The 144,179-nt window shown below is 33.5% G+C and overlaps 4 protein-coding genes across 5 annotated transcripts; 2 read left to right on the top strand and 2 right to left on the bottom strand.

Moving 5' to 3' along the window:
- The first annotated feature begins 10,004 nt into the window (after nucleotides 1–10,004).
- On the top strand, nucleotides 10,005–25,002 carry LOC133197210 (TNF receptor-associated factor 2-like). The gene is made up of 10 exons (XM_061333125.1): nucleotides 10,005–10,082; nucleotides 12,493–12,677; nucleotides 15,464–15,545; nucleotides 15,662–15,760; nucleotides 16,099–16,257; nucleotides 17,220–17,294; nucleotides 17,406–17,471; nucleotides 18,018–18,458; nucleotides 21,515–21,767; nucleotides 22,035–25,002. The coding sequence occupies exons 2-10, from the start codon at nucleotides 12,514–12,516 to the stop codon at nucleotides 22,301–22,303; spliced, it is 1,608 nt and encodes a 535-aa protein (XP_061189109.1). The 5' UTR covers nucleotides 10,005–10,082; nucleotides 12,493–12,513; the 3' UTR covers nucleotides 22,304–25,002.
- An 11,243-nt stretch (nucleotides 25,003–36,245) lies between these two features.
- LOC133197211 (GTPase-activating protein and VPS9 domain-containing protein 1-like) lies at nucleotides 36,246–67,375 on the top strand. 2 transcript variants are annotated; one of them, XM_061333126.1, is made up of 22 exons: nucleotides 36,246–36,319; nucleotides 37,862–39,029; nucleotides 40,219–40,353; nucleotides 47,747–47,912; nucleotides 53,135–53,398; nucleotides 53,693–53,998; nucleotides 54,146–54,282; nucleotides 54,568–54,666; nucleotides 54,833–54,905; nucleotides 55,028–55,867; nucleotides 56,702–57,201; nucleotides 58,929–59,010; nucleotides 60,477–60,539; nucleotides 61,511–61,558; nucleotides 64,138–64,221; nucleotides 64,714–65,137; nucleotides 65,243–65,377; nucleotides 65,555–65,678; nucleotides 65,765–65,831; nucleotides 65,948–66,062; nucleotides 66,258–66,396; nucleotides 66,834–67,375. In XM_061333126.1, exons 2-22 carry the CDS (start codon nucleotides 37,926–37,928, stop codon nucleotides 67,107–67,109), a joined length of 5,181 nt encoding a protein of 1,726 aa, XP_061189110.1. In that variant the 5' UTR covers nucleotides 36,246–36,319; nucleotides 37,862–37,925; the 3' UTR covers nucleotides 67,110–67,375. The 2 variants fall into 2 exon arrangements, with proteins under 2 accessions (XP_061189110.1, XP_061189111.1); XM_061333127.1 differs by lacking the exon at nucleotides 60,477–60,539.
- Nucleotides 67,376–69,132: 1,757 nt separating this feature from the next.
- On the bottom strand, nucleotides 69,133–92,135 carry LOC133196166 (mucin-2-like). The gene is made up of 19 exons (XM_061332096.1): nucleotides 92,129–92,135; nucleotides 91,989–92,018; nucleotides 91,853–91,879; nucleotides 91,022–91,152; nucleotides 90,505–90,579; nucleotides 90,271–90,310; nucleotides 90,108–90,179; nucleotides 88,588–88,731; nucleotides 88,436–88,474; nucleotides 85,662–85,682; nucleotides 80,125–80,154; nucleotides 79,541–79,656; nucleotides 79,062–79,136; nucleotides 78,800–78,839; nucleotides 78,181–78,693; nucleotides 76,326–76,469; nucleotides 76,186–76,224; nucleotides 69,810–69,969; nucleotides 69,133–69,313 (listed from the first exon to the last, which is right to left on the bottom strand). The coding sequence occupies exons 1-19, from the start codon at nucleotides 92,133–92,135 to the stop codon at nucleotides 69,133–69,135; spliced, it is 1,884 nt and encodes a 627-aa protein (XP_061188080.1).
- Nucleotides 92,136–99,777: 7,642 nt separating this feature from the next.
- LOC133197213 (nuclear receptor subfamily 2 group E member 1-like) lies at nucleotides 99,778–107,066 on the bottom strand. Its single transcript, XM_061333129.1, has 7 exons — nucleotides 106,923–107,066; nucleotides 103,964–104,206; nucleotides 102,421–102,547; nucleotides 101,906–102,261; nucleotides 101,413–101,784; nucleotides 101,132–101,302; nucleotides 99,778–100,151 (listed from the first exon to the last, which is right to left on the bottom strand). Exons 1-7 carry the CDS (start codon nucleotides 106,954–106,956, stop codon nucleotides 99,913–99,915), a joined length of 1,542 nt encoding a protein of 513 aa, XP_061189113.1. The 5' UTR covers nucleotides 106,957–107,066; the 3' UTR covers nucleotides 99,778–99,912.
- Nucleotides 107,067–144,179: the final 37,113 nt, after the last annotated feature.

Here is a 144,179-nt window from a genome sequence, read left to right on the forward strand (position 1 = left end):
ATGATCACCTGTTGTCCAGTGTCTGCCCACCTGACTATCCACTTGTCTGTAAACTTTTCACATTCGACTTCTCAGGAACCGCTAGGCCATTTTTAACCAAAGTAGCTACAAAGCATCCCTGGGTAAAGGGAATTTTAAATTTTTAAAACGAAGAGCCAAGCCTTATACCTCCAAAGAGGAATAATCAAGAAAAGGCAGAAACAGGGTAAATAATCTCAAGAACCACAGGACCAGAAAAGCTGAAACTTACGTGAAAGCTTGCTAAGGTAGTGTAGATTTCAAGTTGTTTAAATCATTTCCCTGGGGTAGGATAAGGCTACAATAGGGGGTCAAAGTTTTACATTGATATATACATTTATATATATATATATATAAAATCTTCTCCAGAATCACTGCATCAGGAAAGATAAAATTTAGCAAACTTTACTTAATTAAGAATACATCTATATGGGGGAAACAGCAGGGCCAAAGTGACTCAAGGTGAGCGTTGTGGCCCAAGGGCCTCACATTTGTAAAATTCATGATGACCGTTACAGACATTGGACAGAGGATGTTGGGTCTGTCTGTTGAACTTTTTTTTTTTTACCTTGTATGATATGTGGATTATTCTTTCCTCAAAACATCATATTCCATATTACTTCAAAGGTAGAAAAAAAAATTATAGAAGTTACTTGAATTAATCATTGCACATTCATATTATACAGGAAATGATGTTTGGCTATGTTTTATTAGAGATGTTTCTGAATATGAAACGAATCTCAGTCGGAGGGATATCGATCCCGATTAGACAATGAACACGTGTGATAACAGATTTTTTTTCCTTTATATATCAATCTGTAACTTGTATAAAAGGTTTAATGTGTTTGTGACAACCCCCCCCCCCCAAAAAAAAAAAAAAACCAACGAAACCAAAAAAAAAAAACAAAAAAAAACAGCACCATAAAATCCTGAGAGTAATAAGTCCATGATTTAAATCGTATATGGATGTTATATTTGTACATTACCTGTAGCAATGTGGAAAATAAGAGTTAATGAAGTAAGCTAGATTTATTTCTTCTTGGGGGCTAGGGAATGTGTTTGAAATGTCAAGGGTGAACCAGGAATTTTATTTAGGGCGGGGAGGGGGACATACCAAGAGATAAATAATCGCCCTTTTTCTCCGACTCGGAAAATTTTTTGACAAAAAAAAAAATCCAAACTCTCTACGGACGTGAAAAATCTGTGTGTGGGGGCTTGTCATGCTTGTGTAACTCTCCTCGACCAGCTTACGAGGGGTCCGTCTGTGTTCCCAAAGGAGGGGGTGGGTGGGTTGGGGAGGGGGCTGGCAAGTTCATCTTTGCTAACTATATTACATACTTGTAATTTAATAACTGAAAAATAGGGGGAGGGCTGAACTACTTTGACACCTCCCACCGCTTGATCGCTACCGAACGTTCTCTCAGTTCAAGTCGTCGAAAAATAATTGCATAATATCAGGCCCGTAAGAACTGGGTGGAGACATGGAGACCAGCCCCCCCCCCCCTTCCTTGTTATTTTACCGTTATATACTACACAATATAATTAGATCAAATATATCAAAATTACGGTTATGCCCCTCGTAAATAAAGTTTGTAGACTTGATTTTTGTTCAGTTGCGCCCCATTTCCGTACTGTAACTGCATCATACATGTATAGATCAGCCATGTTACATACATGTACTACATGTAGTAATAAGTGTCTTTTTAATCCATGTGAAAGCTATCAGTTTTGTATTATTTTTTTTTGTTCAACTCACTAAATATTCGTTCCTTGGGAGAACTGTGTTCTTTGAGATTTTAACAAGCTACATTATTTGCCAATCAAGGATATTCAGTGATTTAAACTAAAAACTTGTAGACATCATGGAAAATCGCCTGCGAGAAAGTGGCCAAGGGGTTGCTGAAAAAGTTATTTATCCGACATAATTTTCAAATACATATAAATATATAAAATGACTCGTATGTACACATTTACACAAATTATTTTTTTTTTAAATAGAGTCCAGAATACGATTCTTGCAAGAAACAAATAATGTAAGTAGGTGAATAATATAACAACCATACCTTTACGAGCAAGATTTTCCTTGAGTTGAAAGGGTACATGTTCTGTTTTTCAGTCTATAGAATTTGACTTCTCCGTTACATAACACCGCCATCCCAATGACAAAAATATAAAAGCAACAATGTATCCACTATTTTTTAATGACATATTAACATTGACAATGAATTGCGGCATTAGAGACCGAATGTTAAATAAAATGTACACAAAAAATTAAACTTATTAATTACTTGTATGGCAATTTGTTTGTAAAATGAATATAATCAAAATTATTAATTTATGTGAAAAACACACACTCAAAAAATGAAAGTGAACTCGTGTCATTTAAAAAAAACAACATGCCAAAGAGCTGACGTGATTCCACTACAAAACAGGGACACGCCCTTTCCATGATAATGAACACTTGGAGTTCTATCTGATGATAATTCACATTTGTTTGATTTTGAAGAGTTGAGAAGTAGAAGGCAACCGGAAACAGAAACGTCTTCTTATTACATGAATTTTACTCACGTCCAATTTTATCAGCCACATGATTTTCCACAAAAAGAAAAAGCTTTCACTTAGTTCAAATTAAATAAACCCCCTTCACATGCGTATATTTACGGACAGGGAGCAAATTTTACATACATGCAAAATTTGCACCTTGATGTATTTTAGCGAATGCAAACGGGGGGGGGGGGGTTAAGCAAGTTTTGTACGCGAGTATTTTTACTCCTAGTGCAACATTTACATCTAGTCAGACTAGGTTCAAATAAACTTTTACATACGAGTAAATTTACTCCTGGTGTAGAAATATTGCATATTATCTAAAAAATACAGCATCAATTGATTTCATTGAAAAAAACTAGAAAGTCCTAACAAGTATATTTACTAAGTACTTCGAAAAAGCAAACTTCATGATCATACTGATGTATTTACAAATGTCTCTGTCCGTGATAAAACTACAAAAATTGAAAAACAGTTTGAGAGTGCACGTGCACCCATCGCAAAAATAAGAGTAAATTCTCCATCCATACATGAAAAGTTTACGCCCATAAGTAAACTAGCGCATGTGAAACTACTATTTGCAACTGTTAAATAATTGTGTACCTCTAAAAATACCCATTATTATATATTATACATTTCAAAATTATAAAGACCAATAGCGCTTTTGAATAAGATTCAGCAGGAAAATGAAAAAAAAAATCATTGATGCGAACACGTACTGTTGAATTGGGTTCTTTGGATATAGGAAAGGGAAATTTTTTTCCAGATATTGTGTGTTGTTTTACTAAAATTTACCTTGAATTTGTTACAAAATTTTATTTACACACGTTTTTCTATACATTTGCTATCTCCAGGTCATCGCTCCACGATTTTAAAAAGTTATTTGTGTGTATCAAACTAATGACATTAAAATTTTAGATCCCTAAAAGCCTTTTCTCGACATATTCAGCCATATTTTGATTTTAAAAACTAGAAATAAAATTGCAGTTTTGCTAAAAATTTTATTTGAAACATTTTTGCGTATCGGACAATTCCCTGGTGTTTGGAAACATACTCATGTGATTTCTGTCTTTAAAACAAATTCATCAAGTTAATTACATCCCGGTATCCTTATTATGCTGCATAGGAAAAATCTTTGAAAGAATATAATGTTCAAATACTTTGTAAATTGTTATACAAACTACATTATGGCAGGTGCGTAGCCAAATAAAAATGAAGTATACGAAGAGGACGACGGGGGTGGGGTGGGGGTTAATTTCCAGTTTTCACAAAAAACTGTATTAAAAATGTTATCAAATTAGCATGGTTTAACTATGCCAAAACAAAAAGTGGATGGGGGCAACCACCCTTTCAGTGAACATTTTCAATAGTCAAAAGTTAGGTTTGGAAAAGAATAGGCAGGGAACCCTCCCCCCCCCCCCCCAGATACTACATGCCTGCTGGTGAGGGCCCAGAAGTTTCTGAGTTTTACCAAATACATGTATATCATTCATTTTCTTGCAAAATAAAAATTATGTCATTTATCTTTTGTTTAGAAATAGAAGACATAATATTTATTGTTTTAACGCAAAGTTAATACTTCTACGGAAACTTAGTGTACATGTAGTTTAGGCTAAATATCTAATCGATATTTGGTATCATACTCTTTTCTATCGTTCAACAACTTGTATACTTAATGTTAATTATTAACAAAAAATATCGTATTTTAAATCATATACTACATGTAGTAGATCATGACATTCAAGGATGTGTCTGAAATTTTATTTCTCAAAGATCTTTAAAAAATATCAAAAATTATCAATGTATCAAAGAACGAATACAAGTTCATGAATGCTTTATTTAAATCTGGCAATGATTTAATAAAGGACTTCAAATTTTATTATATAGTCATGATTATATAAAATTCAAAGCGCTCTTCAGCAGTATGAGACAAAATAATTCGAAATCCGAATATTTGTTGGATGGTACTGAGATTTTTTCTTCGAATAACTCTCTCTCTCTCTCTCCCATAGATTTTATTTATTTATTCATCTATTATATTTATTTGTTTATTTTTTTACAATTATGTGTATGCACTTGCATATTTGCGTATAGGCAGCTACGCGCCTATGTGGGTTTTTAAGAATCATTAAACAGTCACCCAGTTAAAAGAAATTTATCATAATAAATGGTTTGTGTTAAACAATAAAGAATTCGAATTAACTTGCTTTGCATTTTGTGATAACAGCAAGACATTCGATACGGTTTGTTTAAAAGAACAAGAGACAGCATAGATTTGCGGGTGAAGTTCTTACTCTGGTACCTTGTTGACTAATTATCTTTTCAATCAATCGCAACAGATCGAAAATAAATTTTCAGTATATTTAGTGAGAAGGACGGAAGCTGGAGTTCCCCAGGGCTCTATTCTTGGATTTAAACTTTTCTTACTTGATATACAAGACCTACCAGGTGGTCTATTGGGTACCTCTAGGATATTGTCATATGATGCATGTTCGTGTCAAACACCTTTCAAAACGTGTAAAACTTAGAAAGGCCGAGTAATCACGACTTATAAATGAAGAATGGCTAAAAACGACTTGTGAAATTTAATCCCAATTACCAAGCTAAAATTATTAATATTTTTCAGCAATGAAGATAAAATATATAATTGCACTTAGTGTTGAATATCCTTCTCTTGGTCACTATCATCTTAGACTTACATTCTCAAACCCTGGGGAGTGGACAAACCACACTGACAGTATTATACAAAAGGCTTCCAAAGAAATTGCAGTTTTTCGTAAATTAAAAGGGTTACGTATGGTGACTTCTTAGCTTAAATGTATTCTAGTATTACGTTTATACATGTAAGACCGATACCACTTTTGGAATATGCATTAGAAGCATGGAACAGCATCTCCGCAGCTGCTCTGAAAGGCCTGATAAACTTCAGCAAGAAGCTGTACATATTGTAACTGGCGTTCCTGTTTATCGTGCCTTGCAAGATTTCAAGTATTTTGTGCTGCCACGGTATATTATTCTTAAATTGAATCATTTAACTATTCTCTGTTAAATTTTAGTTCACTATAACCTTACAACTGTAAGAAAAAAAAATGTCCACCTAAGCCAGATTTAGTACTTACGAAAATATACACTGGTCACCTTAACTCACGTGAAAGGGTTACAAAATATTAGGGAGACCAATTTTTTTGTATATTTTTACCTACAAGTTTTCTGTAAAATTTAGCGTTAAAATGGTAATTAATAAGCCCAAGTACCAACAAAAATGCATTTGGTTTTCATTTCAAAGCATAGGGGAAAAAGATAAATTTTGTCTACTTAAGCCAGATTTCATGGCATTGGTCCCCTAACCCAGAAATCAGGATTATATATATATATATATATATATATATATATATATATATATATATATTTTTATGATTATGACAAACAGTGTTGCCATGGGAAGAAACGGAAGTTTACATGGTTGTGTGACGTTTTTCGGGATTTATTCGGACGATAATTCCAGAAATCAGTGCTTTAAGAAGTGACTACTCACAACGTCCCTGTGTCACAAAATATTGTGGATCCTGTGTTTAATTTAGGAACTACATGTATCTTTATAGATCTGATAAAAAAACAACAACAGCAGAGTTTTGATTCAACGAGTATAATAATATCCAATCACAGTTTACATATCAAGTACAAGCTATCTGTTTCTCTCTCTCTCTCCTTATATACCCTGTCTGACACCTAACGTCATTAGGGCATCCGTTAGGGCATTAGGCTCCATGGTTAGGGCACCTTTTAGGGCATTTGGCTCCATGCTTAGGGCACCTGTTAGGGCAATAGGCTCCATATAAATTTAGAGCACCTGTTAGGGCATTAGGCTCCATTGTTAGGGCCTTTCATTCAAACAAAACTTTATTCCTTCTTTATAGCAATAACATATTAACATGTTAAAACAAAAACATTACATTTGCATGGTAACGACGCAAGGGCGATAATCGTGGTATAACATATATCTGCCCTTGCGATTTTGTAAACTTCCGTTCTTCCCAGGTCGATTTAGAGAGATGAGCTCCAAATCGAAGAAGTTGTTTCCGTTTTCTGTTGATTTTAAACACGTGTTGACGACTGACAAACGCATCAACATTTACTGAGGAAAATCATCACTTTAGGGGACAGAACCATGACAACAAAATAAATTAATGCTTTAGAGTCCAAATAGGCGCTGAAACGGGTGTAGACTGGTATTGCCTGTCTCTATCGTTCGAAAGAGACAGGTGACTACCGCCATCTAAGCCAGGAATTCCTGGCTTGATTGATGCGCCATCTATCGCCGCTGCTCTACGCTCTGGCATGGGAAATAATCACAACACACTGATAAGCCGCGGCTATCTGCTGAGTCAGTGAGTCACCCTGTGTCACAAAATATTGTGGATCCTGTGTTTAATTTAGGAACTACATGTATCTTTATAGATCTGATAAAAAAACAACAACAGCAGAGTTTTGATTCAACGAGTATAATAATATCCAATCACAGTTTACATATCAAGTACAAGCTATCTGTTTCTCTCTCTCTCTCTCTCTCCTTATATACCCTGTCTGACACCTAACGTCATTAGGGCATCCGTTAGGGCATTAGGCTCCATGGTTAGGGCACCTTTTAGGGCATTTGGCTCCATGCTTAGGGCACCTGTTAGGGCAATAGGCTCCATATAAATTTAGAGCACCTGTTAGGGCATTAGGCTCCATTGTTAGGGCCTTTCATTCAAACAAAACTTTATTCCTTCTTTATAGCAATAACATATTAACATGTTAAAACAAAAACATTACATTTGCATGGTAACGACGCAAGGGCGATAATCGTGGTATAACATATATCTGCCCTTGCGATTTTGTAAACTTCCGTTCTTCCCAGGTCGATTTAGAGAGATGAGCTCCAAATCGAAGAAGTTGTTTCCGTTTTCTGTTGATTTTAAACACGTGTTGACGACTGACAAACGCATCAACATTTACTGAGGAAAATCATCACTTTAGGGGACAGAACCATGACAACAAAATAAATTAATGCTTTAGAGTCCAAATAGGCGCTGAAACGGGTGTAGACTGGTATTGCCTGTCTCTATCGTTCGAAAGAGACAGGTGACTACCGCCATCTAAGCCAGGAATTCCTGGCTTGATTGATGCGCCATCTATCGCCGCTGCTCTACGCTCTGGCATGGGAAATAATCACAACACACTGATAAGCCGCGGCTATCTGCTGAGTCAGTGAGTCACCCTAAACCGATGAATGTTTAAAATGTGTCAGTTTCAATTAACAAATGTTGCAGTTTTCTTTTATCCAAATAATGTATGTAATGTGATAGGAGCTTCGCAAGCTAATTAAAATACGTCCAGGCGAAGCAAATCAGGAACCTATAGGCCTATACAGGTCCCTGGTGAAATGTTAACAATTGTGTTAAACAAAATCTGAAAAAGGGAATACAGGTAAACTTCGGTATCTCGACATCGGATATGTCGACAACCTGGGATATGTCGACGTCCTTCCGCGGTCCCGGCAGAATTTATTATATAAATGATTTGCAAAAACTCTGATATGTCGACCTCGGTAATGTCGACAACCCGGGTTATCTCGACGTATATTCCCAGTCCCAAGAGCAAAATTTACCTGGTATATGTCGACATCGGCAATAATGAATTTTCTGCTCTACTGAACCTAACTGTTTGTCAGATAGGGTCGCTCGTCACGCATGGACGACTCCGGGTATCTCGACGTCGTCAATTTAAAATTTCACACCTTTCACACCCTTGTTTTGACTGCACGCTGCTTAATTAATTCTATAGACTGTATTTGTATGTGAATCCCAAGCCCCCTCGGCGTCTTCGAGAAGTTAATTGCTTAATGTTCAGCTTGTGTAATATCATCGCTAAATCTACACGACTCTGCGTAAATGTACAGACGGTTATTTATATCGAAACATAACATAACTTTTAAATTTGAAAAATGTAACTAAATTACAATGAATAACAAACACACTGAATAATTCAAAGTAAGGAATTAAAAGATGTTTTAATGATCTTTTGAAGTTAAAATGTATGCAACAGGAAACAATCCAATTAAAGACACGATTGACAGAATCAGGCGTAATTTATGCATCTGTAACATCACTACGTTAGTTTAAATACACAAATCTCTTTAAAAAATTGATTTTAATGTACATTCTTCCGGAATTAAATGAGAAAAAAAAAATACGCATTTAATTTTTTCCGTTTATCGGATGTCAACTTTATGCGGTTCGAAGTTAATAGAGCGCATTTCGTATCCTGTTCTGACTAAAAGGCAAGTTACATGCGAATGCTGTGACTTTGTGAATTTAGAAAGATTTCGATAAAAAACACGTTTTATAAACAAGATTTTTAAGATAACTTCTTAGATTTTTAATAAAAATAGTGGGAATTCTGAAATACGTTGAGCTAAGTGTATATTGAAGTCATGTACATATACATTGTAATAAGCTTGTCTGATTTGTATGCAATGAAATCTTGGACGTCAAGTCTCAACTCTGATATCTCGACACCTCGGATATCTCGACATTTTCCGATGGTCCCGTCGATGTCGAGATAACGAAGTTTACCTGTATTTGTATTGTATGTGGAAAGTATTGTGACCGTGTTAGATTGATTGCGTCAAAAGCAAATGCTGAGAACTTTCAAAAAGTATATAAGTATATGTAGACATTTTCAAAAAATTATAACTAGTGTCAGTACTTTATGAATTGTTTCAAAACATCCCTCGCGGATTATTTATTTTTTTCCAATGCAGCTTTTGTACGCATGGAGAATTTAAGGTAACGATATAACGACCGATATCTCTGCACTCTGTGATCTGTTTTGGTTTCCCCGATACATTTAAATTTCTACGTAGGCGAGAGTTTTTATCAGCCAATGAGCGCGGCCAGCAGAGGGCTCTTTACATTACTGGTCACCTGTCTGTATATTGCGCATATCAGACAGGCAAGCCAGTCTAAAACGGATGGGGGTATTTTTTTCCCAAGATGACAGCTTTCGTCCCTTGTAGAGTTTATGTATATAAGTGTGGTATACGTCTTTTTAAAACGTGGTTTTTCTTGACTGAAAGTCTCTGATTCTTTATTTTAAGAACTTTTAAGTGTATTCAAAGTAGATTCAAAATTGTATTAATTTCTTTTACAATCAACATGCAACAATCTGGAAGACAATTAAGCCCCTATGATTTTTGTGTCAAGGGGGGTGTTTTTAAAAATTTCGATGAAAAACAAAACACAAGTTTTGCCAAAATTATAGAGTTATCTGTCTTTTGTTTTCCAAAATATGAAAAAGCATTCAAATGTTATAACTTTTGAAAATTGACTTGGAACAATACTATGCCTCGCCGGATGATGTTACAATCGAAATATTTTTGTACGACTTAACACACTGCATGTCATTCCGGAAGTTACATTTTACATGAGCGACTTTTGTCTTTTGAGTTCTATTTTTGGTGCCAGATAATTATATAGGTATTTGTGTCATTGTATCGTTTAGAAAAGCTTTAAATATATTGCAGCTAACAAAAACTCATATTCCAATAAATAAAACAAAATTGGTTAATAATCAAATGTCCCTCTTTTCCGTGTTTGGAATTGAAAGTGAAAGTATATATTTTAATTTTTCTAACATAACCACCCATATAAGAATGTGATTTTAAAAAGTATACAGTTATTTCATTGTATTTACTTTAGCTGTGAGTCTAGTATAGTCATGTTTATGTTGCTCGTTCATTATTGTAATTTAACGTCGTGGTGTTGACCTTCCTAGTTGATTATCGTATGCAGTTATGGGACACTTCCTTCTAGAAACAGTTCTGTTTAGTTCTTCGTGATTTGTTCGACCTTGTTACCGATAGTGGAAGTGCAGTCATATTAACTGAAGTTCGCTGTTGGTATGGTAAAATAAAAAAGATTGATACTTTATAGAGATGCCTTTAACTTGAGCCAGCCTCTCACTTCAATCGAGTGATTATAGTAAGTTAAAAAAAAAGTCAAAGATTGGAACATTAATTTTAAATCTACAAACATTTCCCTGATTTTTGACTGATTTGTATAGTAATATTTTGATTACAAAGACATTGCTAACTGACTTCTGACCCAAAACATGCATATCAGCCGTATGTCGAAAGATGCTAATGCTTTACACTGTACAATGAGATATCTAATTTAAGAAAATCCCCTTGCTTGAATTAATGTAGGGCCACAATTAAGCTGTGATATTTATATCATAAGATTCGAGTTAGAGTAAATTGTTTATTTACTGGAACTATATTCATGTCACATTTTCATACATCTGGGCTAATTCATGCAATTTTTGCTTAAACAAAGGGCACTGCCAAAAGCCTTTTGTGACCATATGTAAACTTGCATGAATCAGCTGAAGGTGTACCCTGTGTACAAGTAGATTATTGGTAAGTCATCATTTCATTTTCTGAAAATTTCCAAATATTATTCCTTTCAAATCCATGATGATGCAAAGTGCAGCCATCCAACTACCTGTAGTTAGTTTACACTTGTTAAATTCCTGCATTTCTCAGTAACCTCTTAGAAATTTTTGATGCATTTTACTTTGAGTCCAATCAGCTGTTTACTCAATACAAAAAAGACACAAGTGACATAACTCATGATTCAGAATATTAATGAAAATAAATCAAAAATCGATCATCTGACCATATTTTTAAACAATGGAAGATGGATTGGTCATATGTAGAAATCAAGTTCATTATTTAACAACAATTTTAAATTAAGATTTAAAAAAATGTAGAAACCAGTTTTTAAGCTGGTATTTTCACAGTGAATACAAATTTTTGCTTATATTTGCCCTTTTTTGGGGGGTCTTTTGAAGGATTTTATCGATTGCTCACCCAATCTTATATGTATAAAGAAACTACATTCAGCAACACTTTAATATGCTTATTTTGATGACATTTTTATAGGGCACATTATAAGTATTCCAGAGTGTTCCAGATTTTCCATAGATAAGTAGATAACACAATTATTTTTTCAAGAACTAGATCTTGGTCGCATATGTTATATTTGTTGGTCATTACAATGTCTGTATGTTTCATTGGAATTGTGGTAGCCAGGGAATTCTTTGAACTGGAACACAAAAATTTGTGCACTAATGTGCAGATTTCAAATTTCCTCTATTTTGTTGTATACATGTTAATACATAGAGATTGCTGCAATCAATATACAATGCATGTACTTAGGAATTAAGTCAATTTTGTTTTCAACCATTAGTTAAAATTTTTTTATTTCTGCTTATCCACAAAGTAAAGAGATGCAAATTTGAATCAATATCTTAAAGTCATGTATGGTGTATTTTATATAAGTTCAGACTTACTAAAATTAAAAAGATCTTTCTATTTGTTTTATCACTTTATATGAAGATAAGACTTTCCTGTAAATTACACAATTTAAATCAATCACATTTCAAAGATATTAGAAATTTAAAACAATAACCAATTTATTTACCGACTCTGCAATATTTAACAGACACAGTTTAAAATCAATTTAACTATGGAAAGATGAGGTTATTCAAGTTCAAAATCCGTGAAAATTATTTTGATTTGAACGTAAATAACATATATGACATTTATCTAAACTCAATCTCATTTTTTTTCTTTAATATGGTATTCCATATATAGCTTTAATCAAATTCAGGATCATTTAATTCAATTACTCAATTTTATGTTTCTCCTGGTGAATGTGTGTGTTATGTTATGGTAAATTCTCTTGTAAAACTATGCCATGCAGATGCTTATATGAGATGAATTCCAACTTTAAACTGGATCTTGTGGAAAATATGATAATAAAAGAATATCTTTCATCTCCTAAAGTATACTTTCAAATCTCTCATTGTCTGCTTAATTTTCAGCAGATTACCAAGGGAACTAAGATGGCATCACCACAAGTAATAGGCGGCTACCCCGTAGAAATATTTACCAATGAAAGCTTTGACAGGAAATTTTTGTGCAACCATTGTTCATTAATTTTGAGAGACCCTGTACAGAGCTACTGTGGTCACAGATTTTGTCGCTCCTGTATGGAAAGCATTATTAGGTAAATTCCTACAATTTGATTAAATCAATATTAAAATTTGAATTAATATGATATATTTTTTTCAAAATATTTTGTATTTTTATGCAATTGTCTGTCTCTTAATAATGCAAAAAATTGTGTTTCTGTTAAAAGCATGGAAATGAAAAGATTTTTTTTCATCATCTTAATGTATAGCACACAGGTTTCTTAAGTTTAACTTCTTTAAAATAGAATTGCAATTGTCATTTGGGAAAAAAAAGAATACCATTACATAACCATTACGTGACCAATACTTTGATTTGTATGAATTAACCATTTATAGTATATAAGAAGGTTTTCTGAAATTCAACTTCATATTACCTATGGAATTGTTATAAGATTTAACCATGTTATTGGAGATGTGATTTTAAAATGATTTTGGGTGGGTTATGAACTGTAATAAAAGTTGGTATCACAAGGATATCAGCAACCTCGTTTAAAGTCAGTATTTTGTAATTCTGTGGTTGTTATAATGACTTTGTTAGGAAATATAACCTATCATTGGGTCATATTTTGGCTGACATTTTTTATACCAATTGCTAGGCCTTTTGTTTTTATACTAAATCTGACTACGGAATTTTCCATCTACCTGATCATTACTTAGGGCTCATCGTAGGTGTGACAGTTGACAGGGGATGCTTACTCCTAGTCAACTGATCCCACCTAGAATTTCAGAGGGTCCATGTTTTATGCCCTGTTCACAGATTTGTATTGTTTGTAAATTTTTGAAATGGATCACAGTCTGTTTTCTTCACTTTTTTTCATTGATACAATATAAAATAGAATTTAATGATTTTATCTTCTTACAATTTTCCTTTCTTATTGATTAGTATCCTGTGACATTCTTACCAAAATATTTTATAAGGAATTTTAGCTCACATTAGTCAAAGGCTTAAATATTTTTTCTGATCAAAGAGTGTTTGGCATCTGTCTGTCTGTCATGCTTTCAACTCCTCCAGAACCACTGGGCCAATTTCAGCCAAACTTGCAACAAAGCATCCTTGGGTGAGGAATTAAAGATTATTCAAATGAAGGACCACCATGCCCTCTTCAAGGGGGAGATTAATTAAGAATTACTGAAAATTTTAAAATCTTTCAAAAATCTTCATCTCAGGAACCACAAGACCAGAAAAGATGAAATATATATGTAAGCTCCATTACATAGTGTAAATTCAAGTTTGTTCAAATCATGACCCCCTACCCCATAGTAAAGTGAGGCCACAATGGGCAATCAAAGTTTTACATGTGAATATATAAGAAAAGGTCTTTGAAAATCTCCTTCTCAAGAACAGCAAAGCTATTAATTGCATATTAATATGGAAGCATCCCCAGGTAGACTTAGTGTAGATTCAAATTTGTTCAAATCATGGCTCTTGGCAGTAGGATTTTGCCACAATAGGAAATCAAAGTTTTATATATTAATATTTAAGAAAAAAAATCTTTCAAAATCTTCTGAAGAAGAACGGCAAGGCCATGACTAGTCATATTAATATGGTAGCATCCACAGATAGTATAGATTCAAGTTTGTTCAAATCATGACCCCCATGGGTAGTAACATTAGGTGATCAAAGTTTACGAAAGAATATGTATAATAAAAAATATTCATAAATCTTCTTCTCAAGAATAGCAAAGCCATGATCAGTTAAATTTATATGGAAGCATCCTTAGGTAGTTAAGATTCAAGTTTTTTTTCCAATAATGGCCCCTGCAGGTAGGGTGGGGCCACAATAGGAGAAGTTTTTACTTAGAAATATAAAGGAACATTCTTAAAAATCCTTCCTCTAATGAACAGTAGGGATGAAACAATATGCTTTTTTCACAATATGATACATACAGTATAATTCTGTCATGGTACAGTTATTTCCGATACAATACATTTGATTGAAGGAAACAAATTCAAAGTTGTTTTTTTTTTGTCTTGGTTCACTACTAAAAGCAGTAACTTAATTTGCATGCAGATTGACTAGAAGAGATTGACTAGTTAATGATTATTGTACAAACTCTAAGTCTTCAAGAATCACAATTTTTAAAATACTTAGTGTTTAATCATGCTGTGTAGCCTGTTTTACAAATGCCAAACCAGAATGAAAAACGATCCTGATCAAAAAGAGAACCGAACGCAAATGGAGATTTTGTTCTAAATCCATGTATCAAATCAACAAAAAATACCACGCTGAAATAAACTGGCGGTGAACAGTTTCACTCCTAATGAACAGCAAAGCCATTATTAGTCATATCAATATGCAAGCATCCTCGGGTAGTTCAGATTCAAGTTTGTTCAGATTAGCCCTCAGAATAGTTGGAGGCTACTACTGAGGATCAGAGTTTTGCAAGAGAGAACATGCATATAGGAAGAAATCTTTTCAAGACTGGAAAAACCACTCTAAATCATATCAATAAGCAAAATATACCTTAGTTGCTGTGAATCATTTTTTAAAAAAAAAATTATGATCCCTGGGGTTAGGGTTGAGCTGAAATCAAAAAATCCAAATTTTACCCAATTCTTGTACAAGAAAAAAAAATCTTCTCCAGAATAGCAGGATCATGTTGATTGTATTGATATTGAAGCATCCCATTGTTGTCTGGATTCAACTTTGATTCAATCATAGCTCCCTTACGACCCTTAAAGCTAGATTTTGGTCCACAATATGGAGTCAATTATGAAATTAAAGAGGGAAATTTAAAAAGAAAACCTGCTGATAAAGAACAGCAGGGCCAAAGTGACTCAGGTGAGCATGTAGCCCATGGGCCTCTTTTTTTCAAATCAGATCTAATGAGCAAGTAAGATGCCAATCCTGTATTGAAGAAGGAACAATGGATGAAGAATATAGTATACTGAAAATGGATCAGGTCAGTTGTTACTTGTCAGGTTATATTAAAAATACACGAAAGAATTGGTTTTTGACTTCATTGTTAAATATACATGTAGCAAGACTCAAATGAAGTTTTAATATACATGTACATAGATGTTTCCTGACAATGCTGTTCGAAGAGAAATGGGAGCCATGCCAGCCAAATGCATCAACCCAAAATGTACTTGGAAAGGAACTTTCAAGCAGTATGAGGTCAGAAATTAATGTCATACTGTAAAATCACTTATATTTGTGAGGTCAAATTTTCATGGATTAAGGAAAAAAATATTGGTTTATGGGCATTTGATTTCATGGTTGAAGAAAAAACATACGACTATAGGTTGAAATTTTAACATTTCAAGGAGAACATGAATTTGTGGATCTCTTCATACCACAAAAACTGCAAAAATTAGTGAATTCATGGTTATCTAGAAGTTTAGAAGTTTAATCTGAATCGATAAACTTGCACTTGGACAAGTAGCCACGCAGCCACTAGTCCTCTGAATGACGGATGCAAAGTAAACTTTTTCTTTTAATTGATTTGCTTTCAGGGTCATATGGCAGAATGTAAATTTAAGCCAGTTCCTTGTCAGCAGTGTGGAATGCCTATTGAACCTCAGGCTCTGCAGGATCACATGACTAAGGAGTGTCCAAAACGGAAGGTGGCTTGTAAATATTGCCAGTCAGAGATCACTATGGAGGACGTGGAGGTTTGTGAAACTAGAGGGTGGCTTTGTACTACATTAAAGGAAAAAAAAATATTGATATAAGAACAGACATAATGTAATTCTTCTTTTGATAATTATTGTTTCCCTCTAAAAGGGGGGATATGAATTTGGGTCTATCTATTATTTTGTCTGTAATACTTTACTTTCTGGATGAAATCCGTAAAATTCCTTTTGCTTTTGGAATAAAATTTTATATCTCCCTATGACATAAAGAAGACCTCTATTGGTGTTGAGATCATAGGGTCAAAGACCATGGTCAGTAACTCATCTACTGCTTAAAATGGTTTCCAGATGATAACTTAAGTTCTCTGAGAGCTTCTGCAATGAAACTTAGGTAATTAATGCTAACATAAAAAAAGACCCCTATTGCCTTGAGACTGAAAGATGAAAGATCAGTCACAAATTCATACATGTATATTGTATGAAATGGTACACTTTAGTCTCTAAAAGTCCTTTACCTTTTGAAATTAAATTTTATATCATAACTCCATATAAATTAAAGAAGAACTCCTTTTATTCTGAGGTCAAAAGGTCAGAGGCCAAGATTAAAAATTCACATACTGAGTAATTATTATTGCATAAATGGTTTTCAAATGATAGCTTTCCAATTCAGTTTGAGCTTTTGTAATAAAACTTAAGTTGTTGATGACTCTAACTTATAGAAGATTCCTATTTTTAGGACAAAAGGTAAAGATCACAAATTCATATGTGGTATGAAATGGTTTCCAGATTCACTTCAATACCTTTATAACTAAAACATGACCCCTGTTGATTATTAGGTGATAGGGTTAAAGGTCAAGGTAAAAAATTGTATAAAGCTACATTTAATATCTTAAAACTTCTTTCCTAAAGTGGGAAACATAAATTCCCTCATTAGTTTGCTGTAATTTGTTTGAGTTGCTTGACATATTAAAAAATGGGTTTTCCTTGTCATTTTCTTACAGAAACATAACTTGGAATGTCCAAAATTCCCAATCAAATGTGATTCTTGTGGCAAGAAAAAAATACAGAGGGACAAGGTAATTCAGGAGCTTATGACTAAATATGTATGCTAGTGAAAAGAATTAATGTAAATTTTGTATGGACAAAAATCTGCATAATTTACATGTACTTATACATTACTTGTACAGATGCAGCATCACATAGATAAAGAGTGCTCAAACCAGAAAGTTCCCTGTCTTCCAGACTGTGGGGATGTAAGTGTACTGTGAAAATAGAGGATATTCACATGAGTGAAAATATAAAAATGAGTGAATAAATTCCACATCCAAATACAAAATATTGAATTTTCTGTTTATTACATTTTACTTTGATTTTCCCTCTGCCTTAACACAGTGTCATAGGCTGTGACGCATAGTTTAGCGGTTGAGATGTCATAAATAGCTTAGCAGTTGTGAGATTGAAAACATTGTAACATGGATTTTAGCAACTCATTTTTTGGAATTTGACAGTTTTATTGGTTTAGCTACTTTCTCTATCTTATGACAGTCTAGAAATTATTTTTTACTTACTTTGATATCCTTTTACACTGTGACAGAATATCACTTTGGTACCCTTTCACATTGTGAGAGAATATCACTTATTCATAAATAAATCACAGAATTTCACTGTTGAAATTGTAATAAAACAAGATTCTAGGTGAAGCAGTTGGTCAGTTACAGCAAACATAGAGTACAGGACAATCCATGAATTCTTTTGTGATGAGCAAGAAAGGTTTTCTATGTAAAATTTTTTCTCTTTAGATAAGCAGAGACAAGTACGTGGAACATCTGGATAGGAAGCCTGGAATACATATACAAGCCCTGGTGGAAAGACTACAGGAATTTAACTCAAGACTTCAGTCTGCTGTTGTCCAGACTGACCTTGGTCAGTTTATTTCACACATAACTGAACTCAAACAGAAAGTACAACAACAGGATCAGCAAATTCAGGCCTTACAGACCTCAGGTCCAGCTGGTGGGGGGACCTCAGGGGATGGGGATTCCAATGTGGTAAGGGCAAAAGTTCAGGCTCTTGAGTTAAAAACGGGGACATTTGAAGGCATTGTTACAACTCTACATAGAGAAATTGAGCGTTGTATAACGGCAATAGAGAATGTGGAAAGGAACAGACAAGGAGACAAACAAGTTATAGAAAATCAAGAAAAGAAAATCAGAGCCTTGGAAAGAAATATTTCACTCAAGGTGGGTTCAAATTTAGTACATTGGTAATTTAGCAGCATAGATTAATCAGTATTTTACCACAGTAAAAATTCATTAAGTTTATACTTATGTTTATGTACTGTACGTGTACATAAATTGACGTATTCAAAATTTAGTGCAATCATTGGGTATTGAGTGGTTGGCGTAATCATGAATTAGCGCTACACACGTCCACCTCATATTTTTATGCCCCGCCATGAATATGGCCAGGGCATATAGTGTTTGTCATGTCCGTTTTCCGTCCTTCCATCCTTCAGTTCTTCCATATGTCTTTAGCTCTGTTCAAAGCTCAGTTTCAAAGAAACTATACAAGATATTTTTATCAAACTTCATATGCTGATAGATATTGATGAGAACTATGCAACTGCATCAACGTTTTTTTGACCTTGACCTTTCCTTTGACCTTGACCTCACTTTTCTTAAATTGGTGTTTAGCTCAGTTTTAAAGATGCCATTCATGATAGTGAAATCAAACTTCATATGTTGATGCATACTGATGTAAGCTATTCAACTGCATTAACATTTTTTGACCTTGACCTTTCCTTTGACCTTGACCTCACTTTTCTTAAATTAGTGTTTAGCTCAGTTTTAAAGATACCATTCAAGACAGTGTAATCAATCTTCATATGTTGATACATACTGATATAAGCTATTCAACTGTATCAACGTTTTTGTCCTTGACCTTTCCATTGACCTTGACCTCACTTTTCTTAAATTAGTGTTTAGCTCAGTTTTAAAGATACCAGTCAAGATAGTATAATCAAACTTCATATGTTGATACATACTGATGTAAGCTATTTAACTGCATCAACATTTTTGTCCTTGACCTTTCCTTTGACCTTGACCTCACTTTTCTTCAATTAGTGTCAAACTTCATATGCTGATACATAATGATGTCAGCTATTCAACTGCATCAATATTTTTTTACCATGACCTTTCCTTTGACCTTGACCTCACTTTTCTCAGTTTGTGTTTAGGGTGAGTTAACCATGCATCGGACACATACCTTGCTTCGGACAACTTTAAGCAGTAAACTTTCATTGAACCTGAGTCTCCCCGTGTTTTAACTTGTTTCTGTCTTAAAGGTGAAGAATTAAACTTTTTAATGATGCTGATTTTTATTTTCATGTTGTGATAAAAATACCACAAGAATGGCCTTGAAATTATGTCATATTTGGCATCATCAAAGAGGAGTAACCAGAATTTTTTCGATTTTGCAATTTTTAGAGTTGTCGTTCTTTTAAATAGACGTCAACCGAATGGGTCAGACCTGCGTAAAATTTGTCAATGATTGATAATTTTACAGAAATTTTTCAAAAATTTTACCTCAGTGTTTGTATAATATTTTTTAGAGTTGTTTTTATCTAGTATGTTTATTTCACCGTACATCAGACACAAATTAACCATGCATCGGACACTTTCCAATGCATGGGTAATCACTTCCATTTTCATGTAAAACCCAAATGACAGCTGTTTTTTACGGAAATAGAAAATAGACACTCTAAGTTTTCAGTGAAAATACAAATTATCGATATATGACGACTAGAAGTTGTCTCAATTTATTTCTTTAAACTAGATGATAATAACCCACGAGACAAAGGCACGAGTTGCCATATTACTAGCATTGTAAAGCCTGTCTAAGGCGATGTGATGCAACTAAAATCTCTTCACATTTGTGAATCGAAATAGTCATTTAAATTTAATTAGAAGGTTAATTTTTAAATAAAAGATAAAAATGTTTCGATTTCAATAATCTTAAAGCACCGAGATTAAAGTATAATATTTTTCTGGTTTAAATATCGTGTGTCCGATGCATGATGAACATTGGTTTATTTCGAAAAAATCGGGTTTTAATGATATTTTCTTAATAAATAGGACACGATTGTGTCAAAAATTTATATTTTAACCACATACTACATGTTAAGTTCCATTTTGATAATATTTGGTCGGTAGCGATATCACTAGAACTTGCTGAAGTGCGAGGGTGTCCGATGCATGGTGAATTCACCCTAATTCGGTTTTAAAGAAACCAGTCATAATATTTTTATCAAACTTCATATGCTTAAACATACTAATGTAACCTTTTCAACTGCATCAACATTTTTTGACCTTGACCTTTCTTTTGACCTTAACTTCATTTATTTTAAATTAGTGTTTAGCTCAGTTTTAAATAAGCCATTCAAAATATTTTTATCAAACTTAATATGCTGATAATTTCCTGTGACCCTGACCTTTTCTTAAATTTGCATTTTGATTAATTTTAAAGAAACCATTTAAGATATATTTATGTAAGCTTATGCACTTATGCATAATTTGGTGAGAATTTATCATCTACATCCAACTTTTTAGATTTCAATTTCAATTTTAAAGAAACTATTCAAGATATTCTCATCAAATTTCATACACTAATGCAAATTTTCATGTTGCATTATTAATATACCCTCGGCGGGGCATTCATGTCCTATGGATATATTTCTAGTTTACATTTGTGTATTTATAAATGATTTTTTTAGGGTATTCATGAATTAGCGCATTGTTATCCACGCCAAAGCCGCTAAAATATGAAGCCCACTTTTTAAAGTACACATACAGTATGTAATTTCTGAAGAGAGTAAAGTAAAGCTTATTAGTGAAGAACACCAACCTTCCCATCTATATGCCTGTCATACTCAATTGTATAAAATGTCTTTTCTGGGGTGTGTTCTCATTCCTGGTGGTGCAGTACTATTTGTATCTCAACTAGAGCATCTTTAGATAATTTTGCTTTAATATTGAACAAAGTTTCTAATTTAAAGGCCAATGTTATTCTAGAAGATTTTGCAAATGCTTTGTTGGCAGTATATTTTCTCTTCCCTAGGTTTGGTTATCATTCCTGAATACATTATTCATAGAGTATCTTTGGGTATTGAGAACAGGATTTGATCAGTTCAATAAATTGAATAATTATGCTTTGTCATTTTAGTAACTTGATTTTCGTACAGCTTTTGAAGTAAGCAATTTTGTGAAAATTAATTGTAAACTTTGATTTCTCTCTAAAGGATGTTGCTTTAGCGGAACAGGAACTAAGAATCAAGACACTAGAATTGACAACTTATGACGGGACGTTAATCTGGAAGATCTCTGAGTGGGGAAAGCGTCGATCTGAGGCCCAGAGTAACCAGGTCACAAGTTTATACTCCCCCATCTTCTACACCAACAAGAATGGCTACAAGATGTGTGCCAGACTGTATCCCAATGGAGACGGTATGGGGAAGAACACACACATGTCCATCTTCTTTGTTGTCATGAGAGGTAAGTTGTCTCATATACATGTACATTGCAATTGTATATTTCTCACCAGGAAGTAAGCACTCTGTAATTGAAATATTGAAAATTGTACTGAAATGGTATCGAAAACTAATGAACAATTCTTAATTGACTGAGTACTATAGTAAATGGGTCCCTTACATAAAGATATGTTACATGTACATAATACCTCTGGTCAGTGTATTCTTACGAACATATCTGTATTAAGAATGAGTTTTATGGATACATAAAGACAATATTTAATATTTTCAGGTAATTTTGATGCCCTGCTGATGTGGCCTTTCTCTTACCGTGTGACTTTTATGCTTTTGGATCAAAACAACAAGGAGCATCAGGTGGATTCCTTTCGTCCTGATCCCAACAGCAGCTCCTTTAAGCGACCCACGACAGAAATGAACATCGCTAGTGGCTGTCCCCTCTTTATCCCCCTCTCAAAACTGGACGATCCTAGTCTAGCTTATGTCAAGGATGACACAATGTTTATCAAACTGGTAGTAGATGTCCAAGAACCACGCAGATAATCCGATAATAGTAATAAAATTAAAATCTGCTTCAAGATCATAGCATCACTTTCCAGCTCAGAGCTTACCCCAAAGCTCAGAGAAAAACTGGCATTAGGGCTGGCCATGCACAGAGAGAAAGATAATATGCTACCCACCATAAATGATATTTTTTTTTACAATTCTTAAAAGAAAACAAGATCTGTAGATAAGCCTGTCAGAAAAATTTATCTGCACGTATACAGTGATGTTTAATGATAATTTTCATGAGAAGTTCTACACCTTGATCAAGATATTGTGATGATGGAAAAAAACTGAAACTACAGAGTCCCCTCATACAATCTGGAAAAATACAAGTACATGTATTATTGAAATCTGGTACATGTAGTCTATTTATAGTGGGTAGTATATTGGCTTTTTAATGCTGTGGGGTGGAAAAGTGCAGTGAGCCATCTCTTGTTGGAGTGTGCTCTTGATCACAAGTTTTTGAGCTTTTTAATAGTGAAGAAATAAAATTCTTTTTTGAATGACTTTTTAGGTAAATTTATTCAAATAAATAGACTGGAATGTTGCTTGCAATGGAAAATCATGAGATGTTTCATCATTTAGGAGGATGTCCCTTGTACAATTTCTGTGATTTCGCAATGTTTAGTTCACAAGGCCATTGCAAGTTTTTCTATGTTTAGCGTCCACCCATCTTTCAAATACCTACCTACCTATTCGCAGAAAACACACAACCCAAAAAGTGAAACACAAGCTCTATAGTCATAAAAATAACGTCATTCAAAGAATTTGATTTCATTAATCTTTTTTTCTCGTGGAAATATCTATTCTTCAGCAAAATCAAGGTATTAAATGCTTACAGTATTCCAAGTATGACATATTGTAGACAAATATTTAGAGAAATTGACAGAATTCAGTGATTTCGACCAGAATAAACAATTTCAGGACTTCTGATTTTGTTTGTTTGTTTTTTTTTCTGATATGGGGTGTCAAAAACCAAAGCGCACATAAACACTAACCATAGAAAAAACTTGAAATGGCCCAACTGTGAAAACACAAGGGATTGTAGTTATAATGACTGAATTCAATGGCACTGAAATTACCTTCCAAATTTTTTTTTAGAAAATACGGAGTGAACAGAATACAAAATGTGTATACAGTTTTTTATTTGAGACTATGAGGAACTGCCATATTGAAGTCATCTAAGATAGACTCTTATTATCTCCTACATGTGTACTCTGACTGAAAACATATTTCTTATTTCTTTGAATTGTTCAAGGAGCTAGACTACATGCCAGATATTTATCTAGACACTGTAAATTCTCATTATGAATTATTTCATTTGAATATAGTTCTTACTCATCTCATTGTGAATGTATCATTTAGAGGGTGGACTTTATATAAAGGATTTTATTTAGAAGTAGTATTCATTTAGTCATTGTAAAAATTTCATTTCGAGGTTCTCATCATATGCATATTTCTTGTAGTGGCAGTTCTTACCTCCATAAGAATTTTTCATTGCAGACTTATGCTTCTTTGCATTTGCTTTGATCTATCTGAACATGGATAAAGCGTACACTGAAGAGTGATACTCTAAGTGATACTCTAAAAGATAATTTGATACGTAAATATTGACTGATTTCAGGCAACAGTGATTATGTTAGCACCCAAGGGATGAAATATTGCCTGATGCGGAGCAGAGGGCAATATTTTTTATCCCGAGGGGCTGACGTAATCAATGTTGCCCGAAAACACAGTTGAAAATTGTTATATGAAACGAAAACAAATCAATAAAATAGTATTTTGTTTTAAATAAATAATTTGTATCGGTGCATTATCTGCAATTTGATTGTAGACTAGTGCTAACAAATGATTGTGTTCCTTAGGTTTTTAAGTGTGATTTCTTGTTTTTATTTTTGGAAGTCGAGACAGTATCATTGCGTCAAAATAAATTAATATACTGATCAGAATCCAAATCAATAAAAATGTTGGAAAACTCTTTGCCGGCCAATAGTAAAAATTAACTGACCGTCAATATTTTTCGGAGGAGATGATATCGATTAAGCTGACCGTTTCTCTATATAGAGAATATAGAGACTCTTCTTTACTGAAAATCACAATAGATATTTATTATTATACCTCTGTAAATTTTTTTTCTTCATAAAAATATGATTAAAAGACCTGCAATATTTTTGTTTTCTAAACAGCCCCTATTGTAAAATAGTTTCTGTGCTATTTGCCCCTGGTGAAATAGTCCGCGAACTATTCACCGGCAGCATTTGATTTTCCTCGCTTTTTATCTTGGAACTTTTCTGGTTTATCCGGATCAAGATGGGACACAAAAAAGTCTGCCTCGATATAATAAAGCACATTTATAGTGACTATTTGGACAGTAGCAAGTTTATTGTCCCCCAAGACCGCAACTATTTCCTGAGGCTCATAGCCAGTAAACAGGTGTATAATAAATCATGGCATATTCTCGATCCCCTTTGCTATGGCTAACTTTTTCAGAACATGCTACACTTATGTCATTTTCTTCTATTTATAATTAAAAGGTTTATTCTTAATTTGTTGCTTCTTGTAGGCTTAAGAAAGTTATCAATATCTTTTTTAACTTAAGGTTATTGTGTTGCAATAGTTTGTTTGTGTGTATTTTTTTTCTTACTTGTGGGCACTTAAGTTAAATATTACAAATTTTTAACCTTTAAATTTTTTCCCTAAAAAAGTCTAACATTTCCAACGCTTTACTGAATTGTCAAAAAAAAAAAAAAAAAAAAAAAAAAAAAAAAAAAAAAATGGATGTTTGACCACAAAGTGATATATTGGACCTACCTTTGAGATATTGGACCGCTTGCGTCACACTGTGGGCAAGATCAATTATATCATTTGCATTCGTTTGGTGTTCTACAGTTAACGGTATTGACCGAGTTTAAACCGCACTGTTACACCATGGAAGCCGACGGAAAATATGTCAAATAAGTGAAAGGTATAATAAAACATTAATTGACTAGGCTCTGACCCGACCCCTCGAACCAAACTGTTTGCCTGAGGCCATTAGGCCTCAGGCAAACAGTGTGGTTCTTGGGTCTGACAAAACGTATGTTGCCCTCAAACCCAGTCAATAACTGTATTTCATAATTTGTATAACCATTAAATTTAGTACTGTGGTTTGGAAAATATGTGTTTCTAATTATTTAGCCTTTCATTAGCAAGTTCTTGGTGATCATAGTGATTGTTATATTATATTCTTTTGATGTAAGGTTTTAGTAAACAATCTATGAACACATCTATCATTGTTTTCTTTATATGTACAAGGTACATGGGCAATTCAGACATTTTAATAGTTTGTAATAGTGTAATAAATTCTGATGTGAAATAGATATTAAATGTCGTGTGTATGTTGTTACAATGAACTGCCTTTAGTTAAATATCTTCGAGATATACAAGCTGGACAGCTTCTGAATGATTCGCTCACAAAACTAATACATGTATTCCTGAATATGACAGGTGGAATGGCCCTTTTGACTATAAGATATGATAATGCACCGAATATAATAAAATATAAATATGAAATAGTAAAAAATAAAATAAATTTAATTTTATACGTGAAAAGAAGAAAACACTTGCTGTGGCCTGTAACTCGACATTTAGATATATCCGAATATCGACGACGTATTGTCAATCAATTAACAATGGTTATTTCCATTCAAGATTATGTCGATACGATATATCCCAATGAGCTTAAAATAAAAGATACCACAGAGTCTGAAATATCTGTTTCATATTTCGATAGTTTATTAGAAAAAGACGTTAATGGTAATCTATGATAAACGTGATGACTTTAATTTAACAACCATCAACTTCTCTTACTTATGCAGCAATATGAATATACCTTCATCACCTGCATACGGAGTTGATTCGATACGCAAGAGCATGCTCTTCTAAAACGAGGTAAGTTATTGACAAACAAGTTGATGAAACAAGAATATCAGCAATCTCGTTTAAAGTAGGATGCCAATTTTGTCAATAATTCATATTCGAATATTCAATGAAAGTATTCGAATATATTCGAATATTCGATAAAATAAATAAAATCTGTTTTATTTTAAATATGCATCATCCTACTCTCATGAAAGGTTTAGCGTAGATATACATGTACTTATATTGGAAGTTAAATTGTATGAAGACTTTTGTAGGTTTAAAATAAGAAATTCCATTTGATATTTGTCAATGTTTGAAATAAATAATGATTTAAATGTAGAAAAGTATAATTTTAACAAATGAAACGTGTATTTATAGTAGCTCCAACTGAGGAACCAGTCGTCTGACAAAAGGCAAGATACTAGTAGTCGTAACGGTATACTGTTCAGATTTCAATACGTGTAATAAATTACAATTATCTGTCTGGATAAGAGATATGATTATTATCTTTGATACAGTGTAAACAAATATTTCAATAGACAATTTTCCTAGGTAATTAACTAATTTCCCGATAATGAATATAAAATTCAGGATTATTTACAACCCGAGATAATCAAGTAATTTACACATTTATTCTGAAATTGAGCCCTTTACAGTATTAATTACAGACGAATTCTATCAGACACTCATTCAATGATCAAGTAAATTTATTTTGATAAGTATACTCTTCACGTCTTTTAGACATTCCAAGAAAGTTTATATTTAATCAATATTTATTAATCACGGTACTTCTTTTAATGAAAATGTGTATAAAACCGAATGTTCGAATCTTAAATTTATATTCGAATATCAACTCATCGAATGAATATTCGAATGTTCGAATATTCGTTGACATCCCTAGTTTAAAGTCGTCATTTCGTAATTCCTATGGTCGATACAATGGCCTTGTCATCAAATACAATTTATCATAAAGTAAAATGCTGACTGACGTTTTCATACTAATTGTTAGGCTATTATTTACACACTGAATTGTCGACGGGTTTTTTTTCGTTATTTCCCGATCATGACAAGGAGCACACGGGGTGTGTGACCGGTCGGCAGGGGATGCTCACTCCTCCATGGCACCTGATCCCACCTCTGGTGTTTTAGAGGTCTGTTTGCTTTGCTCCAAAATTTGTATTGTTTAATGTACTTTTGAGCTTGAATACTGTTCGTTACTTCCATACATTTCATTCTTATCGTTTAAGGTTGAATAGGTATGCCGTATGGTTGTGTTGACTTGTTATTTTAGTGTAGATTGTCAAGTACATGAAGTGACCATGGTTCAAGTGTCTTAGTCTGATCAATTAAGTTATAATTAGTTAAATGATATTGTCCTTATTATATGAGTGGTTTATGATAGTCAAAGTTCACTTACCAAGTGGTCATATATTTAACAAGAGGCTCAAGGCCTTTAACGATCACCTGAGTGTAATACAACACTGTAAAGGATTCATAGAAGAATAAAATAAAACAAACTGATAAAATGCAAAAGAAATGGGATGACCAGGGAACAAAATAATTAGTCTAGTAGTCCATAATAAATCTTAATTAGATCTATTTACTTGCCTGTTCTTGGCGCGATTTGTCACCGTCCCCACAATGACAAGGGGTCCTGAGTCAACACATTGCTGTAGAGCCGCTGACAAATTCATTCGCTTTTTTAAGGGCAAAATTTCACAAATGGGGTTAGATATCCTTGTTTATTACATCTTTTTACTCTGTTTAGTACCAAGATATCCAGGAGCAGAGCAATTTTTTTAATTAATGCATTTTTACTATACATTCAACACATCCCCCACCCTAATACCAGAATCCCTGATCCAGGGGCCATGAAATGCACAATTTTGAAAGTGGCACTCTCGCTTATCATAACTTTGCACTTTGTTTGTTAAATACCCATGAGCAGAGCAAAAGATTTTCAAAGAAATAATGTATTTTCACTATATACTCAATAGACCCCCCCCCCCCCACACCACCACCAACACATAAGCAAATAAATGCATTTTCACTATATAATTAATAGAGCTCTCCATCCGACCCCACCCCCACCAGAACCTCTGACCCTGGGGCAACAAATTCACATATGCACCCTTGCTCTTCATAATTGTAAATATACAGGGGAAGAGGAGAATATTTATATATAGATTTATGCATTTTCACTATATGATCTAAGAGCCCCGCCATAACTCCAGAACCTTTGATTCTAGGGCCATGAATTTCACAATTTTGGTAGAGGACTCAATTTTTATAACAATCATGACAACAGTTCAACTGCTTGATGTCCAGGAGTAAAGAGGAAGATTGATTTTGATAGATTGCATTAATGTTGATGGTTTTAGCCCCATCCGTCAGGCCCCAGAGAGGCAAGGACCATGAAATTTATTGTATATAATCACAAATATTTATACCAACTCTTACGGGCGTCTGTGTATCCTTGGAAGGGGTAAAGTCATTTTTGGTAATTTTTACTAAATTAAGTGTCATATCTAAAAATCAGGGTGGTCCGGAACCCCCTCACCCTTCCCACGGCTGAGTCCGTTATGTACAGCGTGAACCGTCTTCGCTCGAGTTTTAGAGCAATAACATAGAATTCCTTCAACATTCACCTTTCTAGTCGAACTTTGGACTTAAAAAAATACCAGATACTGGAAGAAACCATTCTGAAGATTGTGAAATTATGACTGTGATAACAAAATAATGTCCTTTTTGAAGTAGTACGAAAAAGACACAACACTGGGGAAGGTGCATAAAGAACAATTTAATGATTACAAAGCAAGGAGCGGAATGTCTTGCAGGAACCAAGAACGCTTGTCTAGCACAAAGACTAACTGTATCCACACTTCATACAAATTTATACTTCTATCTACATGAAATAAGCATCATTACTTTTTAGTACTTTCACTCTAAGGTTTTTTTTTCTGACAAGTAAAAAATAAAGCAAAGAATTGTATTTGCAATTGCTTGCGCCTCGGTTGACAATGGTTTTCTTGGGGTGAAAATTTTCAAGGTTACCCTCAACTACATGATATATGCAACACTATATACTTATAAAAGTAGATACTGTGTAATCCTTAAAATTTATGTAGAAATCGTACTAAAACCCGCGTTAAAATCAATTAATCTTGGTGTACATGTCTGAATCAAATGAAACAAGACGTGTTTGTGAAACACTAATGCCCCCGTATGGCAGCTTATGGCGAAGGTTAAAGTTTCTCAAATGCAAGTCAAAATCCAGGCCAATGATAAAAAATGTTGATACCCAAAGAAAGGTCTTGTCTCGAGGAATACACCTGTGAAATTTCAAAGACCTAGATACAACTGTTCAAAAGTTATGGCGAAGGTTAAAGTTTTTTAAATAAAAGTCAAACGTCAAGGTCAAGGTCAAAGTGGCTGGTATCCAAAGAAAGATCTTGTCACAAGGATTACATATGTGAAGTATGAAAGCCTAGAACCAACCATTCAAAAGTTATGGCCAATGTTAAAGTTTTTCAAAAGTAGGTCAAACTCCTAGGTCAAGGTCAAAAGGGTCAAAGTGGTTGGTATCCAAAGGAAGGTCTTGTCACAAGGATTACATATGTGAAGTATGAAAGCCCTAGCATCAACCATTCAAAAGTTATGGCCAAGGTTAAAGTTTTTCAAAAGTAGGTCAAACTCCTAGGTCAAGGTCAAAGGGTCAAAGTGGTTGGTATCCAAAGGAAGGTCTTGTCACAAGGATTACATATGTGAAGTATGAAAGCCCTAGCATCAACCATTCAAAAGTTATGGCCAAGGTTAAAGTTTTTCAAAAGTAGGTCAAACTCCTAGGTCAAGGTCAAAAGGTCAAAGTGGTTGGTATCCAAAGGAAGGTCTTGTCACAAGGATTACATATGTGAAATATGAAAGCCCTAGCTCCAACCATTCAAAAGTTATGGCCAAGGTTAAAGTTTTTCAAAAGTAGGTCAAACTCATAGGTCAAGGTCAAAAGGTCAAAGTGGTTGGTATCCAAAGGAAGGTCTTGTCACAAGGATTACATATGTGAAGTATGAAAGCCCTAGCATCAACCATTCAAAAGTTATGGCCAAGGTTAAAGTTTTTCAAAAGTAGGTCAAACTCCTAGGTCAAGGTCAAAAGGTCAAAGTGGTTGGTATCCAAAGGAAGGTCTTGTCACAAGGATTACATATGTGAAATATGAAAGCCCTAGCTCCAACCATTCAAAAGTTATGGCCAAGGTTAAAGTTTTTCAAAAGTAGGTCAAACTCATAGGTCAAGGTCAAAAGGTCAAAGTGGTTGATATCCAGAGGAAGGTCTTGTCACAAGGAATACACATGTGAATTTTGAAACCCTAAGCACCAACTGTTCCAAAGTTATGGCCAAGGTTTAAGTTTTTCAAAAGTAGGTCAAACTCCAAGGTCAAGGTCAAAAGGTCAAATATGATGGTACCCAAAGAAAGGTCTTGTCACAAGGAATACACTTGTGAAATATGAAAGTCATAGCTCCAACCAATCAAAAGTTATGGGCAAGGTTAAAGTTGACAACAGACAAACAGACAAACAGACAAACAGACAGACAGGACAAAAACAATATACCCCCGGGATCTTTCGATCCGGGGGCATAAAAAGCCCAGTCTTTGTCTAGTGCAGATACTGTAGCGTTATGGTTTTAGTATTTGACCATAATGCTACGGATCTCGTAATGCAAATATATTGCAAATTACGGCGTAAGATTTTCTGCACACTGTTGGGGAGAATTTCTCCACTTTCCAGCATTGCTCAATCAACTAACTTTTACTCCCTAATTCTAGACATATTCTTTAACCAACCTGCGTATTTTATCCACCTCCTAACCCTTTATAGTCGCCTCTACAGACCAATAAACTCGCTTGCTTTGAATTTTTTATTGGATGGCAGAAAATGCAAAACAAGCGAGTTTATTGGTCTGTAGATAGTCTGTAGTTAAGTCATGCTGACTTACTTTTACATACTAATTGTTAGGCCATTATTTATAGACTTAATTGTGTACGGAATTTTCCTTTGCCTGATCATGACAAGGAGCACACGGCAGGTGTGACTGGTCGACAGGGGATGCTTACTTCTCCATGGCTCCTGATTCCACCTCTGATGCTTTTCGAGGTCCGTGATTGCTCTGCTCCCGATTTGTATTGTTTGAATGGACTTTTGAGATTGATTAATGTTATCTCATCTCCATATTTCCTTGTAATCTTTCACAATTGAAACTTTGATTGAATTTAAGCCAAAAAATAAAAGGTACCATATTAACCTTCCCTCGAGCGCCAAATTTTAAATGGCATAATACTGCCTTTTTAGCTAATCTGAGATGAAAGCTCAAGTGAGCTGTTCTGCTTTCCCGTTGTCCGACGTCCGTCCGTCTGTAAACTTTTAACACGTTTAACTTCTTGATTCTCAAGAACCACTGGGCCAATTTAAATTAAAGTTAGTACAAAGCATCCCTGGCTAAATTGTTAAAATGGAGGGCAAAGCCCCCTTCCAAGGGGAAATAATCAAGAAAAGGCAAAAATTGGATGGGTTCATTTAAAATTCTTCCTCTCAAGAACCACTGGGCCAGAATAGTTAAATCTTATACAGAAGCTTCCTGAGGTAGTGTATATTCTAAATTGTTCAAATCATGCCCCCCCCCCCCCCCGGGGGGGGTGGGGGTAAGATGGAACCATGATAGGGAATCAAAGTTTTAATTGAAATATATTGGAATAATCTTTAAAAATCTTCTTAAGAACCAATGCACCAAAAGAAAAAAAAATGAAATTTAGGTGCAAGATTCCTGAGTTGTTGTAAATTGTTCAGATCATGGTCCCCGGGAGTAGGGTGGGCCACAATAGGGAATCAAAGTTTTACATTGAAATATATAGGAAAAATCTTCTTCTCAAGAACAACCGGAGCAGAATAGATAAAACTTAGGTGAAAGCTTTCTGAGGTAGTGTAGATTTTAAATTGTTCAGATCATGGTCTCCAGGGATAGGGTGAAGCCACAATAGGGATTATATAGGGAAAATCTTTAAATTACCGGTAATCTCCTCTTCTCAAGAACAGCAAAGCCATGGCGAATCTTATTAATGTAAGAACATTTTCCCGTAATGTAAATTCATCCTTATTCAATTATTTATCTTGGCCCCTGTGTGGGTGGGGTTACAAAAGGGGTTACAAAAGGCGATCAAAATTTTACAAAGGAATATATGTATTTTGGGAAAAAATCTGATGCAGAACAGGAGTGCCAAAGTGACTCGGGTGAGCGTTGTGACCCATGGGCCTCTTGCTTTTTTTTTTTAATGCTTCGAGCGTCTGTCAATGAAATGATTATATTCATTCAGGACTTAAAGTTAAATACATTGAACCTCCCTCTTCCTTCCTAGGTCTATGTACAGCATACCGACGATTGCCGCGGGTTCGAATCCCACTGTGGGACGTGGAGACCGGTCCTTCGGATGAGACCGTATAAACCGAGGTCCCGTGTCGCAGTAGGTGTTGGCACGAAAAAGACCCCTCACTGCTCAATGGCCGTAAGTGCCGAGCTTAGGACAAAATTTGCAGCTCTCCACCGGCAAGTGGAGGCGTCTCCATATGAATGAAAAATTCTCTAGAGGGACGTTAAACAGCAAACAAACAAACGAACAAAAAACCGACGATTGTATTCATTGCAGTAAAGGATTCCTTCATTTTGGTCCGAAATTTCAAAACATACCTTGACCCCCCCCCCCCCCCAAATCCTTTCTCCAGGGCCGTCATCAGCTTGCTGGAAAATTAATAACGCATGGTGCATGGAAGTCTTTTTTTAAAATATAAAATTAAATAAAATAGTAAAAGCATTACTTCATATGGAATTCCATATACGACAGCCAACTGCTTACTGCCAACTGTGTGCTCACTGCTTACTGCCAACTGCCAGATGCTTACTGCCAACTGCTACTGGTTATAGATGATATTGCTATCATATATATTTGTTATCTTTAATACGCATGCTTGAATAAATCCTATGCAAGAAAAGAACGGCGAACGATAGTATTGTTCTGCCAACAACCTCCAAGTTCAATTTTCAGAAGTTAATACATTTGAATGATTTTTTCATAATTATTTATATAGATATTTATATGAATTTTCATAAAACATGATTTGGGTAAACAAAGAGAGATAAGTCTTTAATTTTGGTAAAACTTGTGTTTTTCACTATAGAAAACAACAGAAAACGGATTTTTTTTTTCAAAACATCCCCCTCTTCCGAGAAAAAACAATTCCTCTTTACAGGTTTTATGAATTGTTATTTCACAAACTCATACGTTTCACCGAGGGGGGAGGGTGTACCGACTAAACATAGGAAAATAGTCATTTTATAACCAATTTCAAATGAGATAGTAAATAAAAAATAAGTGTACTTTATCAAACAGATATGTTGAATTTTACTTAAGTTAAACACGGATAGGTTTAATTCATTTATCCATTTCCATGAGTCTTTGAAAATCTGGTGATGTTTTAAATCCTGATTTGAATTGATAAAATTTTCCACCCCTTATGAAAGGAGTTAAAAATAAGAGCAATTAACTTTTTGACACTGGTTTTCAAAATTATTAATCCATTATTAATGAACTTTTCTTTCCATTCAAACAAGTTTTAATGGCCAAATTGCCATCATAATTAAATGGATGTAAAATGTAGTCTGGAATCGAGAGTTAGCGTGCGTAGTTCTTGTAATAATAACAAAAACTGGTGGATTTAGAAATTTTTGAACTGTGAAGGCGAGGAAGGAGTAAATCCAAAGAAGGAATATTTCCTTTTAAAAACAAAACATTTAATTCCCATATTTTCTTGCAAGCAAATAATTCAATAGTTTTTTGACGCGCAAGGGGGGGGGGGGGGTGTTGCTATCCAGGACTATCTTTTAGTGGTTCTTTTTACCTATGAAAAGTACCTGTATTTGTGAATTTTGATATGTGTCTTATTTAAATCGTTTTTATGGTTAATGTCAGATCTGTAAAAACATTGGTGGTGGTGGTTGGGGTGGGGGTAGTCCCCAGTAAATTGCCAACATATACTATATAGTAGTGCACCCTCAATAATGACACCTGTCACCTTTTTAGCTCACCTGAGCCGAAGGCTCAAGTGAGCTTTTCTGATCAAAATTTGTCCGTTGTTCGTCGTCGTCGTCGTCGGCGTTGTCGTTGTTGTCGTTGTAAACTTTTCACAATTTCATCTTCTTCTCCAGAATAACTGGGCCAATTTCAACCAAACTTGGCACAGGGTATCCTTGGGTGAAGGGGACTCAAGTTTGTTCAAATGAAGGGCCACGCCTTCTTCCAAGGGGAGATAATCATGAATTCATGAAAAATTAATGGCATCATTTAAAAATCTTCTTCTCAAGAACCACTGTGCTTGAAAATATAAACTTATATGGAAGCATCCTCAGGTAGTGTAGATTCAAGTTTGTTCAAATCATGACCCCCGGGGGTAGGGTGGGGCCACAATGGAAGATCAAAGTTTTACATAGGAATATATAGGAAAACTCTTTAAAAATCTTCTTCTCAAGAACAGCAAAGCCATGATTGGTCATATTTATATGGAAGCATCCTCAGATAGTGTAGATTCAAGTTTGCTCAAATCATGACCCCCGGGGGTAGGGTGGGGCCACAATGATTTTATATAGAAATATAGAAATATATAGGAAAACTCTTTAAAAATCTTCTTCTCAAGAACAGCAAAGCCATGATTGGTTAAATTTATGTAGTGGCATCCTCAGGTAGTGTAGATTCAAGTTTGTTCAAATCATGACCCCCCAGGAGAATAGGGGGCCATAACAGGGGATCATAGTTATACAAAGGAATATAAATGATATATCAATAAAAACTGTCTTCCTAAGAACAGCATAGCCATTATTCATCATATTAATTCAAAAGCATCCCTTTGAAGTAAAGATTCAAGTTCAAATTACCCCCCCCCCCTTCGAACCACTTTTATATCGAAACTTTTAAAGACTGAACTGATTTCTGCTTTTTCCTAGCCAGAGTGCTCAGGTGAGCGACGTGGCCCCTGGGCCTCTTGTTTTATTACTTGTCAAGGGATTTCTGTTGGGTTGTGCCCCCCCCCCTCCCGGGTCCCTGAAAGATAAGATAAACTGTTTTTGCGTAGAGTAAAATGCCTTTTATTATAATTTTTCATTAGTATTTCTAGTATAAATGCATCTATCAACAATGTTACCCAAGATCCTACTAAAAGTTTGCCCCCCCCCTCCCAAAATGTTTTCTGACGTTATATGAACCTATAATCTCTCCCCCGTCAAAAAAGCTATTGAATTATTTGCCTGCAAGGAAATGTGGGAATGAGATGTTCTGTATTTAATTAAGGGGAAATACTCTTTCTTCCTATTTATTCCTTCCTCGCCTTAAAATTTAAAAATTAAAAATTCCTGAATCTGCCAATTTTTTGTAATTATTGTAATATCCTTTGCTATCATAGGGTTTATTCAAGCATGCGAATCAAAGATATTAAAGATAACAAAACACGGTGGCTGTCGTATATATATGGAATTCCATAACTTCAAATGCCATCATGTTGAAAAAAAAAGAAAGAAAGAAAAAAATCATTCTTTATGGAAGGGCACCAAGTTGTCGTGAGGATGGGAACACAGTCGGAAAAATTTGGAAGAGGCGCTATGACAAAATATTTTTACAAGTTAGAAAAAAACGAATAAAATTTGTTTTCAATATACTATTGGTATATTAATGTAACTGTCTGATAACTTGATTCAAAATATTACTTCCTTTATGATAGGAACAATATTTTTTAAAGTATTGTATTTTTTTTCAAATTCTTATTTGCTTAACCTTACTTATTTTTTCCAGCTTATTTGCCTGTGGTATAAGATAACATTTATTTTTTTTCTCCTTTCTACGAAGTACAGCTGATTTCTTTGAATGATCTATCTCCCGGAAATAATTTAGCCGTGTGGAGGAAAACACATGGCTCCAATTATAGTCTCTTGTTGCGCAAGCGCAATGTATCGTAAACATGGCAGAAGTGACTTCTGAGTGGGAGGTAAACCAGTTACTAGGTTTACGGATATTTCCCTCAGGTAAACACGTGTATTTTCCCCAAAAGCTTTATTTATTTATATTAAGCGTTGAATTTCAGATGATTTCTCGTCTTAAATAAAGTTGGTATTCGTTTGTAAATATGCTGTCCTGGACGTGAATGTATCGAGTCATCATCATTGCCAAGTACTCGATCACTTGTCCTCGAGTGACTCGCATCTTGGGTCACAGGTTATACATTATAACTAGATCATTAAGTCCCTGATTCTGCATTTAAAAATTGAGAAAACGAACTGCTTTTGGAAATTATATAATACGATTACATTTAACTATCCTGAAGTAATAGGCGATGGACCCTCCCCCTTTCCACAGAGCATGATGGATCAATTGCATGTGAGACATGAGTCAAACCACTCCTTCAGTCTATCACACTACTTGATTTGGTCAGAAACCATCACTTAACTAATTGTACTGCACAGAAAGAATATGTATGATTTTTGATGGTGAATTTAAGATAGGAAATATTAAGCACATGTTATTAAAGCAGAATGCTGCATCAATTTATAATTAATACATCCCACTGAAATTTTCATTTATGAAGGACTTTTGATCATTTAATTTAGAAAACAACATGGTTAATAGTAGTGGTGTTCAAATCATCGATTATAATCGAAAATCAGTCAATTGTTTGCATAATCCAAGCGCTCGTTTACAAAATTTTTATTCCTATTAACTATTAATCGGTTTATTTATTTTATTTTACAAGCATAATAGTTTTTAAGCCGATATTCCAGCTGCGACTTGTTTATTAACTTATTTGTGCATCGTAATGGCGCAGGCGAACAGACATTGTATTCATACCCTGGTTACAACACTCATTCCCGGGTATGGACATACTTTGGATTCTACAAAATGAATGATGAACCAGCTGGACTAGATAGAACGTTCTATAGTTAAATGATATTTCCTACGGACTAAGACTTGTCCCGAGACATAGTTAGATTATTCTAACTACAGGTGGACCACCACAGAAATTAGTTATTCACCCATTCTTACCATTTAATAAACTAAATTGATAGACTTAGTAAATGTCCTATTATAATTGATAATCAGTTAGTTACAGTAGCCCGATCATCGATTATGAAATTCTTACCGATTCCCATCACTTGTTAATAGCAGATATCAAATAGCCTTGACATCATATTGTTAAAAAGGAAAAACTTGACTAATTTATTCAGAACATTACCAAATATATACCCTTTCAAAAGATTGTTTGAAGATGTGTCTGTGTGTATTTTGAGAATCACATTTCTTTGGGTTAAAAATTACATATATCGGTAGTTGAAATGATTCATATACATGTATACATTGACATTGTACATAAGCTGATTTAAGAGACTGTTGAGCAGAATGCACAGTTTTTGTATAAAGAATACCACTAAATTATACATATATTTCACATTTAATCATAAGAGTTATTGAACGACAAGGTACTAGGCTAAGCTTATGCTTCTTGTCTGACATGGAATATGTTAACAATGATTAGATATAAATCTTATTTTTTGATAATTCTTTTTTTCCAGAAGAGCTGCATGATATGGATCCTAACAGAAAATAAAACAATTTGCTTGTTAAAGTAGATATAAAATGGAACTGCTAGAGCTTGCAAGGCAGTTGAAGCAGGAGCAGCTGTTTGTTAATGCAGAGAAGACACAAATCCATAATCTGTATGAAGAAGCTAAGAGAGTGGCCGAGGATCTTTATCATGAGTCCTGGATTGTCCGACAACAGCGAGTATGTCTGGAGCAGCTACAAGCCTCTGCCACCAACATGACACCGAAAGAATGCTACTCTCAAACAAACAATCTAGAATTTACAAATTTTGTGGATAGTTACAAACATCTAAGCTACCATGAATCAAAATATGGAGAGTTTTTGAAATTCTTGAAAGATAATCATTTTCTCATAGCATCTCTCATTGACAATGCTGAAAAGGTTTCACAGGAAAGCTTGAGAAGGTTTATTTCTTTGTCAGTGACCTCAATTTTTGGGAATGTAGTTTTTCCAGAGGATGAGGTCTCTCTGATTCAGACAGTAAAATGTCTTGCAGAACTCCAGTTAGCTACAAGTGACAATCCTAGACTCTTGTTGAGGAAAAAAAATTGTGGATTTAGTGTGGCAGTTAAGCTGCTATTTGACTCCCTCTATTCAGCCAAACTCTTTCTAACGGCAGCTCTACACGACCCAGTTATGAGATTATTGATGGAAGATGAATGGTTTTATGATATAGATCCACAGAAGGCATTGCACCGCTTTCCTCCACAGGAGCGAATAAAACGCTTTGGGGAACCTTCCTCAGCAGATTATGACAAGAAATGCGATGAATATAGGAAATTTATAGTAGACAAATTAGTAGTTTTATCTAATAGATTTATTATTTCAATTAAAAACAACATGCATTGCTTTCCTTCAAACCTAGCATGGTTGGTTTCACAAGTATATCTAGCCCTGATGAAAACAGGGAGGCATGATGAGGAAAGAGTCAGAGCTGTCTGTGCTGATTTAGTATTTTCTCTATTCATATGTCCTGCCATTGTGGACCCGGAGCCATATGGAATCACGTCAGACATTCAAATCAGTCACATTGCCCGTCACAATCTGATGCAGATTGCACAAATAGTTCAGGTCCTTGCTGTATCCCAGTGGGAAGCCGAGTCAAAGGAAAAAGATCTCTACGAGAGGTTCGAAAAGGTAAATCGTATCACTGGGTGTCGGTGACTTTCAATTAAAATTATTTCATTCAGTAGATTTGTTACTTAAGTGGATAATTTCCTTCTTCAGCAAATCTAAAAAGTTTTGTACAAAAAATTGTGTAACATAGCTTATTATTTCCTCATTCTCAACATTAGTGTTGGAAAGTAGAAAAAAAAAATGTTTTTAAGCTTAATGTTATCACTATTTATACCTATTCAGCAATGATATTAGGGATGTAAAATGAAAAAATAAATCATCTTATGACAAATTTTTGTATTTTAAATTGGGGATCCACATTAACGGTTGTCCGATTGCCCGGGACAAATAAATTCTCAGTTTGGGCAAGTGAAATTGTCGATGTACTTGTCCAATGGGGCAAGTGAATTTTTCTCATACAAATGTACATATTTATTTAGTTAACATTAATTTATACATAACACATTAAATTTAACACTTGATTTCCACATGCACCTGGATGACAATGTTTTTGCATTCGGAATTCCTTGGAACCTAGCGTTTCTGGGTTATACCGTTCATTTGAAATCGGGTTAGTTATTTTCTTTCATAGTAAATAAGCTCTATGTCTAACAAAATTTTGTTAACTTCTTATTAGGAAATAACATTATTTATTCACGCACAGAATATAAGAACAGTGTAACACGATGTATCCTAATCAAGATTAAAGATGTATGTTTCGTAGCAACTATCTTCCTTTAGTGTTGCTTCACAGTTATCTCCGAAAGTCACGATTCACAAAAGGATCCTACCAAAAATAATTTTTAAAAAATATGAATTTTATTAAAAGGAAACGGAGGGTTATTGCTGGAAGAAAGTGTGTGTTAAAAGGTTAAATTCACAAGTACAGTGGTATACATTAATGTATAGATGCAGCATCAAAATTTTTTCAGATAGCTCAACTTGCCAAATTGACAGTAGTGTATTTGGTCACATTTTTTCTTATCATAACATTTACAGTAATTAATAATTTTCTTCTTTTCAAAAGTTCTTTCTTAATTTTTGGCAACAAAGTTTTGCATTCGGACAAGTCAAAGTGTGAGATCACTTGCCCAAAAGTGAATCTGAAAGTTGTCTATCCCTGCAAATATAAAAAAAGAAAACTGTATTAGTGAAAGTAATGAGAATTGTGGAGCCCTAAACACTTTAAGATTTTTTTTCTCTGTTTTAGGGTTGTATAACCTCTCTGCTTGATGTTTTACTTGATGGTGTAAGGACAGACATTGTATCTCCTTCTACCATCAACCAAATGATCAGTGTAGCAAGGTCATCTGTACTCATCACTCTCCAAGATCTTAATTTTTTGGTAAGTCTTAATAGATTGACAACCATTATCTACATTAAAAAACTGTTTAAAAACAAAAAAAAGAAGGGAAAAAAATCTACATGTTGCTTATGTGTACACAGTGTTCTGACTATTAAAATTATGGCTTCTGAAATAATTATATTATGGCAAAAACCTTGATATTTTTTTAAAGCTCCACTCAACTGTGTTGCTAGATTCATGAGTAAATGCTAAAATGGAATGGAAATTATTTAGTGCACTACTGTGTGTAAAGGATAAAGTGAGAGCTGTCTTAGCAATGACCCCCCCCCCTCTAACCCCCCCCCCCCCCTCTAACCCCCCCCCCCCCCCCCCCCCACACACACACACATCATGTGAAATCTGGCAGATGTGTTGAACAAAACCTAAAGAACTGTATGAGTTCAGAAAAAATACATTCTTATTATATAGTAATAGCACCTATCTACATACAATTTCAAACTTTTCAGATACTGTACGTGTACATAAATTGGCGTATTCAAAATTTAGTGCAATCACTGGGTATGGAGTTGTTGGTGAAATCATGAATTAGCGCTATACATGTCCGTGCTGTATATTGTATTTATAAATGATTTCTTAGCGATATTCATGAATTAACGCATAGTTGTCTGTGCCAAAGCAGCTAAAATATGAAGCCCGTTTTTTTAGTACACATACAGTATTGTAAAACAACTCATTTGCCTTCATTGTTAGCTTAAAAAAAAATACATTTATCACTTCTTCTTTTGAGCATAGACAATTTATATGAATATTTTAATAGTTGCTTATTGTTGTTATCAGACTGAAGAAAATACTTTGTTTTTACAAACAATGATTTTGTGTTTAAATAGGATTTGAATTCTGAGCTGAATTAGCTATAACGTTTAGTAGAGTAGTTCTTCCTTCCTGAATCGTGAATGAAGTTGTCATATCAAATTCACTTTTTATGTGGGAAAGGAAATAAGTTTAGTTCAATTTGAATCTCAAATAATCCTAATCTCAACCAAATAAGCTTGATAACAATTAAGAAAGGTCTAGTAGTTGAGCTGTAAATTGGTAACTTTTGGTTATAATACTCATTTTTAGCTCTACTGGTCAGAGACCACCTTACAAAAGTAAAGTGTCCATTGTCTGTCTGTTTGTTTGTCTGTAAACAATTTTTCAAAATGCTACTCCTCCTACAGTTTTGGTTTGATTTCAAAATAACTTGGTACACAAGTAGAGTACACTAACTAAAATACATAATTCTGTATATGTCAATTTTTATTTGTTGATCATGTTGATGAACGATGTTGCTGAATTAAAATTTTTTGTGAATATCATTTAAATTGCTACTCTTCCTGCAGTTTTGGTCTAATTTCATGAAAAGTAAACCACACTAAGATACATAATTTATTGGATTTTGATGAGCGGTGTTGCAATTGTTTCCTAAAAAAAAAAAAATTGTGAGTTTCTTTTAAATTGCTATTCCTCCTACAGTTTTGGTCTGATTTCAAGAAAACTTTATACACAAGTAGGCTACACTAAGGTACATAATTCTGTGTATCAATTTTGATTTCAATGATTGATATTGGCATGAGTACTAAAAATAGAAATTCTCATGAAATTCTTTCAAATTGCTACTCCTTCTACATTATTGGTCCGATTCCAAAAAAAAAAAAAATCTACATCAGTAAACTACTCTAAAATACGTAATTCTGTTTGTGGGCTATTGATTTCAAGGAATGGTGTTGCCATGGTTACTAAATAATAAAATTTCTTTGAAATTCTTTCAAAATGCTTCTTTTTTTTTTTTTTTTTTTTTTTTTTTTTTACAATTTTGGTCTGATTAAGAAAACCAAACTTTTACACAAGTTGACTACATAGTGTGATACTTAATCTCTTCATTGATTTTTGATTTTATAGAGTGGTTTTGCCATGGTTATTAGAATTTTTTTGAAAAATTCTTTCAAAGGACTACTCCTCTTACAGTTTTAGTCAGATTGCTATATAACTTGCCACCCAAAGAAAATAAACTAAGGATCCTTATTCTTTACATTACTGTTGTCATAGTTTTAAGTCCAGATCTTTGTTTTAAGTACAAATCAGTAGAGCTACAGTCTTGTCAGAGACTTCTGGTTAATCTAATAGGCTAGAACACATTTCTTTAAAAGTAGTTTTCAAGGAAGGGAAACATGACTTATACTTCAATTGAAAACTTCGATAAGTATCAGCGCATGTTCTCCATTTTTAGGTCACTTGAGTCACTCAGGTGACCTATTGCTATCTGTTTTTGTCTGTCATCATGCGGGTGTGCGTCGTGCGTAAACTTTTCACATTTTCGACTTCTTCTCAAGAACCACTGGGCCAGTTTCCACCAAACTTGCCACAAAGTATCCTTAGATAAAGCTGATTCAAATTTGTTCAAATGAAGGGCCACACCTTCTTCCAAGGGTAGATAATTAAGAATTAGTGAAAAATTAATGGTATCTTTTAAAAATCTTCTTCTCAAGAACCATTGGACCAGGTAAGATGAAACTTATATGGAAACATCCTCAGGTAGTGTAGACTCAAGTTTGTTAAAATCATAACCCCCAGGGGTAGTGTGGGGCCACAATGGACGATCAAAGTTTTACATAGAAAAAATCTTTAAAAGTCTTCTTCTCCAGAACCACTGGCCCAAGAAAGATGAAACTCATGTGGAAACATCTTCTGGTAGTGTAGATTCAAATTTGTTCAAATCATGACCCCCAGGGGTAGGGCGGGGCCACAATGGAAGATCAAAGTTTTACTTGGGAATACATTGGAAAAATCTTCTTCTCCTGAACCACTGGGCCAAGAAAGATGAAACTTATGTGGAAACATCTTCAGGTAGTGTAGATTCAAGTTTGTTAACATCATGATCCCCTGGGGTAGGGTGGGGCCACAATGGACAGTGAAAGTTTTATTTGGAATACGCACTAGGGAAAATCTTTAAAAAATTCTTTTCTCAAGAACAGCAAAGCCATGTTTGGTTAAATTTACATGGAAACATCCTTAGGTAGTATAGATTCAAGTTTGTTCAAATTATGACTTTGGGGGTAGGGTGGGGCCACAATGGACGATCAGAGATTTACAAAAGCTTCTTCTATCAGTTTATTTTATACTCTATGGATCCTCTATGGATTGTTGTTTTATACTCAGGTGACCGTTAAGGCCTTTGGGACTCTTGTTGTAACTTGTATATATACATGTACTTGGATTGATTGATATACTTTTCTGATATTTACATTATATGTAGATGTATTTCACAAGTTGTAATGATATGTTTTATTTAAGTGAAATTTGATCAATCATTATGTTACTTCCACTACTGATGTTTAAAATGACAAAAGGATGTCATATGGTAACCCAGTGCTCGAGCTGTGATTCGCCATTTGCGCCAATTGCGAATTTTTTCCAAAAGTGGCGAAAAGAAATTCAAAAGTGGCGAAAATGAATTTTTTTTTAGATATACCAAACAAAAGTGTGTGTACTCCTGGCTATCTCCTTTGTTTATTCAATGTATACAGATTAGCCCCTTTGTTTATTTAATGCAAGCAGACGTGTGAATTCAGGGTGTGAAAACTCCATGAAACGTACAAAACAATGTACATGTAGGAAATCACGTCTCGCTTGAACGCACACAGCTGACTAGGTAACTTCAGCCTGGAGCAGTAAGGGGATACAAAATTACTTGAAATAATATAAGATGGATTAAACAAGGAAAGACAAAGTGTTTTTGGGAGATGAAGTTAGTCAATAATTGATTTTAATCAATAAAATCTGGATCTATATAGACCGTTTTTTAAAACCGAAAGTAGGAAAACATGACGAAAATTGCAGAGCATGGCTGCTAATTTTACCTGATTAAAGTCAAAATAGTGTGTTCATTTATACCATAAACTGACAAAGAGTGAAAGAGATACTGGCTTGGAAACAAAACAATACAATTATGCTGAATTATTTTCAATTATATGAATTTACATGATTGCATACATCCAGTGTCCAACAGTCCAAGTTGTTAAATTAAGCCAAATTTTAAACCTGATTTTGATTACTTCTTTTCACGATAAATTGTTGATATGATTAAATTTTTCACTTATTATATTATTTTTTCATTTTTAAAAAAAATGTCATATATTTTTACTAAGTCTGTAACCCCCCTCCCCAGGCTAAAAAAAAATGTTATGAACAAGAGGACATCTACTGTCAAGAGTTGGCTAATATCAATATCAAATTAATTATATAAATGTAGAAATAATTCTTATATTAGTTTTGTAAGTGGATACAACTTTAAATTTTACAATTTTAAAACAATGCCTGTGATATAAACAAATTGAAATAGTGCTATTAGTGGAGTGATTAGCATTATATACACTTGTCGAGACGAGATGTAAGAATGCAATTCTTTTCATCGTGAAAAATGGCGAAAAATATTTTCGGTCCAGTGGGAGCTCTGTGGTAACCATTTATTTATTACGTTATACAATAATGGGAGACATCAAGAATGAAGAAACATTAGGTTGTGTAACAGAAGAGAAAATATATGGCTGGACCGAAAATCGAAGTTGGAACTCCTGTATCACCAGTCAGGTGCTCTACCAACTGAGCTATCCAGATCAGTACCTATGGCCCAAACCATTATATTTCTCCCTCCTTAAATTTTTTTCATCCTCAAAACACAACCCAAGTTCTTTTTACCCCTAGCTGGCAGGACTTTCACTTGCAAGTCCAGGGGTGGTCAACTGCACCAAGTTAGGAAAAAAATGTATGGCTGAACTGGGAATCAAACTCTGGACCCCTGTATCACTGGTCAAGGTGTCTACCAACTATTAAGCTATCAAGGCTGATATCCATGCCAAAACCATAAAAGTTGAATATCAAAATAAATCCCAATACTACTATTCAGATCTTTTGATTCTTTTCCATTTCTATTTTTAGCTCTTCTGAGCCAAAGGCTCAAAGAGCTAATGCTATGGCCATTTGTGCGGTGTGCGTAAACTTTTTAGAATATGGGCCATAACGCAAGAACCCCTTGGCCAATTATTGTCAAATTTGTCACAGGGTATCCTTGGCCCAAGGGCTCCCTTTTATACTAAAACTGGGATTGTGACCCTTTAACAAGGGGAGATAATTAGGAAAATAGAAACAAAAGTACTGGTTGCTAAAAAATCTTCTTCTCAAGAACCACTGGGCAGATTATCACCAAACTTACACAAAAGGATGAGGATATGTTGTAGATTAAAATTTGCACGGGGATTTACCCTGGGGCAAAGGGCGTGGTCTCAAGGTCACTTCAAAGTTGACCAAAAATTACATTTTATTAAAATGTTGATATTTTGCTTACTATAAGGACTAGGATCATCAAATCTTGTCAGTTGGTGCATCTAAGGACCTCATATCATGTTGACTCAAAAGTAGGTCACGGTGACCTACTTTTTAAATTTTGCAGCCATTCTTTTTCAAAATGATTTAGAGGCATATTTTGAACAATTTAAGGCCTATGATCATCAAACTTTGTCAGTTGATGCATCTTGGGTCCTCAAAGTACGTCAACTAAAAAGTAGGTCACCTTGACCTACTTTTTGAATTTTATGGCTAATCTTTTTTAAAACAATTAAGGTCATTAATTTGAATACGGGGAGGCTTAGAATCATTAAATCTTGTAAGATGATGCATCTTGGGGCCATAAAACATATTTATTAAAAAGTAGGTCACAGTGACCTACTTTTTGAACTTTGCAGGCATTCGATTTCAAAGCGTTTTAGAGGCATAATTTGGACATTTTTAGTCCTATGATCATAAAACTTTGTAAGTTGATGCATCTTGGGTCCTCAAAAAAAGTCAACTGAAAAGTAGGTCACCATGACCTACTTTTCAATTTATATGACTATAATTAAATATTTCAGGTACTAATTGGCTTAGAATCATCAAACTTTGTCAGTTGATGCATCTTGGGTTTTCAGAGTAGACCAACTAAAAAGTAGGTCACTGTGACCTACTTTCGGAAAATTTATGGCTTTAATAAAATATTTCGGGTACTAATTGGCTTAGAATCATAAAACTTTGTCAGTTTATGCGTCATGTGTCCTCGGAGTACAACAACTGAAAAGTAGGTCACGGTGACCTACTTTTGAAATTTCATGGCTGTATTTAATATTTTCAGGAATTATTTGGCTTAGAATCGTCAAAATTTGTCAGTTGATGCATCTTTGGTCCTCGGAGTAGGTTGACTGAAAAGTAGGGCACGGTGACCTACTTTTGAAAATTTATGGCTTTAATTAAATATTACAGGTACTAATTGGCTTAGAATCATCAAACTTTGTCAGTTGATGCATCTTGGGTCCTTGGAGTAAAACAATTGAAAAGTAGGTCACTTTGACCTACTTATAAAATTTTATGATTATAATTTTAAAAAATATTTTAGGTATTAATTGGCTTAGAATCATCAAACTTTGTTGATGGGTCCTCAGAGAATGACAAATGATAAGTAGGTCACCATGACCAACTCTCAGGTACTAATTGGCTTAGAATCATCTTGGGTTCTCAGAGTGTGAATTGGAATTTCAAGGGTTTATGTAAATATACAGGATACTTCGAGGCTTCAAATAGAAGTGATAGGTTGTACAGTTTATCAGAAGAGCGATTCAAGGCCCATGGGCCTCTTGTTTAAATGTGAGAGCCAGTTTCATATACATAATAAAAGTACTTAATGGGAATTCATTAGAGCAATAATCACATCAAATTACTGTAGTCATTGATATTGGTTTACATCAGAATTGCAGGAAAATCTTTAACTTTTCAAGTATATGTACACTTGATGAAGTATTTTTGATTTGGTTATTTTAGTATTTACATGTATACTTGAAGATATACATGTATATGTAATTGAGAGTCAGGAAGATGAATTTTGAACAAACGTGTTGAAGGTCAAATTTTATTTTGGATATATATTTAGTACTGCATTTACAATGATTAAATTACAACATTTGTATTGTAAAGATGTTTGCTCTTTTGTCTAAGGAAAGTACCCTGTACTAGCATACTTTAGATAATAGTACATGTACAAATTTTCGTCACAGTTTTCTCAGCGAGTACTCTTTGCAGATGCTTAAAATTTTAGCACACTCTTTGTTTTGACATGCCATATGGTGGGATTCATTTTTGTACGAATCCATTGTCAACATCCTGTTTATCCATGTATCTGTCCGTACCAAATTTCCGTTGCAACTGAACTTCTGTAAATTCACATGAGAGCATAAATTCACTTCAGAGCGGTGGTATTACTAGTGACTTACAAAGTACCTGTTTTCTATCAAGTGTAAATCACATCATATAGCATGCATGCAAAACAGAATATTATTTCTCAAAATTAAAAATGTCTGTAAAATTTCAGATAACCCTGATACGGTCATTGTCATCTAACCTTGGTGACAGTGCAGAGAAAAAACAGCTGGAGGAACTGCTTTCTCGTATCCCAACCCTGCTGAATTGCCCCACAGCTTCATCCTCACAGATCAACAGGACACCCCCTGGGACACCCAAAGAAAGAAAGACACGAGGTAACAGAAATTTACACACTTTCAAAGTGTACGTGTTGTGAGCAAGCGCAATGGTTGCAGAGAGTGTGTATCTTTCTGTTGGTTTAAGATCACAGTTAGTTCCCTTATGAGGAACACGCCTTTCATTTGAAAATGACATACAGTTGAACATCAGTATCTCGAACACAGATATCTTGGATACAATGGATTGGAAAGTCCCAAACCCTTTTTCTATCAGTATTTTACCCTCAATATCTTGAATCCACGGATATCTCGAAGTTTATCTCAGTCCCATCATGTTGGAGATAACGAGGTTTGACTGTATTTTCTAATAGGAAAATGCTACACTTTACCAAAAGTTGGACTGTCAAAAAGCAAATTGATGTAAACTTAACCTGCTGTTGTAGAAAATGCTGTATGCACTGGTTAAATTAAGTGACATTTAATCTACCTTTTCTCTGCTAACACTTTCTTTGATGAGAAATATACATCAGACATGAGTATTGGAAGATTTGATGTGAAGTGACTGAAGTCACTGTCCACCGAAAATCCAAACTGATGATGAATTTGTACTAACAAGAACAGATTGTGTGTAACAGAGTTCATGCATCACTAAAATAATATGTGCATTGAAAGTTTGATTTGTGTTTGATGAACATGAGAATTCAATTTATTTCTAGGGATCTTTACGCTTTGCCTAGTGCTTTGTGCCAACATGAACATGGCATAGCCAAGCCAGAAACAATCAAATGAAGTTAAAAACTTTTCAAATGCATTCTGGCAATTCATTCTATCTGTGTATTGGTATCTATCTTCAATGTTGAAAATTTATTAAGCTAAAACAAAGTACATGAACTGTTTGTAGAAACCTGAGTCCAGCTAGCCTGCATGCTTAACAATCAGATAATGTACACAATGTAAGGTATGAGGAACTTGGAATTTGTGATTTATTTGTGTTCCATTTCTTATTATGTTCCTTAACAGCTGATCAAGCTTGAATTAGAATTCCATAGCCATGGACAAGGAAATTCTGTGACAGACTTTCTGTTTAAAGTGCACAATTTTCACCACTTCCTGAATTACAGAGATCAAAAGAGGTTATAATTAGGGAATAAACCTTAATTCTTTACATTATTATTATTATTTTGTAAAGATTTATTTGGTTGGCCGTGACAGGAAGTCAGATAAAAGCAAGCACTAGCTGATATTGTATTAAGATATAGGTGCATACTTGAAATATAACAAGGAAGACTGAGAAAAAATGAGGAAGTGAGGTTTTTTGCTTCTAAAGAACTGAAATTTGGCATTGAAAATGAATGGAGGAAATGATGGATATTAAACTGTAAGTGAACACAGGAAGTCTTTGTAGAAAATTGATAATTTATCGCTTAGAGGTTTATATAATGTGAATTCACTTCCTATTATTTTCACTTATTATATCCTTTGCTTGAGAGGGGGGGATATAGTGATGGGGTGTCCATCGGTCTGAAAATCCTGATGCTCTGAAGATAGCCGTACATTAACCACAACTCCTCCTATACCACTGAATCTTTCACAGAATCTTTATTACATAGTGCCATTATGCACTTATTTTGCATTTTGATTGACACATATTTAGAGGTTAATTCCCATAGCAAAACATGGACACTGCCATTCTTTCTATAATATCAGAGTTACCCATTTCCCATCCACAACTCCTCCTAATTATACCACTGAGTAAAATTTAAGGATTTAAGGATAAATACAAAGTTTTTCTTTCAAAATTCATCTATCTTTGCTTAAAAAGGTGCCTCTCACTGGAGACATGATCTGTTTAGGCCAACATTTTTTTATTTTCTGTTTTACAGGAATTTTTTTCAAAAATTTGAGTTGGGGGGTCGAAATAAAAATAAAAATAAAAGCTTGAAATTTAAGCAGTCGGTCAGAAAAATAAAAATAAAAGGAAAAAATGCAATCAAAATTTTTATTTTTAATTAAGGTTGGAATTTTTTTGTATGACCTTAATTTGTTAGAAAAACAGTGTTATTTGAAAAACTTATGTACACAAAACACAGAATTGGTACTGTTAATGGATCAATGAACTATTTTAAATTTAACTTTCTCTTAGATATTTGGGGCAGGGGTGCATTTCTATTATAAAGCCTGCAGTTTCTAACATTAATGAAAATCAAACATACAAATCTATAGTCTTCTCTCAATTGTCAAATATCATAGTGTCACACAGTAAACCTATAGGACTTCTGTCACACCCCTCATAAACTTTTCAGAATCTTTTATTTTTCGGTATTCAGCAAATTACAAGATCTGGGGATTTTGGACTAGTTCTGGCAAAGTTATGGAGAAAATACAGTGAGACATTCAATGGATCAGCTAAAATAAATTAATTCACAGAAGTGCACATGAGACATGATAAAAAGAAAAGTTGTATAATATTTTTTTTCAATGCACTTCCAATTAATATATACGTAGGTGGAAAAAATGTACCACAATATCTCTATTGAAAACATATTCAAACTTCCTCAATCTGTAGTATATATATCTTCTTATCCTTATATTTTTCTTTCTGAGCATGCTAACTTTCAACATAATTGTAGAAAATACACATCTTTCCCATAGTATACACATGTAAAATACACATGACAATATTCTGTTTACTGCAGAATTTAAAAATTTAATTGTCGAAAATGGTTCTAATCCACAACTTTTGAATGAAAAAAGAAACCAGGTCTTGAATTGAAATAATATTTGTAAGGGCGTATCATTTACAACAATACTTTTCTCTAGTGGTAAAAAAAACTTTTACTAAACATACATATACACTACATCAGCTGATATGAATACGCTGATCAATCAATGTACATTAATTTGTTACATAGCACGCAAAATTCCATAAAGCGATAAAAAAGGAAATAATGTCTTGTATCAATCAAGCATATATACTGATATATTTTCATAGGTAATTCTGAATTCCAATATTTGTCATAAAACGAGTTAAAGTTGTGACTCGAATTTCCTCAGTCACGCCACTTTCTACCAGTTCTACATTGTTCTAGTGTTCTGTCGTTACTTGTAAAAGAAAACATTTCTGTCTTAAAATTAAGTTTAAAAAAATCTTCAAGACGTATTTCAATGTATTGAAGCAATTGTCAAAGATAATGCGTACTCAAAACCTTTCAAAACAAGCGGTTGACAGAAACTCGATTTCCACATGGCCCTCTGCATAACATTTGATCAAGATCACTGATTCGTCTATTTCATTCACTCTTTCATTAAAATTGATACTTTTTCTAATATTAAACACTGACACGTCACTTTTTAAATTGACTATTTAAAAACATGTGAAACCCTCCGATTCTGACATTTTGGCGCTATGCTGTGCAGTGACTCTTCACGCTTCGAATACTGTGATTGGATGAATCTATTTACCTCAGCCAATGACAAATCACATTTTGAAAGGCTTGTAAAAAGGTTATTTATATTTCTTTTATTTTTTCAGTGACTATAAATAAACTATCGGCGGGAGAAATAAAAATAAAACTTGAAGTGGGGACTTTTATTTTTATTTCATTTTAGCCCAAATTAGGGTCGGCGCTCCCGTAAAACAGAATATAAAAAAATGTTGGCCTTAGTTTAACAACTTTACGCTTGTCCAAACCACAAAATTTGGTTACAAGTAGGAAAATGCAACTACCGGTATAGAGTTAAATAAAATTCTTGAAAAGTTTTAGAAATATTATAAAGTTTTGTTACTGAAGAGTTTCTGGGAACATTTTCAAAAGTCTATTTGTACATTTTACACTAATTAAATTTCCATTTAGATTAAGAAATATCTAAAAAAAAAAAAAAAAAAATAGCAATGAAACTCTTCTGTGTTGGAGATAAGAAAATTTGTTTGTGGTATGTCTCTTTATATTGAAACTTTCACAGAATCTTTATTACATACACATGATCATGTCTGTTAGTTAACTGTCAGTTGAAATCTAAAATGGAAGGCATACGCTAAGCACCTCAATTGAATCTACATTAAAGAAAAGAGCTAGTGCAAAAATCGCTTCGGTCAAAATTAAGACACACACTAATCCAAAAGAAAGTTATTTGAAGATTTTTCTACACAAAGATGGTGGTGAAGGGTTTTTAAAATTTTTATCTTTTGAAAATCATTTACATATATTATGAACAAACTACTCAGATGTGTAATATTAGACTGCAAAGAGTCACCTCATTACCACAAGTTTACTTCCAGAAATGTCTATTGAACTTGGATCTCGTTAAATTCAGTCAATGCTATAAGGTTCCCCAACTATTAATAAATCTTTAATTTTCTGGGTTTTTTTTAAAGTAAGTATCAATTAAAACCCTATAAAATTTTACAACTGCAGTCATGAAGTTTATAAAATCAAGAACTTTTTTCAATTTGATCTTGTCTTTCAGTATAGTGTACAGTTCCAGTATTTGATAAATTTTTATCAGACCAATATTTAGGGTTTCCCATAGCCAAAAAAAAAAAATAATATGGACATTGACATTCTTTAAAAGTATGAACATTGACATTCTTTATAAATAATGGGGGTATACCCATCTCTTATCCACAACTCTTCCTATACTACTGAATAAAATTTATTAGACTTTCACAGAATTTTTATTACATAGTGCCATTGTGCATCTCTTATTTTTTATCATTTCGATCGGACAGATATTTGGGGTTTCCCATAGTAAAACATGGACTTTGCCATTATACCCATATTGAAATGGGAGTATCATTTTTTGTAAACTCAATACTCACAGTACCTCTACTTTTACATTGCTTCATCTTCTCCAGTATCTTATGAAAAAACAGAGTTTGGATACATAGAATTGTTGAAATACTTTCAATCACTGTGTGTTTTCAGTATGTTGTACATGTATTCAGTATATTGTATTATGCATTCAAATGCAGGGAACAAAAAAAAAAAATCCTTTAACATTTCAACAATGCATGTTTCTCAGCTGTGATGAAAGTGTTTTTGAAATCTTTTTAAATAAACATCACTGAATGGAAAGTGATCAGTCTTGAATCTCAGATGGAAGTACTATTGTATGTTTATCTTAAATCATTAGCATTCTGAAGAATAGGGTCACACCAAATTGTATATGAAAAATTGTTTATGGAAAAGAAACAAGAAACAGCAGTATGTATGCTTAATACATATTAATTTTATATGTTTTTTGTCTTTTAATTAAATCAGTGATTCTTATATTATCAGAGAAGAAGCGAGGCCTACCAGAGGTCCTAAATGTGCCATCATCACAGGACGAGGCAGTAAAGGAGATCCTCGTGGTGCCATTAAATATGGACTCTGAGTGTCCAGGAATGATGTCTGAACAAAAAGTGTTATCTCTGGACCAGGAAAACAAACCCAGGCGTGTCAAGTACCATGATGTTCCACATTACGAGGTAGCTGAGGGAGGGGGAATGTTTACTTCCAAAAGAACCAGGTTTTCTCTCTCTCAGGACCAAGAATCTATTGGTAAATTATTTCTCTCTCTCTCCTTCTTAAAGGGAAAGAATCATGCAGAGATAAACACAAATTTTGAGAAAAAAAATAAAGACAGTAAAGATCTATGTGGGACACAAAATTATTTAATGTAATTCATGTTTAAGCAGTATTAAGATATGTTTCCAAATTCTTTTCTGATACTAGCTGTTCTATTCTAGTAAACTCTCTCCCTTTTCAGTGTCATTATTAATCTATGGAGCATGTGTAGTGTGCTCTCCTAACACATGTATTGGGGATGGTTATTTTCAGACCTGTCACTTACAGGAAACACAAGTGAGATCCAGGAGGCATTTTCTGAGGCTGCTTCCAGTCATTCTGTTGGCTCTGTGGAAGAAGATGATGACAACGACAACATGTCTGACATGATCTCCGCAAATGTTAGTGGACGTGGCACACCAAACATCAGTGGCAGAGATACACCCCTCTCACAGGCAGGGAGTGTTGAGGAGGCTCCTCCCCCTCAGATGCCCCTTCCTGAAATTCCACCTCTTCCACAGACAATTCCAAAACCCAACAGAGAAGATGTCACAGACCGATTTGGAAAGTTTGAAATTAGAGCTGACATAGAAAGTAAGAAATAGATAATAAATCCAAACCAATTATAAAGAATTCATAGAATTTTTTTCAAAATTCAAAGCTTTGCTGCAATAGATATCCCCAAAAAATATCAGAAGAATATACTTTTTGATTACGTGAACTTTATTGAACCATTTATAGGAGTGGAAACCAAATCAACAGTAAGTGATACATGGAGCACAGATGTACTGGCCAGTGACTCAGAACCTCCACCGGAAGCCAACCAATATGACAGGCTGGAAGAACTCATCCGCAGCAGCTTCCTCCCACGGCAAGATGTAAGGATCATAATAAACATCAAAGCAGAGCATCCTCCTCAACTTGATCAGTGATCTTTACCAAAAGAATTCTCTACAGAAAAGTTTTGTCTGTTATAATTTCATACCTTTCAATAATAAGAACTTTCGTCTATATACTACATTCACAAATTGAACATGACTTTTATGTATTTGAAGCTATAGGCATTTTGCATGCCTTATTCGCCCATCTCCTTTAATTTCTGGACAATACTACCATCTCATAATATCAATAGAAAGTATTGATGTTATTGTTTCTAATTTCAGCATGTGTCTGAGGTATCTGAGACAGCCAGTGATGCCTGGAGTACAGATGTCCTAGCGAGTGACACTGAGGACAAACAAGCTCTCTCAGAGTTTGACCAGGTTTGTGGAATCAGATAATATCTCATTTAATTCATCAGTGTATTACTTAATGTTCATGTATTATATAATTCCAATCATCAAAAAGTTACAAAATTGTTAAATTGGTGAATGTCTAGTAATGAGTGGTTAAAAGATTTACATTTATATTAGGCATGTTATAATTTAGGATGATGTGGGCAGTGTCACAGATTTGGCATCAATAATGTCTGGGGATGCAGGGAACTTAGAAAATGCTGAAGGTTTGATCTGTTTGATATTAAGGCAGTTGTACTTTCCAAGTGTTTTATAGTACTTTGTCCAAGAAATACATGTAAATGAAGTTTGTTTTCCATGACTGATTTTGTTTTTCATTGTTACTTAGGCCGCCGAAGTCCAAGTGAGGATCTACCTATTGGACAAGGCCTAGAGGCTGCAGGTGGGGCAGAGGCCACTCCACCCCCATTACCAAACAAGGTTAAGGTCAACAGAAAATCAGGGAAACCATCCCCCCACAATGATGTGTTTTTGGAGGATGACCCTTTTCACCTTAGTGAAACAAACAGACTATCTTTACCTCCCCCTAAGCCAGCGCCAAGGATACACTCAGCCAGGGCTAAGTCCAGTAATCTTCTGGCTGTGCCAGAACACAGCTCTAGTCAAAAACAAGGTACACATCCCTCCACACAAACATTTAAACCTCTGCTACAACCAGAAAAATTCCCTCCCTCATCTCAACAGCAGGACAGGCTACCACTCACTCTGCCAACTGAGCAAACCCAGTCAGACAAAGCACCAAAACCCATGTCCTCAGCACCACCTCTTGATCTGGATAAACTCCCTCACCCCGTGCCCTATCCAGCTCAGAGGGACCGCCTTTCTCACCCTCTACCTAGTGTGCCACCATCTCAACCAGATCGCTTATCCCTTCCTTCTCAGCTTGATGATAATGGCCGTCAGCAAGAATCCTTACTCAATTTTGAACAATCAGGCTTTCTTCCTCCTGAGAAAACATCCGAACAATTTAAAGCACCAGTGCCAACCAATCATTCCTCTCCAAAAGTCAATCACCTGCATCAGGCAGCATTTATCCCTGTATCTGAACCAAACAATACTGGTTTTCTGGCATTTGAAAATCCAGTATTTAATGGTCCAAAACCAACAGAGAGAGTAAGCTGTCCAACTATAAGTCATACAAAAAAGGAATATGATGAAAGAAATCAAGGTAAATAATGTCATTTCTTTTGATTAGGTATTCAATATACCTTTAACTCAGTAAAACATTGAAGCTAGTGTGAAGATTGGAGACATGAACTGTTCATAAAAGAAAACTTTTCTTGTGTGTTTTTGTCTTGATTTAAGAGTTTGTATGATTCAATCTACATCAGAATTACATACCTGTTTTGGAGTTTCAGGATTTCATTCTATGCATCCCCCCCCCCCCCCCCTTCTTGATTTCGCTATGGAAAAGATTATGCATGGTTAATGTTTCTTTGTTCAGATATCTTTGTGTATTTCTCTACATAATACATATACTTTTTAAAATGCTACTACTACCCTTTTGGTCCAATTTCAGTAAATTTGGTACATAAGTTGACTATCTAAATAAACATAATTCTGTGTATCAATCTTTGATTTCTTGGAGCAATGTTTTCATGGTTCCTAAAATACAATAAACTTTTAAATTCTATCATAATGCTACGCTTCTGTTTTGGTTCAATTTTGATAAAACTTGATTTACAGGTAAACCACTATTCTGTCAAACATTATTTGATTTCATTTTATGGTATCATAGTTTATGAAATATAGTCAGCTTTTGAATTCTTTCAAACTGTTACTCATCCTATACTTTAAAGTTTGATTTCACTAAAATTTAGTACAAGTTTATAAAACATCAGGGAAAATTACATGTAGATGCAAGTAAAAATTCAAAAAGAAAGTTGAAATACAGATTTTTCTTAGGCTTTTGTAAGTAAAAAACTAAAGCTACTTTGTTAACAGAGACCTACTGTTTGTGTGTGCATTAATTCTGTTGAATAATGTACCTGATACATTGTAGGAAACAAGAAGTCACGGTCAGCTGTTGTATATGGTGCTACATACAGTTCCTCAGACTCGGGCTTTGGAGGGACTCCTCAGTCCATGGAGTCACAGTCCTTGGACTCATTAATTGACACCTCTAGTAATGTCAAATTTTCTGAGCAGCAAAACACCACATTTAACACAAAGCGTCTATCAGCTGCTCTGGCCATGTTTGACCCAGTTGCCACAGAGCCATCGGGCAGTACAAGCAACACCCTGATTGACCTTGAGGACAACAAAGTAGACACTGAGCAATCAGCGGTCAAAACTTGGGCAGATTCAGCTGCTAGTTTACAAAAGACATTCCAAGTGGAAACTCTGATTGACTTGAAAGAGGAGGAGTCTAAAGACACACCTCCTAATCGCTCCAGACAAAACAGTCTGACAAGTGACTCAAGTGGCTCAGATGGGGTCCCCTTTGCAAAGTCTTCCAGATCAGCCAGCTTTGACAATGTGTCAGAAAAGTCTGAAGAAAAGGTACTGTATACATATATTCATCTTTGAAATAATGTAGATTTATTGTATGAAGGTAAAACACATGGTAAAAGGAACATTTAAATGTTAAAACATGTTGTGATAATGAACCAAGGTCATATCTGAAAGGCAAGGGTCATAGGGCAAGGAGATATGGAAATTATGTGAGCAACTCATTATTGGATTTGGATTTCAACTTATTTTGTTGCCTGTGATCTCAAAGAGTATCATGAATTTATGATCTTAAACTCAGGTCATATCTCAAAGATCAAGGACAATGGGCAAAGAGTTTTACTTTCTGAAATTGTGTTGGGGTCATAATTCCAGAAGTCTTGATTGAAATGGATTAAAACTTAATATGTTGTATATAACTAGAGTAGTATGTTGTTGTATATAATCCCAAGCCTAAGGTTGAGTTTTAATCTGGAATCGAGGTCTAAGTCACTTGGCAACTAGATACTGAAATTATTTTCAGGCCATAACTCTGGAGCTTTTGATCTCTTAGTATCTACCTAATAGAAGTAAGCGAATTTTGCGGAGTTCAGGTGAATGCTGTTTTTGCAGGCCATTTCATTAAAATCAGCTAAACTATGATGCCATAATGATAAGCTGTTTGCTAAGAGATTAAAAAAAAATTAATCACGTATAATTACAGAGGATGATAAATATAAGGGTTAGAATATTCACTTTTAAAGCACACGTGTTATTAATCAGGGCACGTGCATCATAAGTACAAAAAAAAGTCATTCAGTGCTTAAAAAGAGCATAATAGTTAAGCAAATTATTGTGCAACAAATTACTCTACTTATTAACAAGTACTAGTATTACTGCATGTGTAATTAATAAAATATGTATATATATATAAAATATGAAAAAAACTCTTCCATTATTATTTTGGCATTGTCAACATAAGTTTATTGTCAGTATTGATGAATCTTTTTGTACACACAATGTAAAATCAGGAAGCCAAAGCTTGAACAGTGGTTATCAAAAGACATGAAACAGTATAAATCTGGACTTTTAGGTCATGCAATGACATGTTCTATTGTTGTACTGTTCAGCACTACATTTGAAGTTATCAGGCAAACAAATGGATGACCAGAGATTGAATTGAAGTAACAAACGGATATTTTTAATTTTAGACTTTGATACGTTATGATGAAGAGTTTTTTTTAGATACCTGTCAAAATTTGTTTTGCATCTGACTTTGTAAGTCCATTGCCAAATTGTCAAATTTTAACCGGGATAAAATTTCAACACTTTAATTTAATTGAGCCATTGGAAAAGTATTTGTTGAAGTTTAAAATTCATTTTGAACTGATGTTACAAAGATGTTAATTATTCCTAAAGCTATATTTCTTTGTTTTCAACTTTTCAAAAATTATTCACCACTTAAAGACATGCTAGAAGTATGTTATACATTGGATTTATCATTATTGATTAAATTTGTCCAACAAATGAAATTAATTGTTAAAAAAATACTTATAGATTATCCACAGCATACTTATAGGCTCTCTCATTTTTAAAAGCTTTGTCTAGAATAATAATAGTATACATAGACATTCATAATGAGGCATAGCACATGTAGCTTGATGGAGAATCAACTCTCTAGAAACAGCAGTAAAAGAAGAACAGCACCTTTAACCGTGAGAATCTTCAAGATTTTGTTAAGGATATTGGCATTGAATTTTGTTGTGGTAGCATCATAATGTTTTTGTCTTCAATTACAGGAAGTAGCCATCTCAAAGGATAAGGGTCAGAAAGATGGAAACAAGAGTTTCTTCCGAAACCTGAAGGTCAAACTTAATAAAGGTAACTCTGCTTTCCACTTCTCATCTTGTAACCTTGACAAATGGTCAGTGTTGGTGGTAGACTGGTTGTCTAGGTTTTTGGGTGTTTGTCTTCTGTTTATAAAGGCCCTTGAAGCATCATAATATGCCCTGTATATTTTGACATATTATCAGGAAAATTTGTATATGGGGAAGCAATATCATTATCATTAATGTAAATGGCTAGTTTGAGGACTTCTATAAGGACAAAATATGGAAAGTTTTTTTTCCTGATAGAAAAGCTCTTTTAGCATTTAACTCAGATGAGCTTAATGCACAGGAGAATTGATTAAAGTTTGCTGGCATCAATCTATCATGCTGTAAGCATTTTTATAACCCCCAAACTATGCATATTCGCATTTCATCAATCTAGGCTCAGACATGATTAACTAGGATCCATGGGCCCCTTTCACAAAAAGAATTTACCACTAGAATCAAAACTTTATTTGATTGTAAAATCTTGCAAAATGAATGTCTTTGTTAATAATTGCTTAAATAAAATTATTTTTCCTAGTTCTTTTTAAAAAAAAGATTTAAAACATTTTCAAATTAATGTAAAAAAGAAAGTTATAATCAAAATTACATTATGGTCTAAGTCATAAGTTCTTTTGTAAAATGGGCCAAAAGTTTGTTCAAGTTTAATGTCAAACTGTTTTATATGTAAAATGTATAAACTTTGTTGCTTTGAGTAACAATGCCTAGTATTTAAGCATTTTTATTATGCCCCACCATGAAATGGCCGGGGCATATAGTGTTACCCTGTTCCGTCATTCTGTCATCATTCACTTTCCGTTCATTATCTCTGCAACAGTTGCATACATTCAACTCAAATTTGACATATGGATATGTGATAGGAATAAGCTCATCAAGTTCGAATTTGGTTATGATCCGATGATTTTTGACAGAGTTATCTCTCTTGAACTTAGAAAAAAATAAGAAATTTTCAGTTTCCGCTCTATAACTTTTGTAGGGATTTATGTATAAGGTTGAAATTGCATATTCAGGTATTTTACCAGAAAATACTGGCGAATTTTGAATACAAATTTAAAACGGTAAGTATTGCATTTGAAACTTTGGCTGCTTGCAGGGGCATTCATGGCGTTAACGACACATCTAGTTGTATACAGTTTTAAAGAACAGCAGTGTCATAGTTGTATCTAGTTGTATACAGTTTTAAAGAACAGCAGTGTCATAAGAGTCAAATCAGTAGTAAACCATCTTCAGATAAAGTAGATACACATTTGTTCAAACCCCACTGGTTTTGATGTCATATTGTCATGATAAAGTGCAAGCATCTTCAAATTTGTCAGCTAAATTTGAATGGTCAGATTGAATAATATTTGTTTAAAAAGTCATGTAGCATATTTGATGGGATAAAAAAATAAATTCATTTAAAAAAAGATGTGCTGCATTATAAGAATTAGAACTGATAACTTATATATTCCTTAGGTTCACATCATTACATGTCCTCCATTATACGAACAAGCACCAGGTTAACTCATCACCATATGGGTAAACTTTTATCCAGACTAGTGTTTGTTGATGTACGTGCTGCTTGACTGCATTTCTTATTCACCTGTGTGCAAGTGGCATACTTCAAAAGGAGGCTTCTCTGTACACAGTTTGACGTACTTGCAGAAATAAACGAATGCTGTATTAGAAATGTATTTCACAAAAGAGCATTTCTCTGTCTCTCCCTATGTTTAATCTTGGTGCATGACCATGTTGATTTGTGGGATTTTTGACATTCTCATGAATATTTCAGATTATTATAGATGCATGTTATTGCTGATTGGTGGAAATCTGCACTGGTTTTCTGTACATGTAAATTTACTTTAGCATATTTCTCCTGTACACGTGTAGTGAATGTTGTACTCTGAATCAAATTTCCCCTTTTCATCATTTCAGTGTCATACTATTCTTTATATATATGAAGGAAATATAATGTGTTACAGAATATTCAATCTTTTACAATGTATACAGTAAAACATGCTTTTAACAAAGTGCCTGGGACAGACAATTTTGCTTTGTTATTAGCATAATTTTTGATATGTGTTAAGTTTTCAATATTTTTTAGTCACAGGGAATGAAAATCACTTCACTGTAAGCCTAATTCATTATATTGGAAAGCGTATTTGCTCTGAGTGTGTTTTACTGTATATACAAAGTATGAGTAAGAGTAAATCTGGATGAAGGACTACTGTTTACTAGATAATTTCTGTAGTTACAAATGCTTTATAGATATTGGAATGCAGCATTTTTTAGTTTCATCTTACACTCAATAGTAGGATATTCATGTACCAAAGGGGGTAAGAAAAAGCAATTTATGCGATTTTTTTTTCTGTCCTAAAAATACAAATGTACAACAAAATTGGATACTGCAGAAATAAATAGTAGTAGGGGTTTCTATATAAATGTTTGTATGAGAACAATTATGTCAATATTAGCTAGTTTTAACAAATTAAAACTGTATGATATTTCAGGAATGAAGAAAAAATCTTTGAAGTCCAGTGGAGAAGATAGTGCACCTGGTCAGTAGAAAATAAAATATTGTCTGTATCTGAATACTGTAGATCACCAAATTTTCAACACACTTTATTTTCACAAGATAGTTATTTGTTATTTATAAAAAAGATAAAACTTTTACAAATTTCTTGTGAATAAAAGTGATTTACAGTATTCAGATCTCAACTGCACTGTTTTTGTTATACCCCCTGCAATCATTTGGGAGAATTGGTATACAGGAATCACCATGTCTGTCCAGCTGTCTTTAGATATTTCTTGTCAAAAGATTATCTGAAACTATTGAATACTGTAGGTCTGGTATTTTCAGATTGTCAAAATTTAGATAATAAATTTTTTGCAGAGTGTCCTTGGCCCAAGGGCTTTCATTTATACTAAAAATAGGAAAATGACCCTTAAACAAGAGAGATCATTAGGGAAATAAAAAAAAATAAATGGTTGCTAAAAAATCTTCTTCACAAGAACTTATGGGGGATTATCACCAAATTATGCATAAGGGTGAGGATATATTGTAGATTGAAAATTGCTCAATGCATCACCCTGGAGCAAAGGGCATGGTCTCAAGGTCACTTCAAAGTTGACTTTAAGTGCTTTGTTAAAACTTTGATATTTTGCCCAGTATAAAAACTAAGATAATCAAATAATGTCAGTTGATGCATTTTAGGATCTCATCTCGTGTTGACTAAAAAGTAGGTCACAGTGACCATTTTCCTGTCTTTATTTTCAAACTGATTTTGATGCGTATCTTTGACACTTTGAAACACATGATCATCAAAACTTGTCAGTTTATGCTTCATGTCAACCATAAAGTAGGCCATGATGAAAAGTAGGTCACCATGACCTACTTTGTGAAGTTTATGGCTAATCAATTTTAAAACAGTTTAGTTCATTATTTTGGATACTGAGAGGTTTAGAATCATGAAATCTTGGAATTTGATACATATTGGGGCTTAAACATATTTATAAAAAAAGGAGGTCCATAGTGACCTACTTTTTGAATTTTGCAGTTATTCATTTTCTAAGTGTATGAGATGCCTATTTTGAACTCTGTGAAGCCTAGGATTATCCAACCTTATCATTTGATTCATCCTAAGGCCTCAGAGTATGTCAACCAAAAAGTAGGTCACAATGACCTACTTTTGGAATTTCATTGCTATATTTAAATATTTCAGATACTTAGTAGCTTAGAATCATCAATCTTTGTCAGTTGATGCATTTTGAGTACTCAAATATGTCAATCAAAAAGTAGGTCACTGTGACTTACTTTTGGAATTTCAAGGCAGTATCTAAATATTTCAGATACTAAGAGACTTAGAATCATAAAACTCTGTCAGTTGATGCATTTTGGGTTCTTAAAGTATGTTAACCAAAAACTAGGTCACCATATCCTACTTTTGATATTTTCATGGCAACATGTAAATATTTTGGGTAATAAGATGCTTAGAATCATCAAACTTTGTCAATTGATGCATCTTGGATCCTCAGAGTGTTTCAACCAAAAAGTAGGTCACAGTTACCTGCTTTTGGAATTTAAAAGTTGTATCTCAATATATAGGATACTAAAAGGCTTAGAATCATCAAAGTTTGTAAATTGACTCACTTGGGTACTCAAATTGTGTCAACCGAGAAGTAGGTCACTGTGGCCTACTTTTGAAATTTCATGGCTATATATGAATATTTCAGATAATAAGAAGCTAAGAATCATTAAACATTGTCAGTTGATGCATCTTGGGCTCTCAAAGTGTTTTAACCAAAAAGTAGGTCATGGTCAGGTGACCTACTTTTGAAATTTTTGAAATTTCAAGGCTTTATCTAAATATTCGAAAAAAGTTATCAACCTTTATCAGTTGATGCATTTTGGGTCCTTGGAATGTATCTACCAAAAAATAGATCATGGTGACCTGTTTTTTTTTTTAATCTACCTGTAAATATTTATGATGATAAGAGGCTTAAAATAGTTAAATTTCAGGGCTTTATCTAAATAAAATGATACTAAAAGGCTTAGAGAAGAAGTGATTGAGTTTATCAATATCAAAAGAGAGATTCTAGGCCTTTGGCTAGAGGCTTAGCATCATTAAACATGTCAGTTGATGCATCTAAAAGGCTAAGAGAAGAAGTAATAGATTTGTAAAATACCAGAAGAGAGATTCCAGGCCCGTGGGCCTCTTGTTTTCTTTGCTTAATGGCATTTAAGCTACCAAATATATTTGCATACAATTTGGTTCAGAAGGAGGAATTTTCCATTGACCCACTTAAAAGTCGGTACTATTTTTTGCCAGAATCTGTTGGCAATATAATATTTGATCAATATTCAAATGTATTTACCTGTGTTTCAAAGTATGTTTTGGGGTGTGACATGGGTATTTTTAACAATCTGAACAAGAGTAAACTTGGATCATCTTTTCCTTACAATAAAGAATCTTAAGATTAAGTTCTGACCCTTGTAAAAGATAATCATTATTGTTACAAGAGCTGCATTATAAAATCAAATCTGTTGTTAAGAGAGGCTTTAGATGAGGAGGAAGTAAAGTAAGGATTGATGATTACACTTGAGTATAGCTATGTATTGTTAATGTTTATTTTGCAGACACCCCCAGTTCATCAATTTTAGAACCTGCATTGGTGGACACTTCTGTAGAGGGGGCTGAGAGGGGGGAAACAGCAGCCAGAGGTATATAGGGAAGATTATAAAAGATAGATAGTAAAATTGACATATAAATTTATCTAGTAAGTAATAGCTAGCTGTAAAAGCAAGAGTGAAGACATACAACTGAGAAGAGAAAATGTTTTGAGTGTTTTTAGAGTGCTGCTTTACCACTTCGATAATTTTTTTTCCTTGTAAATTATTATATTTTTATTCCTTTATGACTTACTCTGGTTAGTTTGTCTATGTGTGCACCACTTCAATCTTGATTTTAAAATAAAATTTTGAATTTCATGAGGTAAAGACATCTTATTTTATCAAAGTGAAAGCTTCCTTTTATGGGAAATTTGAGAGAGAGTTCAAGATAAAATGCAATTCCCCATCATCAATGTTGCCAAAGATAAGGACTGGTGTTTCACATTTAGCAGTATTTATGCAGAAACATAGATAACTAGAAATAGAAGTGTTGTAGTATTTATAAGTATTCAAAATAGAACTGAAGTTTCATACTATTTACAGAATCATCAGAGGATATTCTGGAGAAGTATCGCCCGAAGCCCTCCACCAGTGCCACTTCATCTCAAGAGATAGCAGGACTCCCTAGTATAGATGTTACAGCCATGAAAGAGAAAAGGATGTCGGTGAAGGATGAGGACATTCAGGGTCCTCCTCTGTATGACCCAGATAATCTTGAGACCTGCTTTGCTTTCACTGATACAAAACGAAAACTGAGGATTGTTCTCAGTAACACAGACATACAGCTAGGATATAACCTTCTGGAATTCTCTCCTCAAGTAAGGCAGGAAGCAGGAAAAACAGATTCTTCAGAACTCTTCAAGGTGTTAAGAGGGCAGCTTGCTGAGGCCATAAACCTACAAGACAAGGACATTATAGCACAGCTTCATGAAGCCATTAGATGTGTTAGGCTGTTTGATGGAGAAGGGTAAATAAGAGGAACATTGAACTTTCAAAAATTATAAAGTCAACTTTTTTTACAGTCTACCATCTAATCAAAGAAAAGTAACATTTCACTTTCTTTGATTTTCAGCTGTAGAAAATTAGTTCGTTCTTTACAAGAGGACTATCAGAGTCGAGCTGCATACATTTCATATTTAATTCGCTGTCGACAAGGCCTCTTGGGAACTCATTCACATCTCCAGCGTCTTCTAAGCAGAATCAAGAGGTAACAAAAGTTTGTCTTAGAGATACAATGATCTCATAGAGAAATTTTTAAAAAAGTGTTTTATTGAAAAGAAGAGAGAAAGAGAAATCTAATTCTCTTGAATTAGCAGTTTACTTCCATCAATTTACTTGATCTGAATACTTCAGTGATATATAACAATATATGGTTATCTTTCAGGGATAAAGAAGTATGTGGGAATCATATAACCAGAATCTGTGTCAAGCTTTTTATTGAGAGGAAAGAAAGCAGTGTTGTTAGGTTTATGTCAGACTTTCAGAAACTCACTGTTTCAGATGAAAAGGTAATTTTTATCTTCAAAATGAGGAAAGATTAAAACAATCAAAAAACTTCTTGACAAGTTAGCATACTATGATTACTATTTTTCAGACTGATCATGTGGAACAATTTCTACAATACTTGTATCAAGCCATGAATCAGGACCCGGTGTGGCAAGGTAGGGCACAGATGTAAGCCAGAAGTGACGAAAACAATTCAAAACACAGTTTATAGAGTGTTTTTGTGAAGTGCATGACTTCTAATTAATCTTTAACTTTTTACTCTTTTTATCAGCTGCCAATGAGAGTCAGATTGAGGATGCCCAGCTGGCCATTGAGAGATACATTATGAGTCGTATTTACACACATGCCATGTTTCCTAATGGAGATGGAGACATCTTGAGGGACCAGTATGTCAGCCCTTTCTTAACTTAGCTTAGAGAGCTTGTTTATAAATGTTTTGTCAACAGTAATTTTGATTTGCTACCTTTGCACACATTTTTTGGTAAATTTAAAAAACAAAAATTATTTTACCTACGTGTTATTACACTCTTATAAAAAGGAAGAAAAGAAGAAAAAATAATCACAGTTGATTTTGTTTTCAGATTATTTCATGAACACATTAAGAAACTGAGTCAAGTAATCACTCCTTCCCACAAGGACCTGAGGATACCACGTATGTACCAGTTTGAGTGTCCATGGACTGCCGCTCAGAAGGAAATCTACATGATCAATGCTTACAAGGTTTCTAATTCTAATTAATGCAGTGTTATAAAAAAAAAATAAAATGTTGATACTTTATTAGTATGTCTTGGTTGAAATCAATCAATGTCAATTACTCACCTTGGTGATCTAGCTATCCATTCTTTTCCTTAATGTGCTTCTTCTGTAACCTTCGAACTATTTAAGCAGTTTTTACTTAAATGCTTAACAATTTGCAAACAAATGGTGTGAATAGAAGCATCCATGAAAAAAGGGAAATAAAAATTGTGAATTTCTTAATTCTTTTTCCTGATTGATGGGGCCAAAACCATCAAAATTCATACAATCTTAAAAAATTTTGAAATTCATGACATACACATAATTTTTGAAACAGCACAGCAAGGTATGATTATTTTTTTGGTCATCTACATGTATTTTGATACACCAAACTTTATAAAATTTTCTTGTTTTGTATACAGACCCCTAAGGACAAGGTCAAATGTGTTTTCCGCTGTGCCACCACCATTATGAACCTCCTCAGTATGGCTAACGAGAAAGCGGTCCCTGCTGCAGATGATTTCATCCCTGTTCTCATCTATGTCATCATCAAAGCCAATCCTCCCTGTATGCTGTCCACCATCCAGTATGTACAGAGTTTTTATGGTAACAGGATAGGAGGGGAGGAACAATACTGGTGGATTCAATTCTGTTCAGCTGCCGAGTTTATAAAAAATATGGAATACACAAATGAATGATGACTGTCATTGATATATCATGTATAAAGTTCCTTTTTAATATTGGAGAGATGGTTGTAGATGTCAATTTTATCAGTCACATTTTTTTCATACTGATACAAACTTTTATCTGAAACTCTGTCTCAGAAAAAAAAATTGTCAAGTGGAAACTTGTAATTTTTCTTCACAGCTTTAAATTGAATTATTTTATTATTTCCGAAAGTGAATCTTTACAGACAGTAAAATACTCTTTATTCCTTAATATTTACTTCCACTGAATATTTCTCCTTTATTTCCTATAAAAACAATTTTGCTTGTTTATCAGAAGCAATTTCAAAACTAGATAGATATGACTTTTAAAGCCATATGTAACATCAAATATTAAGAAAGTGTAAAAGGTCAACTTTCATATGATGATTGCAATCATTGCAAATAGAAATTATATGAACAACTCTTTCTGCAATGTTGCAACCATTATCTCCCATATAAAAAAAAAGCATATTGTTAAATAAATGTATTCATTATATCTGTTAAATGGATATGTATTTGTTACATCAATTGAAACCCTGTTTATAATAACCCAGTTTTTGTTTACCATGTTGATGGATTTAATCATGCACATTCTTGGTTTTCTGCATGTACATCATAAGGGGAGATAATTCACTCCATAAACTGTTACTGAAGGAAAGGGCACCAGGAGTCTTTCAATCTGTGGAGGAAACTTGTTCTGGAACAAATTTAAGCATGTATACCTTTGTTATTGTTGGGGCTCTTTAATCAATGCAGAATTGTTAAATATGTGTGTTGGTGATGTTGTGTAGAGCTTGCATATAGTCAGTGCTTGTGATTCAAGTTTTGCTGCTTTAGTTTTCTGCTTTAAATAATAATGGTATTCCTTAGTTATGTTTGATGTCATTACCATAAGGATAAGAATTCTTTTTTGTAAAGTCAGATTCTGCAATTTTGTTGATTTATTTTTTTTTTTTTCACATATTTTGAATATTACCTGTAAATGTTTAGAAGTTTGCTTAAATATCCCTCCTCAGGATTCTCCAAGACAAATCTACAACATTCAAAGTGTTCATTTTGTCTTTGTACATATCACTGTCTTGGATCTCCAAAAAAGAGATATCAGCTGGAGTTTTAAAACAAGTATGTCTCTGTTTTATGCAAATTACACTGTAAGAACTACATGTACTTTTATTTTTGTTTTGAAAGCTTCAAATTTGTATTAAAACAGGCAGTTTACATAGTATGTTTGTTTACTGCTGTAGTTACAATTTTTTTACTTGTAGATATTGAGCTGTGATCATTAATTTTTTTTGTGTAAATATATTGTATAAAGCAACAACTTCTTATAATGTTATGGTGTCTATATTTTTGACAACACATTTGTTAAATATAAAACAACTAGAAATTAGTCACATCTTAACATTTGTTCATGTTTTGGCAGAGAGTGATGGAGCCTTTTCTTAATCAGTATTTTGAGTTCTGCTGCCAAATTTGCAGTGCTATGCATGCTTCATAATAAATGGAGAGTCAACATTTATCTCCCTCATATCTTCATGACAGTACAAAAAGTACCAGGTAGTTCAGATGTAAAGTACACATTGTAAAAAGACCGAAGAAATCATATTAAATATAAATCTTAAAAGTTCATCAGGTTTGTTTTCATTTTTAGTATGTAAGACACATTTGAGAGACAGCTCTTCTCAGTATTGTCAATAACAGTAGCAATGCTGTATAGTTTGTTATCTACAATCCCGTCTGGTAAATATGGAACTGTTTATTGGAGAAATTTTACGTTTGTCACTTACATGGAATAATTTGTACAGAACAAGTGATACTGGTTTTGATTTTATGTATTCATTATAAAATCAAGAGAGTATTTTTTCTCAACTTCATACTAAAGAATTATGCTGACTGAAGTTTTCAAGCATGAGCTTTGAGCGAGAATCCATTGATTGAAAATGACACAATAGATATCCCTGTCATAAGTATTTTATTTAAACCTAAACTATTTCCTTGTGGTAATATAAAGTTGTTATGTTTTGGTGAATAGTGTACTGTGGTCTGGGAGAACCCGGGCATTACACCCATCTTTGGTACAGCAGAAGTGACAAGTGTATTCCCCACTGATTGGAACTTGACCAAAGTTGATACAGTGATCCTGGTCAGAGGTCTGAGACAACCATTGTGTTTCACACTCCTGTCTGGTCACACACCTATGATTAAAAAAAAATCTATAATAAATCAAAAGTATGAGATGCGTTTCTCTTCAATACCGATAATAAAACTTGTCAAATGCAAAAATGAAAAATGCATGTTGTTTTGTCTTCTGGTCAGACCAAAATGTTACCCTTCCATTTTCCATTTATAGAAAACTGATATTTTTGCAAGTATTTCTAATGGAAATTCAATGGCATTCAAAATCACTTGTTGCTGTTCTTGAATCAGAAACTTTAACAATGTTTATCAGCTTTCAAGTCTTTCAATGAGAACCTTTCCTTGTCCTATATTTAGGAAGAACCTACCAATTATTGTTATTCTAGTTCGTTCTAATAACCTGCTCACAGGATGTGCTGTTTAGCACAGAGTTTACTTATAAATGAAATCATTAGCATTAATCATTCAAATTAGCTGTGTTATTTTCCTGTTAATTTAGCACAGAATGCACTACATACTTTTTCTTTTAAGAACCTGCTTCTTCGTTTAACTTACCTCTTAAGGATGTTGTCATTACCATGGAGATCATGATGTATATCTGTCATACAGAAGTCATGTCCCTGGGGACACGATGTAGAGGGTCCAGTGTAAACCTCCAAGGTGGAACAGGGAGTAGAAGTACGGGGATCCCCACACTGGTGACATTGCCGGGTCACTGCAGAGAAACAAGCTGCCATTAGTGTGTTTCTTTTGGAAGTGGGAAAGAGGAGTTAAGCTGATACAGGAATGAATATCTTTTTTTGTGAGTGTATGTTTCTTAAAAAAAAATGGTTTGTTGTGTATTTCTTTTATGCTATTATGTTTCTTTCCTAATGGAAATTGAAACATCTTCCTAAGCTACACTGGAATCGATTTTAAAATAATTGCCATTATTCATTAAATAGGTTTCCAGGTGCATACATATCACTAGAGTTTATTTAACATGGGCACATGGATGAGGCTTAAAATATGAGGCCATTTGCCCCCCTTCCATTCGGGTTGAAGCACTTTGGGGGGGGGGGGGTGTAATGACTTGGATCATATTCTTTTCCTTTACCCTTTCCCAGATTTGCACAAGAGTCTGAAAAGATGAGCATTCTATTCTTGATGATTTAGAGGATACAACACCGGACCAACCAAGGACTGAGAGTTTGAATAGTGGAAGTACTTGTAGTTGTGGAAAGAGCTGGATGATCGGGGTCTTAATATACACAATGGTAGTGTGGATTTACGCCTATTCAACGATTGACAGAATGCAAAGGACAACCTGGTGAGATGGATTAGGTGGTCCAGGACTCTGAACACAGTGCCCACCACAGTCCGTGTGTCAGCAATGGAGGCAGCCAAAGAGAGTTGTTAACATCAAAAGAGCAGCATCCATTGGAGGCTGGGACCAAAGAAGAAAGGTAAGATCAAGTGGTCAGCTAGCAGCAACAAAGGGAATGGAAGTAATTCCATAATGATAAGGATACCCTACTCAACGCTTCATTGGTAAGAGTAAGAGACAAGAAGGTTGAAGGCAAGTCAACAAGAATGTACAATGTAGGTCTATACAGATTTGGCACGGAAGACAGGCAACAATCCGAAGGAGCAGTCAGCCAGAATGGAAGATAGATATTATCATTTTGAGAATGACGGAAAGAAGCAGAAGAATAAGGAAGAAACGAGCAAAGGGAAGAACAGCCAATCCACTCTAATTTACATTTAACCTTTCAGGCAGTAAAAAGGACAGATAGGAATGAAGAAATAGAACAATATCTGAGGGATCTGCACTGCTACCCACGGAGAGAAGAAGATTTAGGCAAGGGAGATGATTAATCAACCAGACATACCAGATAATTTGTTGATGAATCAGAACCAAAGCTGCAATAAGGTAATGATGTTACATGTATTAGATTAGAAAAGCATCATCACAAGGAGCAAACAGAATTCCATACAAAGTTTGTTTGCTACCCAACAGATACATATATATTGCTGTGTAGAAAGGAGTGCTAATATAACAAATTATCAAGGAGGCAAAATAGATTAAAAGAGAACTTGCAGTCATCGGTCATAACTAGCCAATGCTTATGGATCTATGCCTCATAAACTAGTCCAAGGTATACTACAGTAATACCATATACCAGAGAAGATACGGATGCAGCTTAAGAGACTCTGACAGGCTGCAACTAAGGTTCACCATTGAAGACCACAAATCGCGACAACGCTTGGAGGTTAGAATCTTCACAGGCTGGACAGTTTCAGTAATCTTGTTCTTAGCGGGTGTGCTCATTAGGTGAAGTTGATGAAAAAGATAAGTAGGGGTCCTTGGATGAAGGGAGGAGTAAGACAATCCCCAGTTAGAGTGTTTATGGAAGATATGGCAGTCAACAAGAAGACCCTATCAAAGCAAGATAGACGTTGAAGGAGATTTAGGACAATATCAACAGGGCCCATGTGAATATCAAGCCAACAAAATCTAGGGCCTTAGCATTGAAAAGGGAAAATTGAGCAGAAAGAAGTTCAAAGTAGGAAACAGATTATTCAATCAGTCTCAGAAAAAAACCGATTAAATGCTGCTTTGGAAAGTTTTTTGATGACACTCTGTGGGATAAACAGAATGAGAGTGATACCAGCAAGCATTTGAAATCTGAATGAACATCATAGACAAAAGTTCTTTTCTAAAAAAATAAAAGGCATGGATCACCAGCATGGTTGTTTTTCCACTAGTTCTATTGCCTCTACTTGTACACGATGTACCATTGTCAACAATGGAGGTAAAGGATAGGTTGGACAGGGGTTTCCTAAAGATATTTTTTGGAGTTCCCTGTAGCTTCAGTAGCGTTGGTTTGTACATCACAGGAGCCAAGCAGTTACCATTGATATCAATCATAGGGGAATTTAGGGTCAACAAGGTCAGACAGTTCCTGATGCAGAGAGACAGCAAATATATCAAGGCACGAGATGCAAGAGTGATCATAAAGACTGACAGAAAATGGTCAGTCAAGATAACTGTGCAAAAGACAGAATCCCGGTGGAGGCATGATGGTTCCAAGGGTAACGCAGCGATAGACTGACATGGATTTGGCGTAGCATCAACAGTGAGATGGGGAAAGAGAAGTTGGTACAAAAGGAGGTTTGTAAAATGAAGGGGCATACAAGAACTGTGAAGGCAATCATCATGAAAAAGCAGGGTAGTTGGTTTAACTGGGTGGAATTATATCAGGACCAAAGAGCTTTAACAAATTGCAGTTCCAGCTGAAGTCCGTTTACGAAGTGTTGCCCACTAATACCAGTTTGGGAACATGGGGCATGAGGGATGACCCAGGCTGCAAACTTTGTAATAGACGAAGACAAATAAGAACACATCCTGTCTTCAACTCCAGTAGCTTTGTCAGATGGAAGATACACGAGAAGGTTCTATCTGTTCTTGCAGATGCGTTAAAAGAGGAAGGCGGCCAAAGGAGGTGTAAAGTTTGTCATCTTTGTGAGGGCTGGAGAGCAGAATGCTGGCGATAGAGTTAAATCAAGAGGAATGTTGGGTACCACCATTGAGTGGTAGTTAAAAGCAGATCTTAATGGTGAAAAGCATTTCCCACAAAGAATAGCAACAGACAGAGACAAGATATTGTCATGTAGTGTTCATCTTCTAGACAGGTTATTTTGCTAAAACTGACTTTGGGGGGATAGAAGAAGCCTAAAAGAGGAAGCTGAACAAATTCAGGTTTAGTTAAAAGTGGCGCCTTTTAGTGGTGGACGGATGCTGAGGATGTTGTGTCAATCAATGTGGAAGACCTTGCGGGTAATTGGAGAACCTGAAACAGAGAGACGCCAACTCATCACACCTCTGGACAGGGAAGCGGAAATGACATCCATGTGGGTAAAGAAAAAGCGCGAAGAACAGTGAAAAAGTAGCATTTTGTGCATAGAAACTATTGTAACCATAACAAGTGTGTTGCATCAGAGACTTCATAAACAAGTGCGGGGAGCCGAGTGGTTCCGGGCTCGGACTTAAACAAATAATCAGAATAAGAAGCCCAAGTAAGTATCAAATTTTAAGAGGAGTGCTAGTAATAGCAACATCGAACAACAAAATTATAAAACAGGCTGTAGAATTTCTACCTTGGGGTTTTATATCATGTTCCAAATATTTGAATCAGGCCAAAACTGTATGAAGAGTATAGAGTTTTGAAGTATTTTGAAAGTTTTTTCCCTTTATTTTCGGTAACCATGACGATATCCTCTATCAAAATTCGAAATCGTTAAATAGATTTTTTTTATCATGGATGTACCACGTTTTCTTACTTCAAGGAACAGCGTTTAAGGCATGTTACTAAAAAAAACTTTACTAAACAAATACAACATGTACATGTAGTGGTCTATTCCTTTAAAATGAATCTGGAATAAAACACTTGATGATCGTGTGCTGCAATTTACAAGTACGCAATGCAAAGAATTGTTTTCCTGTCTTAAGCCAATCGTTTACGTATATTGTAGTTTTAACATAGGTAACAAAGATTACAGAGCTCACCTCAACGAATGTTGTCTTTAAGTAAGGCAAAGACCCACACTAAACTAATAATCTAGTTGTGTGCATCCCTAGATGCAACATTTATGCAATTTTGATCTGATAGGGCCTACAGTTACTTGGGGATGGACTTATCTAAAAACTTTAAACTAGTCACTCATCCAGAAAATGTAAGTCAAGTCCAGCATCTAAAGCAAGTTTGAGAGTGTTCATCCCTTGATGCATCATCCATGCAATTTTGGTTCAGATAGGCCTTATAGTTTCTTGGTATTGGACCTGCTCCAACAACTTCTGGAAAATGTAGGTCAGATCCAGCATCAGAAGCATCAGTCCCCTAGTGTGCAGTTACTTGGAAATGAGATCTGCTCCAAAATGTTTTTTTTTAAATCTTGTGTATAATTGTAAAGGAAAAAAAAGTGTCATAATATTAAAATGCTTAATAATCAAGATACAATGAAATATATAAATTTATCAATTAAAGAAGTTGGTACTCTTGCAAAATCAGCTTGCGTGGATTTGATTTCTTTTCAAGCAATGAGTATCACAGGAGAAATGGTTTCCTTAATCGTCTATTTCCACAATACAGTCCTGCTATCAGTTTCTTGATACCAAAAAATAAGACATTTTCATAGTAAAGATGTCACTTTACTTGATTAAGAAATTCTTTTGAACGCCCTCAAAACCTGCAAGATTGAAGATTGATTGATTGATTGTATGTTGTTTTACGTCCCATTCGAGAATTTTTCACTATATAGAGACGTCACCATATACCTTTGAAGGGCTTCAAATTTTGACCTTTACTCGGCACTCAGGGCCATTGAGCAGTGAGGGATCTTTATCGTGCTAACGCCTGCCGTGTATTTAAGGTCTCATCCGAAGGACCCGCAAGTGCCGAGCGTATGGCGAAGGAACAGTTGCTACCCATTTTTTATCTACTTAGGTCAGATTCGAACTCACGACCTCCCGATCACGAAGCGAGCGCTCTACCGACTGATTTACAGTAAACGGTAGGAGATTTTAGAAAAATGATTTTGTTTACAGGTAAAATTGGCCATCCCGTAACGACAAGAATTTAAAGCATTTTCTCTTCCATAGCAGATGATGTAGTGCCCGATGATTGCATTTTATAGAATTTCGTGGGAAATAAATTGACAACTTCTGTAGTAAAATATCAAGAATTTTGTATAATTTAAGTAAGGTCGTTTAAGGAAAGTAAGTCCAAAAGTAACGCACGCATGTGTACAGTTCAATGGCCACCAACTATTTTTTTTTGGCAGAGTGTTAACACGAATATCAGAAAGCATTTTTTTTTTACGTTTATAACATATAATACTATAATACTTTTTTACACGATATACTTTCGTATAGATTTGATTTAATAATACCGAAATTAATTTACGTGACTTGTTTTATTTATTTGTCCTCGTCATTTGCACAGGAAAGTCATTCTGAAATCATGCACTATTTTTGGGGTAATATTTCCTCAAAATATTAAAAAATCTATTGATGCTTACAAAAACGAGAAGACACACTGAGACAAGAGGCGCCATAACACACGAGGAAAGGAGGAAGGAGGCTCAAATTCAAGAAATATGGATCCTCAAATGTTCCGTGTATTCATCAAGGAGGGGGTGTAACAACGTCTATGAAAGCCAATTACATGTATAAGATTTAATTTTACTCTTAAATCAATTTACTTCAGGAGCTTCCGGGGGCTTCGTTCCCTTGCCCTGGACTAACTGAGGGCCGAATCGCGCGGCCCCAGACCCCGTGTCTCTGGGGAAAAAATCAAGCCCCCCAATCTAAAATACATGGATCCTCCCCTGCGAGTGGGGTATGTTTTATGACAGAGGGACGTTAAATTACTTGGAACTAATGAAATGCCATGCTTTTAAATCCTTGTTAAAACAAGCTTTATAGTAGAATCCTTAGTAGGATTTCCCCCACTGCATTATGGCTTCGGATTGTAACATTTTGATAATGGAGAGACAGAAATTCCTAAATTATCAACAATTTTGAAACAGGTGAGCTATCGAAATGATTACGTTCTTCGAATTTAATTACATAGGTATTACATACTTTTAAGGTTTTTTTCATTTTAAAATAAAGTATCATTTATTTTTAATATCCAGATTTTCTAGATAAAAGAATAAGATATTGACGGCACCTTCTATGATAGTTTTTCCTCAAATACACACAGGTGGAAAACTACAAATCTCGAGAATACGCCTAAATCAGCTTGATCTGACTGTAATGTTCTTAAATGGTTAGGTATTTTGAAGGGAAAAAAGTATTATTTTTAAATCTTGATTCGACAATTTTCCCCAAAATTTTATATAATTGCCATTATTTTCCATGTATAGATTTAAATTCTTTTGTCCTCACCTGGTGGTTGGGTCGTTTTGGAAGAAAGGTACTGACAATCTGAAAGGAAAAGAATATTAGTATTCTTTACAGCTATCATAGACTGCAATGTTGTACATTTGAAATTCAACAATTTCACAACTTTCCAACACTAAACCTACACTCTGAGCATCTTTTACAGAAAAGCGAACATCTGTTGAAGAAGTCTTCAGAGGTCTTGTCGATCGGTCTATTACAGGCACCAGTAATTGAATTATAATATGAGCAAAACGACAAGTCATCCCGACACACATGCTGGGGGCTACCTGAAACAAAAGATCCATAGACCACAACGCTCACCCGAGTCACCTTGACCGCGCTGTTTTTTTAGACAATTGTTTCGCTCTTTATTCCAATAAAAAATTAACCCCATATTGTAGCCCAAACATATCCTCAAGGGGTTACGATATGACCAAAGTTGAATCCACACATTGGAATGCTTTTTTATCAATATGACTAGTATGGCTCTGCTGTCCCCCGTAGATAAGATTTTTCAAAGTTTTTCCTGTACATGTGCATTGTAAAAATGATCACAAATTTTAGCCCCACCATAAACCCAGGGTCCGAAAATAAAAAAAAAAAAAAAAGCTTCATACAACTTAGGTATGTTTGCATATCATTAGAGTGGTTCTGTTACTCTTGAAAATATTTGTTTTCACAAATTACCTTGTAATACTCTGATACCCTCTGGGTACTCCACCCTAACCATGGGTGCCATGATATGATGAAAATTTAATCTACACTACCTCAGGATGTTCCCTTATTAATGTGATTAATTCTTGAGAAGAAGACTTTTAAAAAGATTTTTGATATATATTCATCCCCTTTTGTGGCCCCACCCTACCCCCAGGGGCAAGATTTGAATAAATTTGAATCTACGCTACCTGAGGATGCTTCCCTATTAACTTGTGTAATCCTAGCCCTGCTGTTCTTTAGAAGGAATTTTTATAGATTTTTTTTCTCTCTATATATATATTCCCATGTTTAATTTTGATCCCCTGTTGTGGTCCTACACTACCGGTGGGGGCCATGATTTAAATAATTTGAATCTAGACTACCTGAAGATGCCTCCATATTAATATGACTAATCATGGCTCTTCTGTTCTTGAGAAGATGATTTTTAAAGATTTCCCCCATATATTCCCCTGTAAACTTTGAACCCCTATTATGGCCCTAGCCCTCCCCCATAATTTGAACAAACTTCAATCTACACTATGTCAGAAAGTTTTCAAAGAAGTTTCTTTCTTTTTTTTTTTTGCCGTGTGGTTCTGGTGAAGAAAATTTTTAAAAGATGCCACCAATTTTTTGACTTGTTCTTAACTTAATTATCTCGCCTCGAAAGAAGACATGGTTCTTCATTTGAACAAAGTTGAAGGTGTGACAAGTTTGTTTTAAATTGACCCATTGGTTATGGAGAACAAGTCGAAAATGTAAAGTTTAAAGACGACACATGACAAACGGAGCCTGACACCCCTCGAAATGCGAAAGGCTCAAGTGAGCTAAAAAGGATTACAGTGATTATAAAATACCCTCAGAGTACTAGTATGTTATTCTCAAAATGTAATGAGCTACACAATAGTCTGGTGAAACACATTTATCTCATTATGTTTATCAATAAAATAGCATTCAGGATATTTCAGTGAGTAGTCTTAATTATTCAGGTCTTGTATAAACGATGCGCCTTGTTATGAAATTTTGAGACATAATATATCTTAGATCTATTTTCTTTCAGCAATTATTGTCTTAATAATATATTTAGAAAAAAGGTTGATTGATTATTGTTGCTTTACACCAAGTTGGCAATATTTCATCCATATTTCGGCGGTTAAAAAAAAATAATAATAGAGATGCTGTTGGATTTACATGACACCATTGCATGCTTTACTATCTTGTATCGCAAGTTTTACCTACAAATCTTACACATAAGCTATGTTTGATAGAGAAACAGAACAATTAAATTAACTGATCACCACATACTCGGGCAGGTTACAACTGTTTGTGTTGTAGTATTTGTAACTGTAGAAGGTTTAGTAGTTGTAGCTGTGCTAGGCATTGCTGTACTAGTTACTGTTGTGGAAGGTGTGTTTGTTGATGTACTAGGAGCTGTTGTAGTGGTTGTTGTCGGTTTTGGTGTCGTTGTTGTTGGTATTGGTGTTGTTGTCGGCATTGGTGTTGTTGTTGGTGTTGTTGTTGTTGGCATTGGTGTTGTTGTTGTTGATGTTGTAGACATTGTTGTTGTTGTTGGCTTTTGCGTTGTTGTTGTTGTTGGTTTTGGTGTTGTTGTTGGTTTTGGTGTTGTTGTTGTTGTTGGTTTTGGTGTTGTTGTTGGTTTTGGTGTTGTTGTTGTTGGTTTTGGTGTTGTTGGTGTTGTTGGTGTTGGTGTTGTTGTTGTTGTTGGTTTTGGTGTTGTTGTTGGTTTTGGTGTTGTTGTTGTTGTTGAGGTGGTGGTAGTTGTTATATAACTAAGAATATTATTCACCAAATCCATTTCTGTGAAAGTGAATGTACATGTGCAGAAAAATAGATTACAAATTATTTTATTTTTTGATTTTGCCCAAGAGAAGGATTCATAGGAGAATTCATATAAAATGAATACCTGTCGAAGTCATGTTGTTACAGAAATCTGTTCTGCAGGTCTTAAATAACAAGATGACCACTTAAAATCATTAGTTATTTTAATTAACTAATCAAAAAAATTATTTGATGAGTCAATTGAATGTCTTATTTCTCTGAATGAATGTAAGGAAAGCGATGGATGCAGCAGTCTGGATTAAACTTTACAACTAGATGCGTTAGTTAAGGTAAAAATAATTACATTGTGTTACATTAAAGATGTATTTTTTCGTTTCACTGAATACCTGGTGGTTTGCGTGGTTTTTTGAGTTGTAACATCCTCTTTCATAGGCGTCTGAGTGACGTGAATTAGAGCACATCTGAAAAAGATTTTTTTAAAAAAAGTCGTATAACCAGTTGCCATAGATCCTTCTCTAAGAGATTTACAATTGCTCATCAGAATCCGTTTTCTTGGGATAACGATTTTCAACTTAACCTTATCTAATGAATCAATACATGACACAAATCTATAAATTATTTATAACTGTAATGAATACGATAAAACATGTATCCCAAATCATAAAAAGACATGACAAAAAATTAAACATCTTTTTTTTCAACTCCCCTTCAACAAAAATTGAATTTTAAAAGTTTCGAGAACTTAGATGATGAGGCAAAGACCATACCACACAGTGAAGTTTAAGTAACACTACAATGCAAGCTTTGGACAAGTTATAAGTTCTGTAGATCTACATATATGTCTTCTACCGACAGAAATATGTACCGTTCCTGGTTTACAGATGGTGATGACGTGAGATGTTTTGTTGAAATAGTCCTCATCATAATGTTTGCTATACTCAGAGTAGAAACAGGCCACTAGAGACGTCGTCCGTAAGATGTCTAGGTAAGGAGCAACTGGGAACAAAAAAGAGTATATATATATATATATATATATATATATATATATATATATATATATATATATATATATATATATATATATATGTTTTTGGGGGTTTTTTAATCTTCTTTCAATGAAAGATTAAAAAAATGGCAATTTCTGATATATTACTAGAACAAATTAATTCAGAAAAATTAAAGCATGAAAAAGTTTGCTATAGCGCAATTCTTTTAAAGCAAAACTTAAATACTAAGAGTACCACTTGATACTGAAGTGAAATTTCGGGGTTTTTTTGTTTGTTTTTTTTTTTTGGTCAAATACATACGGTGGTGTGGTTCTATATGCTCCAGATCTAAAAAAAAAAAAAAAAACCCAAAGTATTTAAAGTTTTCTTTTAAATACTAGTAAATGAGGTTACTAATTCAAACGTAAAAGGTCAGAAAAATTGATTTAGAGTGCTTACTCACTTATCCGGCAGTCTGGGTTTATCTCTGGTGCTGAAAGAAAATTTAAAAAATTAAACCATTAAAAGAAAATTTCATTAAATTGTACAGTTCTATTTTGTGAGATTTTTAAATCATTTCTTTATACATGTATACAGCCCATGTTTCAACATTCCATGAAAATCAGAAGATGCATAAGAAATTTCATAAGAAATTCTGTTTTCTAGACTACTTTATTTATCATAGTAAATACTAGTAAGTGATTTTTTTTCACAAGAACACCAACTATTAATTTATTGGAGTATATCAATTGGCGTATATTATACTATAATAAAATAACATTCATACCGCAGTGCGAACAATCCAGCGTATTGGTTTTAGCTAAAAACAAAACAAAACTAAACAAAAATTTTAAAAAGACAAAGAATAACAGACCCCATGATGCACAAAATTTACATACTCAACTCATAAAACCAAAGACTGTCTTTTTGAAAATAATTTTTCTATACCTTTTTGAAATATGTCATTGCATGAAATGGCACCCAGCACAGGACTTGTAATTGAGACTAGGATACAAACAAAACACAGGCCATCATTGTAGTGAAATCATAGATAACAAGATCAGATTGAATCAATTATGAAATTAGAACAGATATTAATATATTGTAATTATAGAAATAAATGTAGATTTCTTACCTAGTGTAATTAGGAATAGAACGAGAAACATCATTATCGGATTGAAATACAGGATCCTCTGGTTTCTGGTATTGTCATACCTAGATATTGTAATTGAACATACTTTAATCCTTATCTCATGATCAGAGATAAGGCATTTTTCTGTATATATATATATGTGTGTAAATATAAAGGAAAAGTAAGACATCCCTAGATATGCTAAAATGTAGCATGTCACCATGAACTTTCATTCAAAATATATCACTAATTATATAAATAATGGCAATTCATCTGAAATATGTGAATTTTTGGCAGGAACTCTCCATAACACATTTGCTTGTCTTATACTGTGAAAAAATCATTCAATTTATCGTTTACCAAAACATATAACTATGGTTTATATGACTCTTCTCTGAGAAGATTGTACGAAATGGAATATCAGAGACGCATATATGGCAAGTATTGCCAAGAATTCATTCTGCAGACCCATTGAAGATAGAACTGTTTGTAATGCAATGTAACTATCAGATGAAGATCAAGCACCATCAGTTTAATAAAGAAAACGACTCTCATTGATTATGCAAATCATCTGTGACTTTACGGCATGAGTACAAGTATTTCTAGGATTTGTACTTTTCATTAGCAAACATTCTCAGTCATCCTGGACATGCCCCCCCCCCCCTTTCAGGATATTCAGATAGGTAATCAATGCAATTATAATGCAATACAACTATTTATCGCCCCCAATCTCGGCATATCAACATCAGTCACCAAACTGAAGAACTCACCAGTACGTATTTTCAATATTCCCAACAACCAGATTTTTTCTGATTTACAAACACCTGCACTGGATTCCAAACATTCATAAAATTCCTTACAAAAATACACAGTGGGATCAAATATGTTTACTAAGTCTCCTTCTTTTCTCCTCATGAAAATATTAACAGCCGTGAAGAAGACACTTCTTAAGTCCTGTGCAACAGCATATTTTAGGAGTGTTCATGAAATATGAAGATAACAAACAGTATTCAATCTCGAAAGTCCAATGGAACGATACAAATTTCGAGCAGAGCAAACACGGACCTCAAAATTGAGGTAGGATCAGTTGCCTTGGAGAAGTGAGCATCCTCTGCCGACCGGTCACACCCACCGTGTGCTCCTTGTCATGATCGAGAAACAAAAACCGGAAAAAATCCGTAGACAGTTCAGTGTATAAATAATGGCCTAACAGTCAGTATGAAAAACGTCAGTCAGCATTTGACTCAATGACAAGGTCATTGTATCGACCGAAAAACTTGCGAAAAGATGACTTCAAACGAGACTGTTGATATCCTTGTTTTGTCAACTTGTTTATCAATAGCTTGCCTCGTTTTAGAAATTGTTCATGCATAGAGCATGCTCTTGCGTATCTAATCACTGAGCGACAAAAACCCCATATGCAAGTGATAAGGGTATATTGCTACATAAGTAAGGGAAGTTGATGATTGAAAAGTTGAAGTCATCACGTTTATCATAAAGCTTTGTTGTTAGGTTACCATTAACGTCTTTTTCTAGTAAAATATCTAAATATGAAACAGATGTGTCAGAATCTGTGGTATCTTTTGTTTCAAGCTCACTGGTATATATCGAGTCAACATTGAATGAAAGTAACTATTGTTAATTGATAATACGTCGTCGATATATCGAAATGTCGAGTTGAAGGCCACAGCAAGTGTTTTCTTCTTCTCATGTAGAAGTTTTGAATAAATTCTGCTTCATATGAATACAAAAATAGGTCTGCTAATAAGGGGGCGCAATTGGTACCCATGGGAATTCCAACAGGTTGTTGGAAGACCTGATCTCCAAAAACTACATAGATATTGTCAATCAGAAACTCAAGCATCTTTTTAATATCAACTTCAGAGTACTTGTGTGTACAATCAGAGTGCTTTTTAACAAAATAATTTTGTAATTGACCAATGACAAGGTAAGTGTGTTTACGAGTTCTTTTTTTATTGAAAAAGCAGCTGTCTATGATGTCAAAAAGCCTGGACTTCAATTTATCGTGGGGAATGGTTAATTTTATCAATTAATCTGGCTAATTTTATGGCCGATTTTTAAATACAATCTGTTGTTATATCGAATATTAACCGATGATTTTTTAAACAAATGTTTAAGCCATTATTATAATAATAAATTGTCTACGGATTGTTTTGTCTACCCAATCAATTAAGACAAAGGGCTCTGGGCGGGTGTGACCGGTCGACAGGGGATGCTTACTCCTGCATGGCACCTGATCCTAGCTCTGATGTTTTCAGGGATCAATGCTTGCTCTGCTCTCAATTCGTAAATAACTACATGTATTTGGACTGTTGAGCTTGATTACTGTTCGTTACCTTCATATTTCATCCATCATGCGTATGGATTTGATTCCAACTATGCGTATTTAGAACATCCTTTGCTTCCAAGCCCAGGTATTGGTTTCTCTGTACCCTTAGTCTTGATTGGTAAGGAATTGAGAAAACAGTAGATTAATTATATAGTTTTCTTAGATACCTGTAGACCGTACATCAAGTACAAAATTAATATATTTCTGTTTTGTTTTGTTTTTTTTAATTTTGTACTTGATCGATGTACAAATTCTGAATGGAAATTAAATCTATATATGAAGTTTTGATCTCCAGAGTTCACAAGTTGACAAAAGATGGTTCTTAGCGATTAAAATGTCTTTAAATCTCTTAGATGACATCATCTGAAAGTTTTGAAAGGGCATGGCCTTTATACACCCTTAAAAAGAACACCGGACACATTTGTTTCCTTATTCGGGCCAGACGTCGAATCGACAGTAAATCTTCCATCCTCGGAAAAGCTGTATCCTATTCATTATTCCTGTTTAAGGAGGGATTCTTGTCTGGTTCCTGACTAGAGGAAATATTCGAAGTACATTTGCTTATATGTCTTATATATTTACATGTAAGTGATTTAAAAAAATCATATTTTTCTTTCCTCATCATAATTTTACAACTTTAAATAGAAATGGTAAACTGAGTTTGAAATCTAGCAGGGACTATATTTTTGGCGGAACGACGCCGTATAAAAAAATCTCCTTTTCTGCTTCTCAAAATTACTATAGAACAATGAATTTAATTAAAATTTTCAAACAATCACAGATTTTTTTTAAAAATTCAAATGAAAGTAAAATTAATAATAATAGACTGAAGTTTTAAGATATATCAAATAAATATGACTTTACAAACAAACTACAATTTTATTAGCTTTTAAAAGCTTTCAATATAAGTAAAGATTTGAGCAAAAAATCTGTAAAAGTGTTTTTTCTCCCTTAGTAAATGGTCAGCACTTTTTGTTTTCGTATCAGTTTTATCCTTATATGTCTGCTTTACCATATGTAAAAATAAGAAAAATTTAAATATACGAAGCATATAAAAATGACTAAAGAAATTTAAGAAAAATTGAGGAAATTCGGATTATCCAATATCTATTTTAGTTAATTTGTTCAAATGTCAGTTTGGTAGTATCATCTAAAAGACCCTATATGGTAGTATCTTTTTAAGCCAAAAGAAAAACATTTTAACTTTTGAAATAGAAGTAGGCATCGCATGACTGGAAACAGTATTTTCTTTATTGTTAAAGTGAAGGAAAAAGATACGACCTTGATCTGACCTTGGTTCTAAAATAAAACGGTCAAATTTAATCTTACTGATACCATCACTTAGTGATTAGGTCTTCTTGATTCTATGAAAATTTCATCAATTTTTAAATACAAGAAATATGAGAAGAATCCTTCCTTAAACCCAATAAAAACACAATCTTTACGCTTATCATTTATACTACATAAGAGTCGCCATTAATGTCAGCAACATTGAGGGTTGGATCCTTAATTTTTATCTATTTAAATTGAAAAGAATATTTATGATATTTAATCACCAGCTTAATTTATTTTGACATGGGGTTTCCTAGATCGACCCGGTTCATGTTTTGGTATAGGGAGAGCAACAGGGATAGGACTCAATACACCCTCAAACCTCGAAATTCATGCGAGATTTAAAATTTAAAACAAAATAGTCAACATCTCCCCCCCCCCCTTCCAAAAAAAAAATAACACATGAAAATGGTCTATTCAGAGAAAATGTGTTTATATAAAGTTGATAATTATTGATTTAAAGTATAATATTTAATCAATTAAAAACTTGCAATTTGAGAGTCCACCTCTCAACACTTCTATCATTAATTGTCTTGCATTACTCAAGCGAGTATTACGGAAAGGTGTAAATTGCACTTTTAACGAGTTTACCCAAAATCTGAACCGGGTGAGGTTTCTTGGCATGAATAATATTTGTAAGCATAAAGTAACAAACTATTATTTAAAGAATTTATTTCAAACTTAGTTGAATATATTGTTAATCCTCCTAGATATGTTGCAAATGTGTGCATCAACGCCAACCAATCACATTACCTTAAAATGAAAGTATTTTACTCTTTATAACACTAATCAGACCTATTGACAACTATTGCAAAAATTGAGATTCTAACTTTTTTCTCATTAATATATTATAATAATTCTTATCATAACCATGAGAAAAAAAAACATAGCTATAAATATATAGCTATGTTATATATATATATATATATATATATATATATATATATATATATATATATATATATATATATATATATATATATATATATAAATATATATATATATATATATAAGCTATAAATATGCGAACTTTTTAACTAAGAAAAATGATTCCATTTTATAAACAATTATTCCGAAAAAAAATTATAAAAATAATATACTAAACAGGTAATTCGAAATTGCCAGTAAAATCGGCATCACTGGGAGGTAGGGTGGTGGAGGGTATTTAAGTTGCTTTCGTATTTACCTTCAAGGGGAGTACCAGTACCTGTAACAAAGAGACAATCTAAAACTAAAAATAATAAAAATAGAGGCCCAAAGGCCACATAACTCACCCGGAACTGCTGTTCTTCTTCGGAAGGTATAGTTTAAATTTTAAGACTTCAAAAAAAAAAAAAAAAAAACCCACTTTTGAATCAGTACAAAGGGATTCTATATGCCAAATTGACTAATGTGAACTTGCTGGAGACGTATAGAAATTAATGTTTTGTAAAAGACATGCTACAGTAAAACTTGTGTTATCCGAATGATATTTTTTTCCGAAATCCTGCATATTATGATGAAACGTTTAGTTCCTTTCAGTAAATTTAGGAGGCAGTCCACCAAAAAACCAGGCAATGGGTGGCACATCGAATGTCATGGAATATAATAGTTTTTTTTGCATGCAGACTATTTGAAGCAAGTGTTTACACATGGCGACATCAAAAATATTTTTAATGTTCCTCTAGTTTTAGTTTTGGTACGTGCTTAATTTAAGTGCAAAAAGATGAACATGGTGGTTAAAAATTTACTACGTTTTTGTTTCGTTTTATATGAAACAGATCCTCAAAAACTAGATATGTCGATTATTATTATTTATAGTTTAATCCCTTATCTTTTATTATATCAATGAATAAGAAAACTATTAATAATTCTTTGGATAAAATTAGGTGGTCTAAAACTGGGTTAATCAAGTGACGTCATGAATTCATTATCCAATAAGGTTTTCCATCCCTAATAAGACTTAATTCTCTATCCTTAAATATCCACCAAGTATATAATATTCTGATATTAATTCAAAGCATTTTACAGTAGAAAAGAATTTACCAAGAGAAAGCTTCAAAAATGTAATTAATTAAGCAGTAATTAATTAACAGAATTTGCATTGAAATCTATGGAGACAACAGATTTTTTTAAAATAAAAATTCAAATAATAAGAATATCAATAAATACTGTGGTGGAAAGATGCATTAAATTATTAGAAAAAGAATGACAATTGAAAACAATTTTTTTACCCTATAGATTTTTTAAAATTGATTTTTATTACTAAAAAAGGGAGATAACTCTTCAACAAAGGTCAAGGTCATAAATTAGGACACTTCCATTCTTACATGCTAATAGTAATAAATGGGAATTATATAAAGAAGAAAGCTACTATAATTTCATCGTAAATTCGGTTGTTTTGTTGCATTATTATCTTTACTTATAAATTAATACATTTTGCAAATAAACTCCGAAACGGGTGCACGAGAGTTCTTACTAACACCTCTACGAATAAACTAGATACAAGATGATGTCCGTAAACTATATTCAGATTTCACTTGCATAGTAAGTATCGTTCATTAAATTAAAAGTCTACTTTCATTTTCTATTAACAGCCATGAAATAGCAAAAACGTGAGTACGGTGGCGGTTCCGGTTGGCGGATCTAAGTTACTGGCAATTTTTAATGAAACTGACAACAAGCAATCGTTTATTTATTTCATAAAACGTTATACTGAATTATTCAATCAAAACTTGATTTCAATGATATAAAAGAAATAAGTTGTGATAACCGATTAAAAAGGGAAATGTTCAAATTATTTTCGTCATTCACCGATCTAAATATTGACGGAAACTTCTAGAACATATAGCATCGAGCCCGATGTTAAGAAAAACGAGGCGGTTATAGCTGCATGAGCATAAAAAAGCTTTTGTGTGAATGAGTCATTGAAATAATGGTAAATCATTGATAACACTATTAGTTGTGAATATATTTATATATCGAAAGACTATTAGTAGGTTTTATCTGTAAAATTTGTATATTCCTCACTGAGAGCATAGTGACAACGAACAAGAAGTACAATTTGTACTTCGTAATAAATTTGCCTACATGAAAGGAGAAAATTAATGAATAAGGTATTGTTCAAATACAATTAAAGCTGTTAAAATTTTGTGCTTTAATCAGTACATTTCAGTTTTCTTTCCCCTGAATAGTCTTTTGTATCAATTACTCGGCCTATTCATATATATAGGGCGTGAAAAGCTATTGTTTACAAAAATCAATCAATCAATTTATCATTAAAATGTGCATATTCGCTGCTTTTATCCTTGACGGAAATGAAATAAGAGCACCTGAAGTACAATATCCATAACATAGTATAACGGGTTTCACAATAAATGTCAATTAATGAAATTGTTATTTTTGAAGTTTTTACAAATGGTGACGTACATCTACTTCTGCTCCAAAGCTAAATGCGGGATTTTGAACAAAGTATTTCTTCCTGCTATAAGCCTGTAGGCTGTCAGTAGAAACTACAATATATAATATTGGAATTTTTCTGTCGGTAGTGGTATAAATTCAATCCCTCGCGCTTGCGCGGGATTTCATCTAGTTATTTACAAATTACTTGATTATATTTTTTAAAAATATTTTCTCGGTGACAACTGCATTTTGTTTGATAACCTGTTAATTTTGCATTAATTTCGATCGGGATTAAATTTTTAAAATGTCTAATCCGGCAAAATTCTATTGAACTAGTGGTGTCCGGATTAGGCAAGTTTCACTGTATAAAGGCTAAGTCATCTCGAGAATACTTTGAACCGAATGCACTTACATCAGAAAACTGATATGTTCCAAATGGCTATGCTTGTGCAAGCTAGGCTCAAAAACAAAAAATAAATGGTGATATCTTTGAATCTTAATTCATCAAATTACATGTAAAAAAAAAAAAAAGATATTGTTTTAAAACACACAGAAAGATCTTAAATCTTTTGCTCTTACCTGGAGATTGGGTGGTTTTAATGGAAATATATTGACAATCTGAAAAAAAAAACCAGAAAAAAGGACAATATTCTTTATCGGCCAACATTAGTCTGCGATATGGTGAATTTGAAATTCAGTATAATATTACAACTTTTCAACACTAAACCTACACTCTGAGCATCTTTTACAGAAAAGCGAACATCTGTTGAAGAAGTCTTCAGAGGTCTTGTCGATCGGTCTATTACAGGCACCAGTCATTGAATTATAATATGAACAAAACGACAAGTCATCCAGACACACATGCTGGGGATTATCTACAAAAAGGTATGTAGTTAGCACCAAATAGGCAAATACCTCGTACCATCAGAATAAAGTGTTTATAAAGAAGAAGCAAAAGAACCACAACGCTCACCGGAGTTACCCTGACCCTGTAATTTTTGTAAGATTTTTAACCATCTTTATTCCCATTAAAAGTTTTGGTTTCATATTGAGGCCCCACCCTGCCCAATCGGATGATTACCCAATCGAATTTGAATTCATACAACATGAGGATACTTCAATATCAGTATGACTAACTCTTTGCTGTGTTGGAAAAATTAATAATTTTGAAGATTTTTTCCCTGAATACATACTTTATTAGAACATGATCCCCGATTTTAGTCCCATCTTAACTTTAGGTCCATGAAAACTTGAATCCACACAACTTGGAAATGTTTCTATATCAATACGGTTAGTGTAAATCATATATGGTACCAATTTTGATGCACCAGATGCGCATTTCGACAAATTCTGTGTCTTCAGTGATGCTCAAGCCGAAAGGTTGGGAATCCAAAATATTTAAATAAAAAGAATTGGAAGAGCTGAAAAAAGGTGCCAAAGACTGGAGCCAAATACGTCAAAGGATCAGAGCTATGCATAAGCTATGCGAAAGGTTGGGAATCCAAAATATTTAAATAACTACTTATCTTGAAAAATATATACATTCTCATGGAAAAATGTTATCCCTATTGTCGCTCAATCATACCTCCAGTGCCCATGCTTGAACAAACTTGATTCAATACTTAGTATCGAAACTTTCAGATAAGTTTCATCTTTTCTGACCAAGTGATTATTGAAAACGAAGATTTTTAAATTATCTTCCATTATATTTTCTGCTTTCTTAGTGACTACCCTTGGAAGGGGCATGAACCTTCATTTGAAGATAAATTAAACTCTAACTAGGGAGACAGTTGAATATTCTGTGCCAAGTTTGATTGAAATTGGCTCGATCGATCAGTGCTTCTGGAGAAGTTAAAAATATATAATGTGAACAGACGGACAGACGACAGATAAATATCGATCTGTAAGCTCATTTGAGCCTTTGGCTCAGGTGAATTAATGATAGAAAGAAAAAAAACAAACTTTAGTTTGCGTTGGGGATTAAGCCCCTCCCCCTAAATCCGACTACTATACCATTTCTTAAAAATGAATCAAGAACTTCGGACATTCTCAGAAAAGCTAGAAAGTGATAAATATTTAGGTAGCAAGTATTCTACATTCAAATTGACATGTACTTTGAATGTATTTTATCTTCTCCAGGATTAATTGAAAATAAATTAAATTTATATACTCTGCTTGTGGTTATTTATTAACAATCAAAGTATAAAAACAGACAGCAGAGAGTTAATTCATTCTTTGTTAAATCACATACTTGGACAATTAACAGTAGTTGTTTCAACTGTTGTTGGCGTAAATCTAAGAATCTCATTCACCAACACCATTTCTGTCAAAGTTAAATATAAATAATGTACGAGTATATATAATAATTGATAGAGATTATAAAAGTATAGAATAAAGCTTATCAATAATAATACCTGTCGAAGTCATGTTGTTACAGAAGTCTCCTCTGCAGGTCTTTAAATACAATATAAACACTTAAAATCATTAGCAATACTCATCTTTTGATTGTTTAAAATTATCATAAATGTTTCTGATGAATCATTGAATTCCTTCTATCTCTGTATGAATGCTTAGTGTGGATTACAGATTTGAAAGAATGGTGTTTTGCGTTTTTCAAGGTAAAAATATTACGACTACTTTTTTTCTACCTGGTGGTGAACGTGATTTTTTGAGTTGTAGCAGCCTCTTTCATAGCTGTCCGAGTGTTGTGAATTCGAGCACATCTAAAAATGTGTTTCAAAACTTAAGAAAAGGAAAACCTATTTCTTTACATATATGTCATTCTATCTTAAAGATTTATGAGTGTTAGAAACCATGTTTTCATACATGTTACGAACTCTGATCTTGCTGAAGCAAATACATAGTCAAACTTTTCTCTATATACTAAAATTTATTTTTATTAAATTGAGCTATAAATCCATTTAGGATAGTGACTTCCTTAAGTATGAAAAAGATAAGAAAAAAATTAAACGTTTTTTTTTTTTCTTTTACCCCTGGTAATCAAAAGCTAATGTTCGAAAACCAAAACTCTAGAGAGCTTGCAAAAGACTGTAAATTCAAAGAACGATACAAAATAAACATTACATAGGTTGTGTTTTAAGAGATTTCCAGATCTTGAACTAAAGTCTATATATATATGTCTTCTACAGACAGAAATAAACCTACCGTTCCTGGTTTACAGATGGTGATGACGTGAGATGTTTTGTTGAAATAGTCCTCATCATAATGTTTGCTATACTCAGAGTAGAAACAGGCCATGAGAGACGTCGTCCGCAAGATGTCTAGGTATGGAGCAACTGGGACCAAAAAGAGCAGTTTTATATTTATATCATTATATGTCTTGTCTGTATCACCGAATAAGGAAAATATCAGTAACTAGTATAGAAACTATGGCATGTCAAACGTTGCAATATTCGATCTTTCCAATTTGTATTGTTTAATTTCACTTGTTTTGAATAATTTTTCATTCGTATTGTATAATTGTTATCTGTATTTTATTATTTTCTTTTTTATTCTATTATTTCCTATTAGTATTCTATATTTTTTTTTATTTGTATTATTTTTATTTGTATTTTATGATTTTCCATTCGTGTTGTAAAATTTTCTAATTGTATTGTATGATTTTTATTTGTATAGTATAATTTTCCATTGTTTTGTTTAATTTTCCATTTGTATTGTATCATTTTTATTTGTATTTTATAATTTTCCATTTGTAAAAATTGTATAATATTTATTTATATTCTATAACTTTCCATTTGTAGTCTGTAATTTTCCATTTGTATTGTATTTTTTTACCTGGATATTTATACAATGCAAATTGAAAATTACACAATACAAATGGAAAAGATCAAATATGCAACGCTCGACTTGGCATAAGAAACAACAACAACAATGACATTAATTAAGAAAGTCAAAATCCTGGGAAATTGAAAGAAAACTATTACCACTTGGGAGTTTTTTTTTCAATATACATTCGTTGTTTTGTCATCTACTTACGGTGGTGTGGTTCTATGTGCTGCAAATCTATAAAAATACAATGTATTTGAAGTTTAGAAACAAATATAAATATGGTTACTTATTCAAAAATAAAATGTCAGAAAAAATAAAAAAGCTATTTAGAGTGCTTACTCACTTATCCGGCATCCTGGATTTATCTCAGGTGCTGAAAAGAAATTATAGAAAATAAAATTTAGAAAGAAAATGTCATTAAAATGTACATATAGTCTTATGCTTTCAGATTTTTAAGTTCAATACATGAATTTCGTTATCTACAAATCATGCTTCAACATTCCAAGAAAACATATATAGTACCATTTCATATATCAAGGTAAATGACCTTTTATAAATAAAGTCTACTCAAGTATATATTAATACTTTAAAATGACTTTCTCACCGCACTGTGAACAATCCAGTGTGTTGGTTTTAGCTAAAACAAAAGGCAAATACTGTAGAACTTTTCTTGCGAACACAATTTCGGTGAGTTATGATCTACATGTATAAAGTTTTGACAGGAAGATAATTTTGTCGTTTAAATAATAATCATATTAAAATATTTCTGGGGAAAAAGTCCGTTAGTGATTTAAGATCCTTGATAAATGCTATTTTTGAATTAAGAAATTAACCCTTACGAGCATTTCTTCTTTTAAAGAAGTCAGAACATACTGCCCATAATTCAACCAAACCGTGATAATACACAAACTTACATATCACAATTTCCAACTTTCAAAACTAAATTTTCTATACCTTTTTCAAATATATCATTGCATGAAATGGTACCCAACACAGGACTTGTAATGGAGACTAGAACGAATTCAGAAACATCAGACAACATTTTTGTACAACTAAGAGAACAAGAAGATATACGCGACAAGTTTGAGCAGGGTGAGAATTGATGAGTTACATCTATCGGGTTGTCTAACATACTGTTTAGAAATTAAATTATTTACCAATTGTAATCAGGAATCCAACGAGATTCATTGATATCAGATTGTAAGGTTCTCTGCTATGTTCGGCATTGTCATACCTTATTCTATGTGAACGTACTTTAATCCTTATCTAACAATCAGCGACAGGACATGCATTTTTTGCATCAAAGTATACATGTCCGGTAAATTCGTGGACAACGTGCACTACGCTGAAATTTTCAGGAAATGTTTATTTATCATATCTTAGTACATCTTAATTTTTTTTAAAATAAAATATAGGGAAAAAATAAGGATTTTATTATATTTGAATGTGCAAAAAAATCGGGGTTTCATTAGAGAATACGCCAATATTTATTTATTATTATTAATATTATTTTCTTTGCTTTTTTTCCCTTGCATATTTGTCGTTTGCACTTCATTTGTTTACTTATTCTATTTTGTTGTTTGTTTGCACTCTTTTATTTTTTTCATTATATTGTATAGTGAGTATACATGCTAAGTAATAACTCTTGTGAATTTATTAATTTTTCTCTCCTTTTTTCCCATTTCTAGTTAACAGAAGAAATTAATGTAACTTATTATGAATTATTTCATCATGATTGTAAATCATTGTCAATTCTTAACATTTGTAACCTTGACCTTCTTGGAGAGGACTTATATAGGCCATGCCTGATGTCCAATCCAATTATGTAAACTGACTTTGCATAATAAAATATTGATTAAATTAAAAATTAATACGCCAATATCATTTCGAAATAACAGTTTTATATAGATAAGATTGGGGTAAAAGTTATCATATTTTTTTTAATTCACTAGCTATTATGTCGACAATTGGAAAATTTCGAGAATTTTTCTTAATTTTCGACAGTTTAACTGGGAAGTGTTACGCACAATACAGGAAAAATGGCTACGTTTGTTGACGCTACGGCGCATTGAAGAGCAGTTCAGATTTAAGTAGATTTAGTGAAATGCCTTTAATTACAGAATTTAAATGATAGCATAAGAAAAATAAATATTTAAAATATTATTGTATCTAAAGTATACAAGTGGAATGGGCATTTTTTAAGCGGAAACCTTTTCCTTGAGGTAGAACGAAACATACGGATTATCACAATGAAAATTTTTACTGTTTTAAGAAATTTTTCAAGTTTCTAAAATTAATTATTTTCTTTATTGAATTTACGACTTCTAATCTTTATAATTGTCATATACAAATTTAAATTGAAAACTTTTAAATTTTTGTAGAGGACAGGATGAACAGCTACTGGGAATATTAAGCGAAAGACCGTCGAAAAAAAAAGATTGGCTATTTAGTTGAACATAGCGAGAGTACAGTACCTAACTTGCTTATACAATTCTTTTGAAGGGGGTCCAGTGTGTGTGTGCCAGATTGGTTCATCGCCTGTTTAAGGAGGAATACAAAGGAATTCGAATTGTATTAGTGTGCATCAGTGAAATTCCCGAGTTTAAGAGGGGGTTATCCAATTTTTTAGCAGATGAAACGTTGCGTTGCTTAGACACTTCAAAGATGTCATCATCCATGCGCCGTAAGGCGATACCACACATAACAAAAAATCCCATATTTGTTTTTTTTGAGCATAAACTTATTTGAAATTTGCTATGTATATTGATGAAAAATAAACTCGGTATAGCGAATTCAAAAATTTGTTATAACGAATTATACTCCTTTAACGAATTCTAAAACTTGTTATAAGGAATTTAATTCGTTGCAACAAATTATTTAATTTGTTATAACGAATAAAATTCGTTTAAACGAATTCGACAATTCGTTACAACGAATTCATATATATTTTTCTATAGGCCCTAATAATTGAATTAGATTAAACGAATTTAATTCGTTAAACAAAATTTTAGAATATCTTCAAACAAATTTAATTTGTTATAACAAATTAAAATTTGTTTAAACGAATTTATTCTGTTTTAACAAATTTTTGAAATCAGTTATAACGAATTCACTAAATCTGTATAACAAATTTAATTCATTATTACGAATTCAAAAAATTGTTATAACGAACTAAATTCGTTATAACGAATTCGACAATTCGATATATCGAATTCAGAATTATTTTGTGATATGTCCTATATGGGCTTTCGTAGTCTCGATAGTTTTGTTGTCATCATACGGAAGTCCATTTAGGACCTTTCAAAAAATATTTTTGAATTCGATATTACGAATTGTCGAATTTGTTATAACGAATTTAATTCGTTATAACGAATTTAATCTGTTATAACAAATTTATTTAATTTGTTATAACAAATTAAATTCTTTATATCGAATTCTGAAACTTGTTATAACGAATTAAATTCGTTAAAACGAATTCGACAAATCGTTATATCGAATTCATACATATTTTCCTATATGCCCCGACTGTTGAATTCGATTTAACGAATTTAATTCGTTATAACAAATTTTAGAATTCGTTTAAGCGAATTTAATTCGTTATAACATTTTTTTTTAATTCGTTACAACGAATTCAACAAATTTGTTATAACATATTAAATTTGTTATAACGAATTCAAAGAAATTGTTATAACGTTTTAAATTCGTTTTAACAAATTCTACAATTCGTTATATCAAAAATATTTTTTGGATAGGTCCTAAATGGGCTTCCGTATCATTATAATGATTTGGTTTGCAACTACAATAATCTTTTGGCTGGTTGAATTTTGATTGATATGTTTGATACTAATTGTTCGGCCATTGTTTATTCTGGATTTACTGTTTATTATCATTTTTTTCAAATAGACAAATTACTGTCCGTGGAATTTTTGAAATTTCTTTTCTTTTCTTTCCTTGTTTGAATTGTTTTTAGTCTGTATAGAAAAGTTAATCATGCTGAGTATGAATATTAATAAAACTTTTAGTTACTTCTCTGACAATTTTAATTCCAGGGGTGTTCAAAATTTGTCCTACACTCTAGTGATGCATGCATATTCAACAGTAAATTTTATAGAAATTAGGAAATATGTCGTTATATTTATTGTCATATACTTATACACGAATAGGTAACAGTTTATACACTCATTTTTAATAGCATTTAAATATCTCGAATAAAGAAATTGTACTATTATAGTAGATAATAAAAATCCACATATTTGATAGCAACTATGTATGAATTGGAAAAAAAAAACATACAGCTAGGTGAAACAGTGAGGAATAGGGGTCCCAAACTTGTTATGTTTTTAGCTCACCTGAGCCGAAGGCTCAAGTGAGCTTTTCTGATCACATTTTGTCCGTCGTCCGTCTGTCTGTCTGTCCGTCCGTCTGTAAACTTTTCACATTTTCGACTTCTTCTCCAGAACCACTGGGCCAATTTCAACCAAACTTGCCACAAAGCATCCTTGGGTAAAGGGGATTCAAGTTTGTTCAAATGAAGGGCCATTCCTTCTTTCAAGGGCAGATAATTAAGAATTAGTGAAAATTTGGTGGTATCTTTTAAAAATCTTCTTCTCAAGAACCACTGGGCTGTAAAAGTTGAAACTTATGTGACACCTTCATTACATAGTGTAGATTCAAATTTGTTCAAATCGTGACCCCCAGGGGTAGGGTGGGGCTACAATGGGGGATCAAAGTTTTACATTGGAATATATAGGAATAAATCTTTAAAAATCTTCTTCTCAAGAACAACAAAGCCACAATTAGTCATATCCTCAGGTAGTGCAGATTCAAGTTTGTTCAAATCATGACCCCCAGGGGTAGGGTGGGGCCAAAATAGGGAATCAAAAATTTACATAGGAATATATAGAGAAAAAATCTTGTAAAATCTTCTTCTCAAGAACAACAAAGCCACAATTAGTCATATTGATATAGAATCATCCTCAGGTAGTGCAAACTCAAGTTTGTTCAAATCATGACCCCCAGGGACAGGATGGGGCCACAATGGGGGATCAAAGTTTTACAGAGAAATATATAGGAAAAAATCTTGAAAAATCTTCTTCTCAAGAACAACAAAGTCAAAATTAGTCATATTGATGTGGATTCATCCTCAGGTAGTGCAGATTCAAGTTTGTATCAAATCATGACCCCTGGGGATAGGGTGGGGCAACAATGGGCGATCAAAGTTTTACATAGGAAAATACAGAAAAAAAAATTGAAAACTCTTCTTCTCAAGAACAGCAAAGCCTTGTTAAGTCATACTGATATGGAAGCATTCTCAGATAGTGTAGATTTAACTTTGTTCGAATCATGACCCCCAGGGGTAGGGTGGGGCCACAATGGGGGATCAATGTTTTACATAGGAATATATAGAAAAATATCTTGAAAAATCTTCTTCTCAAGAACAACAAAGTCACAATTAGTCATATTGATGTGGATTCATCCTCAGGTAGTGCAGATTCAAGTTTGTATCAAATCATGACCCCTGGGGATAGGGTGGGGCAACAATGGGCGATCAAAGTTTTACATAGGAAAATACAGAAAAAAAAATTTGAAAACTCTTCTTCTCAAGAACAGCAAAGCCTTGTTAAGTCATACTGATATGGAAGCATTCTCAGATAGTGTAGATTTAACTTTGTTCGAATCATGACCCCCAGGGGTAGGGTGGGGCCACAATGGGGGATCAACGTTTTACATAGGAATATATTGGAAAAAACTTTAAAAATCTTCTTCTCAAGAACAGCAAAGTCATGTTTTGTCATATTGATATGGAAGCATCCTCAGGTAGAGTAGATTCAAGTTTGTTCAAATCATGACCCCTGGGGGTAGGAAGGGGCCACAATGGGGGATCATAGTTTTACATAGGAATATATAGGGAAAAAAACTTGAAAAATCTTCTTCTCAGGAACAGCGAAGCCATGTTTTGTCATATTGATATGGAAGCATCTTCAGTTAGTGTAGATTCAAGTTTGTTCAAATCATAACCCCAAGGGGTAGGGTGGGGCCACAATGTGGGATCAAATTTTTACAAAGGAATATATAGGAATAAATCTTTTCAACAACAGAAAAGCCATGTTTAGTCATATTGATATGGAAGCATCCTCAGGTAGTGTAGATTCAAGTTTGTTCAAATGATGGGGGGGGGGGGGAGGGTCCACAATTGGGGATCAAATTTTTAACAAGGGAATATATAGGAAAAAAATCTTTAAAAATCTTCTGCTCATGAACAGCAAAGCCATTTGTTATATTGATATGGAAGCATCCTCAGGTAGTTCAAAATCCAAGCCCCTCCCCCCCCCCCTTTAAACTTTTCAATACTGGAGTGATTTGTGCTTTTTCCTAGCCAATGTGCTCAGGTGAGCGATGTGGCCCATGGGCCTCTTGTTAAGATATACATGAGATCGATCACTGTTCTATTCTTAACCTTTTTCATTGGTTCCATCTTATGGCAAATAGCGATAAAACGCAATCAAATTAATTAACAATCACGCTGTAAGGCAAAGTATCTGTGACTTCACAGACTCAAGACGGAGCTTTTTTTCCGGGATGGGTTAGGTGAAAATGCAAACACCCTCAAGCAACCTTTAACTTGGTCATTTTACCCGGTGATCTGACAGAAAGAGTACATAAAGACTCTCTATCTCACTTCTGAATGATAAATTTTATCTGGAAGGTTTCAAATGACCCTTTCAATCAGAAGCAACCATATTCTGTTGCTTTGTGAACTTTGATGATTAATATTTTTATGGAACCTTTTTGTTTTTAAAAAAATTGGCTTTCCGAATGAATGAAAAAAATCTTCTGAGAAAGACTGGGTCAGGCCGTCTTAAAAATATTGTTTGTTTGCCCTCTCCCGACTAACACTTAAAAAAATGGATCGGTAGGTAGGTGAAAATTTCAAAGAAAATTTCAACATGTTTCTTCACAAGAAGAGAAAAATCAGGGGGAAAAGTAAAAAAAAAAATGCTTCCTGGAGGTTAAAAAGTTTTGAGTCGGGCCATTTTTAGTCGGTCGGGAGTGGGGAAACAAACAATTTTTTAAAGATGGCCTCATTATAGATTTTCTTTTTTTTTGAAAGGAACAGTGTATGTATCTATGTAATTTTTTCAACGGTTAGTTTAAAATCTTACAATCATCTTCAAGATTTTTAAAGAATTAGAAAAAGGAATACCTGTTTGTTTATTTTTTGATGCAGTGCTTGCCTGGATTTTAGCGTGTGGAAAGTTAACCACCTATGTTTCTATTTTACTTTTTATATATTACAAAGCGTCCGTAGAAGGGGAATCAATGTTTTTCCCAAATATTCAACCATTAAACCAAGTCAATGTTTCCCTGGGCAAATGCAATCTTTCCGACGATGTAGATGAAGTAAAGTTCCAAATCTTCAATAGAATATTAACATGATGTTGCCATGCAGGCATAAATGTACCTATATATAGAAGTTTGTGGACTCCCTTGATGTTGCCATGCAGGCATAAATGTACCTATATATAGAAGTTTGTGGACTCCCTTGATGTTGCCATGCAGGCATAAATGTACCTATATATAGAAGTTTGTGGACTCCCTTGATGTTGCCATGCAGGCATAAATGTACCTATATATAGAAGTTTGTGGACTCCCTTGACGTTGCCATGCAGGCATACATGTACCTATATATAGAAGTTTGTGGACTCCCTTGATGTTGCCATGCAGGCATAAATGTACCTATATATAGAAGTTTGTGGACTCCCTTGATGTTGCCATGCAGGCATAAATGTACCTATATATAGAAGTTTGTGGACTCCCTTGATGTTGCCATGCAGGCATAAATGTACCTATATATAGAAGTTTGTGGACTCCCTTGATGTTGCCATGCAGGCATAAATGTACCTATATATAGAAGTTTGTGGACTCCCTTGACGTTGCCATGCAGGCATACATGTACCTATATATAGAAGTTTGTGGACTCCCTTGACGCAATTAGGCTATACAGTAAAACAGATTCTGAGTACACTTGAATATAGATTTCAACTTAATCATAATTGCTTACGCTGTCATATAAAGTTCTTCGATAGCTTAGAGTCAAACTAAAGAAAAATCATTTTTCGACAGTAGTCAGAACAAAATTTTATTTAAGCCAAAACATGGAACAACACACGCTTTTCTAAAGCGTATACCAAAAAAATAATAATAACACAGACATAAATACTACATAGCAAACTTGGTAACAAGAAAATAACAAATATGATCAAGATTTAACTTGATTTGAACATGTCGCAAAGAATTCTCTCAATTGGAATGTTGCCAATTGTTCTTCTGAAAAAGATGTCCTCTATCGCCCGCGAACTCACATTGCACATAGCCGGAAGTTGTAAAAGCAGTCTGCCAAAACGTGTTTTAAGGAGCCTCTGGTTACTGACATAATCATTCAGCATCATTTGGGCTTGATCCTGTAATGCTTCCACTTGTAGCGAATCACGCAGCCCCTTAACATCTAAAAAATAAACTGAATTTTAAAAAAAATGCAAATGGCATTACATGTTAAAGGTTTGGAGAATGATATATATTGCGGTATCTGATGTTCATAGCTATCAGCTAGAGAAGTGCAATAAATACAGGGTAAATATAGTACTTCGAGGGTTGCTAAATAATCGAATTAACAAAAACACAATGATTTTTTAATTATATGATTCAATGATTAAATGATACAAACACACAAGGCAAGACTAGCAGTCTAATCTGTTGTAGTCCTAACCGAACGCAGTGAGAGTGGCAGGATTTCAAAATTCATTGGCCGTCAAAAATAAACATATTGCATAGCAAAATTGTATTAATTTAGAACTTCTGATCTTTTTTTTTTTTTTTGTCAAATATAGAAAAAAAAACCAGAAGTCTCTGACGAGACTGTAACTCTATTGGTTTGTACTTACAACAATGGAAAAGAAAAGTAGCACTTGAACTTGAAACTTTGCAACAGCAATAAAGAGAATAATGTTCCTTGGTTTAGTCTCTTTTGTGGCAAGAATTATTGAAATCAGACCAAAACTGTAGGAGGAGTAGCTTTTTAAAAGCATTTCACAGAAATTTCTATTTCTAGCAAACATGGCAACACCGGTCATCGAAGTCAAAACAGAAATATAGAATTTTGTATCTTATTGTAGTCTTCTTGTGTGCCAAGTTATATTGATATCAGATTAAAACTTTAGGAGGGTTAGCCTTTTGAAAAAAAAAATGATTACAGACAGACAGATGACGGACACCTTACTATCGCATAAGCTTCTCTGGTCTCTGACTAGTAGAGCTAAAATTCAAATGTTATATTTACCTGATAGGTTGGGTGCAGTTGAATATAACTTATGATTTCAGCCAGAGAAGCATTCAATCATATAATAAACATGTTTTTAAAAATGCAAAATTAAGGTGTTATCAAATGTTATACTCTTGCATTTAGTATAAACCAAACTAAGAGCCTACCAGGCTTAAACAGCAGAATGGCTTTGAGACATGCATACTCGGTGGAGTCGACCCTGATGCTATTGAGTCGGTAGATGATATCCTGAACCTGCCTCAACTGCACGGACATCAACGATGTCTTCTCCATGTTGGGCCCATCTAACGTGTATCCATTAGCGTTTAACAGGTAACCTGTAAAATATTGCAAGGTTAATATTTTGCGTAGGAAATCATGGAATTTACTGTAATTCTTACATATGATTAACAACTAGATTGACAAACTTTTGAGCAATATGGCTTACCAACGTCTATGTTAAGCGACCATTGAGCAGCACTGAGGACAAACAGTTCACACCATGACTCCTCCAGAAGAATAGCCTGGTCCCTGAAAGGGAGTTGGAGAAAAGACGGAATATTTCTTGCCCACTTGACGGACATAAACAAAAGTTTAGCGGCAGTCTCAAATGTACACTCATTAGAAGAGGGACTGGTATAGAGAGCATTGTCTGTTGGTCTGTCGGTGGACTGTGGTGGCACTATAGCTGTGTTCTGATCCATCCCGCTTTTAGCTGGTGATGCCATTTTGGGTGGGGTAAGCTGATTCTTTTCGTCTGACAGAGACGTACTGGAACTCACTGGAGATGGCAGCTCCATGCTTGGTCTGATGTCTGTATCTGTAAAACAATTTTCAAAAATTCATGAAATACAGAAAAAGAAACTCTTATTCAAATTTTAAAGAAAAACTGTTTTAAAGATTCTCAAAGCGATAAAACATAATAAAATATTACTGAATACCTTTTTCGGGTTTGATGTCAAGTGGAAGTGGACTTGTGTCACACTGCGATAACCTGGTATCCTGGGTCGAGTCCACGGAGGGAGAGGGGGAACGACTGATACTTTTATCTCCACCGTTAATAGAAGAGTTTGTGGAGGACACGCTGCTACTTCCTCCATCACTGACATCCTGGTGCGGACGGAGGCCGATATCAATGTTGCCGTTAGTGATGCTGGCAGACAGGAAGTAGTTTCTCTTTTGGTCCGGTATGGGTACCGGAAGAGTGGGGATGTATGGAGCATATCTAGGAACAGTATATTCTGGGCGATATCCGATATTCATTCCGTAATTTGGGATCTGGTTGTACGTGTAGCATCTGAAAAGTAATACAAACAAATGTGAAAAAACAAAATATTTAAAGAACCTTTTACAAAATTGTTAATTGTGGCATCGTTATTGCTTGTTGAAAACTCAAAATTCAGCGGTTGATGTATCATTATTAATGCACATATTCAGTTGTATTCAAAAGTTGTACCTCTGACGCTCAAACATATCCCCGATTTGATGAGGAAAAGGAGAAGGGTTCTTTATGGAATCGCCATAATGTTCAGAATTGTCTCTCTTGTAGTGGTAACAGCGTGGGGCTCGCTCATGCTGAACAGCTGAAAAAGACATTGTTATGTTGGTTGCATTAGGTTGTTTCAGAGATAAGAAGTCGTACTATGCAAACGCGGATGAAAACTAGACCGTGTAAATTTCGTACTCTTTAATCAAAATAAATATCAGACGGTTTCGTTTAGGACCATATTTGGACAATAAAAATTCCATGCTGTAACTAAAAGCACCTATAATGAAGAGGATCCGGCTATACAGACTCTACAATCTGTAAACTGTTGAACTGGGTATGCATTCATGTGATTGAGTGGGTATTTGGGGGTATCAAATTACTTTTTATTTACAAATTAGCTCTATTTAACACCAGGAGCTGACGTTCATTAAATATTTCTCTAATACTTCATTCCGTAATCTGTATACAAAACCTCTCGAGTAGTCGCGTGCGCTCGCGAGAGTTCGCCTGCGCAGTGAGAGCAGACAGGTGAGACGAGAATGGTTTTGTCAACAGAGTGTCACTCTCAGTAAGGGGCTTTGTCGTCAGTCAGTGTATGGTTTAATTAACCGATCCTAAGCAAACTGGGCATTGAAATATGTTTATTGTACAACAACAGAATCTCCGGAACAAAGAAATTATCGTTACAAACTTCCCATCTTTGACAAACAGTATGCTGATACTTGATCACTTAACACTCTATATAAAGACCCGATACATTTAAATGTAAAATGAGTGTTATTAATTTGGTCATTTGCTTTCAGTGCATTTAGCTTCAGTAGGGAAACTTCAATGAAACGAGATTTGCCCCTCCCCTCTCTCATTCTCTCTCTGTCTCTGCTGCGAACCCTTTATACTTCAAGGTAAAACCAATTATTTATATAAAATCGAAAATAATATAGAAATATAGTTATACATGTAATAAATAAAACGATTGACAAGATCGATTTGAATTTAATGTAATCAACTTCTGTATTTGTTCAACTTCTGCTGCAGACCCACTTGAAGCAATACATATTAGCATGGTTTAGAAATCGCTCTAAAGACACGATTTCACTTCATCATTACACAAAGTTTATGTTGACCCAAACCCTAGAACCGGCAATTGTTATGGATCAGCGCAGATTTTTTCCGGTACACCCGATCCCGACTGATTGATCACTCCGGAGAAAGGTGCACTCGAGATGACGGATTGGGGAGCATTCTGAGAAAGCACAGGTGAAGTCAACATGATTACCTGAAGTTTGGTAGACAAATATTTTAAGACCAATTGGAAAAAAAGCTACATGCAGAAGCCAAACCTCAAGCACTTGTCCAACCATCCATCAATTAACTTTCAAAGCCTTGTTAACGTACAAAAAGAAATCACTTGTCATTTTTTCAGTTCTAAACATCCACTTTTAGAAAGCGAGAGAAAATAAGTGTATACGTAATGTTATATCAAGCATTAAAAGAAAAGAAACTTTTTTACCGTCTCGATTCATCTTCATCTCTAGACATTTCCGGAATCTGCAGGCCTGACATTGGTTTCTTCTCGCAACATCTACAATGCAATTTCCATTCTCTTTGCAGACGTATTCCAGACTTCGGCGAATGCTGCGCTTGAAAAATCCCCGGCAACCATCACAACTCTGGACACCATAATGCTTTCCTGAAGCCTTGTCACCACAGACAAGACATAGGACTTCCGGTTTTCTATCTTGCTGACCAGCGTCTAAAACAAAACAAAAGATTCATTATTATCATTTTCTTAAATTTTCATTAATTTCTAAAGATTAAAAAACAATAGCTTCAGGTACAGCCACAGTTAGGACAAAACATTGTTAAAATTTTGATTAATTAAAAGTACTTGTATTTTGAAAATGCAGTTTGCTTTTACGGTTGATTTTTATTAGGCATTAACCCCAATGTACAAGTGTAGGCATCGATTTAATATCAACTTGTAAAGAAATAAAATCTTTTTTATTTTTTTCTCTCTCGTCTCTTTTATTCAGGAAATATTAACTTACCTAAAAAAAAATTCATAATTAAAAATCTATGATTATCATCATATATATATTAATAGTTATCGCCTTTATTGTCCATTTATGTCCGTGATATTTTATTATAACCCCTTCCTTTCTTTCCAAACACCCCCCCCCTCTTTTTCTTATCGCCCTGCATTTTTTGTATTGTACATTTGTTTGTTGTACATCAAGTGTATATGTATATGTCATTTTGTTTGTGTTGGAGAGGACAATCTAAGTTAATAAAACTTGTATCCAATCCTATTGATTATGTTTCAATAAAATATGTTTAAATAAAATATATATATATATTTTATCCACCGGTCATTTTGTCAAAGTCTTTGAATTGAGATAAACCAAAAACTGTCATATTAAACTTTCTATTATGACCATGAATAACAAATATATCACTATAAAATCCCCCCAAAAACTGAGATGTATTTACACTCACAAAAAATCTTTTGTTAAAATAGGAGATAGATAACTTTTAATAATATTGAATATAAGAATAAAGAAATAAATATGAAAAGACAAAATCAGATTAATTTAACTAATCATTTCCAGATGAAACAACGCTTGTGTCATTTCTATTTCATCCAAGAAAGGACAAAATAAAGCATTTAAGTACAACAAAAATTGTAATGACTGCTAAAACACGAAACCCCATGAGGTCGGGGGGTCATATGCAGATTAACCGAGTCCCCGCTGCGTTTGAGCGTGTCTTTTGACTGTTATTTCTCATGACAGCGGGTGGTAATCATTTATGTTTTTACTCTGCTAAATTTGAAAAACAACAAACAACTCTCCAATATTGTATCACCCGTGACAGTTAAAGAACATACAAATTCTGTTTTTATTGAATTCTTCATTGTCAATGTTATACTTGCGAAAATGTTGTTTCCGAAATATGTATTGTATTTGTATTGTATTTGGTTTCGAAAAAAAGATAAAAATAAATAAATAAATAATGAAAAAAATTTAAATCTTAAATTTTATAAAACCAAAAGGTCTTTCATATTTTTTTATGAATAATAGTTAGGACTTTTTTAAACAGAAAAAAGGGGGAAATATTATAATTTGGAAACAGATAATCTCTTGCATAAATGTGCAATATATCTAAGATCACGCTGTTACCCCATCGTGTATTACTCCTTTCGTCGTTATTCTACGCAACACCATGTAACACGACTCTAAATAATATTATTAATATTGACTAATTTATTACAAATTTTTGTTTTCCACTATACAAAAGGATAGAATTTAACAGTAATGATTTTAGTTTGTCTTTCATACATATATCAGTTACACAATATTACGACAAAAGTCCATGTCCCTACGAGTTCGCATTCAGGGAGGGAGAGCTTTATGAAGCATTATATCACCTTCTTAAATTGTTGCGTAATGTTGCCAACTTTTGGTATTCTTTTTAATCTCCGTGCCTTAAAGAATATGATATAATAACGATGATTTATGGTTAATTAAATGGGTTTAAGGATTAATGTAAAATTGCAAACAAGTTGCAAATAAATAACTTTTTTATATGTTTTTTTCTTTAAAGCAACGTAACTTTAAACTGTTTTATTAAATTTGTTTCGTAGATTTATTTTACATTTTTTAGAACGCATGCTCAATCACATAGTTTTAGATCTACTAAAAAATTCAGTTTTTAGGAAATCCTCTTTTTTCAGACGCTACAATAAATTTGATTTATATATGAAAAGAGAACATTTACATACTGGCTATAAATAATAATGAAATAATTTTTAACGATCTACATGTATGCATACATGTAGATATACAAATTCTTGACACTTCGCCAGCGCATTTCTTAGAAACCCGGGGCCTGTTTTACAAAAGAACTTACGACTAAGACCAAATACTTAAAGTGATTGTAATTCCAGCAAAATTAATGATTCTCTTAAAAAATAGTTGCACAGAAATATTCTTTAAAGTTATTTTTAAAAAGCTAGAAACCATTTTCAAATTAGTGTGAAAAAAATTATTTGCAAAAAACCCCCAACATTTTGATCTTAGACCTAAGTTCTTTCGGTAAACGTGGCCCTGGTTTAGAAATCAAACAAGACATTTTTTTTTGTCGCTGTGAATTAAATTTTATTTTTTATCTAGTATAAAAACAAATAGGTTTTTTTCGGGTTTTCACACTTAGCATAATCAATATTTTCCATGTAAAGATACAAAAATAAGCATGTACATATATTTGCTTCTGATATTCCTTTAATTACAAATCGCTCTATCGAGAATGCCTTTCGAACGCGACGACTTTAGCCCGAGGTCAACATGATAAAAAAATTGGAACGGGTTTCACATGGGGATAAAAATAAATGCAAATACATACAAACTAAGAAATAAACTTTTAAAAGTTCTTCTTGAGATAAAAAAAAGTCAATGGTATAAAATATGTACCTCTGATAATTTCAGGAGACAGAATTGGATTCATTCTTCCTGAAGACCTGTAGAATTCTCGGTATATGTCGGCTGCTGGTGGAATGTCGTAATACACAACGGACAGTACTGATTTCTCCTCACCCCTAACCCGGCGATGATCGCGTCAATCTCGTGCAAGTTGAGCGCTGAATGACATTCCAATCCGACTTCTGATTGGCCGATTGTTTACGCCGTCATCTCATTGACGATTCTTCGTTGGGTGGGTGATACAACGGTGATATTTTAATAACTTTTACATAATCACCATTCTTCTTTTTAATTAGCCATCATTGAGGACAGTTTTTAACCATGTAATATTTTGGCCATAAGAGCTTTATATTTTTGGTAAAGTTGCCCAAGATTATCTCAGGATTATGTGATATTGCAGGTTTGAATGCTCTCTCTAGTATCCAATGGGGAGAGTGAGGAGTTTTGAGAGGGATTAATGCGAAGATTATCTGATCAGAAAATTAGGGATTTATTTTTGGCGTTACCTGAGCTGTTCGGAGCACAGGTGAAAGCTGGTCGTGGCCCCCCACTGGTCATGTTGACGTAGCTGGACAACTTTTAAATCTATGCCAACCAAGTAGTTCTGTTTCACTGTTGTTTTTTTTTACTGTGATCCTAGGTACTAGTATTTCTAGAAAGTTAAAAAAAAAATAACATTTAATAAAAAGAGTATTTCCATTTATTTCTCCCCTATACTCTTTTCCTGTGTTTTAATTCAACATAGGTGACGATCTTTTACTTTAAAAATATATATCCTACTGTAATGAAATTAAATGATATCTAAATACATGTACATGCATTAGAAAAGATTTTTAAAAAAAAACCCATCGGTTATGAACCCCCGCTGATCACAGTGGTATATCTAGTGTTCAACTATTTTCTTAATTAATAAACAGAAACTATTTGTTAGCGAATTTCTAAAACGTGTAAAGGGATTTCAAACCTGTACCAATGAGAATTTGAATAAATATCTGACACCCATCCCTAAATATACACATAATGAATGAAAAACATATCTGACTAGCCCTTGTGCTTAAAATACATCTATTTTTGTTTTCTTCTTTATAGTTGAGCAGATCCTATAAGACGGTACATAAATGAAGATCATGATTGTTTCTTGAATAAATCGTTAACTTATCTCTATTTGAAAATAAAATATAGTCGTGTACTTATTCCAATTTTCAAATAAAAAGCTAAACAACAAAAATTTTGTTTATTTTTCCCTATTGTAAAAGTTATGATGCAGCTCAGTATTTGTTGTGATATTCCTTTTAGTTCTCTATTTGTTGTCGCTCTCTTATTGTTTAGAAACTCCAGAAGTCATAACACATCAATTTCATTTTTTTTAATTGTAACATAACATTATGCTATAATGACTAATTCTTTGATCATTTTGAGTGCAATACTTTGAAATTCTATTGATTATATCATTTTGGGATAGAAAATAAAATAAGAATATCAATGTTCATTTGAATTTGTCAAAGTGGGCAACACCTATCTCTATCCGGTAAACTTTTTGTTTCTTGATTTCAACTTTTATGTTTTGAATTTCCTCGAATTTTACGCAGTAGAAATTTTTCTCTTTCTCGTAAGCCCCAAAATAAAGAATGAATCCTTGGGTGAAAGGAATTAAAGTTTGTTCAATAACTGAATGAGTCCGTTATAAGGGAAAGGAAATGCAGAATAGGACAATAGGAAATTGTTTAAAAAGACGGCGTGGTTCTTCAAAATATAAAACTTTTGTAAAATCATCCTCATGCATTAACCAATTGTAAGTTAAAATTGTCACAGAAATAATTGTAGGAAAACTATCAAATTTATTCAACTAAAACACACCAAGGCTACAAATTGTCACTTCAATGTACAGGCCCGTAGGAAGCAATTTCAGCTTGGGAAGGGGGGGGGGGCATAACCATACATTTTCAGTTGGGGGAGGCACGATCAACTACCAAAAATTCCTTGACAAGCAAACAAAAGAGGCATCAGACGTTATTATTGAGGGGGGCACAAGCATATACTAGCTATGTTTTCTATGTAGTATTCTAAATATCGGGCAATATTTTGGGGGGTATGCATATGCCCCCCCGTGCCCCCCCCCCCTCCTCCGTGTACAGCCATGAAGTACTGTCGACCTGATGGTCCTTAGTGATAGGATGCGTTCATATGACAAGATTTCTTGCTATTTTTAAAACAAAGGTTACAATTTGTCAAAGTAATTGGGTGTATGCCGCTAAAACATTCCTACATTCGTCCTTTCATATATCTAAAGATTGCAGATTGTCATTGAATATTTTATTATTGTATCATCGGAAAAAAGGTAAAAGATTACCATGATAATGGAATCGCAAGTGTAAAGTTCTCTATTTCCTTTCAACATATTTCTATTGTATATTCATGGTATCATATTGTAAGAGAAGCTTTTTTAAAAATATTATTTTGACTCATGAACAAAGCCTAAATTATATCCGTTGGTTGTGGGTGTGTGTGAAGCAGAAAAGAGGTAATTATTCGCACTACACATCCCAATTCCCTCTTGTAAAGGGTTTGTCCCATCTACCGAGCACTGTTTTTTTTCCAAATCTCAACATCAAGGCTGGGACGAGGCCTTCATAATAATTCAAGTTTTACATACGAATAATCTTACATCTAAGGGGAAAATTAAGATGGTTCTGATTTAAAAAAAAAAAAAAAAAAAAGAAACAACAACAACTGATTCACTAGCCTTTTTTGCATGTTTAAAAAAAACAAAATCACAATAGATTTTTTTAATATTAGCATAGGAAAAAAGAACATTTAGTAAATAAAAAATCCTTCAGACTTAGTTAACAAGATCATGAATTATCAACTTATAAATATGAAGATAAAAGTAGCCAGACTATATTTGCTGTAGTCGTGTATTTTGTACATGTACTTCATACGGTAATTTATTCAAAGAAAGAGATTGATAAATGTATTTCTGAAACAGCACTGCGAGCGTTGTACATAGTCTTATTTCATCACTTCGGAATACTCGAAGAAAGGTAATTTTCAAGTTTTCAAATCTTCAGGATAAACAAAAACTTGTATCCGTAGTATCAAGATACAAATTCTGTCTTGTATTTCTTTTAGAAAACATTCTATATTCCTAGCTATTATTTGTTTAATAACGAGTCCATGATAGTTAAGGATAGCGCATGCTCTAGCATCCGACGGAGCCAGAAGTAGGACTATGTAAACGACAAATAATTCAAAGATAATTGATGTTGGTTTCTCCTCCATCAAAAACCAAACGTCGACATGAACCGGAATCACGGAGCAAACGTCTGCTTCACTTCAGTGACAGAAGTGTCATTGTATTGCAGACGACATCAACAATAGTAAGTATGGCCGTCCATGCTAAATCACATATCTAGTCATCAAGGGTCGGAATTCCTCCCTAATTGGAAACCATTGGATAATAACGGGAACGGCTTGGCTGCCATTAGCGCGTGCTCGACAGTGCTCTCCTTGATAACACTCTTAGTATACAGTATCAACGAAGAACCAAGCCTCAATTACAGTTTCATTCATTGAGTAATTCATTAGATTTCTCTTTGTATACTCTTTTGCTTCTAATCAAAGAAAACATGCAGGTCTTTCAACTGTTCCTATTATATGAATATATATAAGACAGAAAATCTTTGTTTCCTGACTTTTTACTCATTCAATTGAGGCCTTCCTTGAAATATTTTTTTTTTTTTTTACAAAGATGTATGATCAATGATGGTACGAACATTCTTAAAATTGATCACACTTTGCTCATCTTCTGTTTAGGTTATAATAAGAAATTTTGAAGGATTCAATCAAAATACATCCTACATATATACATAGACATGTAGATGAGAGCAAAACAAGTCTTTCAATATTTTAAGACCTAGTCCATACTATTGAATCTTAAGGATGTTGGGTGGACAACAAATTACCCAACTGATCCATCCTAAAAATAAGAAATATGATTTTTGAATTTTTTTCTTTTATCAAGTAAGGAAAAACCCATGTTTCAGCTCTAATATTTAATGCAATTTTCTATATTTTTGTACAGAGCTCTTCTTTTCCTGGAGGTAAAAATCGTCTAGAGGTATGACAACATAACTTTTTAAAAATCTCAGGCATATAAACTTAATCTCGCATTTCTTGGTTTTAAGTGAAGTTCATTTCCTTCAAAACTCTTCTATATAGATGTATCGTAGTAGTATACATGTAAGTGTTGTTCAGTTGTGCCAGAAAATTTGACCTTGATCTTGATAATAACATAATAAGGATCTCTTAATCCTTTGTAACAAGGTTTGTACATGTATTTGAATAATTTGTCATACACATCTTTAACTTCGTTCAGAATTTGCTAAAGTTACTCTGAGAAAGATTGGATTACTGTATTGACAAAACAAAAGCAAAATTCAAAAGGAGTCCTCTAGCAGACATAACTGATGTGAATATTTTGAAAACTTTGAGTATAATTGAAAAAGAGAGATAACGCCTACATAATTATATTCTAATTCAAATAAATCTTTTAAAAAGTACCTTAAACATATTTTTTAATTAATCTTAATCAACACCTTTTTGATTTCCTTTTTTAATATGAAATTTATTTGAAGGATTCATCAAATCTAATTCTATTACGTTAAAGGAATATCGAATAGAACATAGAGCCCATACGGAAGAGAATATTTGGATATTGTATGATTATTTTCTCGAAATGAATGCTAGTGAAAACATTTCGATAAAATCTTATAAAGAACACTTTTGATTCGCTTACTAGATTTTCACATTTTGTCTTTTTCATTGAAAATACCAAAAGTTATAAAGCGATTAGTCAAAAGATAAATATACATGTGTTTCAAAATACTCTACAATTTTTACTGATTTTAAGATCAATACATGTACGATAATTTAGCTAGCGAGCTATCCTTCTGGGTCGGTGTATATTCATTTATACATGTACTAAACTTAGACTAAATTTAAATTGTTTTTAAGATCGTTTTAAAGAAATTGTACACATGAAAGGGATTAGCAATTGTCAAACTTTATACTGCCTATTTGGCTTTTTTCACGTATAATGATTGATATTTAATGAAGAAACATGAAAAGAAGAGTAATTCATTACGAAATGTAAATGGAATAAACTGATACAACAAAAAAATTGAAATTTAATTTTTTTTCTTGGCTAGTAGAATTTTTTCTGGCCTAGTAAGAATGTCATATCCACTAGCCCCACTGGCTAATGCATCAGAAAAGTTTTCGTGAAGACTGGTACAACGATTTTATCAGTAAAACAGGTCTATGGGAAAACTAAGGGATACAGTAATTATTGTTCACTTTTTATTTTTCATGTTTCTTCTCCTCAGTTTCTCTTTTTGCATTTTCTTCTTGAGTCATTAATTAATTAATAATCAGAGAAATTATTTAAGGCTGAATTTAATCGAGTGAACAATCATGCTATAGATACCCTTTAACAAGGTAGTATATATTATTCTTTTTTCTGATCATTAAATTGGACTTCTTCCATAATGAAGTGAGAGCTAGTGATTTAAATTTTAATTCCTATTTTCAGATACAATGTAAGTATATTTTTAATAACCCTTGTAAACATTTACTCTTCAGTTAATTAGTTGAGTGGTTGGAAAAAATTTAATGTGATATCTACCTTTATTTCCATAAAATCGGGATGGAGGAAATTCGGATTAGAGAAAAAAAGACAATCGTTTTTAGGAATAAATAAATTATGTAGCAGTGCTTAAAAAAAATAGATAAAGGAGATTTATGAACTAGAGAACCGCACTTCTTTGATTTTTTTTTTTTTCATTGGTTGGGGATTTAAAAGCAAAACTTGGAAAATACCTGCTAGTTTTCACTAGCCCGTCGGGCCATTTCTGAAATTATTTTTACTAGCCCACACCAATTTTAACTAGCCTCAGTGTCGGGCTAGTGAGTTTTCGTGAAGACTGTAATGTACGAAAGAAAGTTTGCGGACAAACGAGTTTCTGCTTTATTGCAGCCCGGAGGACCGGGCTGCTCTATACATATAAGTTTAAGTGTTGGTATATGGGGATTGAGGTGGGAGAAGCTATTCAGAATTAAAGGTTTTCTAAACATTAAAAAGATTGTTAAGCAGAATGTTCTTTCCCTTTATAAATTACGAGATACACAATATATTTACTTCCATAAAGTGAATCTGTAAAAATATATATGTTTTTCATATTTAATATATAAAGTTGCTTATCATTTACTATCGAAAAAACGACATGTCCCTTTTTTTTAGAACATCGAATTTCACTTATCGCATAAAAACGTAATTGACACAGCTCGTGTTTTATATTCTTAAGGCGAAAGACATTTTTGAAAATAGGTGATGCATGTGTCTGGTTTCAAATTATATTTCATGCAGCCAAAATTTACTTGAGGAATTGATAAAGTTTAAAAGGGTATCGTTTTTGTTCGATTTTCATCCGACTATAAGTTTTCAAAATATTCTCGACTATCGTCTCCATCATTTAGACGCATGCCTTTTTCACACATATCGAAGCGGTTTGATGATCAGGACTCATTTCCATTGTTTACTTTATTTATTTCCCTGGCGACAATTGATGGTTACATCAATGTTTTCTTGTTTTATATTTGTTCAGCAGAATACAATATGTACTAGAAATAGAATTCGCTATGTTTTGAAATGCAGGTTCCACAAGGCTGTGCGAAGTATGTCTTTATGAGTTCGATCTATCATAATATACAAGTAATGCATCGGAATCCTGAAGGTTTGCCGACTTGACCCCTCTATTATAAATATTATTACCGTCTTACTTGGAAGACGGTATACAGAGTTGAAGTATTTTATAGTCTTCGGACTATGCACTTCCTCTCTTTTGTGATTGGTAGAAATTGCATGATGAGAAAATTTTCAATTATTTCATTGGTTGAAATGCTGTTCAAGGCAAAGGAGATAATTTTCTGATGCTCTAATTTTCGTACGACTTAACAACTTTTCAAGATTTTCAATCGTAAAAAATATAACATAACGAACAGTGGAAATTGGCAGCAATTAATTCGAAATAACATGCTATTTTTTTTTTCTTTTATTAATAGCAATTACCAAAAAGCGTTTCTTTATTTTCATTGTTAACAGAATTGATCTTTATTACATGCAAGCTTTTTTCCCTTTGTGTTGCACTGTCTTTCTAATCTCGGCAGCAATCGGCAACACCTCTGCCGAGGATTGCCGAATGATCTCAGCAGCAGTGTCAAAGTTTACGGAGACAGCCGAGCATCTGTTGATGTTTCACTTGATGGGCTTATGTCAGAAAAAACTAATGAAGAAATACAAAGGCAAGAAGTTTTCAAGAATTATACGGCCTGATAGGTTTAGGTCAGTTTACTGTTTAAGGTTGTTGCTAGGTAAGCTTTTTTAAAAAGCTCTACTTGTAATACTTAATGCAAGTAAGAATGGAATATAGGAATGAGAGTACCAAATCCCCGGATGTACACGTGGTTTTGTTTGTTACACCAAGTAGTATAGAGTACTGAATAGTGTATGTTACCCGATTGGCTGAACTCAGCTATGTAATTATTTTCATTTTAATGTAAAAATATTAATGTTTGAAATAAATGATGGAACGTGGGAATATTACAGAGAATATAGAAATACCAGGGGGGATTGTAGGAGTGGGTGTTGATATTTTTGGCAGAGTGTCATTTACTGCCGATCGCTATAAGTTGTAAACAACTGCAATTTTGACCTATAAACGCCATAGGACCCTATATTTTTTTCGGGCTTTTTTTTATAAGCGCTTAGAATAAAGTTTCAAATGGTGCCAAGGATTTGTCTGAAACTGAATTAGTAGAGGACTGAGAGGGCAAAAGGTTTGTATAGAGTTCTATGGGAAAATAATTGGTATTCTTTTCCCAATAAGGTCTAGGTATAATATAACCTTGTCTGCATTTTGTTGGCTTAGCGTGACTATTTTTCTGACAACATGGACTTCTTTATGAGCATTATTTTATTATCTTTACATAAGTAACCATTGCTGAACTACCACATAGAAAAAGTAGCAAGTCCTTGCAATTGAATCGTGATACTGTATCTTCAGCAAAACTAATTAATTCTTATTCTTGCCGTGGTTATAAGGATTACATTGTATATAAAACGAATCCTTTGAGGAATAAAACGCGAAGTTGATATAAATATGCCCATCAAGTCTTCTTATTCTTCACGTCTAGGCTAGAGGTATTTTTTCAGCTACTCACCTTTTACCATAAGAATGTTACTGTTACACAGATAGATATAGCTTTTATATATATATATATATATATATATATATATATATATATATATATATATATATATATATATATATATATATATATATATATTAGGGATGGCAACGAATATTCGAACATTCGAATATTCATTCGATGAGTTGATATTCGAATACGAATTTAAGATTCGAATATTCGGTGTTTTTCATATATATATATATATATATATAAATATAAATATAAATATATATATATATATATATATATATATATATATATATATATATATATATATATATATATATATATATATATATATATATTCAGTAGAATATTAAAGATTGCATGTTGCTAAACTTTGGAAGGAATATGAGTCTGAACTTCAGTTACATAGAAATATATCTACTGATAAATGGATTCTAGAATGTTGGATTTCAGAAAGTGATCAGAGAGAAAGCGTGCTAACATATAATATTCAATCACATAATGAAATGTTAATTTGTAAGTTGAATAACTAGTAATAATATACAATATGTATATCGGACATTAGAGAAACATATTGGTCAATAGAGTGTTATGTTTGTAAGGTAGGTTTGACACAGAAAAAATATGTTCGATTGGTAATATATGGACTTTTAAAAAGGCTTCTAAAATTGAATGTTATATAAGAGGCTTGTACAAGTCTTAGTCTTTCCTGCGTTTAATTTACTCAGTACGTAAGGTTCTTTTCTTTATATATATTTTACAAATGCACAAAATGTACACTTCTCTACTTTCTCAATACCTATGTGAAACCAAAAAACAAAACAAAACAAAACAAAAAACAAAAACACCCCCCCCCCCCCCAAAAAAAAAACCAAACCAACAAACCAAAAACAAAAAAAATAAAAAACAAAACTGGATTGCGCTGCATTGATTGTATCTTTAATAATGTCAACAATTGTAAATGTAATATTCATAACTGTTATAAACAGTCACCAGAGGTCATTCTGTTAATTTCGTTTCCTGCATTTTAGAATGTCTCGTATCGGTTTTATTCTCCACATGTATATTATTGGGTTAAGAATATACTGAAATTTACTAATGTAGTACGTCACATTGATGGCTTTTTCTGCATCTCTTTGTCCAGTAAAATATGCCACTGTCTGGACCATATGATACGGAACATTAAACAGCACAAGAGTTGTGACAACAATCAGTAAAGTTTTAGCACAATCTTCCCGACGTTTTGTGCTCTGTATGTTCGCTTGCCTTAGCCGTCTTTGACTGGGGACTATTTTTCCGCTGAACATGTCGCTTGAGGGGTCAATTGTGTTGGTTTGAGAAGTAAGATTTTGAGACGTTCCAGAGTCTTTCCTGTTGTCCTTTGCATTTTGGAGTAGCTGAGAGCGGTCCGATTTACACGCCTTTTCATTTCCGGTTGTTGCATTATTTGTTACACAGAATATTTCCATTTTGCCTCTGTCTTTATTCTCCATTTTTCTCACTTCAAAGTTCACTTTTCTAAACTTTCTCAGATGATTTATGGATAATGCAGTGAAAATCAAAACTCCCACAATGACAAAGTTTGCGAACCAAGAATACACTAGTTGCACAATAGGTACATGCAAAAGAACACGGATCACATGTGACAATTGATGATGTTCTGAATGACAAAACTTGTAAATAATCAGCACAAATATCACAGATATTAAATAGGTAAGAAATATATACACCACTTGGCGCCATCTATTAAAATACAGGGAATATTTTATCATTCGACACGCACAAAAGCGTTCCAGTGAAATTAAAAGATGATGAAGGTAGGCCTGAAGAATAAAGACATCCGTGGTAGATCGCAGGAGGACCCAAACCTTATAATTAATTGATTGAGAGTAAAAAATTAGAAAGAAAGACAACAATGCCACTGCCACGGCATTGAGACAAAGACTTATCAAACTTCGGTAAAAGACATCCTGTCGCAGATTCTTGGAACAGAACAGCATCAAAATGGGTGAAATATTAGCGACCAAAATCAACACAATAAATCCCAAAGTTATCTGGTAGGTAAGATACATCACGGGAGAACTGCCTCCTACTGTGCGAGTATGTATAGTGACTACAAGTAATTAAGGAATCAATGAGTGTCAATGTATTGTAGATACGTTGACGTGGTCAATAATCTTATTCATCATCACACAATGAATGTTTTCACGTCTCTTTGATAATAATTTGGTTTAGGCAGAGGTTGAACAACTGTGAATGCATTTACACATGTAAATAATTGCTGATAACTGCAACATAATAAGTTTCACGCAGCACACCCAGGAATATGTTACATAAACTCAACATCATTATTTCATCAAAAGGAACTATAGTCAAAGTCAAAATTGCATAAGTCAATAAAGAACTTGTCAATGTAAAAGTGTGTCATTTCAAATGAATGATTCTGATACTTGCTATTGTAAATTTGTCTGCTATGTGCAACAATACTCAGGATGTGTAAAAAATAACAGTCATGTCTCTAATTTTAAATTGCATCAAATGATTAACAAAAAAATCACAAAGTTTGTCGAGATTAACAATACATATTTATTCCCGATTAACAATGCATATTTTTTCCCCTGTACATGTTCACCGCGATTCTGTTTTACTTGAAATTTCAAACCCCTTTGTTTCTTGTTCAGCTGATGAGAAACACTAAAGCTCCCTCCCCCCATTTGAATCTCCTTAACTGACGTTGTACTAGCAATTGCAATAGCTTGTTTTTTGGTGGATCATCGGTCCGAGAATACCGAGACGAAATTCCTCCACCTACTTCTTGCAATTTGTAATCTGTTGTTTCAATCTCAGCTGTACACTACTCCTCCAGCGTCCACGACTCTATTGTTACACTTCAGTCCTGTAATACACTTCTACTTCTCAAGATCGCTTACCCTGGTGCGAGATGCGAATTTTCCTCTTTTTATATGCAATCCATTTTCATTTCCTCTTCATATTTAGTCTGTTTGGTCTTCTTCATCTTTATTTTTCTAGGATATTTTATTTTAATTTTACATTTGTTAATCTCTGTTTTGATAAACACCCGTAGGACTATTTGTTAAAGATCGAATCTAACTGTCTTTATGTTACATTGTCTATTCAGCACAATTTTAAAAAATCTAGCGTTTAGAGGAAGAAAAGTTATTTTGTTGCTTTTGACAAAGAATATATTTCCTTCCTTTTGTCACTTCCAAAATAAGGAAACCTCATTTTAAAATTTAAATTTCAATTAGTTATAAAAAAAAAAGTCAGCACTTTTTTGGTAAAAAAAAAAGAAACATGTTTTAAAATAAATACGTGGTACTGTCTTTTTTTAAGCGGTTAGCGTATTCGCTAAACGCTTTACATGTATGCATATAACCAAAGGTTTTACGCAACCGGATGCTTCGACAAAGGGCTACCTGTGATCTGTTTACCAATTAGCCATCAGAACATCTCGGGCCTTTCTGTCCTCTGCACTGACAACTAAATGCCCAAGATCATCGCTCGGCTTGAATTTTGGAGGGTTATCTGCAGGGTCAAAACTCGCGACTGCATTCTGTAGTAAAAAGGGTTTTTTTGGTTTAAATAATTATTTTAAACAAACAATCACATATACGATCACAATAACTAAATATTCAAAAGAAAACAGGGAAACTAAGAATAGCAAATGAAAAAAATAATTCACTATACCCTATATATATTCTTGGTGCTTATGTCAAGATGCATAAAGTGTTCTCTTGGGCAAGTGCCTTAGGGAACATACTAGTACCACCCCTATCATTTTATAATTGTTCAAATATCTTTAAAACGGTTGACATCCCCACCACTACGTCATATTTATTCTTTCAACCCCCGTTTGGTATCCAGTGTGAAAATTCCAAAACCGTATTGCACTTCTACAGGACACCATGCATCTATCATCTTCCAAAAGATGAATTAGCTTTTATGAAATTTATAAAAGAGGTTCTGTGAATGAGGTTTTGTAGAAAGTCATTTTTCGACCCCCATTTGGTCCCCAGGACGAAATTCAGAATTCTTGCACATCTATAGCACACCATGTATCATCTTCCAAAAGATAATTGGGCTACTGCGTATAATGTAAGAGAAGTCCTGGGAAGCAGGTATATGTGGTAAAAACGTTTTTTTTCGACCCCTATTTGCCCCCCCCCCCCCGGATGAAAATGAAAACTCTTAAACCTTATTGCACATCTTAATGACACCACCTGTCATATTGCAAAATGTGAATTGTTATACTGTTTAAAGTAAAAGAGGAGTTCGAGGAAGAAGAAAGCGTGACAGACGGACCAGGATGACAACAATATGCACGAATCTTCTTAAAAATTTATATATATAAAAAAAAAAACAAAAAAAAAAAAAAAAAAAAAAAACAAACAAAAAAAAAACCCGGATGTCTTTGTGTTCTAAAAATGTTATTGGCTTTAATTGTCATTAAGTAAAATAATGCGGAGTTCAGTATTTCTGCTTCTTGTCTGATGTCATTTATCATAAAGTTTACCGTACTTTAATACAAAGAATTTTGTTATTAATCCCAACGGAAGCATGCTAGGTTATTCTCAGAACTTTCAGTATTTTGATTTTTAAACGAATTCTCCATTAGCTGAAAATCAGTACCATTCACTTTTGAGTCTGCAACTCAATCTCTTGTCCTGTTGATTTTATTAATCACAAAGAAAATGTTTATGATTAAGGCTTAGGTAATATGTCTGTGAATGTTAGATAGGAATTGACAATTTTTGGGTTTGAAATACATGTTGTAATTAAGTAGTATAAAATTATGGAGTTATCTTTCTTTCTTTGTGTTGCAGTGTGAATAATAAGAAGAGACAATTTTGCTAGAAATTGAAAATAGATTTTTTTGTCCTGGGACAGACAAGGTGTTTTCCTTCAAATTTTTTTTTTACAATCGTAGACAGTGTTTTTAAAGATCTTGTCGGAGACAAAAGACAGACCAACTGTAAGCAAATTTGTAAATGGCAGAGTAATTATGCACAAACTGAATTTGATGCCTAAAAGAATGAACATTTAAGAAAGCTAAGCTATTTCGTTTTTCGATTCGTCACTCGGATAATTTTTATTTGTTAATCACATGGAAAAATACATAATAGATTATTGATATAATATTGATTATAATAATAATAATAGAAAAGTAATTCCGGATGTGTCGGTGTTGCACAAGTGAAAAAAAGTGCACGTGCAGAATACACATGTATATGCAGATATACTGGTATTGAAATTATGTACACCATAATGAAAATGTCAATATTCCAATACAGTATATCCTTGAAAATTAAATTTCTTTCTCATCATTAAAAAGATCATAACTGTGTTAATATGTATGCATATTCATTTATTTAAGCTAAACTTATACAATCTGAATGTGTGCGCATCGGTAAAATGATAAGATAGTTTTCAGTAGGCCCAAATTATCAAGAGTTATTTCCCGTTGGCCGCCATATTGGAGGTCAACATGCCCATATTCCTTCATTATTCAACCAACTTTAACTTCTTATACTGGCCATTGTGGGGTAGGCAGCATCGTTTTTCTAAAAAATATACATTTTTAAAAGCCTCCTTTTTTCATACTTTTTATTCCATAAAGATTTTCCTCCAAATATTTCTGCTACACCCTCTTACAGTAAATACGTTGTATGAAAACTATCTATTATTTACCTCCTTGATAAAGAGATGACATCAAAAATAAATAATCGTAGTTGTCAATAAATTTTGAGAAAAGCAAACATTCGCACTTAGCAAATTCATTGTCATGAAAATTAAAGATAAATGTTATTTTTTCCATACCAATAAAAATAGTGCTAAATAAGTGTAATAAAATCTGCAGATTGTCTTCTTTTTTGTTAAATTGAATTAGTTTTCGTCAGAATGTGTGTATAAACTTTTCAACAGTCGTTGGAAATTATATCCCCAATTCTCTTATTCATTTATTATCCAAACACACCATTCCTCACTGCCTGCTGTAATTGAATTGGTCGTTTTAAATGCTTTCCATCTACGGCGAGTTTTTTTTTTATCGTTAGACTCTCTCAGTATAATTTACAAATGATAGCATTCACTCTGGAATATATAGCATTAAGCTCAACTATTTCCTCAATAAACAACCTTAAGGTTTTCAAGGATGATAAGCACTTCCTTCTTCAAGCATTTCTGGTCTTGAATGATTCCAAATAAGAAAAAAAACCCACATAAACCAAAGATCACACCAGGACAAAACGAAAACAATTCAGAGGTTTCTTGTTAATGTATAAATAGCAGAAATCGGACCCCTTTCTCTCTCTCTCTCTATATATATATATACACACACAAAAAATATTACAAAATTTAACCTTTATGGAAACTATATTTGAATGAAGTAATTTGTGTTCACTCAAGATATTTGAAACAAAAAGCAAAAAGTTCATGTAAATCATATTTAACACATTGCTATAGTCTATGACAACAGGGTATACTCTGATTTTGACAAAGGTATTTGCCAATGGGCTATTAAAGGTATATAAGGTATGGTAACGGCGGCATTTGGTCCCTTAATATAAAAATAAAAACAAAGTTAAATTTGTGATAGTTTGCAGTCAAAAACTTGAAAACATGCTTGTTTAATAACCAGCACTGTTTCTGATTCAAATGTACATGGAGTCCACAAGAGGGTGACAAAGTGGAACCCTTTACCGAATTTTCTCAATTCTGATCGATTGATTCATCGATTGATTGATTGTATATTGTTTTACGCCCCGTTCGAGAATTTTTCACTCATATAGAGACGTCACCATATACTGGTGAAGGACTTCAAATTTGACCTTTATTCAGCACTCAGGGTCATTGAGCAGTGAGGGTTCTTTATCGTGCCAACGCTTACCGTGACACGGGGCCTCAGTTTTTAAGATCTCATCCGATGTACCCGCAATTTTCCCTCCAAAGTGTCGAGCGCTCGGCGAAGGAACAGTTGCTACCTATTTTTTATTCACTCAGGTCAGTCGCGGCCATGATTCGAACACAAGACCTTCCGTTCACGGAGTGAGCGCTCTACCGACTGAGCTACCGTGATGGCTAATTCTGATTGAATTTGTCAAATCTGAGGCATATATTCTCTTACTAATACTTATTCATTATTATGGTCAAGATCTAGTAAACGCAAGAATTTTTTAAGATATAAAAAGCTGTCTACATGATACAGTTGATACCATTGCATGAACAATTACAGTAAAACCTCATTATCTCGAACTCAATGGGACAGAGAAAAAAAAAATTGAGATATCCGAGTGTTCGAGATTTCAGCTTCGATAAGCATTTTTTTTGAACGAGTCATCATACCTCACATTCTTTCATAAGGAATCACACTTCATTCTGTCAATTACGAAAAACTCTTTAGAAAATTTAAAATAAAACTACATATAGTGATAATTCACTTTTCTCGATATTCATAATTTTCTAATTGTTACAGATTTCAAGCAGACTTGCACTTTTATTTTATGTCTTGTCAAAAAACAGATCGCTTACATAGCCACGGTAGACTAATGTGCTCTAAAATTGAGGAAAATTTGAATAAAAATGATAAACTCATAAAATGACCAATTTTTATGATCTTCCTGTAACCCATGTGTATGTTATCACTTAAAATCAATACTCATTTTGTTACAAAAATGACAACAGCTTTTTTTTTAATTTATTATGAAGTATTGCAATAAGAGACACCCCAAACCAGGGACCAGAATGTGGTCTTAGCTTTGTACAACAATCTCAACTTCTGATCAAATGGTGTGTCGTGACTTTGAATCAAGATCATCAGTTCAATATCACAGAGATTGTAAATAATTTAACAATGGAATTTTTACCAAACCTTCGGATCACCATAGGGTGAGTCATGACGATTTGTTCCCGTTTTGCACACATTTAAAAAAATAATAAGCTGACTCAAGGTCAAAAATTGGATGCTTGTTTCATAATTTACAGTAAAAGGTTGTTTTAAACACTAAATTTACTAATGGCTGGATGACGTATAATGACATTTAAAAGTTTAGATCTTCTATGCAAGTTTTCAGTCATAAACTGCATGTATTTTGAATCTGTCCCTTATCCAGTTCTTTGATAATAATCCTTTCGCGTCATTTTCTGCTGTTTGTTTATGAGCATTGTATTCCAGATCTAGATTCAATTTGTTCGTTATTGCTTGATCTTTTATATATATATTTTTTGTATTATGACTTGTTTATAACGCGTATTTCTGTTCTACATTTGATATTTTCCCCACTTCTCACTAGATTCTAGTGCAATGACCAATTGTGATCGGTTAGCGACTTTCGTATGAAAACTGTTCTATAATTCGCTAGCATTCACCTTTGTTGAAAAGTTTTTGATGTCATAGAAGTGTTATTACTTACTTTGGATAAACAAAAATTTCATTATATGTGTACAAAATCACTGACAAGAGCATGTTGTGACGTACAAAACAAGGTAAATGAACAAATATTTGAGTAGAAAGGTTAATATTTTAAAGAGATTATTGATATAGTGAAGGTCTACACTTTGTGAAAAATTGCCTGCTGTCATTTTCTTGTTATACTCTAAGCATGAAGCATTTCAAAATAATGAGAAAAACAACTTTCTTTGACAACAAATGGCGGATGAAACGTCAGAAGTTCTGAGAAAGGCGTAAATGCTTTGTCAGTTACGAGCATTTCATCTTTATGATGCATAAAAACTAGAGTGTTCAAAGTAACGCTTGTTTCGCTTGCTTTATAGCATCATCTCAAAAAATTAAAAGAAATCACAATTTTATAATTCGTTTTACAGAAAGACTAGTTGTGTCGCCTGCAAAGCAGAGCGACACTTAGGGATCACTTTACCCGGCGTCTGTCCGTCTGTCACACCTTATATCTTGAGAACTGTAATAGGTATTGATTTGATATTTTGCAAATCTTATAGATTAAGTAGTCTTCTATTTATTTGTTGCTAACATTAGGCCTATAGTTCATGCATTAGCCTTTAAAACACACACACACACACACCCACACACACACACACACACAAATAGTAAGACTTAGCTGCAGAACTGTAGCTCTCCAGTCTGTTCTTTTTTTCGGGTGACACCATGTAAATTTATTGCGCACAAAAAGGTACTGGATTAATTTCTTCAAATTCTTACCTTAACTGTATACTACCAACTGCACAAAAGCTCGAAATAAAAAAAAAACCCTTACACTCCTATTCACTTCTTTTGTTGTTGACATTGGCACGCAGTGCGTTTGGCTGAATTGTATTGCCACCGAAAATGGCAAAATAAAAAGGCAAAATTTTCGACGGTCTCAAATTCAAGTCCAGAAGGACTAATAACAACGGTTTTTAGGAATATTTTATTGTGGAATTAGTAAAAGAATATATTAGGTACACACGGTAAGTAATATTTTGAGATGGTAGATTAAATATACAGAGAAATAAATCGAGAAATCGCGCACTTTTTCGTGCGCAATAAATATACAATTTTTTTCAATAGGTGACCCTTAGCTCTCTGGTCGTCCATTCCAATTTTATCAAACCAGCGAGCTTTTTTACAAAAATCATAGTGCCAAGCAATATACATGTATGTGCAAAATATCAATCCATACATGTACCTCTTACAGTTCTCAAGATATAAGGCGTGACAGACAGTCTGTAATGCAGGCGACACAAAAAGCAAGTTGACGTATGTGATCATATTAACTACTAAAAAGCAATGTTTGTGATCATATTAACTATTAAACAACAACGTATGTGATCATATTAACTACTAAATAACAACGCATGTGATCATATTTATTTACTAGTAACTTCTAAACAACAACGTATGTGATCATATTAACTACTATTAAGCAACGTATGTGATCATATTAACTACTATTAAGCAACGTATGTGATCATATTAACTCGGCAGGGGATGCTCACTCCTCCATGGCACCTGGTCCCACCTCTGATGATTTTGGACTTTGAGCTTGAATACTGTTCTATATCTCATTATTTCATTTCACTTCTAAACTATAGTATTTCTAGGAACGCATGTGTCGCAGCTTTGTAGCTTCAATAAAGATGTAAATAAATCAAAGAGTGGTCAGCTATTTATTTTCTACTATCGAGTATGATAGTTCATGCATTTGCCTGCAAAGAAAAATGCATCGGCTATGCATGGATAATATAAGACTGCAATAGAATCTGACAATCAAAGATGTGGTACCCCAACCCTCAAATGAATAATTAAATTGAAATCATTAGAAATGAATATTTATCGTTTTATTAATACATACTCACGCGTAGAAATATGCACGGAGAAACTCGCGCTAAAGTGACGTCACAATAAGCTACAGAGACGTTAGTAAAAATGTAACAATATAGGGCAGCGAATAATTCAAACATTGAGTATATTTTTTGTGCTTTTGAGCATGTAAAATGTAAATATAAGGAATGTTTTTAAGTTTTGTGTGAGTTATTGGTGTGTAAATCACACAGACTTGCACGTATGCATATTTTTCATGAAGCGCTAGCGCGCTTCATGAAATATGCCTACGTGACAAGTCTATGTGATTTACACACCAATAACTCACACAAAACTTAAAAACATTCCTTAAATAAATGTAAATTATCAAAACCTTACCTTATAAAATTTAAAAGTCACAAGTGAAATTAAACTGCCCAGGGTATTTTTTGCAAAATAGGTCAAGAATAAAGGTCAAGTGGACTGTAATGCTGGTATTTTTTATAATGTTTTTTGACAAACATTGCACATGCTTAATGGCATAGTTTTACCTCTCAAATGTCAAAAATATGCCGTATATTGGCATTATGAATAATTTTGAAAAATAAGTCAAAGGTAAAAGGTCACGAGGTCGGTAACAATGGTAATTTACTCTCCAACATGCGTTTGCGTACATGTAAGATATATAAGTTTCCGGATATGAATTATAGTACCTAAAATAAGTAATAAATTTGTGAAGAAAGGGTTCAAGAAGAATTGAATTCTGTTTTGAATATCATACAGTTGCAAATGACACAATGATTTTTTTTTTTGCAGTTCACATTTATTGATAAATATCATCGGCATTATCACGTGACAAAGATTTAGAGGGTATCAGCACGTGAAGTCTGTACGTCCTATTGTTGTCAACATTCAGACATTCATAATTAAAAAGGAGGACTGCACTTAAGGAAATGCGAAATTTGCGACAAAATAAACTTTCAAAACAAACATTTTTCTTTCATTGCAATAATGGTCAACATCCAATCTACAACTTTATGTAATTACATTTAATAGAAGTGTGTATTTACGAAGTTCGAATCTGTTTTCAAAGGCAGGGGTCATCACAATTTCTTCAATCTCCGTTCGATAATGAGGACGCCCACTTTTTTATTGACTTTATACATAGTCAGCGCATGTTTGTCTATTGTTCTACGTTTAACAGTAGTTGTATATTTGCATAAATAACAATGTGTCAAAAGGAGATTAATAGACAAACATGCGCTCGTGGTTAAAAAGAGAAAAAACTGCTTCTTCTTACATTCGCTCTCTGTGTTGTAACCATAGATTGTGACTTGTTGAATATTAAAATTCACCACGTGATTTCTTACCTCAGGTAACTTTGTGAATACTAAATTCCGTCACGTGACTTGTAAGGTGGCATGCTTTGTGCTAACTAGGACATTGTGTTCGAAAACGTTAAGTCATCTGGCATTGATATAAAATCTACTTTAATCACATTGACGTGCTCATATTGTTAATTTCGTTTTGAAACATTTGTCAGAAGTGTATTTGTTCCATACAGGATGGAGAGAGAGATTGGAAAGAGTGATCACGTTCTTTTTTTCCAAACATGTCATTGTTATTTATCAAGTCTAATTTTAGACCCATTCTTACAATGTTAGCTCCACCTCTCATGCATATCTAATGTTCAATCAAGGGCAGGTAAATGTAAATTCACTATATTTGGAAAGCAGTAAGGACAAAAAACATTGAATCATTTTATTGTATCACAGTCTAAAATCATTTTAAGATTTAAATTTGGTTCCAAATTTACAGGATTCTTTCATACACATACAAAAGTGAAATAAGGTTTAGATATATTAGCAACAGAAGCAACCGAAAAGGACCCCAAAACAGGCGTTTAGTGCAGTCATCCTTTTAGATATTTATTGCATTAGTCTTTAAATCAAATAATTTGATTAAAATACTGTACATTCCTATCCTTTATCTCGGTGCGATTTTTATATCTATGAATTTATTTATTTTGATTAATATTTAATTGATCACTGAAAATTAAAATATAAAAATGCACAGAAAAGTAAGGCAACTGTACAGTTTGCAATAAAAATGTATCATAAACTTTTTGAACTTTGATCTTTATTTCTTTTGGTCTCTTTCTTGCGGAAATACTTTAAAACGCTAAATATATTTTTGTGGCCGATTTGATGCTTTTCATCAATTCAACTTGTATACACATGTTGAGCTTTGAAGCAATATTTGTGTATTTCTAATGAGCTTTTGTAAATTGTTCGAAATATCTGGGATGCATGATGTACGTGTATATAATTCTCAATTTCCTTACAACTAACTCTGCACACCCAGGCCTGTATAATTATGTTTTCCTTTGATTCTACTTTATGGATCCTGGCAGTAATTTTTATATCGGTTTCATTTTAACACAGAAAAAAACCTCATCAAACGTCCTGGTTCAGATATAATAAAGGCTTTCTAACAAGGTTAATTCTGTAAAATAAAAGATAATCGTATATAATGGATTATACGGCATTCAATGTAAGAGATAACGAAAATTTCTCTTCAAGCGCGATGTTAATTCTATATATCACAAGTATTGTACGCACTAGTTACAGTTTTATACCTTGATGTTCTTATAATAAACTAAAATTATCATCTGGAACCTGCGGGGTTTGATTAAGCTAAAAATGCTTTTCAAAATTTCTTTCAGAAAGTATTTTATGAATAATAATACTGCAGCTTTTATTTAAAGCACCTTTTATTTTTACACATGAACTTAATGTATAACTATAAACAAGACAATTTCGAAAAAATTGAAGGGAAACATACTGCTTACAAAGACAAGCGATCGTAAAAAGTTATGTTTGGAAAAAGGGGGCCCTCCCCCCCCCCCCCCCCCCTCGGCCTTCCAATGAACATTTTCAATAGTTAAAAGTTATGTTAGGGAAAAAATGGGGGGAAGGGGACCCCCCCCCCCCATGCTTCGTGCCTGACATATCTCGTGACAAATTAGCTACAATTAAATCATTTTTCTTCAAATACGTGTATTTGTCGGAAAGATAAGAATAATGTATTTTTAAGGTACAGTGGGTCTTTGCTCTATGTTTTTGTTAACCGATTTACGCATATTTTCTGTGTAATCTTATAATTTTTTAAAAATGGAGCAAAGAGCCACTCATATGGAAAAATTGTGATATAGTATGAAAAAGTGTTCAGTTTTTCCTTCTTTTATGCTTCTTCATTGACGAATAATTTCAGTCTTTGTGAGATTGTTGCAAATTGTGGAGATTTTACAATAAGTCTACGTAAATGTTAACTGAAATATCAATGAAAATTTTGTTATAATTGAGATTTGATTTTTCCATTTCTTACTTGTAGCACAATAGGCATTTCGCTCGCCTTGTTCGACCATCTTCTTTTATTATACACCACACACACACATACACACACAAACACACACATTTTGACTTGTTTTTTTTTTTTTTATTTGTTTATTTTGTGTTTCCCTGGCCATCTATCACCTCTTAGTAAGTTTGAGACTAAAAAGGCAAAAGCTACATACTACAAAATGGTTCCACAAAAAAATGTTAAGTACTCACGATAACTGAGAGTTTTAGACCTTGGAAAGATAAGTGTTTCTTAGTCACAATGATACGTCCTTTCATTAAAAGACCAAAATTACGAAAATAAAAGATCAAATGCACGTCTACATATTTTGTCGTGTTCCAACATTGTTATGGACTCATCGTGCACACGCATACCAGCGCTTTACTATAACCCCCGTCAGCTTTATTGCAAGGGGATAAGTAGTGGGTAATAACGACAAGATTACTAGCTATGTATAGTACAAAGTTTCAAAAAATTTATTACTTTCTGGAAAATATACATGTATGACAGTCAGGTACAAGTTTGAATGGAAACAAAGGACATTGATTTTTTTAACACTGATTTTCTATCAAAATAATTAGAAGTAACATATTCATTTGCATCACATGGCACTGTTTTGGTGAAGCATGGGGAGACAACAAACCAATTGCAATTAAACCAACAAACCAATTAAATTTGAAAAGTTGACGGGAAGATCAGATCTCCTCCAAGCTCCACGCATTTCCTCACGTTTGAATACATTCTGACAAGTTATGTGTTTCTGGGGTTTCTGATGTAATCTTAAACATAACAAATTATGAAGACAGTTTTTGGATGCACTTTATTACAAACGCCGGTACATTTCTGTTTTCAAGATAATATATTTTACACATGTAGTTAAACCTGGCCTAAAACGTCAGGACAAATCTGTCACGACGAATATTACGCATTGGAAAGATAATTTCAGAGATATTTCTTTTCAATATAAATTATGTATTCTGTTTGACAACAAACAGAAGTAAGGATCTTTGTTGGGGCCGTTGAAAAGCAAACTAAACCAATGTTTTCTCTCATTATCAAACACTAGACAAAGACCCGCGCAAGCGCTGAAAATAAAATTGATCCCAATGTAATACTATTTTTTCAAGTCGTTTGTACTCTCAATTTTATAATTTAAGTAATTTCACACATAACAGGCGCGTAGCCAGAATGGAAGTGAGGTGTACGCAGAGAACGACAGGGGGTCGGGGGGGGGGTCCAGTTTTACAAATCAACATTTAATAAAAACATTACCAAACTACTATGATTTAATTAACTAATGCTACAACAAAAATTTAACGGTTAGGTATTGAAATAAGTAGGGAACAACCCCCCTTTCCGATACTACGTGCCTGCTTGTGAGGGCCCAGAAGCTCCCGAGTTTTAATTACGAAATTTTTCATCCATTTTCTTGCAAAATGAAAATTATGCCATTTAGCTTTTGTTTAGAAAATAAAAGTCATGGTAATATTTATTGTCTTAACGCAAAGTTAAAACTTCAATGGAAACTTATTGTACATGTAGTTTAGGATAAACATTTAAACGATATAATGGTATCAAGTACTCTTTTTTCAAAAACACGTATATTAAATATTAACAAATCATTAATAAGAAATATCGTATTTTAAATCATATACTAGTAGTTCCTAGCATTCAACGATGTGTTTGAAATTTAATTTCTCAAAGATCTTTCTAAAAAAATATTAATGTATTAAAGAACACTTACAAATTAATGAATGGTTTATTTGGATTTGGCAATGATTTAATAAAGAACTTCAAATTTTAATATAGAGTCATGATAATACAAAATTCAAATCGAAACAGTATGACACAAAATAATTTAAAACAGGAATGTTTGTTGGATGGTACTGAAATTTCTTCGAACACACACACACTCTCTCTCTCTCTCTTACATAGATTTTTTTTCGGAAAATGATGTGTACGCACTTGCGTATTTGCGTAGGCAGCTACGCGCCTGCATAAGAAATTTATTTAAATTACTATTACTTCTTGCTAATCAAAATCATGGAATAATTCTAAAACCAACAATTACAGATGTAGATATTGGACCAGACTATACTTTTTTTTACTTTAAGTCTTACGGTTTCGTACGAAAGCTCATTGAGCTCATTTTCGTACGTGAAACAGAAAAATTCGTGTTTTTTCGCGAATAAACAGGAACCTATCGCGTTATAACGTGCAACTTTCACGAAAAAAAAAAACCGCGTAACTATTTCTTTCTTTCTCTTTCTCTATATAATATATATGAATATTTGTGCTCGTCTAGCGGGTTTCAATTCTTTTGGGTGTACTTGTTTAATTTTTTTTTAATAAAATGTCAATGTCTAATTAAATCACTGGGTAAATATTCATCAACATCGTCACAACATGGCGCACTTCTGTTAATAACGCCATTTTGGTCCAAAATGATCAGTTTCTGTCCTCAACAAACACCGATAATCACCGAAAGTAACACAACATGCTGCTTTTATACTCTTATTGTGAACGGAATGTAGTATCCCCTCGAAACGACGAGGTGGCCAAGCTACCCTTTCTTTAAACATGAATTGGTTGGCAATATATTCAAATTCGACTGATTTTATTCACAAAAAATATATGCGCAAACTTATGAAAATGAAATATGATTATAAGTAATATAAAAGTGATAATAAACCAATGCCTTTTCACCACGATATTCGATCAATAAGTGTCAAACCCACTAAGAAGTTTCCATGAAGTCCTAAATTAATGCTTCTTCGAAAGCATATGCTTTCTAGCGAAATACATGTATATAAAAATGCCAATTTAAACAGAACAGGCATAACCACACCACCTTTCAATCGCCTAGAAGATACACCCTAATCATAACAGAGTATACATCCTACATGTGTGGTTATATCCGGTGAAATTGAAACTATTCCACTCATTATTGAGGCATGAAGAGAATTTACTTAAACATTTGATCAACATTGATTATCAGCTACGTACAGATTTGAAACGCAGGAATTCATGTAATTAATCCATGAACTGATAATTCAAAACATCATGTTAACTTAAAACGCTTCACAAAAAGTAAGTGGTAAAACCATTCAGCAAACCTTGGATGATTCCGTCGCCCTGATAGATGAGGTACGAGTCGGCCGAAGTTTGCTAAATGGTGGTAAAACTAGACGAAGGCAACACCGTTTCCGGAAAAATAAAACACAACAAATATTTGGAACTATCTCTTCTCTCCTCCCTCTCTCTTTTAGCGAATCCAAAGGGGAGTGCAATCCCCGTAACCCCCTCTAGATCCACCACTGTTGTGGATTGTATTTGCTGCCAAAATCATTATATCGACCATAGATTTTGCAAAATGATGATTTAAATGAGACTACTGATATTCTTGTTTCATCAACTTGTTTGTCAATAGCTTGCCTCGTTTTAGAATTTTTTCGTACATATAGCATGTTCTTGTGCATCGAAGAAACTATTGATAATTGATAATACGTCGTCGATATATATCTAAATGACGAGTTTATAGCCACAGCAAGTGTTTTCTTCTGCACGTGTACATGTATAAGATTTTGAAAAAAAAAAGTCTGCTTAATATGAAAACAAAAATAGGTCTGCTAATAACAGGGCGCAATAGGTACCCATGGGAATTCCGACAGAATGTTGGAAGACCTGGTCTCCATAAACTACATAGAAACTCAAGCTTCTTTTTAATGCCAACTCCAGAGTACTTGTGTGTAGCAATCAGAAAGTTTTTTAACAAAATAATGTTGAAAATGACTGTAGTGAAACAAACTTTTCACTCTGATTAAATCATAAAACTTTTTTACATATGAATGTGATGGAAGAAATTAATTGCATATTTCATAAATGATGAGATTGAAAAATAAACATTTCAGGCCCGTAGGAAGCAATTTCGTTTCGTCCATACCCAGTTATGGTCACGGGATTTAACCCATGTATAAAGTGATTGAAGAAACGATGTTTGACGTACAGGTATTATATTCTTGAAGGATAAAATATGCAAAAACTTGTTCACACCCAATCCTATGGTTCCATATAGGAAACTTAGGAATATAAATGGACCGATTATTAGATGAAAACTCATGAAATGCAGCGAAATTCATAGATTTGTACACATGGTGGGCCCCTCATGCTTACTACGTACCTTAATTTTAAAAGGCATGCTTTGTAAATACCACTGAAACATGGTTTATTTTATTTACGAAATATATCACGAGTGTAAGAATCTAAAAGCTAGCGGCGCGAAACGAGCTCAATTAACGAACGTGTAACAACAGAGAAAATTCGAATTGAAATTTTTATGTGAAACATTCCCAGAATTCCTTCGCTACCGGGTTTCCATGAGACTTTTAGATTCCATACGTGTACGGGTACGTCTAGTAGGGGAATTCCCTAAATTCCTCGCGTATTACGTCATCGGTTTTAGTGATGACAAGTTTTCTACAACTTGTAGATAGGCAACTACACGTAAGTGTAAAATCTACATGTAAGTGTTAACTTGCTTTTATAATAAAAATTAATATTAATTTATATATGAAAACATAATTGTTGTACATTATTTAGGATGTTTAGTCTCATGAGCACTTATTTTTACCAATTTTTTTTTATTTATTAACTAAAGTAAAACTGATGTCACAAAATTACTAAACAGATGAAACAGAGGCACCGATCATAATGTACACGTTCTTGTTAATTACATGTTAAAGTATATGTACAAGTACACGCACGCATATAAGTTTAAGATCTTAGCCTCTCTAATGGCTAATGTAACAGACCCGCAGTTATCGTGAAGATTTAATTCTTGCAGATAGCTTAAAAGAAACCAAAAACATCTACTCTACAATGCCTTTCGTAAAAAAAAAAAACTGCACTGGGCCTTTTAATGACATTGGATTTTATCATGTTCATAAGTAAAATAAATATATAATATAAACTTATTGAAAACACTTTTCAGTCGGCCCAATTTAATTGGGTTGGTCGCGTTGGGGGAAAAAATAGTATTTTCTATTTTGAACCAATCAATGCCTTATATGTCCACACATTTTGAGATGTATTCTGTATCAAGGCAAAGATCTAGTATGATTGCTCTGCTGAGCTTTATTTTGAGAATATGAAAAGAGCTGGAAGTCTTCACATCTTCACACTTTATCCACAGGTATAAGTACATGTATGTTATTACAAAACATGTGTGACACATGCTGTTAGTTGTGTTGTGCAAGGTGTTTAGAAACATACAAGCAGACTCGGATTTTATATCAGTACTGTAGATATTTTTTCTTATTCTGCACGATATAAAATTTGATTTAGATTTTAATTATGAATACGGTATTATATTTTTTGAATATATATGAGAGACAATCCCTTGATAATGGTGTTTTAAAATCATGACATTTTTTCTAATTATTCAAACATATTAAATTGAAATTCTAAAAATCAAATATATAAAAGATAAAATCTATCTAATAGAGAAAACAGTAACTTTACTTGGAATGAGACAGCCTGTTGAGATCGTAATAGATAGATTACTATCAGCACGGTAAACGAGGTTTAATGTGTTTTGGGTTTATTTTTTGCAATTACTGTGCCATTGAGCCGTCTTCCAAACCATCCTATGTGGCATCAAGCCGTTAAGATTGTTTATTTGGTTTAGCGTTGTTTACATTAGGTCTCAATCTATCTGTTTGGATACAAGTTGATTTATCTGAAAAGAAGTAATTACTATCAACAAAACGTTTAACACAGGTCCTATAAAATAGCGCAGAGAAGCCAAATTAAGCAATATGTGGACCTAAGATTACTGGTGAAGAAATGAAGGACGAATTAAAGAAAATTGCCACATTACTAATTTATTAATAAATTCAATCAATCCGAATGTGAAAACATATTCTATTTTCATAGCTTTCTGTCAATAGAATTCCACAAGAATTTGCCTTTTGTAATGCATTGCTAAATCGATTCATTGACCCGAATCCTTGTTTAGGAAAAAAACAATACTGAACTAAACTGACGAAAAGAGTGAAAATGTCTCCACAAAACCCTCCCACCTCCTCCCTCGAAAATAATAAAATACTCAAAATAAAATAATAAAGTACTCATATCAAAGGCAAGAAGTTTTGCCAAGAAAGGCAACTTAAGACACTTTAAAAGATACATTAGTCAATGAATACAGAAATTGTACAAAGAGTAGCGGTTTGCTTCATTCAAATTCAAAAGATCTTAATTAGTAATACACGCATTTTATATGCAAATCACTTGGAATTTATTTCTTTACATTAAAAAAACAGTCAAACCACGTTATCTTGAACTCATCGAGACCGAGAAAAACCTTCCGAGATCCATAAGAATCGAGATAAATTGGTTAAAATACATAAAGAAAAGGTTATCAGTATTTCCAACTTATATTCATGGTATTCGAGATATCGAAACTCGAGATAACGAAGTTCAACTGTGTATTTATTTTCTCTTATAGGTGGTTTCGCAAATTTTCAAAGTGTGCTGGTAAATTTTTGAAAAAGGAGTCTTTTATGTTAAAGAAGATTTTACAGAAAATCCAGAAAATTCTTGAAATGGTGAAAAAATCATCTCTCGGACAGTAGAAAAATAGAAATATATTTATATACCATATTATTTTTCAACATTCAAACATTTAATTAAATAAAAAGATATCTGGCTTTCTCTGTTATTCTCGATTCTTGACATTGAATATTAAATCCCGATGAATCAAATTTACACGTCCTTTAGTTCCTTAAAGAAGTAAATTTCAATGTTTCAAAACCTAACGGATAATCTGGCAGTGCAATAGCTCAAACTAATTGTCTGGCTTTGGTATTTTTTGGTAGAAAATATGAAATGATGGATGTGTCCCAGCCTCATGGAGACTACATCATGAGTAAAGTGTTATGTATGTTCCTGGACTGTCATTCGTTCACACGTCCTCCGCCGCGCCATTCCCCATTGTTGTCACATTAACTCTCGTGTCCTCAAAAACAGTCCTTGGTAGAATCAAGCAGTGACAATTGTTGTGTTAATTCTGCTGTGTGTTACATAATTTATATCCCACATGTTGTTTAAATAGAGGGGTGTACAGCTCTTTCGGCTTGTCCTCAGTCAATTTTTCTTCTAATTGTTTTTTCTTTATCGAGTTGATTTAACCTTCTCATCAATACACATTGTCATGCGTCACAATTTGTACAAATAAAAGACAGAAATATTTTTACTGGTCATCGTGAGCAATAAATTAAAGGGTGAACACTTTTAAATAACTGCAAACTTCGTGTAAAATTTCAGAGCCGAAAAATTTCAATAAAAAAAAACTGATTTTCCTTCTTGATTATTATTCTGTAGATTTGCTCGGAATCTTATTATTTTGGCTGAACACGAAAACAAACCAAACATTATTTTTGTCGACACGTGACGTATACTAGTACCAGAATCGTGAACTTCAATTTCTTGATCTATACTTAGAGAGACCCTGTTGTCTGGTTTCTAACCTTTATTTATTTTTTTGGACAGAAGCATACACTAGGCATAATGAACGATTGGCAAATTTATATGAAACACTCATATATGCAAGAAAGTACAACTATAGGTATGTACGTCAATTCCAGATATAGTTGTTATTAATAATTTCTGAATTTTATTCTTTGTTTATAACAATGTCTTTAAGAGAAGTACATTTATTTTACCACCATTATTTAAACATTTCTTTGCATTGCTCTGATGTTCGTCTTTCATTATGAGAATTTAATTCCATTTTTTTTTTCAATTTGGATTTAATACAGATAATAGTCTATATCTTGCTTTCTAAAGATTCTTTGTATGTAATCTGCCAGCTAAAAAAAAAATCATTAATCAAACGTATCATGCAACTTTTTCTTGAAAATGAAACGTGTATTAAATGGAGGTGAAATTATTCTCGCCGTTCAACATCTATGAAAATATTGCAAAGGAGAACCACCTTGTCTTCCCGGGAGACGACCTTTAAAAGATCAGACGTATAAATTTACAGCTATGCAGTCTGCTTTATTCGGTTTGTAGCTAAACTAAAACAATTAAATGTAATGAGGTGATACATTTTCAAACAAACTTCAAAACCCGCTAATGACGAAAAAAAAAATTCAAAAAAATAACATTGTAGCCAGTGAGATTTCTTTGTGATTAAAACAAGGGCTTCTTATCTTTCTTTAATTCAAAACACAAGTTTAACTGTAAAGCAATTTTGAAACATTCATTAGGATATACAACGAAAAAAATACCAATTGCTACGGAAACTGTCGGTCACAACCTTACGCGAAAAATTTGGATGGATGCCTTTTCCAAAATTGTGAATTTCATGGCCCCTGGGTCAGGGATTCTGGTGTTAAGGCGGGGTTCTAATGATTATATAGTGAAAATGCATTGATTCTTTGAAAATCTTCTCCTCTGCTCCTGGTATTAAGGAAACAAACTAAATGCAGAATTATGCTGAAGTACGGTGCCTCTTCCAAAATTGTGAATGTGGCCCGTGGATCAGGGGTTCCGTGGAGGGGGTATTTTATACATACTGAAAATAAATTAATGTTCTTTTGCTCTGGGGTATAAAGCAAACAAACTAAATGCATAGTTATGATGAGCAAGGTTGCCTCTTCCAAAATTGGGAATTTCATGGCCCCTGAATAAGGGGTTCTGGTATCTAGACAGGGATCTATGGAGTAAACAGCAGAAATGTATTTAATACTTTGAAAATCTTCTCCTCTGCCCCTGAGTATTAAGCAAACAGACTAATTGGAGTAATATAAATATATTTGTTTAAATATAAATAAAAGTAAATGTGCTTTTTCTCTGTTCCTGAGTATCTAGGAGGCAGAGTAAAAAATTGTAATAAGTGAAGCAAATGAGAGTTACTTCCCTTTGCTGAATTGTGTTTAAATGAGAATATAAGAAAGAATTTATATATATATATATATATATATATATATATATATATATATATATATATATATATATATATATATATATATATATATATATAGAAACAAAACAAAAATGAATTTTTGGTTTAAACGAGCAAATCATGCTCAAAGTCGAATTCTTCTTGGCAAGCAATACAAAAGATTGACATAAAGATTATTTATGTAGCAAAGGGCCAGTTGTACTTAATATGTGTATACTGGGGTGTCCTGTTTAAAAGAAATAGTTATGGTCAGGTTAATTCATGGAGGTCAGAGTTTTAGATTGTTAGAGTCTGTTTGAAGTTGCGAGTGCTCGTAGCAAGTATTACCAAGTTTATTGTATAGCCAAGAGGCAAGTGTTGGTACCAATGGTTGCAAATGAAGGGTGAGGCCCTTCATTTGAACAAACTTGAATTCCTTTTACCCAAGGATGCTTTGTGGCAAGCCAGTGGTTCTTGAGAAGAAGTCGAAAATGTGAAAAATTCACGGATGACAGACGGACTCTGGACACCATGATCAGAAAAGCTCACATGAATATCCCGCTGAGACCCCCTAATATATACTGTAGCTAAATTTAATCAGATGACATTGATTCTTAACCGTTTTAGGTCACCTGATTTAATCAACATCCACGAGACAAAGTGCATACTAGCAATAGCAAGAAAGGAGATCTCAACTTAAGGGGTTTAGGATGGAACTGTATATACCCAATTGATTCAGGTACGGTTTGACTACATGCAGATTAAAGTTGGGTGGGCTTTGTGCAGTGTGTATTAATTATGCATTGTCCACGAACTTTATGGACAACCCTCGTATATATATATATATATATATATATATATATATATATATATATATATATATATATATATATATATATATATATATATATATTAGGGATGGCAATTTGTAATCGGTTAACCGGTTACTCGGTCGGAACGATGGTAATCGGTTAGAAAATCTGTAATCGGTTAGTCGGAAAAAAATTAATGTATTAATTTAATACAATTTCCAGAAAATTCAATGTGAAAAATACAAATAAAATTTTCTGAAATGTTAGCATGTTCACCTATCTATTTAAGTTGATTCGGAGATAATTAAGCTCTCCAGATCGACATCGCTTGGGGTAATTGGTCACCTGTCGAGTCGTTAATTGCTGTCTAAACACATATGTCGTTACCCTGTCTTGTGTTTCTTTTATGATTTTAATTAAATGATCGTAGACTTCTGTGAACTAAGTATAATGTATACCTTACCCCCTTTATCCTTTGCAGTTACCTATCAAATTATATTCTAAAACAAACATCGTAAGATAAGCGATAATTCAGACTTAATTTTAATTATGGTGAAAATGCAGACTGAACTTCCGTGACATCTTTTCTGAAATTTATTTTAATGCATCTGCAACCTCAGGATGCTTCTTGAGTTTCTTAATTTTTTTCTTTCCTTTTTCCTTTTTTATTCCCATTAAAATTGAAATACAATATATGCTATGCAGTATTCTGATTATATATAAATATTAGCATAATATTACTACATGAACATCTTTATAGTCTTTCTTATTTGAGTGTAGCTATGTCGAGAATTTTTGATACGATTTACCGACTAATCGGTCGGAACGTCTTGCGGTTAACCGATTGGCAATTCTGTATTCGATTGCCATCCCTAATATATATATATATATATATATATATATATATATATATATATATATATATATATATATATATATATATATATATATATATACATGTAACATGATGCATGTATTTAAAACTTTCTTTTCTTCTAAAATAAATTGACTTCAAGAAATTCAAATCGGGTGGTATTCTCGACTGGCTCTGTTGTATTACTCTGAAACAAAGCAATATTAGTTGGTTGATTCATCATTTTCTCTGCTTGCAAAATCGGAAGATTTTCAAGCATGCACAGTTTTCAATGTTATTAATGTTCAGTTTCATAAACCCGTCTTTACCCAAACTCTTAATTCGAAAATATTCGAAAACGTGAAAACGTGAAAATTTCAATGAGTAAAGATTATTCACGTGAAAAAAAATGTTTTGTTATGCTTTAATGCAGTATAAAAACATCTTTGTCTGTAGAAGAAGTTGTGCAGTAAGTTGTGGTGTCACTACTTAAAGATTACTTCCATCGAATGAGGCAAGTACAAAACATTTGAAGTAATAGCAATTACTTTCCGAAACAGTGTCATAAAATATTCAATATAGCTCATCTTAACGCCATTGCATGACAGCGTTTCTGGAAAAAAATAACAGATACAAAATGGTTCATCTTCACTTTGTACTAACAAAAGTAACACTTGACAAACAAAAATTTAATAGCATACTGAGAGTTGAACTTGTTCATACCGTCTGTTCCCGTACCTTTCTTCACTCGGTGCACCTAGAAAACTTCAACTCACACTCAAACAATTAGAGTTGGCACATTTTTGTCCATTGAGAAGAAGCCTGATTTTGCGTTTACAAGATTTTTTTTATCCAGCAATTGAAACCCAACACATTAAAAACAGAGAGATCAATCAATAATACATTGTTGCAAAAAGTATCTGTCAAAGGCTCAGTTTAACATTTAACAAGAGGTATATGGACAACAACGCTCACCTAAGTCACATTGGCCCAGCAGATTTAAAAAAAAAAAAAAAAAATTCTCTCCTTAATGTCATTCATCTTTTGACTCCTTGTTGTGGACCAAAATTTTAACCTAAAGAAATTATTATTTATTCCAAGTATTCAACACAACAGTGATATACTTCAATTTCAATACGATCAACATGGTACTGTTCCAAGACTTCTTCTTTTTCTTAATTTGGATTTCTGGTTTCAGCTCAACTCTACCCCATGGCCCATAATTTGAAAAAAAACACATCTTAAGTATGTATTGCTTATTAAAAGCTTATTGCTTATTAAAAGGATTTAGTGTGCAACTCTTTAAAGATTCTGTCCTATATACAATTTACTCCCTTGTAAAACTCTGATCACCTATTGTAGTCTCAATCTATTCTCGAAGGGGTCATGATTTGAACAAACTTTTATCTGCGTATATACACTACCTGAGAATGATTCAATATAAATATGACTAATCATGGATTTGATTTCTTCTTCGGAAGATTTTTTTTAAAAAAAGTTCCCATACATTCCTTTGATTGCCTATTGTGCCCCCGCCGTAGCCCCGGGGTCATGATTTGAACAAACTTGAATCTATACTACATGAGGATGCTTCAATATATAAATATGACTAGTCTTGGCTTTGCTGTTCTTGAGAAGATTTTTAAATTTTTTGTCTCATAGATACCTACTTAAACATTGATCTCTTATTATTGTACCCTCGTTCTATCACCCTGGGGTTCATAATTTGATCAAACTTGAATCTACACTATCTGAAGATGCGTCATATAAACATGACTAATCATGGCTATGCTGTTCTTGAGAAAATTTTAAAAGATTTTTTCTTATATATTCCTACGTAAAACTTCTATATTGTGGTCCCGCCCTAAAGCCCCGGGGGTCAGATTTTGAACAAACTTGAATTTACACCGTGTAATAAAGCTTTCACTTAAGTTTCATCCTTTCTGGCCCAGTGGTCCTTGAGAAGATTTTTATAAGATGTCATTAATTTTTCACTAATTCTTTTAAATGATCTCCCAAAGAGATAATGGCTTCGCAATATTCATGACGTCATAAATCTAGTTCAACGTCCCACTGGATTGCGCAGCCTGTGTAATACTGACTAGGCTCGTAAATTATCGTGTATTGTTTTGAATTTTAAAGTTAAATCAATTATGTTCTATACATAAAAAATATTGCACTTATTTGGCAGTGTGGCATAAAAAATTTAGCCTGTGTCGATAAACAAAATCCGTATTTTTGACGTTATCAAGAAATAAGATTTACGTCAGACTGGGCCGTGCGGCTTTTATATACGCCTTTAACGTTCGTCAAATAGTATGTATTGTTTGATATATATATATATATATATATATATATATATATAAAATAAAATAAAATCATAAACTCCGAAACGGGTGCACCAGAGTTCTTACTAGTCCTCTAACAATACACTATATACAAGATGATGTCCGTAAACTATAATTAGATTTAACTCGCATAGTAAGTATCGTACATTAAATTAAAAGTTTACTTTCATTTTCCATAAACAGCCATGAAATAGAACAAACCTGAGTAAGGTTACGTTTCCGGTTGGCGGATCTAAGTTACTGGCAATTTTTAATGAAACTGACAGCAAGCAATCGTTTATTTATTTCATAAAACGTAATCACTGCATTATTCAATCGAAACTTAATTTAAATGATATAAAAGAAAAAAAATGTGATAACCGATTAAAAAGGGAAATGTGCAAATTATTTTCGTCATTCGCCGATCTTAAAACATCATATAGCATCGAGCCCGATGTTAAAAAGAAAAACGAGGCGATTATAGCTGCGTGATTAACATAAAAATAAGCTTTCGTGTGAATGGTCATTGAAATAATGGTAAATTATTGATAACACTATAAGTTGTGAATATATTTATATATCGAAAGACTATTACATATATGTAGTAGATTTTCCTAATAAATTTATCGGTAAAATTTGTATATATTCCTTACTGAGAGCATCGTGGCAGTGAACCCGAAGTATAATTTGTACTTCGTAATAAACTTGCTCACATGAAAAGAGAAAATCAATGAATATATATGTAATCTTCAAATACAATTAAAGCTGTAAAATTTTGTGCTTTAATAAATACATCCCCCCTCTTTTTTTTATACATCAAATACTCGGCCTTTTCATAGGACGTTAAAAGCTAATTTTTACATAGACCTTGTACTTGGGTCTTGGTTTATAAATATGTATGTACCTTACTGATATGTAAAAAAAGTAAAGTACTGTACATTTTTTTTTTACATATCAAACGGTACATACATATTTATAAACCAAGACCAAAGTACCTGTGAATTTTTACCTCCCCCCCCCCCCAAAAAAAAATTATCAGTAAAATGTGCATATTCGCTGCTTATTATCCTTGACGGAAATGAAATTAGAGCATCTGAAGTACAATATCCATAACATAGTATAACAGGTTTAGCAATAAACGTCATTTAATGAAATTGTTATTTTTCAAGATTTTACAAAAAAGGGGGTGGTGGTGGTGGTGGTGGTGGAGACATACATCTACTTCTTGCGGGATTTTGAACAAAGTATTTCTTCCTGCTATAAGCCTGTAGGCTGTCAGTAGAAACTACAAAATATTTTCTGTCAGTAGTCGCATAAATTCAATTCTTTCGGTAGTGGCATAAATTCGATTCCCCGCGCTTACGCGGGATTTCACCTAGTTGATAAAAAAAAAAGTAGTAGTGAAACCTGAGGCACGTCAATTAATGATGGATAATAATTATTCATCAATCAATCAATCAATATTCAATAAATTCATCAATATTCAGTTGCGCGCGCATCATTTCAAGAGGTGCACTTTGATAAATGGTAGAATATATTCACTACACATATATATTAATCCGATTTTGTAAAAATAGAAAATTCATTTAGCTTCTTTATAAAGGCATATATGTTTTAGTAATAAAAATGAATGTATATTGTTGAAGAGGTAATTATTTGGTTCTTATTTTAAAGTTTACATGGCTGCTGTATATACTGTAAAATTTTAACTACATACATATAATTATCGATTGGGTTTCTTTCCTAAGAAACATGCTTCAAACTTGAATAACAACAGTGGCACTAAGAGGGAATGCAACTCTGCAATATATACTTTTCCTTAGGTCCCATCTGCATAAAGACAAGAAAACAAAAATGATAATTAAACACAATGTATAAACACAGGATCAACTATAATAAATCACCCAACAAAATGCCAACCTAGCTGATAAACCTGTCTAAGTGAACAGTCCTGTAGTTTCCGACAAAATCGCAACTATCTAGATCTAAAGATCACAAAGTTACAGAGACACCTTAACTACATTATTAAGTCACAGAGACAAACTAACGTCAACAAGACACTAAATAAGAAAATTATTTTAATTCAACACATACATATTAAAATGCACAAATATGACATGTGGAATTGGGCGTGGGATTGTTAGAAGATATGGGTTACATAAATCACTAGAAGGGAGGTTTTGTAACTATAGAAAAACAAGATGTGTTTGTGAAACACTGATGCCCCTGTATGGCAGCTTATAGCGAAGGTTGAAGTTTCTTAAATGCAATTCAAACTCCAAAGTCAAGAGATCAAAAATGTTGTACCCAAAGAAAGGACCTGTGTCAATGGATATACCTGGTAAATATGAAAGCCCAAG

This window comes from Saccostrea echinata, unplaced genomic scaffold (assembly GCF_033153115.1).
Source record: "Saccostrea echinata isolate AGI-Se365-2 ecotype Australia unplaced genomic scaffold, CSIRO_AGI_Sech_v1 ptg000030l, whole genome shotgun sequence".
Lineage (NCBI taxonomy): Eukaryota > Metazoa > Mollusca > Bivalvia > Ostreida > Ostreidae > Saccostrea > Saccostrea echinata.

What these genes read in the sequence shown, in the direction of transcription:
- LOC133197210 (XM_061333125.1), top strand. Translation starts at nt 12,514, where the DNA reads ATGGCATCACCACAAGTAATAGGCGGCTACCCCGTAGAAATATTTACC. An exon ending in TCACTATGGAGGACGTGGAG is followed by an intron (nt 16,258 to 17,219) that starts GTTTGTGAAACT and finishes ATTTTCTTACAG; the next exon opens with AAACATAACTTGGAATGTCC. An exon ending in CTTCTTTGTTGTCATGAGAG is followed by an intron (nt 21,768 to 22,034) that starts GTAAGTTGTCTC and finishes TAATATTTTCAG; the next exon opens with GTAATTTTGATGCCCTGCTG.
- LOC133197211 (XM_061333126.1), top strand. Translation starts at nt 37,926, where the DNA reads ATGGAACTGCTAGAGCTTGCAAGGCAGTTGAAGCAGGAGCAGCTGTTT. An exon ending in GGGGGAAACAGCAGCCAGAG is followed by an intron (nt 64,222 to 64,713) that starts GTATATAGGGAA and finishes TACTATTTACAG; the next exon opens with AATCATCAGAGGATATTCTG. An exon ending in ACATGATCAATGCTTACAAG is followed by an intron (nt 66,397 to 66,833) that starts GTTTCTAATTCT and finishes TTTTGTATACAG; the next exon opens with ACCCCTAAGGACAAGGTCAA.
- LOC133196166 (XM_061332096.1), bottom strand. An exon ending in TAACAACATGACTTCGACAG is followed by an intron (nt 90,180 to 90,270) that starts GTATTATTATTG and finishes TAACTTTGACAG; the next exon opens with AAATGGTGTTGGTGAATGAG. An exon ending in TAACAACATGACTTCGACAG is followed by an intron (nt 78,694 to 78,799) that starts GTATTCATTTTA and finishes TCACTTTCACAG; the next exon opens with AAATGGATTTGGTGAATAAT.
- LOC133197213 (XM_061333129.1), bottom strand. Translation starts at nt 106,956, where the DNA reads ATGAATCCAATTCTGTCTCCTGAAATTATCAGAG. An exon ending in GTCTCCTGAAATTATCAGAG is followed by an intron (nt 104,207 to 106,922) that starts GTACATATTTTA and finishes GTTTTGTTTTAG; the next exon opens with ACGCTGGTCAGCAAGATAGA. An exon ending in GATGAAGATGAATCGAGACG is followed by an intron (nt 102,548 to 103,963) that starts GTAAAAAAGTTT and finishes TGTCTTTTTCAG; the next exon opens with CTGTTCAGCATGAGCGAGCC.